This window comes from Hyaena hyaena, unplaced genomic scaffold (genome assembly GCF_003009895.1).
Source record: "Hyaena hyaena isolate Hyena2069 unplaced genomic scaffold, ASM300989v1 scaffold_35, whole genome shotgun sequence".
Lineage (NCBI taxonomy): Eukaryota > Metazoa > Chordata > Mammalia > Carnivora > Hyaenidae > Hyaena > Hyaena hyaena.
The window spans coordinates 5,022,796-5,151,765 of record NW_024080667.1 but is presented as its reverse complement, the minus strand read 5'-3'; the positions used below and the strand labels follow the sequence as shown (position 1 = coordinate 5,151,765).

Sequence of the window (128,970 nt, the reverse complement as noted above, 5' to 3'; positions counted from 1 at the left end):
AACCTTTACTCTTCCACATGAATTTTAGGAGCAGTTTTTTCAAGTTCACAGCAGCTTCCACTGGGGTTTTATTGGAATTACATTGAATTTTGTAGATAGATTAATGATACGTAGTCTTGTCGATTCTGAACATGACATGATCTTACTATTTAGACCTTCTTATATGTCCTTCCATAAAATTTTATTATTTTTTTATAGCTTCTGGGCCTTTTGGCTAAGATCAAGTGTAGCATAAGGTTTTATTATTTTTCTTCAAAAACGTTTTTGCATATATTTAGATTTTTTCTACAAGTCCTATATTTTTTGTTCTTAGTGTGAATGAAGCTTTTTTCCATTACAATTTCTAACTGATTTTTGGTGAGTTTGACTTCAGTTTTTTGTACTTTTATTCTTCTATTTGGACACTTTGTCATATTTTCTTGGTTTATAATGCTAATTGTCTCTTGGATTTTCTGCAAAGAAAATCTGCAAAGAAAATCTTAGTGTCTGCAAAGGATAATTTTGTCTTCTTCCCCTAAATTTTATACCTGTTTGTTTTTATTGTCTTATCCCATTGGCTAAGACTTCTAGTAAAATAATGAATTCCAGATGTGACAGCAGATGCCTGTGTCTTACTCTTGACTTTAATCATTATTTTAACATGTACCTGTTGAGTGCCTTCGATATGACAGGCACTTGGCCAAGCATGCAGCAAAGCAAAAGAGGAGGTTTGTCATACCAAACTGCTCTTAGCTCTTTAAATTCTGAAAAATTCACAAATGTAATTATTACTTACACTTTGAATGACTTTAAATACGTTAAAAAAAATCAGTTATCTGAAGTTATAAAAGCTCCTTGTCTCCTTTGTTGAATCAGTTTCACTAAATTACTTGTAATTATTCATTTCAGATCCAAACTTGTTTTTCAAACAAAGAATTATTTGTGATGACATGTTATCAATAGTCAGAACTTTGTCTAATGATTAATATCAGAGTCATTTATGGGGCACCTGGGTGGCTCAGTCAATGATCCCAGGCTCATAGGATCGAGTCCCACATCAGGCTCTGTGCTGAGTGTGGATCCTGCTTAAGAGTCCCCTTCTCTCTCTCTCTCTCTCTCTCCTTCTCCCTCCCTCTGCCCCCTCCCCTACTCACATACTCTCTTTCTAAAATAAAAAATATATATATCAAAGTCATTTATAAATGTTACAAATAAGTAACAGCAAAAATTGAGGAGAAAAAAGCAATTTGTATTATTTAGAATGAAAAAATCCGCAGATAAGAAGTGACTATAATCACATCTGTGTTAGTGGGGAACATATGAAAATTAAGAGCAATTAAACAAAAAGAAAAAAAAGAAAGGGAAAATACCAACATTTTACTCTGTACACAAAACAAACAAACAAGAAAAACCTGTGCATATAAACAATTCATTAGGAAAGTAGCACAGCAGCTGGGGTGGTGGAGTAGACGGCAGGAGGCGGTGTTGTGTGGGCAAATGTTCTACAATCAACTCTCGTGGGGCAGGGGGGCGGGGGGGGGGGCAGGGGGTGCGGAGAGCAAAACAAAACTTCATTTGTAGAGTTTGCCAGTTCCCAAGTGTAAGTGATCCCACTACAGCTGATTTCAAGCTACCAACGTGACAGCACCTGATGTGGGAATGGCAGAGAATTGTTAAGCTGCACTTTATTAAAATGGAAAACTTCTGCTCCGTGAAAGACGCAAGCCACAGCCTGGAAGCCAATGCTTGCAAAACGCGTATCTGGGAAAGGACTTGTATGCAAAATATACAAAGAACCCCTGGATCTCAACGGGAAGAAAACAAAGAACCCAGTTTCAAAATGGGCAAAAGATCTGAGCAGACAGCTCACCAGCGAAGACACACGGAAGCCAATAAGCAGATGAAAAGATGCCTCGCACCATGTGTCGCCAGAGCAACGCAAAGTAAAACAACCACCACGAGACACCTACTAAAATGACTAAAATCCAAAACACTGACAGCACCAAATGCTGGCGAGGATGGTGGAAATGCAAAATGGTAAAACCACTTTGGAAGATAGTTTGGCTTTCAAAGTTCCTTACAAAGCGAAATATCATCTTACTATATGATCCAGCAATTGCACTCCTAGGTATTTAGTCAATTGAGTTGAAAACTGATGCCCGCACAAAAACCCACACTTGAATGTTGATAGCAGTTTTATTCCTAATTGCCAAGATCTGGAAGCCACTGAGATATCCCTCAGTAGTAACTGGATAAACAGACTGTGGTACACCCATACTGTGGGGTATCATTCAGTGACAAAAGACATGAATCATCAAACCACAAAAAGACATATGGAGGCTTCTTAAAGGCAGATTACTAAATGCAAGAAACCAATCTGAAAATCATACCACATGATATCAACGATCTGACATTCTGGAAATAGGAAAGCAATGGGGACAGTAAAAAGGTCAGCGGTTGCCAGGAGTGGGGGATGGGTAGAACGGATGGCAGAACATGGGGTGTGTTGTGGCTTCAGGGCAATGAGACTGTTTTGTAGGACATGGTGATAGCAGAGACATGACATTATGCATTTGTCAAAACCCGTAGAATATACAACACCAGGGGTCACTCTTAACATAGACTATGGACTTCAATTAATAATAATGTATCAGTGTTGATTCATTCATTGTAACAAACACTCAACACTAATACGAGATGTTGATGTTAATAACGGGTGAAATTACATGCACATACGTCCACATTAGAAGAAGGTATAAGGAACTTCTGTCCAAATCTAAAACCGCTCTAAATAACAAAACCTATTAATTTTAAAAGAACCTTTGTTGCTATAAGTGCTTTTACATGATGACATATGACCCTGATGACAACGTGCGCACGGTAAAGATTTTCCTTTCTTTCTTTGTTCAGGACTTTGTCCCCGGCTTTTGTGTTCTAAGGCAGTGCTTCTCAAATTTTTCTGTGCCTACGAATTACCCGGGGACCTTGTTAAGATGCAGATTTTGACCCACAGGTATGGGGTGAGGCTGGAGATTTTACATTTCTAACAAGCTCCCAGGAGAGCCCAGTGTGGCTGGTATGTGGTCTGTACTCAAGGGTAGTAGGACATGCAAACAGACTTCCTAACAGGGCCGGAAACCCCAGTTTCCACCCTCCGTATTCTGTTTTCTAAATATGGAGGAAGAAATATCTGATTTCATGGAAATGCTAATCAGTGTTTACCAGGGTAACTTTTAAATCCATCTCTTTTTTTTTTTAATTTTGGAGAGAAAGAGAGTGCACAAGTGGGGTAGAGGAGCAAAGGGAGGGGGGGAGAGAGAGAGAGAGAGAGAGAATCCACTTTGCTCCACAGAGCAAAGCAGCACAGAGCCTGACTCGGGGCTCGATCCCACAACCCTGGGGTCATGACTTGAGTCCAAATCAAGACTCAGACGCTCATCCAACTCGAACCACCCAGGTGCCCCTAAATCCATCTTTAAAAGGCCATTTTCCCTGCCCTTTTCTTTCTGAATCACATCTATTTTCTGTTTCCAAAGGCATTGGATATTTTTGTTTCAACTAAATGAGGCAGCTGAGATCAGAAGTTCTTATGTCTCAGTAAAACTCAACAGAAGGTCAATAACACTCTAACGGCAGCCAGTAGGGCCACCAAATGTGTGTGCGTGTACAAGTCAAGGGCATACAGAATCTAGAGGCTTTGACGGTCACTGCTGGGGTTGCCCAGACAACGGCTACCTTGGGGTTAGCAAGGACACACTACTTACTGGAAGGAAGCTCCTGCGTGAGGAGCAAACCCTGTGAGAGGGAGGTGGTGGTATTGCACAAAGTCCGTGCTCCCAGATAGCCGTGGCACATCACAACAACCCGGAGGGGACTGAGCCTCTGCTTATACATCTGCAAAAGGAGATGATGGAGCCCCCTCCTCACTAAGGACCCTTCCAGCCCTGCATTTTTTATATGTATTCTGAGCATGTTCATTCCAAACCAGGGCTTTGCCTCTTCTTTTTCCAGAGCAAGAATTTCAGATTTCTGGCTGTATCATTCCCACCCCCATGCCCATCTCTCCTTTGGTCCATTGAGCAGCCGTCAGACGAGGCTCCAGCCATCCGGCTGCCTGACTTTGCATCTCAGAGCTTGGGGATAATCCTGTTCTAGAACAGCAGCCTCTCCTGGGCGGGCGAGAAACCCCAGGACACCGGGCATAGATAGAACACCTTCTTCCCCCGACTCTGGCTACAGCCCCACTGACCGCAGATGGCCTTGAGGACACCTGGCTGGAGAAGTTCCTGGCTCTGTCCTGGAGCCGAAGAAGATTTTACTGCAGCAGGTGAACAGACTCGGAAAGTCAACTAAGAAAATGACTGATTAGGCAGCAGCACAAACCAGGGAGCCTACCTGCTGTAAAAAAACCAAACTGTTTTTCTTTTAATTTTTTTAAATGTTTATTTATTATTTTGAGAGAGTGAGACAGAGAGTGAGCTGCGGAGGGGCAGAGAGAGAGGGAGACACAGAAACCGAAGCAGGTTCCAGACTCTGAGCTGTCAGCACAGAGCCTGATGCAGGGCTTGAACTCACAAGCCAGGAGATCATAACTTGAGCCAAAGTTAGGGGCTTAACCGACTGAGCCACCCATGCGCCCCCAAACTCTTGATTTAAACCAAACACAAACTCTTCGCAAAGCCGTGAGCAAACATTTCCCTGAACCTTCCCTGGACCTCCTTAGCTGGGGGTACCGGGATTCTGGAGCCTTCAGACCACAATTCTTTCCCATTGTGAGCCAGTCATGACCCACACAAGCAGCTTACAGGCTGGCTTAGAGGCTCCCAAAATCATGTTGCCCTCGTACTGGGACTGGCCCTCTGTGTCCACATATTTATCATTCATTCATTCATTCATGCATTCCTTCACTCAGCACACATCTACGGCCCTGTGCGCTTGTGCTAAGGAATGAGATGCAGGTCGATTACTGCCTCACCCCATCAGCCCATAGCAACTCTGAGTTTTCAGCTCTGAGGAAGAGGAGGGACTCTCCTTGACCCCTCAGATTTTCCTCTGACCCCAGAGCTTTCCCTCTGCAGCGGACTTCTCTGCTCACCTGCCGTGTTCTGGCACTATCTGTGTGGTTTAAATTGAAGGGATACGTTTCTTATAGCTTCTTGGAGTGTGACATGGAGAGACAGAGGAATATGAGCAGCAGGGAGCTTCCCGCTGTATAGGAAAGAGGGGACACAGCTTGATGCTTGGAGAATCCCATAGACTTCAAAGACCTCCTTGTCTGGTGGGTAATTGGATTCATAGGTACTAATGTCCCAAGACCAGCAGCCCCTTATTAAAAGAGAGTGGGCTGGCTTATTGCTGAGGGAAGGAAGGCAGGTGGCTCATCCCCAGGAGAGGTGTTGTGACAAAAGGTATATGGAAAGAGGGATCCTCTTAGGCCCTGCTCATCTCCAGTGTGAAAGGGAAGCCCGCATTCAGAGTCATGCTGAGAGATTTACATGAGCGCAGTTCTTGGGCCGGGGCGGGGCAGGTGCGCAGAGGCCCTGCGGGTGCCAGCTCTTCAGAATGGAAAACGCTCTCTGGAAAACACGGAGTGGTGGTCTTATTTGTGTCCCTGGACCGAATCCCAGAGAGCAGTCCGAGCAATGAGACACATGGCCACGCTGGAAGGGAGGAATGTTGTCACCAAACTGCATGGTCCACAAAGGTCATGGAGTCCCAGCTCCTGCTACAGTGAAAGACTTGCTCTATCCAGTCCGCCATGGGCTCTTGGTTTGTCCCTAAGGTCATTCTAACACTAGCCTCTGGTTGCCTGTGGGTCTTAAAACCATCCCCAAATGGGATTTTCTCACAGCAAGCCCAAACCTGCCACAATACTGTCTCTCCCATGCTCTCAAAAATAGTTAATTGATTGAAGATAAAAGCTGACCAATAATATTCCATCTTTCACAATATGGCTGCCCAGCGCCATAGGTTGAGCCAAGAAGGCTGGACAGCCTGCCGTAATCTGACCCCCATGTCCCGTGTCTTGTGTCCACCCCCTCTCCACCTGCACACCACCCTCTGGCTCATCCATCTGGCCTTTCTCACTTCCTCCAACAGCACACTTCCTCCTTTACCAACCACAGAGCTCGCAGCTTCCGGTGCCTAGAATGCCCCCCCAGCAAACTTCTCCTAGGGCACCACTCAGGGCTGGAGCTCTAGCTCATGTAGATTTATGGAAGGGCAGCGAATCCTAGAGCATCACTGGGAATGCTGATAGGCAGGCTGAGTTTCCAGAGAGAACTCAGAGTCACATCACAGAGCTGATTTGCCATGGGAGTTGCTGCTCTAGCAACAGCCTGATCGGTGGCCCCCACAGTCATGGAGCTGGTGCCACAGCTCCCTCTTTGCTCTTTCTGCCCCTCTTCCCAACCACTCAGACCTCGAACAGATGTATCAAATAGGCAGAGCCTTAAACTATATGGAATCTTACCTGCAAGCCAGTCTTATGACCATAGTTTTGGGCTTTCCGGCCTCTGCAGCACAGGAAGATAGACCAGAAGGAATTGAAATAGATGTTGAGCAAGCCAGACAGTAGATTTCTTCCATAGTCTCTCTCTTTGCTTATTCAAGTGCAAACACACTCTTCTTGCCTTCTTTGTACCTCACTTCCAACCAAGTAGTCCTTCTTCATGAGGAGTCCAACATAGTCATGTAGTATTTCCATGTGGACTTAACTTTCCGTTTAATTGAACCAATTTTGCATTCCCTAGTGAAGGTCAGTATCTATTAAAGAAATTGAATCAGTAGTTAATAAACTTCCTAAACCTTCCTAAACAGAAACAACCATACCCAAATGATGTCATTGGTGAATTCTACTCAATACTTAAGGAAGAAGTTAGACCAATTCTCTACAATCTCTTCCAGAAGATAAAAACAAAAGGAATACTCTTCAACTTTTTCTGTAAGGTCAGCATTTTTCTGATACCAAGATATTACAAGAAAGGAAAACCACAAACTGAGATATCCCAGGAACATAGGTATAAAGATTCTCAAAAAAGTTAGCAAAAGAATCCAATAATGTATAAAAAGAACTATATCTCACAATCAAGTGGAATTTATTCCAAATATAGACGGTTGGTTCAACATTTGAAAACCAATTAATGTATTCCATCATATCCACAAGTTAGAGAAGAAAAGCATCATGATCTTAACAATGGATGCAGAAAAAACATTTGACAAAATCTAACACTCATTCATGATAAAAACTCTTAGCAAACTAGAGAAATTGAAGGGAACTTCTTCATCTTGATAAAGAGTATCTTCAAAAAAAAAAAAACCTACAGCTAAAATCATACTTGAGTGAAAAATTAGATGCTTTCCTGCTACAAGATCAGAAATAGGAAAAGGAAGCTCCCCCTCACCACTCCTATTCAACATTGTTCTGGAGGTCCTAACTGATGCAATAAGGCGAGAAAAAGAAATAAAAGTATACTGTTTGGGAAGAAAGAAATAAAATGGTCTTTCTTCACAGATGACATCATTGTCTATGTGCAAAAACCCAAAGAATCAACAACAACAATAAAAAGACCCTGGAACAGATAAGCAATTATAGCAAGAGTACAGAATAAGAAGTTAACATACAAAAGTTAATTGATTTCTACTACTAGCAATGAACAATAGAAACTTGAAATTAAAAACAATGTCATTCATGTTTGCACTCCCCAAAATGAAATACTTCTGTATAAATATATACAAGATCTATATGGGGAAAAAACTACAAACCTGATGAAAGAAATCAAACAAACTAAATAAATGGAGAAATAAACCATGTTCATGGATATGAGGATTTAGTAATATTAAGATGTCCATTCTTCCCAACTTGATCTAAAGATCAACTCATCAATAAAGAGTGAGTCTGCAAAACCCTAGGCCCTCACTCTAAGAAAAGCAGAACCCCAGGCCAATGCGTACTCTCTGTGCTCTCTGTGTGGCCTGAGGTGTGCTATGTAATTCCTAGGTCTTATAAGTAATAAACCTTTATTTTTTAAAAGTTCCCTGATGGCTATTGCTAAAGGGCATCTTTTTTTGTTTGTTTGGCTTATCTATTTACTTTGAGAAAGAGAGAGAGAGAGAGAGAGAGAGCAAGCTGGAGAGGGTCAGAGAGAGGGAGAGAGAGAGAACTCCAAGCTGACAACCCACTGACAGCACAGAGCCCAATGTGGGACTCAGACTCACGAACCATGAAATCACGACTTGAGCCAAAATCCGGAGTCAGATGCTCAGGCAACTGAGCCACCCAGGCGCCCTGCTAAAGGGCATCCTGCAATCACAGTAAGAACCGCGAGGGCTGGTCCAGCCAACACACTAGTTATTCAGAGGCTGAGACAGGCACACACAGGTACCTGCACCCACTACCAGCCTCAGTGATAGCAAATGTTTCCATGTCACTCACACTAAGACCAGTGAGGGTCTGGGGGACTTTCCAGGACAGGTGCCTTTGGGCCGTGACTCAGGGATCCAAGCTGCTTTCATCTTCTGCTTCTACCACGGGGGGGGGGGGGGGGGGGGGGGGCGGAGAAAGGCTGGGATGCTGGTTGTATGCGGTTTTTAACATGTTTCAGCCTGGATAGGGCCGTCAGCCCTGAGGCTCGGGCTGTGACAGCCAGAACCCTTCTCTGAGCCCCTGCACCTGGAGGGGGGCTTGGAGAATGTGAGGAGCAGATGGAATGTGTGTGAACTCCACAGCCTCCGCCACACTGACTTTTTTGGGACTGGTATCAGGGAGTGTTTGTTTAAGGCACGGAAATGAAATTCTTAGCAAGCATTGCAGGGCAGGGGAACAAATATCTGCTTTAGAAATGAAAGCCGGAGTCACCATGTCCCAGAAGGCTGAAGAAGAAAGAACGATCAACCCAGAGAGCATCCGTTCTGTCTGCAAACAAGATTCCTGCCTGCAGGAACGTTGTAGAGGCTTAGTACGTACTTCCTGGGCATGAATGCTCAGTGGGATGAATAACACTAAATGCCCTGTTTCGTACTCTCAAATGCCACATTTGGCAGAAGGAAAGAGTGATCGTCACTGAGTCAATGGCCCAGTTGGCCCCCCTAATGGCAGATGAACTCTGTGCTCTCCTGGAAGTGCCAGCAGGCAGATGCCAGTCATTCACACTCCAAGCCATTCATGGGAATTCACTCAGTCAGGAGTGAGGGCCATAGGACCTGTTTTAAAATCATCTAAGATGTAGGTATCAGCTAACGGCGCATACATAAAGTTCTTCCATTCTCATCTCTGTCCTGCCGACTGATGAAGGGGAAGAAAAGGGGATTATATGGGAGCCTTCTAGGGGATTATAAAAGGGGATTATATAGGGCATGCACCCACTGACCACACCCCCGCCCCATTCTCCTATCCTTCCCCCCACCCCCAGCCTCCCAGAGGGAGCAGCTATTTAAGGGCAGATGGAGTTCAGAATAAATGAGGCAGTCACTCTGAGTAGCAACTCGGCATCCTCTGAGGGTCAATGCCCAGAAATTAGTGCTCTGTCAGGAGTGTGAGGCCCTGTTCACTGGCTTTGAGAGGGACTGTGTTTTGTGTGTGTGTGTGTGTGTGTGTGTATGTGTGTGCGTGTGCACGTGCATGTGCAGGCATATGTGACTGCGAGCAGGTGTGCACATGACTTGGTGTGTACAAGAAGGCATGCGTGCACACGTGTGTTGTATGCACATATTTGCACGTTGCAGGAAAGGATGTCTGCACTAGTGGGTGACCTCCAGAGCGTGTGTACGCATGTATTTGTATGTGTGGAGGGGGTGCATGTCTATACGTATGAGGGATTGGAGAGCCTTGCCCAGAAAGTGGGCTGCTTTGGTTGTGAAGAAAAACATCAGGGGCCCAGCTGCGTGGATGGAATCCTGTATGGGGACGAGTACGATATGTCTAATGGGGGACACACAACCAATGACCTCAGCAATCCCCCAGTCTGTTGGGATGATCTGGTCAGAACCTTCCAGAAACTTCTGTCAGAGGAGGAGAATGGAGGTCTCATTCGTGCATCGTGGGGTTGGGGATGGGGAGGCCTCAATGGGTCCGAGGCCTGCACGTGTGTGAGCTGTTCCACACAGCTGGAGAGGACTTGGAGGTCATGCGTGTGCACACTCCTTGTGTGCTCTGTGTGAAACGAGGGCAGTCACCCTGGACCCCTGCACCCTGGGACGGAGGGACTTGTCTGCGAGCTCCCTTGAAAACTCCCTTCTGCAGGGGTGCTGAGTGCGGGCCTGCTGTTGGCAGAGATCACAGCCTTTGGTAAGAGCTGACCCCGAGCTCTGGCCTAGGGAGGGACACGCCCTCACCCCCCAGGTTCCCATCCCGGGGCAGCAGGCCATCTCTGGGCGGGGGGAAGAGAGAGGGGAGAGGAGGGGTGTGGCAGAGAGAGGCAGAGAGGGAGGACACAGGGCCGCAGGCTCTGTCATTGGACCATTTCCTTCCACATCCTGGGGATGTGCTGACTTTCTGGAAATAGAAAGGAAGCTGGGCTCAGTTACGCCTTCTATGGCTGCTACTCCCTGTGAAGGGTCCCCCAGGGGTGCGGACAGAGGATGAAACTGCCCAGGCGTCCCTTCCCTCTGCCTTCTTGTGGCCCCAGCAGGGCGAGGGGCTGCAAGGGTAATCCGGGTGCCGCATCAGCACAGAACCCCAGGAGCTGTGGCTGGAAAAGCAGCCGCCATGTTGGAAAGTCTGCTCTAGACTATTCCAGAGCCTCTGGGTCTCCGCCCAGGGTCAAGGCAGTGAGACTGTTGCAGGATTTTTTACCTCAATACCCAGGATTCGTTGTCTTGCCGCTTCGAAGGATGAAGTGGGCACAAAATGAGCAGCAGGCAAAAGTTTATGAGAGTGTAAGATCAGAAAGGAGAAATAGTGGGAAAGCTCTTTTTACGGAGAGGGGGCATTCGGAAGTGAGTGCCCACGACTCTAGGCCAGTGTCCTTGTTTTATAAGGTTCTGGCCAGCCCTCCCTCACCCCCGGCTCCTTGCTCCTTCCCAGGTCCTACTGTATCGGCTGGATAACTCTAGGTGCTGGGTCGTCCATTCCTGATTGACTCATTTCCATTGTACGGTGGGGGGAGGGTCTATGGCCACACCATTCCTTGTGGGTCACATGTTTTATGGTCTACTACTTATTTTTAGTCGGGTCTTTTGTCAAATTCCTGAGGGGAAGGAACGTGAGAGGGAATTAGTAGTGTCCGTTTCATCCTTAAGAGGAACCTTACGCCTGAGGGGCTCGCTGAGGTCAGCCGCTCCCAGCATTGTTCCAGAACGTGCATTTTTTCCCCACCAGGGACCTCAGGTCTTAATCTTTCTCTCTCTGCCTATTTTACCCTATCTTTTCCGTATCATAAGACCACAGGACACCGGCCTCCCTGGAGTAGTCGGGAGGCCGCCCCAGTAGGGTGTTCTTGTCACAGGTCAAGGTCAGAGTCAGGGTCAGCAACTGCACAGGACAATTGCTGTCTGCAGAAATGTGGCTGTGACACCAAATTTCTGAGCTACAAGTTTGCTTACAACAGGAGACAAATCTTACATGATGTAAAGAGCTCTACAACGCTACCCAATCTCCTTTTTTTTTTTTTTTCTACGTGTCTGCTGTGCCGGGCACAGTGCGAGAGATACAAGGGGGCAGTGTGCCTGCTGCCAGGAGCCCGGAGTTGGGTGGGAAGTAAAGACAATGAAACATGGCTTGGTAGAGTCCAGTAGGAAATAAGAAAAGGCTGGGGCCCTGAACACAGCCTGAGGTTCAAGGACAGTTCCCCACGCTGAGTCTCAAAGAATCAGAGGAAAGGAGGGCTGGGGCATTTCAGCAAGAGGGCTCAGCAGGCTCAAAGGGGCCAGATGGCACCGGAGCGCCGCTGAGGGAGTGTGCAGAGGAGGAGTGGGCAGAGAGGCGCTTCTGGGGAGACAGGAAGTTGCTGACCAAACCCGGCCTTCAAGGCCATAGTGCAGTTAGACTTTGTCCCTTAAGCAAAGGAGTCACCCCATCAGATTTGCATTTCAGAGGACTCACTCTGGCTCCTGAGTGGGTGGAGACTGGGTGGTGGGCGACCGGTGAGAAAGCCACTGCCAGAGCAGGACAAGACATAGTAAGAAGATGACCCGCAACAGTGGTGGTCGGGACCGCCTCGCCCCCGCTGGAATGGCTGGAGCCTGGGTGGCTCAGTCAGTTAAGCGTCTGCCTCTTGATTTCAGCTCACAGTTCATGAGATTGGGCCCCACGTCGGACTCTGAGCCGATAGGTCGGGGCGCTCGCAAGGAGATGGTCCACGACGGCCAATGCCACAAGAAGATTCCTCCAGGACAGGGGCCGATCAGCTTCCTTGGATCTGGGGCGGGAAGACCACTGAGGACCTCAGAGGGGGCTATCTCCACGAGGTGGGGAGGACAAGGTCAGAGTAAGGCAGGCAGGGGAGCACGTGTGGAGTGAGGCTAAGATGGCAAGTGTAGACCACTTCCTGGAGAAAGCACGGGCTCTGAAGGGGCAGCGAGAGATGAGTGGTAGCTGGAAGGCTTTGCTCAATGCCCCCCGACAGCAGACCCACGAGTGGGAATTTGAGAGAGCATGGCCCTTGCCCAACAGCCTGAGTTACTTAAGAGCAGAAATTTTGTCTCCCTATCATGACCTCTTCATGGAGTCATGTGTGTAGCTTTAGCAGGCTTTTGGTGGCAGAACCAAGTGCCCAGCAAAAAGAGGTTTTGGATAACGGGGAACCTGACTCTCACATGGCAGGAGTCTAGAAAGAGGGCAGTGCCAGAGCTGAGGCAACTTCTTAACCGTGTTGGCAAGGACTCAGCCTTTCCCCAACCTCTGCTCCGCCATATTGGCCATCTCTACACTCACGATGCCAGTTACTCATGCTGCAACTCCAAGCATCGTGGCCTAAAAAAGAAAAAAAAGGAGGTGATTGGTGGGGGTGGTGGGGAGGGGAGGTACTTTGCACCTGGACACATCTATCAGCAAGAAGAAAGAGGCATTGGCTGTTAGGAAGGCCTTTAGCAGGGGCGCCTGGGTGGCTTAGTCGGTTAAGCGTCCGACTTTCGCTTGGGTCATGATCTCACGGTTCGTGGGTTCGAGCCCCGCGTCGGGCTCTGTGCTGACTGCCAGCTCGGAGCCTGGAGCCTGTTTCAGTCTGTGACTCCCTCTCTCTCTGACCCTCCCCTGCTCACGCTGTCTCTCTCTCTCTCTCCTAGAAATAAATAAAACATTTAAAAAAAAAAAAACGTTAAAAAAAAATTTAAAAAAAAAAAAAAAGGAAGGCCTTTAGCAGAGTGTCCCGATGCTCGGCTGCTATGCTTCCCCACCAGACCCGGGCTAGCTTCCCGAGGGCAGGAGTTCTGTCTCTCCATCAGTCAGAAACATCTGGAACATAGGCACTTGTCCCAGATTAGAAGCTTCTGGAAGACAGGGACTGTCTTCTCCCCCAGGGTTCCCACAAAGAATCATAGAATATGAAAACAAACCGCCATCTGGTATTTATTTCTTATAATTTCAACGTAACAGGACCACTGTAAGAGTCACCTGTGTCAACCGGGTAAAACAGCTGCCTCCTGTTTTGCAAGAAACCGAAACACCTCCAAAAAAAAAAAAAAAGTCAATGTGGTAACAATCTGTGGTGCACAGGGAGGGCCTCTGAGTGCTGAGAGCCCCCTCACCCTGGAAGTCTCCCCACCCCATACTGAGTTTCCTTCTCCAGCACCCCACTCCCTACCCTGGCTGAGCTCCCTGACAAAGAAGGGTACACCCTTCTTCCATTCTAGAGATAAGCCTGGAGCCTTCTATCCTCAGACAGAAGTCCTCTGTGCAGAGTGAGAAGCCCACAACCTGGGCATGTAGGCCTCGGCCCCTCCCTCCTGCTTCCTTGGGCAGCAGATTTCTCAAATTCCACTGTCTCCCGGAACCCTCTTCTGAATGGAGCGATTCATGGGTCAACCGTGTGGGTGTAGGGGTGTGTCTGTGCATGTGCGTGCTGTTAGTGCGTGAACAAACCCGTACAAGGCGCTATAGAGTTAGGGGTTAAAAACACAGACTGAAGTCAGGCTGACTGAGTCAGATTCCCGCACTACCCCCAACGGAGCCTCAGTTTCTTCATCGGAATGGAGGCCGATGAAGGTCGGGGAGGTACCGACCACCTGGGCTTGCCGGAGCATTAAAAGAGATAACGATGTAAATTAAAAGAGAGAACGACTGGGACTGGCTTCTCTGCAGGTATCTTCATTATCACCCATGAGACCCAGCAAAATGCTCTCCTTCCCTTGGCGAGAGCAGCTTCTGCTGGCCTCCTGGGCGGAAATGGGCATCTGTCTTGTTCCAGAGAGCTACAGTGCACATCCTTTGTGTAGCGCATTCCTCCCCTGTGTGGCCAGCTGGGTGAAGGTGGGTCAGTGTAATGCTGGCCACCGGCTGGCCACTCGGGGCATTATCCCCTCCCCCAGGGCCAGCTTCCTGGGCCTGGAGCTCAGAAGGGCACCGGACCTACTTTAATGCCCTGCTGCAGCCATCTCTAAATTCTTTTTTTTTTAATGTTTTATTTATTTCTAGGAGAGAGAGAGAGAGAGAGAGAGAGAGAGAGAGACAGTGTGAGCAGGGGAGGGTTAGAGAGAGAGGGAGTTACAGACTCTGAAACAGCCTCCAGGCTCTGGGTTGGCAGTCAGCACAGAGCCCAACGCGGGGCTCGAACCCACGAACCGTGAGATCATGACCTAAGCGAAAGTCAGACGCTTAACCGACTAAGCCACCCTGGCGCCCCCTCATCTCCAAATTCTTAATAACAAGGATCCCACATTTTATTTTGCACTGGGACCCACGCATCAGGTAGCCGATCCCACCGTCCCCTGGATGCTTCTTCCCCTCCGGCCATCCAGGCCCAGGCTTCAGCTGGGCTGTTCCCACTTGGACCAGCTACAGCCCCACCCGTTTCTTGAATCATCAGGGCTGCTGGGTGTGGATCTCCACGCAAAGGCACCCCGCTTAGGGGGCACCATGGGAGCCTTACCCATGCCCCGCTCAGCCAGTACTGCATTCACCCAGTGGCGGTGCCTTTCTGCAATGCATCTGCCCGGAAGGGGCGACTTTTTCTCATTCTGCACACACCAAAAAACTTCGTTTGCAGGCAGTAACCCTCATCGTGTTCACTCTCGCTCATAATAAGAGAACTACCAATTAGAGTTCCACTGAGGTACCATTTTTATCTGTCAGAAGGGACAAAAATCCTGAAGCGTGACAACCTGTTCTATTGGCGAGCCTGCTCGGGGAAGCCCTCGTGGATGGCCGGTGGGAGAGCAAAATGCCCTTAGGGGGCAACCAGGCGATAGCTATCTGAGTGATAGATGCATTTACCCTTTGGCTCAGTGACACAGCGACTGGAAATTTGCCCTATGAATGTGCACACACACGAACAAGCATGTGCCCCGTGATTCATGAGCAAGGTTTTCATCGCCACATTGTTTTGAATTGGGTTGCAAATGACACACGTGTCCACTTAGAGAGGACTCGTTACATAAACAATGATACCTCCTCAAACTGCAACAGAGGACATCTGCTCAATGAGCAAAGCTTCCTCTTTTGCAGTATGGAAGCCCCCCCTGGGATGGGGTGACAAGTGAAAAGAAAAAGGTAGAAGGCAGTATAAACAGTGTGTTCCACTTAGGTAAGGAAGGGAGCAAGTGTGAATGTGTATTTGCTAATATTGCCAGAAACACTTAACACACAAGAAGTTAATTTAAATGATTACCTATATAGGGAGCCAGGCTGGCAGGGAGATGAATGGGGACAGATGGGGTGCAAGGGAGATTTCTCAAGATCTCATTTTTTAATTAAAAAACGTTTAGCCCCATGAATATAGTTCCTACTCCAAAGAAAATTAGCATCATCAAACACACGCAAACATTCCTCTCCTAAAACAGATACTAATTCACAGAGACAATATAGTCTAATCCAAGGACTGGCAAACCACAGCTCGCTGGCCAAATCTATCGGCTGCCTGCAAGCTAAGAATGGATTTTACATTTTTAAATGGTTGGAGAAAAAAATCAGAAGAAGAATATCTTGTAACACAATAAAATGCCCCCCCAATATTTTTCATGATCCAAAATTTAAATTTTAGTGGCAATAAATAAAGTTTTATTGTAACACAACCCTGACTTGGGGGTTACATCTTGTCTATGACTGCTTTGATGTTCCAGTAGCAAAACTGAATAGTGTGACAAAGAATGTCTGGCGTTTTACAGGGAAAGTTTGCTCCTTCTAAGGTCTAACAGAGTGCTTCTTCAACTATCCCTGGTGAAGGACCAATTCTTCTTGTCTTTGATCCGTCTCAGACCACTACGTTTGCAAAATACAAGACATAAGACATGCGAAGCCAAATGTTTTCTTATTCAATTCAATGGACATAAAACCACCCTGTCAAATTGCTTTGAAATTCCTTAACGCTTACTCTCAATCTCTGTAGCTGCCTCACTGCAGATGGGAACCAATCTATGTTAGCGGGGGAACCCCGCTTTGGGAAGCGCTAGTGGGACCTGCATTGGGGAAAGACGATGCCCTTTACAACTTCATGATTAGCAATAGGTTTCTGTCCTTTGATTTACAGTAAGAGACTGACTACTGTGTAGGTAAAACTTTTCCCTTTCCTGCTACTCCTCAGGACTGGCCGGAGAAAAGGATGGACCACATCGTCCCTCCATAATTGCTTTTCAGTTTCATGGGAGGCTCCAAAGCGGCCCTTTGAAAAAAGCCACAATTAAATGCTCGCCGAGGGCTTTTCTTTCCTCAGTGCCTTCCTCTAGGGGAAGGGAAAGGTGTGACTTACTTGCTCTGCTAACCTCTCACTCCAGTAAAGACCGGCACTTCTTGACTGAGTATTCTTCCAAGAATATTTTCAGTGTAAGTCTGTGTGCAAAATTTCAGAGGACCTCCATTCCTGAGAAGGTTGCTTTTACAACCTCACATTGAATAACAATTTGAAAGGATATACTATTTTTTTTTTTTTGGAATGTTTATTTATTTTTGAGAGAGATAGAGCGCGAGAGGGGCAGAGAACAAGGGAGACACAGAATCCGAAGCAGGCTCCAGGCTCTGAGCTGTCAGCACAGAGCCCGATGCGGGGCTCGAATCCACAAACCGTGAGATCATGACCTGAGCCGGAGTCAGATGCTTAACCGACTGAGCCACCCAGGGGCCCCTGAAAGGATATACTGTTCTGATCAGGATTTCCTCATTAAACACTGGCAGAAAACACATCCCGAAATTAAAATCGACCACCCCAGGGATTGCTGGGTTGGGAAGAAGAGGAGACAAAAAAATGAAGGCCTGAAGTAGCTGAGCAGTCTGCATTGTTTTCAACAATTCCTCACCCAGCAGGGCTCTGGACACTCCTAATATTTACCACCAGAACTTAAGCACCTCAGCTCTGGCTTCTGGGGTAAAGAAGCAAAGGGAGAGGGAGAAGAGTGTTCCAGAAGCTTCCTGCCAACCTGTCGAGTCATTGCCAAAAGGGCCAGTCTTCCGCTCCAGGGCCCGGCCGGCTCTTTGTCCCCTGTTTTGACAACCACCTCCGCCCGTCAAGATCAGCTCCCTATTTCCCTACAGACATTCTTTTGTTTGTGCTTCACATCCCAGCTTCTCTCTCAGATCTGTGGCTCGGCCAGATTGGTGGTTTGCGATCTCGGCAGAAGAAAAAGGGAAATATATATCACAATACCTTGCGTATGATTTTAAAGCACACACAGAGACACTAAATATTTTTCAAGGAACCATATATCTAAATGAACATATGAAGAATAAATCGGCAGGGGATGATAAAATTCATGAGATAAAACTCGTGTCTTGTACAAACCAACAATAACAGTGTGTGGCGGGGAGGAGGGGGGCGCTACGGTGTAGCTGTGGTGTAACCGCTCAACTAGAATTGACCAGCAATGGTCAGTTACAAATGCGTCTACCCCTTTGACTCAGCAACCCCACTTCTGGAAATTTACCTATCATGCATGCGTGCGTGTGTGCGCGCACACACACACACACACACACACACACACGGGTGCATGTGCCCGTGAGAATTCAAACCCACCGCTGTCTTGATCCAAAGTCTGTTGTTTCTACTGCTCCTGATGTTAAAAAGTGGACAGGAATGTCCATGTGAGTGGACCCATCTGACAGTCTGGCCTCTGGGCCATAGTTCGTACAGCCCAGCCAGGATGAAATAATAATTTCTCAAATTTTGCTCTCACTGGGAAGGAAACATTCTTCCTCTACCCTTTTCACGGTCTTCCAGCTGGACGAAGAATTAAATTTACATGAGATAGGCTAATAGGAGAAAACAACAGAGTTTTATTACGTAGTCACAGGAGCCCAATAATGAAATAGAGACCTAAGGAAATGGCCAGGGGCAGGTAGTCCTTGCACTTTTTAGACAAAAAATCTGAGAAATTGGCAGAAAAAAACCCCTAAAACTTAAGTTTGGGAGCTTCCATGAGTAAAGAATTCTGAACTGAATTGGGGCTGAGGTAGCAAATGGGTAAAAAGAAACAAGGGCTGTTAAGATCACCTTCTGGGCTCCGCATTCCCTACCACTGGTGATACGGATGTCTCTTTACCTCCTAGGACAGGGAAAGTACCTTGCACATGGGGGATTTATTTCCTGCTTTCGGGGGGACCGAGAGGGTCTGACTGTCCTTCATGCACAGGCTATCTCTTAAGTAACTTTTATTTAAAATAACCAGTATGCCAGGCACCTGGCTGGCTCAGTCAGGGGAGCATGGGACTCTTGATCTCAGGGTCGTGGGTTCAAGCCCCATACTGGGTCTAGAGATTATTTTAAGTCTTTAAAAATTAAAAATTAAAAACACCCAGCCGATTGGGTGTCCAGCTCCTGATGCTGGCTCAGGTCGTGATCTCACGGTTCAGGAGATCGAGCCCCAAGCTGGGCTCCACGCTGACAGCCGCAGCCTGCTTGGTATTCTCTCTCTCCTCTCTCTCTGCCCCTCCCCCTGCTCTCTCTCTCAATCTCTCTCAAAAATAAACATTTTTTTAATTTTTAAAAAATAAAATTAATTAATTAATTAATCAATATGCCAAAGTGGCTCATTTTGGGGTGGTCTGCCCTTGGCCCCTATAACTATGCCTCAGCTATATTAAAAGAGATCAGGGGCGCCTGGGTGGCTCATTTGGTTGAGTGTCCGACTCTTGATTTCAGCTCATGTCATGATCCCAGGGTCGTGGGATCGAGCCCTGAGTCAAGCTCCACACTGAGCATGGAGCCTACGTGAGATTCTCTCTCTCTCTCTCTCTCTCTCTCTCCCTCTGCCCCTCTCCCTCGCTAGCATTCTCTCTCCCTCTCTCTCTCAAACTAAAAAAAATCACACATTTAATCCAAAAATCATTTTTATTTTGCCTTTGTTCCGACTTTTAGGATAGAGTTCAACAGATGCATCCTGCCCAGTGGCAACTAGAATAAAGCCAGGTGCACACCAAGTGACAGAAAGGTGACCCTCTGAGACTGAAAATCTTCCAGATATGATATAAGGAGACAAAATTAGGTCGATGAATGAGTGAAAGATAGGTGGGAAGCAACCTAGGGATAGAAACCACACCTAGTTCACCTGAGTCCTAGCCATGATGCAGTCAACTGCTAAGGGGCCAGGACATAGGTGGGGCCCCAACAATCTGGGGACACACATCGATGGTGCCGAACACAGCCTACCCCTTGAGCCACTGAACTCCACTCATGCCTTCCCATTCTATTCAGCTTCCACTGTACAATATGGCACCCCCATCACCTTGTGGTAACAGGATGCCCTCACTCCTGCACTGACTGGGAGGTACAAGGCCAATGGATCTCAGAGTCTCTTCAAGACCATGGACAGACCTCCTAAAAGACTTCTTCCTTGCTCATGTGGCATCCATCCCTTTCACTCAAGATGATGAACCTGGATAAGCAATCTGCAGGGGCCCTGGAAGTGACTCAGGGCCATTTGGACAAGAAAATTCCAGAAGATGGGACCACGGGCACCAGACAGGCATATCCTCGAGCTGCAGAGTCCCCACCCCCGGGCAGGGGCCTCAGCTACCAGGTCCGAGAATGGTACTGCTGCTCTCTTGGCTCAAGAAACTCTTAGAATAAACTTTTGGAGAGATTTGCCCCCCAAAAAGAGGCTCTTTCAGGAAGGGTTAAACCTTTGGAAGAAGCCAGACTTTTTTCCTAGCCACCTTCCCACAAGCACATCTTTCCTTTGATTTTCATGCTTTTATTTGGCCAGTGAAGCGAGGGAGCTCTCACTGGTCTCAGAAGACCTGGACAATGAAATCCAGACCATCTGAGCTTCCCACATTCAGCTCAAGCCTAGCCCAGGAGGCTTTTCAAGCGCAAAGCTGCTGATGAATTCCATCCCCTAAGGGAAATAAATCACATCAACGGCTTTAGGCAGCTTGGATGAGACGGAAAAAAAAGCCAGCTGGCTGACTGAGGGACTTTCCCACTTCCCAACTGGGTCATGGCCTGAGAGTAATTTCCATCCCAAAGAGAGCGTGATGGAGAGGCAGGAATATTGACCACAGCAGCAAAACAATGCATCTCAACCACTTCCACTTACTGACACTTGGTGGCAAGTCTCAGGCCAAGCACTCTTTTTGTTGTTGTTTTTTATTGAAGTACAATTGACACACGATATCATATCAGTTTCAGGTGCATAATGATTCAACAATTACGCACATTAGGAAACTCTCATCACAGTAAGTGTTGTCACCATTTGTTGCCATACAAAATTACTAAAATACTATTGACTCTATTCCCTGCACTGTACTTTTCCTTTTAAATGCCTTTTTGCATTCAACCCTCTTAGCAACACAATGAGGTAGATAATACTTTTTTCCTGCTTTCCATTCATTCATTCATTCAACAGGATGTCTATTGAGCACTTTTAATGTTTCAGGCGCAAAAATTAGGCACAGGCAAAAGCCAGAAAGGCAAGGTCCCTGCCCCTTGGCACTTACAAGCCCCGGGCAGGAGATAGATGGAGCCAATTAACAAATTACAAGGGAAAAAAAGACAGCTGTCATTAATATAAAGAAAAGAAAGCAGGAGAATTAAAAAAAAAACAACAAACCAGGGTCTGAATTTCAGAGAGTGGTCAGGACAGGTGCTGCACAGGAGAGGATGTCTGAAATGAGGTCCTGCGTGATATGAAGAAGTCAGCCCTCAGATGATGAAGGAAAACTCAAGCCAGGCAGAGGAAGCAGCTAAAACAAGGGTAAAGAGGCAGGACTGAGCTTGACATACGTGAGAACTGAAGGAAGGAAATTATGATGCAGAGCATAAACAGAAAAAAAAACCAAAAGCAGTGCAGTTAGCCAGCAGGAGGGTACAGGAAATGAAATTGGGGCTGTTTAATCTTGCCTATGTGTATAATCTCTTCTCAGGTAGGTAAGCCAGGGGGACAAAAAGAAAAGAAGAAGAAAAGTCCTAAATATCTGGAATAAAATATTGTAAGAGGTATAAAGAGATATGGAGGCTTTTGAAATTAATAATAATAATAATAATAATAAAGAAGTGACTCTAGATCAAACCATACCTGAAAGCCACTTATCTATTTTTTTACACAAATCAATAGGCTTCCTTTATTGTTTAAACCAATTCATGTTGGGTTTTCTGTTACTTGCATTAAAAGCATCCTAAGTGATTTGTATGCATTCTTATGTTTCTTTTCTTTTTTTTTCTTAACATTTTTCAACTTCCCTTATGAAGTAGCTGTTATTAACTCCACTGTGTAGATGAGAAACAGAGAAGGAAAAAGGTCAAATGATTAACACAAATACTTGGTTAGTGGGAGTTGGGATTCTGACTCAGTCTTCCAAGACTTCCAAGACTCAGTCTTCCAAAGACTGAGTGCTTGGGGCACCTGGGTGGCTCAGTCGGTTAAGTATCCGACTTCAGCTGAGATCACCATCTCACCATTCACGAGTTCGAGCCCCTCATCGGGCTCTCTGCTGCCAGCACGGAGCCCACCTTGGATCCTCTGTCCCTCTCCTCTTCCCCGCCCCCCATTTTCCCTGCTCCTCCCTCTCTCTCTCTCTCAAAAATAAACATTAAACATTTTTTTAATTAAAATAAAAAGACCGAGTGCTTAATCTCCATGAAATATCAGCTCTATGGAACCATAGCAACAAATCTCCCATGAAGCCTGAATCTCAGGATCTTTCCACACCTCAACCAGTCACACGGAAGGACAGAAGAGAGAGCCAAGAAGTCTACCACGAGAAAGGAAGAGAGAGACGAGAGCATCACTTCTGTGTGCTTTACCTTTTTATTTTCGACTTTTGATTTTTGAAAATGTCTGACAGGTACAAAGTAAACAAAATCATCTCATGAACTCCTCTGTACTCACCACAAAGCTTCAACATTTATCAACATTCTGCCTTCTTTTATCATTCATCCCCCCACCCACTCTGCACCTGCACTCGGTTATAACCATCATTATTATTTACGGTTCTTTCTTCGAGGGAAAAGATACATATGCTGAAATGCACAAATCTTAGCTGGACAAGTTTGACAAGCGGATACGCCCACGTAATCCCCATCCCACCACAGCATGGGACAATTGCACCTCCCCAGGAAGCTCCCGCCTGTCTCGTCCAGTCAATCTCTTCCTGGGTATATGCTCGGGCTCCCGTGATAAAGTACCGCAGACCAGGTACCTTGAACGACAATTTGGAAAGCTGGATGCAAGGTGTCAGGAGGGCCGGTTTCTTCTACTCGGCCTGAGTATGACCAGCTTCTCCCTGTATCTTCACAGGGGTCTCAGGATAAGCCCCCGGCCACCACCCTGTGGGTCTCTCTCTTGCCTCCACCCCAGAAAGAATAGAGCTTTGTCTTCGGAGACTGGTCTTTTTGCTGTAGAGTTTTTGTCTTTCAACCCCACATACTCTCACTTCACAAAAACGGCGCATGGTGGTGTAAAGAGCAAATAAACTTCTCAGGTCCCAGTCTGCCACTAAGAACAAATATCCTAACTTCCCTGGGCCTCCCTTTTCTTTACCTGGAAAGCAAGCAAATACCTAGGAACTTTTTAAGGCTTAGGTGTAATACCACTCCTCCCCAGAGGGTGGAGCTCCACTACAGCAGTTGGACCAGGAGGGGATGGGTTATTAGAGGGTGTCACTGCAAAGAAGCTACTCCAGCCCTAATCAGGGCAAGTCCCTGCCTGCGGCTTCCCAGGGAGAGGGGTGCTCACTTCTGCAGCAGGCAGCAGGAGGAAGAGAGGGGGCCTCTGGGGTCTGTGGTGGGACATGGCGGAGCTAGTGGGGGGACCCCAGCCACCACGTGACCGCCCACACTGGTACCCTGGGGTAACAGCCCCACACAATGAAAGGACCAGCTGCCCAGCTGCACCAGGCCCCCCACCTTTCAGGAGATCATGGGAGATCAGGACAGGTGTCAGGGCAAGAAAAACTTAAACACCCTTGGGAGTGGTTACAATGATGGAGACTGTGGTAAACTGAAGTGTCCTCAAGTTATCTCAGTCCCAATCCCTAGAAACCTGTGGATGTCACCGAATGTGGCAATAGGGATGTGACAGGTGTGATTAAACCAGGAATTTGAGATGGAGAGACTATCCCAAATGATGCAGGTGGGTCCTAAGTGGAAAAACGACGTGTCTTCTGTTACAAGAGGAAGGCAAAGGACAGAAGAAAGCAAAGTGACCATTGCAATGACATGCCATGCTGCTGGCTTTGCAGACAGAGGCAGGTGCTACGAGCCACGGAATGCAGCTCTACAAGCTGGAAAAGGCCAGGAGACAGATTCTTCCCAGACCCTCCAGAAGGGAGCACGGCCCTGATGATACACACCTCCATTGCCGCACAGGGAAACTGACTTCGGACTTCCGCCTCTGAAGAATCAAGTACGTTCTTTTAAGCCACCAGTTTTGTGGTAAGTTCAGAGCCGGCATGGGAAGCTGAGACAGAGAGTGGTAAACACAGGTGGCTTCTGGAGGGCCTGGACCACCAAGGAGGGGCCCGGGCTCGACTGGCAGCTAGTGCTAGGGCAAGGCCTGGGCCCTTGACCAGGAGGCGCACTCCAACTGGCTTTGCCACCCAGAGCAACAGGTGTGAGCAGGCTCCTGGACTGGCGGCTCAGGGTTCGGGCCTTGCTGAGGACTTTGGAAGTAGCATCACCATGACTGGTGACAGATCGGCGAATCACCTTGCCTCTGTGCAACACTCACTGGGACAACACTGGACCCACCCCTGCTTTGTCCCTTCTTCCACTGTGACTGCTGATCTTGGACTTGGGCTCACATTCTGAGTCCTCTGCCTTAAGGACTGAGGAGGAGGCTTCCTGATTCCCAGAACCACTGAGCAGGCCCTGAACACCCCCAAAGCCTGGGATCCCCAAACCAGGTGCATCTCACTGGCTTTCCCACCTCTCTCCCCCGACCACACAGATCACATTCGTTCTCCGGCACCTCCTTGAAGATCTGGGGTAAATCGGCCCAGTCCGGGGGTAGAAAGGACCAGGGCCAGAGAAGCAGGTGGACCCAGCCAGGCCCGAGAGGACCTCCGGCCACCCCCTCACCCAGAGACGAGGAGGCAGTGGCAGGCGGATGTCTCTGTCTGGTGGCTGCAGAAAAGCAATACCTGGGTGGAACCCCAGGGACGTCCCTTAGTGACTTAAGGAATGTGGTCAGTTTCTGGGAATCTGGAAGCCCCTTCCCTCAGACGGGGGACAGAGGACCCAGAGTTTGAGCCCATGTCCAAGACCAGAATAAGATCAATAGAGACCATGGAAGGGGCAAAGCAGATGGGCAGTTTGGGTGGTGAATGTGGTGAAGTCAAACAGGCACCACTTACTGCAACTGGCAATGGGCATTGCACCCGGGGCTGCAGCTGACCCACGAGGAGCTCGGGAAGCTGATCGCAGTGGTCCAGCTGTGGTCCAGCCAGTCTTCGGGCAAACGGTGCCCATCCCCCGCCCTGGGAGGGGACAGAATGGACGCAGATATCACCACCGCATCCATAGCTATTTCTTTTCCTCTTTCCTGGAATTCTGTACATTTGTGCTGTTCTCTCTTTTTCGCGATCAAACTGACCGTAGATTATATCATTTCACATTTTTCCCTCGAATCAGCTCTTCGATTTGTAGGTTTCTGCTTTTTTTTCTATATTGTGATTTATTAACATCCATTCTCACCGCTGTTGCTTCCTTCCTACTCTCTTTTCTGTCCTTTCTGTTTATTTTGTCATTCTTTTCCTGACTTCCTTCATGGGATAATTAATGCATTTGTTGTATTCTTCCTGGAGTATGCATGCCTTGAAGGCGGTAAGTTTTCTGTGTCCAGTGTAACCTGTAACCCCGAAATGTGAAATGTTGTGCTTTCCTTGTTATGTTTTCAATATTCTACAAGACGAAACATACCTTCATGTATATAATGGCCATTCAGAAAAATCACCTTCCAAGTGATTACAGACTTTCCTTTTGTCTTTTATTAATTATCAGTACTTCTTAGTGCATTGTAGACCAAATCTGTCATGTTTACTTTTTTCTTATAAATTGATGGTTTCTTCAAGACCTAACATATGGTCAGTTTTTGCTTAGGTCTGGTACACACTTGACTAGAAGCAATAGCTGCTGTTTATAGGGCATAGAATTAGACCCATTGGAGTCTTCATACCATCATTTAATAAACATTTACTGAGCAGTTATTATGGTCTAGCTCTGTTCCAAATTCTCAGAGCACATCACACACACACACACACACACACACACACACACAAAACCCAGATGTCTGGGGTGCCTGGGTGACTCAGTTGGTTAAGCGTCCAACTCTTTCTTTCATCTTTGCTATGATGTTGAGGTTTGTGATTTCGAGGCCCACGTCAGACTCCATGCTGACAGCGCTGAGCCTGCTTGGGATTCTCTCTCCCTCTCTTTCTGCCCCTCCTCTGCTGGTGCTCTCTCTCTCTCAAAATAATAAATAAACTTAGGGGCGCCTGGGTGGCTCAGTCAGTTAAAGCGTCTGACTTTGGCTCAGGTCATGATCTCACGGTTCGTGGGTTCGAGCCCTATGTCGGGCTCTGTGCTGACAACTCAGAGCCTGGAGCCTGCTTCAGATTCTGTGTCTCTCTCTTTGACCCTCCCCTGCTCATGCTGTCTCTCTCTCAGAAATAAATAAAAAGCATCAAATAAATAAACAAACAAACAAACAGGGAAAAAAACAAACACATAGATGTCTGACCAAAGTCCCTGCGTGATGACGGTGGCGAGTGGGGAGGAAGGAGGAGATAATCAATGACCAACGAGCGTAATTAACAAGTAAGTTATATAGGGTGTTAGAAGGTGACACGTGCTGTGAAAATAAAAATGGACAACAGGTAAAGAGGAAAGAGGGTCAGGAGAAAGGGTTGTAATTGCAAACGAGGCTGGGGCTCATTGAGAAAGTGACATTTGAATGAAGAACTGAAGGACAAGAGGGTGTCAACCACGCAGATATCTGGGGGGCGGGGAAGACTGCCAGGCAGAGGGAGCAAGCAGGGCTGAGGCCCCAAGGCAGGGGTACACCTGGCATGTTGGGGTCCAGCCTGGACACCAGGGTGGCCAGAGCAGAGGGAACAAGGAAACATAACGAGGGTTGGGAGCAGGGCACTGGACCACGTGGGGCTCTGTCCACCACACTGAGCCCTTGCCTTTTTCCCTGAGACAAAGTGAGGTGACGTGACTTGCACAAGACACAATCGTTCTGGCTGACGTGTAGAGAAGAGACCGTAGGAAGCAGAGGCCGAACCGAGAAGGAAGGAGCTCGTCGAGATCATCTAGGTGAAGGACACGTGTCAGTGACGTGGACATGTCGTCACTCCATGGCGGCAGCCATGGAGCCAGAGAGAAGTGGTCATTTTCTGGATATAATTTGAAAGGAGAGCCAACAGATTGGATCCCAGGAGTCAGGGCTGCCTCCCAGTGTTTAGCCAGAGCACCTGCAAGCAGACATTGCCACCCGCTGAGATGGGAAAGATGGCGTGGAATGTTCCGTGGGGACAGGCCAGGAGTTTGTGCCTGGTCATGTGGACTTTGATGCCCACTAGACATCCACATGGAGGCGGCAAGCACACAATTGAGTAAATGCATCCAGCATGGGAGCTGATTGCATCACCGCAGGAGTGAGCTGGAAACCGTGTCCCATGGGGTTAATGGAGCTGAGACCAGCAGAAAGTTTAAAGACTGTTTTTCATAGAACTTTCTCTCCCTAATCAAGTATGACTGTGTCTTTTCAGACCCCACTAAGTAGCTGTCTCTGCAGAAGCCTGGACTCAGTGTCAGCCGATAAGTTTCCAGCCTAGGAACGAGGGAGGCCCTGCATTCCTTACCCAAGACAATGAGCCCAAGATGCCATCCAGGATGTACCAGCTCTTGGAGCATCCCCATGGCCTTTCTCCTCTCTCTGGGATAACCTCCAGAAGGCAGGACTGAATTGTGCCTGGTTCTGATGCAAAGTCCTCGCCCCTCTCCAGGGAACACGGGACGTAGGTTACATATATGCCACTCGGTGCACATGCTACGTCCTTCCTCATATCAATATGTGTGTAACTCAACCCCTGTGACTATAAAAATGTACTTCTGCCTTTGGGGAGGCAGAGTTGAGGCTGCCCTAGGGTCTCCTTTGACTGCCTCTCCGTAACCCCTTTCCTTGCTGCGAACTTGATGTCTCAGTGATTTGCTTTGCTGGGTGGCTTGGGTTCATTTGCCAGTATGGAGAAGAGAAAAGGTTCAGCTTGGGGCAACCCAGTGGAAGAGACTGGGAAGGAAGACCCAGAGCAGCCAGCAAAGGAGGCTGGGGAGTGGCCGGGAGGCCGGATGGAGACGGAGAGAGGAGGTTCTGGAAGGCAAGGATGAGTCTGGGGGTTGGGTTGTGGGGGGAGGACCAGGGTGTTCAGTGCTGGGACAGGTCTACTAAGATTAGAATTGAGAACTAACCACTGGACTAGCAACATGGTGGTCATCAGTGACCTGAAGATGGGCCGAGTGTGTATCCCTCAAAATCCCAATGGGAAGGAAAGTCTCCTTCAAATTGGGTAACTCAGGGAGACTTGAATAGAGGGACTTTTGTCAAAGGTGTGGGCAGATGTAGGGAAAACCCAAGTAATATGTAACAGTGGGTAGCTGTTACCATCCCCACGTCGGAGAAGTCAAAAGAAAGAAGCGGAGAAGTCAAAAGAAAGAAGCCTTTAGCGGAATCGAGAGAGAGCGGTGAGGAGAAGGACCCAGGGGCTGTGGCCTGGGCTTGACGGATGCACCCAGCCCCAGGGGGAGGAACTCCCTGACCTCGCTCTCCTCTCTCTTCTGACCATCCTGCTAGTCATCCTTGTAGCCAAACCCAACAGGGAGCCAGAGGGTAGGGGACCCTGTGGATGCAGGGAGGTCGGCCTCCATGACGCAGGCAGGGTGGGAACAGAGCTGGAAGGGAGAACAGACAGCATCCAGGAGAGGGTGAGTTTGGGAAAATGGTGTTTGCTGTGTTTCACGGGATTTCCCCAGCATTTTTTAGGACTTACTGACAAAAAAGACAATTTCTTACATTGAAACAATGAGGTGATGAGAAACGTTACGTGGTTTTCGTGGGATAGACCTTCCAACACAACATTTCCAAGGAGCACAGAGTAAATCCACATGACAGGAAAAGACCACCGTGGCCCTGAACCAAGTGAGAATGAGAAGCCCTCCTAAGGCTTCCTCACATTCTCTCCTCCTTTTGACCCACACTCTTCTGACTCTTCCCTCACCTCACTGGCCACTCGTTCTCTATCTCCATTGCAGGCATCCTCTTTGACTTGACCAGAGTTCTCCTGAGCTTGGCCCCTGGCCCTCTCGCTAAGTGGAATGTAAACACAATGGCTGGAACTCAAGCCACTATACTGAACCATGAGGCCCTACACTTAGAACAGCAGAGCAGCAGCATCGAGGACAGACCGTCCTTGATGCTTAACTCACGTTGACACTCAGCAGTACCTATGTCCAGACTTCTGTGAGAGGGAAATAAACTTCCGTCTTGTTGAAGCCATTGTTATTTGGGGTTTCGATCATTCACAGCTGAACCTAATTCTGAGATGCCACCCTGAACCCAAAGCTGAAAACCCATTCCACAATCTGCTTCTCCTTTCACGTTTGGTCTCATTGTCCTGCAGTGAGTTCAAATGTCATCAGAAAGATACTCCAATAAGGGCGCCTAGGTGGTTCAGGTGGTTGAGTGTCTGACTTCAGCTCAGGTCATGATCTCACAGTTCATGGGTTCGAGCCCCGCATCAGGATCTGTGCTGACAGCTCAGAGCCTGGAGCCTGTTTCAGATTCTATGTCTCCCTCTCTTTCTCTGCCCCTCCCCCAGTTGCACTCAGTCTCTCCAAAAGAAAAAAGCATTAAAAAATAAAAAATAAAATAAAAAAGAAAGATAGTCCAACAACAAAGTCCTCAGTTGAATACAAACACTCTCCTGTGATCAAACTCCCAGGAAGAAAGTGAAGTCTGAAAATTACCCTAATACATTTATTCTCAAATGCACATTCTCCCCCCTCATTTTAATGCATCCAGATTTGATGCATTAATGCAATCCAGACCCATCTTAAAATCAATGGCAGTTGACAGTTGTCTCACAGGTAGCATTCTTGCTAGTTGTGGAAAAACATTCTGTTGATCACTTCAGATAAGATCAAAGAACGAGCATCAAAGCGTATAGATTAAAGAGAGTATGACTTTTGCCTTACACACCAAAATCCAAGGGAATTATGGTTCAAAACGTGTCCTCCCCACTTCCTCACTGGCTCAGTCTCAGCCCAAATCTCAACTCCCCCTTTATGTTCTAGCCAGTCCCCTAACAGCTCAGCCTTTCTCCTAAGGCAGTGGCTCTCCAACCAGAGTGGGCATCAGAATTACCTGGAAAGCCTCTAGAAACTGAATTCCGGGGTTTCTGGTTCAGAAGGTGCTGGGGTGGGGTGAGGTGGGGGGCTGAGAATTTGCATGTTCAGCAAGTCCCCAAGTGAGACTTGAGCCCCAGGTAGGGGACCCTAAGAACCACTATTCTAAGGAAATCTCCCCTCCCCCAAATTCACCTGCCTGTCTTCCTTTATCTTCCTTCTGCTCCTGTTCAGATTAAAAACAAACAAAAACCAAATAATTCTGAGTCTTTTAAAAATGTCCTGGGGGTGCCTGGGTGGCTTTGTCGGTTGAGCGTCCGACTTTCGCTTGGGTCATGATCTTGCGGTTCATGGGTTTGAGCCCCGCGTCGGGCTCTGTGCTGACTGCCAGCTCAGAGCCTGGAGCCTGTTTCAGTCTGTGAATCCCTCTCTCTCTGACCCTCCCCTGCTACGCTGTCTCTCTCTCTCTCTCCTAGAAATAAATAAAACATTTAAAAATAAAAAATAAAAAATAAAAATGTCCTGAACAATATTGATCCCTAGCAATAGAATATTATAAATGAAGGCCACTTTAACTGCCTTCTTACCCCTCAAGTGGACAATAATTTTGTTTTAAGTTTATTTATTTTGAGAGAGAGAGTGAGAGAGAGAACATGATCATGAGTGGGGAAGGGGCAGAGAGAAAGAGAATCCCAAGTGGCCTCCACATTGTCATCGTGGAACCCAACGCAAGGCTTGAACTCATGAACCGTGGGATCATGACCTGAGATGAAGTCAAGAGTCAGATGCTTAACTGACTTAGCCAACCAGGTGCCCCTCGGGTGGGTAATAATTGGTTACATCATTTCTATACCTCAATGCAGGTAGATGTCATGTCATGTTCCTAGTAAGAATGCCTCCTCCTTTTGAACCTGTGCTGTCAGCACAGAACCCGATGCAGGGCTTGAACCCACAAACTGTGAGATCTGACCTGAGCTGAAGTTGGACACTTAAGGACTGAGCCACCCAGGCACCCCCAGAATCCTATTTTAAATAAAATCCCCAGGTAATTCATATGCACATTACAGTGTGAGAACCACTGCACTAGAAAAACACACCCGTGGGGGCGCCAGGGGGGCTCAGTCAGTTGAGTGTCTTACGTCTGCTCACTTTGTGAGTTTGAGCCCTGCATCAGACTCTCTGCTGTCAGTACAGAGCCTGCTTTGGATCCTCTGTCCTCCTCTCTCTCTCTGCCCCTTCCCTGCTCTCTCTCTCTCTCTCTCTCTCAAAAATAAAGAAACACGAGGGCACCTGGGTGGCTCAGTCGGTTAAGTGTCTGACTTTGGCTCAGGTCATGATCTCACAGTTCATGGAGTCAAGCCCAGCGTCAGGCTCTGTGCTGACAGCTCAGAGCCTGGAGCCTGCTTCCGATTCTATGTCTCCCTCTTTCTCTGACCCTCCCCGGCTTGTGCCCTCTCTACCTCAAAAATAAATAAATAAATATTTAAAAAATAAAAAAATAAATACACATTAAAAACATTTTTGTTAATTAAAAATACACACGCATGTGCACGCGTGCGCACGCGCGCACACACACACACACACACTCAAATTTAGCTGAAGCTGAAGTCTTGGCCCACAGACCTGGCAGAAGAAACAGGAAATACAGCAAATTGTCCCTCTGCTTCCAGCCTCCACAGGATTTGCATAGGGAACCCTCTCCCACACCCCCAAAAGGATCCAGGACTCCACTGGGCCCCCTGCCTGAAGGTCCCACAGCCCTGGGGCCTCTGCTAAAGACCTGTGCTACAGAGTCCAGGTGAAGTAGCCTACACACCAAAGCCTGCATGGCCCAGGCTCCCTCAAATTCCCTCCCATGACCCTGCCCATGTCTGCTAAGACTGTCACCAGAAGCTACAGCCCCGCATGCAAACAGCAGCTTGTCACAAATGTCACTTGCATTTTGCTCCCCTAGTTTTTTTTTGTTTTTTGGGTTTTTTTTATTGAGACAGAGAGAAACAGAGCATGAGTGGGGGAGGGATAGAGAGAGAGGGAGACACAGAATCCAAAGACAGGCTCCAGGCTCTGAGCTGTCAGCACAGAGCCCAATGCGGGGCTCGAATCCACGAACCACAAGATCATGACCTGAGCCAAAGTCAGACGCTTAACGACTGAGCCACCCAGGCGCTCATTTGCTCCTCTAGTTTTATACTCCTTATCTGTTTCTGAAATTCCTAGCCAGCATCACATTTAAGTTTCGGAGGCATTCAGTAATATTTTCTTTCCTTTTCCCGTGTGAGGTCTCTCTTAGAGTGGACTTTAAACTCTCTCTTGTTAACCCAACCCAGAAGACCATTATTTCTCTTTTTTAACATTTTAACACAAATACTACAGAATAATATCTCTATCTCTCCTATGCCACTTACCACTTTCTACTGAGAGTTGAAGTTATTTCCGCACCTGCCCATTTCCTCTTCTGGACACCAAGCTTGGAGGACAGCTTGATTCGTTTTTGCACCCAGGTAAAAGCTCGCACATAAGGATGCTCAAGAAATATTTATTTAGTGAATGATCATGACTGTCTTACTATGCCCCATTGGCCCATCTTACTAATGAATTAAGTGATTCCTCAACTCCTTCCAAGTGTGACATAGAACCTCGTTTCCTAGGCTAGCCCGCCCTGATCAGATCCTCTCCCACATGTTGGAAGTCTGACATTATTTCTTTCTTGCAGATCATATGTCGTGTTGTCTAATCTGCTGACTGATTTCTTCTTGTGTCACGCACCGCCAGCCTTTTGTCACTGTTGGAAGTCACTTAGCTTGTCCGCTTTCATCTGTTCTTAGGTCACCTTTGCTCCGTCACCTCCACAGCTAAGGATGTGATTAACAAATCATTTCAGATCTAGATCTGAAAATGTTCTCTGCCTAACGTCAAAGTATAACAAGGGGACTCTGGGTAGGAAAAGACTCGGAGCTGTTTTGGTCCTCAGTGAGGAAAAATGAGACAAGGATGAACCTGAGCCTGGCTGTTGGTATCTCCCATATGGGCATGCAGGGAGGTGATGATGATGGTGGTGATCAGGATGATGACCATAAGATGGAAGGGGGGTCATCAGTACAATTTCTTCCATGACACTCAAGTATTAAAAAATGTCCTGTTACGTTAACTGTCCAAACCAAGTCAATTTGGCTCACCGATTGGTGTACTATGGCTTTACTTCCTTGGTAGTCACTCAGCCTATTTGAAAGCCCGGGGCTGTCCTCTCTACAAGGTTGGGCTCATGGATCTGTGTTGAGGTCTCCAACCACAGCGCCTGGTGTTCAGCCACCCAGGGGTCTCCTAAGTACGAGTAGACTAGATTTCTGCCACCCGTGGAAAGCTCCCAGATCGGTCTGGATCCTTATCAGTTTCAAATGACAGAACCCAACTCAAGCTAGCATAAATCATGAAAAGAATTTATTGGATCACATGATTTGAAGGTTTAGAGTAGAAGTCAAACAATGCTGGATCCCAGAGTCTCTCTCCCTCTCTCTCTTTCTCTCTCTCTCTGTTTCTCTGTCTCTGTCTCTCTCTCTCTCCCAATTTCTTTCTGCTTCTTTAAGCACATTAGCTTCCTTCTACATGCAGCTTATTCCATGTAGTTAAGAAAGATAGTCACTGGAAGCTCCAGATTTGCCTGGATTTTATAGCACAAGACCTCAGAGAAAAAGACCCATCAACACAATCTAATGAAACACTGTGAGTGGTAGAGTTTGGGTGTCTACACCTGGAAATATCCCTGTGGCCAAGAGAAATGAGACATGTGTTTGGACATCTTGGGTCCCAAGTCCACCCTTGTGGAAAGTTCAGGACGCGATGACAGATAACCCTACAGGATCACATTGAATGGAGCAGAGTGATGCTTTTTCAAAGTAAAAAATGGTATTTCCAACAAGATGGAGAGAAGGTATTGACACAAAGTGCTCCCATTACATGCCCCCCCCCCCAAATCCACATGGATATTTAGAATGTCCAGTGCCTGGAAACCCCCTGCCATACCACCACCACTACACTCCCCGCAAAAACAAAACAAAACAAAACAGAGGACTTTTCTCTATTTCAACAAACTGGGAATAATTAGGACAACTAGTGTGGACTTTAGTGCCCAAGACAGAAGAGCTTCATATGGTGGCATAAAGGCTGGCTTCCTTTTATCTCAAAGCAGAAACCGGGGCACCTGGCTGGTGCAATCAGTTGAGCGTCTGAATTCAGCTCAGGTCATGATCTCATGGTTTGTGGGTTTGAGCCCCACGTCGGGCTCTGTGCTCATAGCTTAGAGCCTGGACCCTGCTTCAGATTCTGTGTGTCTCCCTTTCTCTCTGCTCCTTCCCACTCATGCTCAGTCTTTCTCTCTCTCTCTCTCTCAAAAGTAAATAAACATAAAAAAATGTTTTAATGAAAGCAGAAACCAGTGGCTGATAAGCCCACTTCCATTCATGGAGATGTTTATTGTATTGTTTGCAAATATGAACAATCAAGAACCAACAGAAATATGGAAAGAAAAAAAAAACCCAAAAACACCGCAAAATGATGGAGGCCAGCATAATCAAACAAGGTAGGGAAAATGACCTGGAAGAAACAGAGAGAATTCAGGGAACAGAAAATGGTTTTTTTTAAATCTCTTATTGTTACTCTCAAAGAGAGTCAAGAAAACAATGCATTCATAAGGCACCAGGAAGTTGTGCTAAAAGAGTAATAAATAAGAAGAAAGAGTTCTTAGGGGTGTCTGGGTGGCTTAGTCGGTTAGGCGTCCGACTTTCGCTTAGGTCATGATCTCGCGGTTCGTGGGTTCGAGCCCTGTGTCGAGCTCTGTGCTGACAGCCAGCTCAGAGCCTGGATCCTGTTTTGGATTCTGTGTATCCCTCTCTCTCTGACCCTCCCCTGCTCACGCTGTTTCTCTCTCTTTCAGAAATAAATAAAAAATATTAAAAAAAAAAAAAAGAAGAAAGAGTTCTTAGAAATTTTAAGAAAATACATGATTACACAATTCCTTAAGCCAAGAAAGGGTTGGAAGATAAAGTCAAGATAATTCTCAGAAAGTAGAACAAAAAGACTGTAAAAAAGAAAATATAACAGAAAAGATAAGAGACTCAGAGAAGCAACTCAGGCGGTTCAACGTTCAGGAAATCCAAAAAGAGAAAACAGAGCAAGAGAAATTCTCAAAGAAACAAAGAATACCGGTCCTCAGGTCGAGTGACCCCACTGAGTGCTAGCAACTCTGGTGAGGAAAACACTTATGTCCTGCCCCATCGCTGTAAACTTTTATAACACTAAAAACAACGAAGGGATCCTAAATACTTCCCTGAAAGAGAGGGAAACAAACAGATTATCTACAAAACCAAGAATCAGGCACAGAGCTGGGTTTGGTCCATGGTCCCAAGTGTGCCAGCGCCTGGGCTGGAGTCCTACGTCCAGAGAGAGTATGAGGCAGCCGACATATTTTGCGACACAGAAAGACTTAGAAGTTTGCTTCTTTTTCCCAGAAAATTATCTGAGGATGCATTATTTTTTTTAATGTTTTGTTTTGTTTTTTTATTTCTAGGAGAGAGAGAAAGAGAGAGACAGCGTGAGCAGGGGAGGGTCAGAGAGAGAGGGAATCACAGACTCTGAAACAGGCTCTAGGCTCTGAGCTGGCAGTCAGCACAGAGCCCAACACAGGGCTCGAACCCACAAACCATGAGATCATGACCTAAGCAAAAGTCGGACGCTTAACCGACTAAGCCACCCAGGCACCCCTCTGAGGACGCATTCTAACAAAATAAAAAAGTAAGCTGAGGACATAAAGTCCAAAAAACTGCATCAAACTCACAAAGGTAACAAAAGGAAGTCCAAGAATGAATGACCGATATGTCTGATGGAAACTGAATGTCAGTCTGACTCTCTCCTTCTGACAGGCTCCTGGGCCCCCGGGGACTTCATTCCGGCCACTTCGGTGTGTCAATTATACAAATCAAGCAAGACCTCATTGGCTCACGGGCCCATTTCATCTCTGATGACCCCCCATGTGGATGGGCGCATGCTCCGAGATCTCATCACCTCTCGCATGGACTACCTGTCATGAGGATCCCACTCAATGTGCCCCAGGGATTGCCAGCTGCCCCCTGGCTGTGCCACCCTGGGCACCCTTCACCCCCTCGGAAATAATTTCAGCTGCAGGCCCTCCATAGCTCCACTGGCCAAGAAAGAAAAGCCCAGCCCACGCTTCTTTAAAACTATGATGCTCCCCTCCCCAGTCAGGTTCTCAAAGTGAGAGGAACAGAAGAGGGATCTGAACCCTGGAGGGTTCATGGGAGTGATAAGTGAGAGAGTGGGTGGAGCAGGGTGCACGGGATAAATAGCAATCAGGAATCCATGTCTCCTGCCACTTCCCCCTCTCACGTGAAGACAATGAATCCAGCTTTCCAGGCTACATGGTGCGCACCAACATCTGAATGTACCAACCCAGGAAACATGAGACTCAGAACCATGGACCAGGGCACCCATAGTAATATGCTGACCCAGCCTGACCCAACATTTCATTCTTGATGGAGGAGCCCCAACATCCATGCTCACAATTTCTCCCCATTGGGTAATACGAATTAGCAAATCCCTTCAATTATTTCTCTTTTTTAATTTTTTAATATTTATTTATTTGAGAGAGAGAGAGAGAAGGAGCAGGGGAGGGGCAGAGAGAGAGGGAGACACAGAATCCAAAGCAGGCTCCAGGCTCTGAGCTGTCAGCACAGAACCCAACACGGGGCTCAAACTCACAAATCACAAGATCATGACCTGAGCCGAAATCAAGAGTCAGATGCTTAACCAGCTGAGCCACCCAGGCGCCCCCTTAGATTCGTTCTGGAATAACCCTTCTGCATCTTACTTTGGGATCCCAACCTTGGGCCTGATGTTTATTCACACCTGCATTTGCCCATCAAATTCTTGGGTACCTACTGTGTGCTGGGCATTGTTCTGGAACAGGCAATAGAAGTGTGCTCTAGAAAAAGCGCTTGCCCTCAAGGAACTCTATTCGGGGAGAACAGGAGAAATGAACAAAGACACCTGACACATAATGTGTAAGGCAGTGCCAGTTAGGATAAATACCTCCGTCTTTAAGCACCTTATTTTGTCAAAGCAGCCGTCTGACCACAAGGTCCCCCCAGTCCCCTCCACTTTAAATTGCCATAGGGCAGCAACCGCTTGTCATCCGAGCTTTGCCTTTGGTGAGCAGGTGGCTGTTGAGTTGCCTTTGGTGAGCAGGTGGCTGTTGAGAGACCGTCGGTGTCCTGGGCACCTAGTGTGTCAAATCACCGCTCCGCCTCTCCCTTAGGGCCTGCTGCCTCCAACCTTCTTCCTGGTGTCAATTAAATATCTTTGCTTGCAAGCTGCAGAAACTTCTGACCCACGAAAGCAAAAAAAGAATTTGGTTAAAGGACGTTGGGTGTCCCGGGAAATAAAAGGAAAAGCTTTGGGGCGCCTGGGGGGCTCAGTCGGTTAAGCCTCGGAATCTTGGTTTCAGCTCAGGTCGCAGGTAAGCTCCAGCCCCACACCAGGCTCCAAGCGGACAGTGCTTGGGATTCTGCGTCTCCCCCCCCCCCCCGCCATCTCTCTGCCCCTCCCCTGCTCGCGCTCTCTCTGTCTCTCTTAAAATAAAGAAATAAACTTTAAAAAAAGAAAAGAAAGGAAAAGCACATCTAGCTGGCTTTGGGAGGGACGGAAGGCAAGGAATCTCTAGCAAGACCCTCTTCAACCCCCTTAGAACACTAAGGACAAAAGTCTCTGACCACGTGCTTAAACTAGCGCAGGGTTCGCCTGGGGAGGCGGAGCCCTCGCCTGATTGGTCAGCGTGGGTCACGTACCTGCCTTTGGGGGTGGGACCTCACTGTGATTGGCAGTTCCTCCAGGACTACAGAAAACTAGAGCAAAAATGGGATGACGGCCTCAAAGGAGGAGAGAAAGGGTTCTGAGCAGAGAAAAGCAGAGATGTCCACAGGACTTCCGAACCCCTGGACCTCTGTAACCGCGGCTCTTACGCATCTCCGTCCTCGGGGCTGTCCTCGGGGCTGTCATCAGCGGCCACCATCAGCTGAACCCCAGTTCCCCCTTCTGAGCCCAGCTCAGGTGACAGCTCCTCCCCCAGCCCTCCCTGCAGGCCATGCAGGCAGCGTGAACTGTCCCCTCCGGGGCCCTCCGTGGTTCCCCGGCGCTTTCCATCACACTGCTGCTGGAGCGCCTGGCGTTCGCCTCTCTGTCCCCGGGGTCAGCTGCGGAGCCCTTCCATCCTGGCGGCCGACCCGCGTTAGGGCCGCCAAGTTTAACACATTGAACGTGTTGGATTCTTTTCCCTCTTTGTGAGGACTTGGTAACCATTCATTTGCACCGACCTGGGGACCTCCGGGAAACACTGGGGCGTTCCCTGCCGCTCTTCTGACTTCCAGCAGCTCCTTTATTTGTGTTGAAAGACTTGCTGGGAGCTTCCAAGCTGCTTTGCTTTGTTTTTGAGATGTTCCCTTTGTTCTGGCTTTTTGTCTTGCTGGGTTGTCTTCCTGGGGCTGGCATTTCTCTGGGCTGGCATTTCTCCTCTGTAAGGGAATCCACGGATGTGTGGGCTTCCTGATATCACCTACATCATCTCCTAATGATGTAGGACAGCAAGATTCACATTCTTGGATTAAGACTCTAGGGCTTAGAGAAAAGATCTCCGGAACTGTCCCAGACCCAGACAGGGTTCTTCTGGATTTTCTCCAGTAGTTCAGCTCCACCATATTACTGAGTTGGTCTGGATTGGGTGCACTGGGTTAGTGGCAGAACCTCCTTGTTTGGAATTCTTTCCTCCAGCCTTTGTCTCAGGCTTCTTAAGTTCTGAGGAGCAGCCCCCCTGAGCGTCGGGGCAGTGATGATTTCAAATGATGGATCTTAGGGGAGCGTGTTCTCAGTTTCAAGAAATCCAGGTCAGAAGCCAAAGAAACCCTAAAGATTGGGTTCTGGGTAACTGGGTGCCTCTAGGGAGGGCAGAGCAGCAGGCTCTGGAAAACCAAAGCACAAATGGTCAGAGGAGGCGACCGAGGTCAGCTTTGGTGCATCCATAGAACTAGACGCCAGTTTTCAGGACTGGGGACTGGAGGGCATCTGGGCCTGTTCCCAAACTCACCACTGGGCGGCAGCATGGAGCAACAGCATGAGACTCCTCGGGCTTGCGGGTCATCCTGTGAACTGGGTAGTGGAATGGCCTTGGCTGGTTGCTTTCTGGGCAGGGCGCTGAGCCTAAGTTTCATCATCTGTAAAACAGAAACAATAACACTGACTTCCCAGGGTTGTGGTGAGGCGAAGTGTAAAGACTAGAACACAGAGGAAGTGCATCACCACCACCGGCACCAGCCGGAGATGCAGGCGAAAGGCCCCACCCTGGGTCCCGTGCTCCAGAGGACCTGCGTGTCACACAGACACGCACACACACAGGCACACATACGTGTACACACAGCCATACACATGTGCACATAAACACAGACACACATACATGTTCACACAGATGCCTGTACACAAAGAGACACACAAACACACATGCATACATACAGGCACATGAAAGTACACACACACACACACACACACACACACACACACACACACACCAAATCTGTTGGAAGATGCCTGAGTGCCTCTGTCCCTTGCCAGTCACCCAGCACTGGCCTCCTGGCTCCTGGGTTGCAATTCTCTCCTCTATTCTCATAACTAACACCTTTCTGCGCTGTGAACTGCTTCCCGGCATCCTCTGCCGCAGGTCCTGGCAAAAAAGGCACCTGCATCAAAATAGCAGAAGGTCGTGTGCCACGCTGCTGCCACACAGTCGCGTGGTGGTCGGAGGAAGGGATCAACTTGTCAGACCCTTCCTCTCAGAGACACACCAGGTCTCGCTTAGCAAATCACTTCGCACTCATTCCCAATACCCATTTCCTTCTGCCTGGTCATTTCCAATTCACGATGTGGGGGTGCCTGTGGGCCACGGTTTCACAGGGCGACTAAGGCACACGGGGCCCTATCAGGCCACGCATGTCACGTGGAAACGTATGTAATGCAGGTGGACACATAGTGCTGTGTCGTGATAGCAATGCTTTACAGTGGCAGCTACATGACCCTGTGCACTGGGATGGCGGATACTTTAATTTAAAAAAATATTTGGCAATAGGGTGCCTGGACTGGTGGCCCGGTCGGTTGAGCATCCGACTCTTGACTGCAGCTCAAGTCATGATCTCACGGTTAGTGAGATCGCTGACAGTGCAGAGCCTGCTTGGGATTCTCTCTCTCCCTCTGTCTCTGTCCCTTCCCCACTTGCAAGCTCTCTCTCTCTCAAAATAAATAAATAAACATATAAATAAATAAATATTTGGCAAGATGTAATTAAATTTCAACAAAAATACTTCCGAAGAGTGAAATTCATTCAAATTATTTTAAATTTTATATATTCATTAGCTATAATTTATATTTAGCCTATTAGTTTTAATAGAGTTTAGAGCATTTTAGAAGAAAAACCTTTTTAAAAATATGTCTATTTATTTATTTTGACAGAGAGAGAGAGAGAATCCCAAGCAGGGCTCGACCTCATGAACTGTGAGATCATGACCTGAGTCAAAATCAAGAGTCAGATACTTAACTGACTGAGGCACCCAGGGGCCCCGGAAGAAGAATCTTTGAAAACATAACAAAATAATTTCAATTTTTCTCTTCAGATTTACTTTTTTATGAAACATAGATTTTATACACTTTGATTACAAGTACAGTTTTAAAAATCTTTTATATCATTATGGTCAGGAGAGCAAAGATTATGTAAAAATTTGATTAGAATGTGATTGGCAATTTTGCTGAAATGAAAACAAGAAAAACAAATTTCATGCAACAAAGAAGCAATCATTTATGAAGTACATATGTCTATTATTTTATAAGTCATTCGAAGATGGCCAGCTCATCAACAGAACACCGAGACACTTGAAATAATAATTAAACTCCAGCGACTGGGACATAACTTCTGACTTCCAGTCATATAAAACCTGTGGCTCTCTATATGTTCTCTAATCCCTTGTTAGGAAAGGAGGCTCGAACCCACAAACTGTGAGATCATGACCTGAGCTGAAGTCAGACGCTCAACTGCCTGAGCCACCCAGGTGCCCCAGGAAAGTATTTATTTTTTAATGCTTTATTTATTTCTGAGAGAGAGACACACACACACAGCGTGAGCAGGGGAGGGTCAGAGAGAGAGGGAGACACAGAATCTGAAACAGGCTCCAGGCTCTGAGCTAGCTGTCAGCACAGAGCATGACGCGGGGCTCGAACCCACGAACCGTGAGATCATGACCTGAGCTGAAGTCGGACGCTCAACCGACTGAGCCACCCAGGCGCCCCCAGTATATTTAGATAGAAGGATAGAACATACTGTATTTCCCACTTTAGCAACTTGATTGATAACTTAAAACTTTTAGACACATGGTGTGGAGACCCCCACACGTATTCTTGCCCCAGACCCCACAAACGTTCAAGTGTTAGGGGCGAACCTGACCACCACCAACCAGAACAGGTTCTTGAGACTTCCAGGAAAGAAGGGATGGGGAGGGGGCTTCAAGCAGGAAGGGGCTTGGCAGGGAGGCCCACAAACCTATGGTAACTAGCGCTAGTGCTCTGAGCGGTGACAGCAGCCGAAACCACTATGCTTCACAGGTTCTGTTTGATTAACTCCCAACCACCACACAAGTGGGTGCTATTATTATCCCCATTGTACAGATGAGGAAACTGAGACCGTGGGAAGTCAGGTCATTTGCCCGAGAGTACCCAGTTACCAGGCAGCCTGACCACGAAGTTGGATGCAGAGCCTCCGGCACCCTCTCAGCCAGGACCCTGCAGCGCTCAGGAGCAAAGGGCCCCCACACAGTGGGCAGAGGCGGCGCGTCCCCCTGCATGTGCTCCAGCAAAACGCACCGGCCCTCGTGCTGCACAGGACATCTGTGGGCGTCCCTACTCCCCAGAGTCGTCCCCTCCCTCAGCCTCCTAGGATCAACCTGGGGCAGAGCTTTCAGGGGACGAGTGTTCGCTGTGTCCTGTCCCTCCCCATGACCCACGCACCCATGAAGGCTCAGTGAACCCGGCGGGGGACTGATACACTCACGCCATCCCTCAGACGCCACCACCTACCCAGTGTGGCCTGGCCCAGGCTCGCTGGTCACCCGATCCTGGAGCCGGCAGTACCTGCTAACCGGGCTTTTCTCTTCCTCGCCAGGGTCTCCCCTCGGCAGCCAGCACCGTCTGGTCCAGACTCAGACACGGGCAGGAATGCCTCCTGGTGTAAACCCTTCCCTGGCATTCCATGATTCCCTGGACAAAGACCAAGAGGGCGCAGCTGTGCCATTTTACAAGGACGTTGGCGACCTTATAAAAGATGACAACAGGCCCATGCCAAGGATTCTTGTTCTTTACCCTCCATCACAAGTGGAAGAGCCCAGCTGTGCGAGCACAGCTGTACAGAGCCTGTTCCCAGTGGAGGGACGAGTCTCCCCAGCCTTCCGGTGCCCCTGGCCTCTCCCCACTGGGATGAAAATGCCACACATGGGGGGCTCCAGGGCCCTCGCCCGCATTCAGTAAGCTCCAGACCACCTGCCCAGCACGCTCAGGGTACCGTGAGGGAAACAGAAGGCCCAGTTCCCGAGGTCAGCTTCCCAGCGAATCATGCCCTTTGAGGCCCGCCCACCACAGCACAGCTACCGCAGCCTCCTTTCAGCCCCTTCTGGATCCACATTCCTCAGACCACAGGGCCCTTGCATAAACCGTCTATCTAAACTCTCTCTGCTCTCCTCTGCACCCAGCTAACTTCTTGAGATCCCTGCTAAATCTTTTCTTCCCCAGAAGAGTCTTTGCTAGCCCCCTGTCCGGATCAGACATTGCCATAAATGCTCTCATGGCCCCATGGGACTTCCTGTCAAACCACTTATCCCTATTTGTAAGTTTCCCTCCCATATGTAATTACCGAGGTCTGTCTCCCCACCGGACTGTCAGCTCTATGAGGGCAGGAATCACGGTGCATTATTGCTCTTCAGTGTAATCCCCCGCCCACAGGAAGTCTTCAGTATAGGTTACAGACTGAACAGGCAACGAATCCTTTCGGGAATAAGGTTATCCCGGTGTTGCCAGGAGAGGTCTGCAGGCTTCTCCGGGCTCTGAGGGAAGCAACAGAAGTGACAAGATCAAGCAGATGAAGGGCTCCCAGCACGGCGCCTGCCACACATCTGGAGCTTAGCAAGCGGTAGTGGTTTTGCCATTTTCATTGTTAAGGTGATGACAATGATGGCGACAGCTTCTAAGCCACAAGGAACAAGTTTACACCTGAAGAAAGAAGACATTGCTCTGAGACTGGGCACCGTTCCTTCCACTCAGCCCCATCTGACCACCCTTCATCGAGGAAGATAAAATCTGCCAAGCAGGGACCGGCGTCCTGCACCAGTGCTGGGGTCCTGGCCCAGCTGCAATGAGACACCCCAGCGGGGGTGAGTGCTTCGAACACCCGGAACAGCAGCTGCCCCCACTCTGGCCAGGTGAGGAGGAAGGGAAGGAGGGGCTGGCATCTGATCTGTGGGTGCCTCCCGTAGGCATGGCATCCTGCAGAGAACTTGATACCCTTCATTTCCTTTCTGTCTGGTCCCAAAGTCCAGAAGGTAGTCCTAATTATCCCCATATGATGAATGACAGAGCTAAGCCCAGGGAGGTGATCGGGCTGGCCGAGGTCACACAGACCCTGAGCAGCAGGGCAAACACTCAAGTTCTAATGTCGCTGATGCAGGGACCCCAACACTTTCAACTACATTGTGCCACTGGGTGAAAACTAGAAAACCAACCATACTTCCCAAATGCCTGAAACTCTCCTCCACATCCGAGTCCTCCCCCAAAACCTCAGATGAAGACACCTCTGCCTGGAAGCCTGCTGAAATTTCCCTGCCTGGCTCTGGCCCCCCAGTCCTTGGTTTTCTGTCCCCAGGTACCCACAGGCAGGGACCGGTCAGGGCCCCATCCTGACCAGGCTGGGAGCCCAAATGGCTCACCAAAGGAATTGCCCCAGAAACCCAGCCTCTCCCAGGAAACACCCTTATGCTGCTGCAGGAAGGGCTGGGGGCCAAACCTCCCAGGAATCAAAGCTCATTTTCAGCTGTTTAGACGTGGCTCCTCAGTGACTCACCGTTTGGGTTCTCGTGACCCAGGCCAGGAGCCAGGGGCTGCCCAGAGATGCCCTTGTTAAAATCAAAAGGCAATGGTGAGCAAAGGGGAGCCCCCTCTCTGGACACCGTGACTCACGGCTGCAGGCTGATCCTGGCCAGGTGCGCTCCCCTCCCTGGCCACCCCTTCCCCCCCACCCCCCACCACTTGTCCAGGGGGATGAGTTCCGAGGCCGAGGCCCAGGCCGGAGCAGGAAATGAGGAAATGGGAGGGGCGCAGGCAGGCCTGCAGCCCAGCGACGTCAGTGTTTACCCAGCTTTGCACTTGTGTTAAAAAACTTTTAATCCCGAGATCCCGCCACCCAGCCATTTCTTCCCCTCCCGGGGTGGTACCTCTCCAGGGCCATGTCCCTGACCTCAGTGTCAGGGCTCTTATGGGGGCGGGGAGGTCTTACCACAGGTACTGTGCATTCTAGACACTGTGCTTCCAGCCCTTTGAACTGCCTGAGCCCAAATTCTGGCTCATCGTGTACTTAGACATGTGCCTCTGTTTGCCCCTCCATAAAATGGGGATGATCGGAGCACAGGTATCATGGGGCTATCTGAAGGCTCCTTGAGATCTCAGCTAAGAAGGGCTTTTGGCATCATCCTGGTGGGTAGTAAATACTCAGAGGGTTGGGGGGCTAGCTGCCTGTCTGCATTTGTGATTCCCATCCTCCTAGGAAGGAGACAAGGGTGGGATGCCTTCCATCCCCATAATACAGACAGGAAAACTGAGGTGACAAGCAAGGGAAAGGACCTAAGGCCGTGGAGGAAGAGAGTCAGGATCACCAGGCCACAGACCCAGCCACCCCCGGGTCCCGTGCAGATGGAAGCGGCTGGTCAAGTTATCCCAGCTGCAGACCGGGAGCAGGGAGGGCAGGGCAGGAGGAAGTCGCCAGCCAGGACGGGGCCACCTTGCTTCTAGTTCTGCCTGCGTGGACTCAGGGGTGTGGGCAGCAGTCAGCAAACGAGGCGGCTCGTGAGCCCACGACCCCCGGGACTTTGAGACTGCTTACCACAACCAAACCGGGCCCCTCTTCCATCCCCCTGACCTCTAGCCAAGCCCTGAAGCCTGGCATCCGTGTTCTGACCTGCCCCTGGGGACAGCAGCTCACAGTGGGGGACCGTCTCCCCAACTCACAAGGATGGAAGTTTCCGGTCGATGCTGGAATGTGCTTTTCCAGCTGACTCAGACACAGTCTGCTTCTCTGGCCCCACTGCCTGGGGATCTAGGGAGACAGAAGTCACATTAGGAGCATTTTCACTGCTTGCCGAACAAGCCGGAGCCTGCCCAGGAAAAAAAGCAATGAAGAAAAATCCCGAAGCTCAGCTGCCTGAGCTCCCAGTCTCTGACCTACCTGATCTTGGACAAATGGCCCTCCAGGTCCCCAGGGTCCTGCCTCCCCAGGGCTCCAGCTGCTCTTGGCACTGTCCCTCTGGGTAACATGGTGGCCGGGGTGGAGGACAGAGAGCAGAGGGCATGCCCGAGTCACTGGTGGCATAGAAACAGGACAGACTTGGCCATACAGGCTCAAGGTTCTCAGCTTCTCTGGGCCTCAGTTGGTGCATCAGTAAAATGGGGATGAGGACAAGGTGCCAAGGATGAAAAGCCCTGGGCACAGCCCCTGGCTCACAGCCCAGTTGGTGGGAGCTAGCGCCATGATTTTTGGAAAGGGGTTGGTGAAGGGAAGGGCAGTGGAAAGAGAGAGTCACAGATTGCTCCCTGAAAACCGCCTGGAAGCAAAGCCCATGGGCCCCAGGCTGGCCCCTCCCCTGGGGACTTGGCCAAAGACCTGGAAGTACACTGTTGCATCACTGGGTATTCAGGGGTTAATGATGGGGAGTGGACAGGACCCAGTATTTAACTAATTGGGGAGGTGCCTTGAGATCAGAGGCACCCCGCTCACTTCCTTCTCCTGCAGCCCAGCTCTTCTGTCCCCTGCTCACCTTCCCTCCCCCCGAAAGGATGAAGCCTCCCCCTCTTCTGACCTTCCTTTGCCTCCTGGGTAAGTGACCTATGTGGCCTTCTCCCTTCCTCCTCCCCAGCTGGGAACAGAGCTCCCCAGAGGTCCCGGAGGGTGTGGTGGGTCACAGCAAGTCAGCACAGGCCGGGGGAAGCTGGGGGGGCCACAGGAAAGGGGCTGGTGGGAACCCCAGAGGGCACACACAGGTCTCCTGCCACCTGTGTGCCACCCCCTCCCCCATTAGCTTCCGTTCTGGGCTCCAACCTGCCTGGGTTGGCAGCCCCCCCATTGCTGTATCAGCAGGATCTGGAGGCATTCGGGGAAGCGCAGGTGGTCATGAAGCCTATCCAGTAGCATCTGAGGGGACTTGGTGGGGACAGAGTGCTCCGAGGACCTGGGGCTGACACCTGGGGAGCACTCGGGGCCCGCTGGGAGACGTTTGAGGGGGCAGCGGGGGGGTGGGGCGCAAGCAGGATGAGTGGGTGTTGCTCTGGAGCTGAGAGAGGAGGGCAGGACAGACCCTGGGCGCACTGCCATGGGGGGTGGGGTGAGCACTAGGGTTCAAGGTGGGGTGCACATTCTGGGAAGATTGTTACTGATTAGCACCGCTATTACTGGGAGGAAGGTGCTTGGCAAGGTAGGGGAGGTGTCCGGACTCCGATTTGAGGGGATATGGGGGAAGCTGGCTGCAGAGGGTGAGGACCCTGACAGATCTGCCCTCCGCCCTCCCTGCCCACAGTGGCCCTGGCCGGCGGGAACCTGGTCCAGTTTGGGGTAATGATTGAGAGGGTGACGGGGAAGCCTGCGCTGCAGTACAATGATTACGGTTGCTACTGTGGCGTTGGCGGCTCCCACTGGCCCGTGGACCCAACGGACTGGTAAGTAGACGGCCCCGGGGAGGGGCTTCCCCAGGAGGTGGGGGCGCGGGGACACCTAGCAAGCGGAGGCCGACCTCTCCTTCGAGCCTCTTCGAGCCCTGGGCCCCCCAGCAGCCCCCGATCCAGCCCAACCTGACTCACAGGTCCCCCTCCCCAGGTTGACAGTGACCCTTACAGGTGCTGCCATGCCCATGACTGCTGCTATGGGCGCGTGGAGAAGCGGGGCTGTGAACCCAAACTGGAAAGGTATCTCTTCTCCGCCAGCAGATACAACATCTTCTGCGGTAAGTGAAGTGCCCTGGAGCGCCCCAGAGGCCGGGTAGGGGTGGTGGCCTCAGACCCGAAGCCCTTCCTGATGGTGGCCGCCGGTTCCCCATCAGGGCCAGACCCTGGGCTAGACAGGCGGGAGGGATGGGTCTTCCACGCTCACGGAATTGTAGGGAGGGCTGTCCCTCCACCCAGAGGCTCACCTGGCACCCAGTCGAAGATTCCATGACCCACGGCCTCCTGCCCTGGCCCCAGGCTCTCCTCCCCGCCAGGGGCCTCCCAACTCCAGCCTCAGGGAAGAGGAGCAGAGGGGATCCAGAGAAGCTGCGCTCACACAGCCTCTCCAAAGCCTGGACAGCAAAGGTCCAGGGAAAGGTCCCCAGGACAGAGACTCGAGGGCACGGGCCCAGGCAGAGAGAGCTGGAGCTAGGACGCGGGACAGTAAACCCCATTTCCAAAGGCTGACACACACCCCCTGCCCGCTGTGGGGGCTGTCAGGCTGCACCTGTTGGCTCAGCTTGGCCAGGTCCAATGCCCACTTGGACCAATTAATTTTTCTCTGGTCCTACCCCCCAGCCCCCTACCCTGGAAGTGGCCTGACCCAAGCAACAGTGTGAAGGGCTCCATGCACCCCAGCCCAGTGGAGGGAGCCCACATCAGAGCACCAAACCTTGTCCCTGATGCAAAACCAGGAGCAGCCTACGAGGAGGGGGAGGCTGAGTGGGGGGCACAGCAGAAAGCCCCAGGAGGATCAAAGACACCAGCTCAGATCGCTAAAGGTCTGTCCTGGGGGAGGGGCAGTGCCAGGAGCAGAACAACTGGGGGCAGATTTAGCTAGGTTCCTTGTTGCTGCAGCCATCTATCTACTCAGCTAGACAGCTTTGACAGGTAGTGAGCTCCCTGTCCCTGGCAGTTTATGCAAGGTGGAAACAGCCACCTGTCAGGGACAGCACTGAGAGGATAACCAAGGAGAGATGTCAGGGGAGTGAGGACAGAGCCTAGGGACTTCACCTTCTATTCACTGTGTGACCTCGGGCAAGTGATGTAACCTCTCAAAGCCTCTGTTTTCTTCTATAAAATGGAGCTAATCACACTCAGCTTAATCCAGCTTAATCCGGCTCCTAGCAAGAACCACCCAAAAGAACTGATGAGACTATTATCTGCCCAGCAGATGTGGGCAGAACCCTGGGGGGAAGTGGAGGCTGACCTTGATGGGGGAAATGAGGAGCCCCGGACATTTCTATGAGACGGATTCTAGGGGACAAAGGGGAGCCAGGGCCGCTGAGGGCAGACAGAGGCAGTGGAGAGAAGAGGAGCCTCTGCCCCCCCCCCCCAGTGCCAGCTCTAATGCCAGGCTGTGTGGGAGCACACACTCGCGCGCAGGCGCGCGCACACACACACACACACACACAGAAGGACCCTAAGATAAATGTCAGAAAAGTGGGCTCTGTCCACTCAGGCAGAGACGGGCCCAGGGCCCAAGGAGGCCCCAAAGAGCTCCAGTCTGGGCCCAGGCTGCTCTGGGGCACACAGGCCACTCGGGACTGAGTCGCTGTCATTTCATGGCTCCCATATCAGCTGGATGGCTTCATTCCACCACCAGCCACACCACACATGGCAAAGGGGCTGCCTAGAACACCCCTCCTCCAGGCTGGAGCTGCCATGGTAATGAACCAGGCTGTCTCCTGCCAGCAGGGGGGCCGAGGGTGGTGTGTGGGCCCAGGAGAGGAAGAACAGCCATCAGCCATCCCACCCTCCCGGCGTCCTGGGCTCCCGTGGGGCCCCCCGTGCCCTGCCCGGCCTCTCACCCACACCCGAGCCCCTCCCCGGGTGGCAGCGGGCATCCAGCAGAATGGCACAGAGAACGAGGACCCCAGGGAGTGGGAGGCCTGAGCCACATGCATGGTCCCTGACTCACCTTGTCCCATCAGCCGGCAGAACGGCCTGCCAGCGCCAGACCTGCGAGTGTGACCGGTCGGCTGCCCTCTGCTTCCGCCGCAACCTGGGCACCTACAACCGCAACTTCGTCCGCTACCCCAACAAGCTGTGCAGCGGCCCCACGCCGCCCTGCTGGGGCCTGGCCCCGCCTCCTGCCGCGGTAGCCCGGGGCCTGGACAGCACTGCCACCACGGGCCCTTCCTCCTGAAAATTCCTTTCCTGCGAGCCCATCCCTCCCTGAGAGCTCCCAGACTGTGGCCTGGACCACTGCTGGCCTCCTGGGCCACATCTTCCCCCTAACTAGGAAGAGCCGCTGTGCCCAGGAGCCAAGGGACACTTTTAGCCCCCAGAAGATTCTATAACCCAGCCCTGAGATCTCCATTCCCTCTTCTGAACAAGTGAATAATGTCCCAGAATCCTAATAGTCCCTGATTCTCAGATTCTATCATTATAGGATTTAACTGACAGTTTCTTTCATTCATTCAATTTTTTTGTTTTTGTTTTTTGTTTTTTTGAGCCTCTACCACGTGCCAGCATCGTGCTAAGCACTGGGAGGCAGCAAGAACAAAGCAGACATGGGTGGCCCCTGCGTGCAATTCTAATATTCTGTCCCTTTGATTTCCCCTTATAGTAAGTTTTTGTGATTCTCTTTTTCTAACATTCTACAATCTTATCCAAGACAATAATGGCAATCTCCAGAAGGAATATATCTGGCCATATGGTACAATGTGAGAGGCATGAAAAATACCAGCCTAAAAATATTGTCCCACTGTGTCATCAGGCTTCAAATCCCTCCCTTTAGCAGGACGGTGAAGTGTGAAAAGCAGCTCTGGAATCATTTTATCCAGACCTTTCCTTTGACAGAGAGGCAGGCCAGGGGTCAGAGAGGGGAAGTTCCATCTGAGGGGGGCGGCGTCACACCCAGCCTGTGTGCCTCTGTTTCTTCACAACTGGTGGCAACTGGTGACACTCTGCTATGGCCATGTCAACCCGACCCTCTGATTGTCATCTTGGACAGCCTAGAGTGGCCAGGGAAGGTCCGCTGGGAGGGTGCCCGGGCTGGGTCAGGCTCCTGATACAGGGAGGGGAAGAGGAAAGATTTCAGGCCCCAGCCATCGTGGGGCTGACTCTGGAGGAACTTAAGGCCCCAAAGGATTGCCCCCAAGTGGGATGTAGCTTATCCCGGAAGCAATGTATTTCACCAAATTCTCCTACATATGGACGGAATATCTCCACTATCTACAATATGCTGATAAGGTCTGCCAGGATTGGGATGCACCCATTCAACAGGCAAGCGTGTGAAAAGGTATTACATTTGGAGGGGGGGGGGGGGAGCTCACAGCAGCTATGTAATAAGTGTTCACTCCCTTTGTCCTTTTCGTGACTCCTGTGCAACTTTCAGGACTGAGGGCAGGAAAGCACGGAAGAAATCAAAGGGGTGATCATCATAAACTTTGTAAGGTGAAGAAGTCCTGTGTCAGTAAAAACAGAGGGGGTGGTCGGGTATGTGCACTCTGACGCTGTGAATGACGTTAATCCTTGGTAAAGAGTCCAGGGAAGACCAGGTCTTCGAGCAGAAATGGGATTTAGGGAAAAGAGCCGTCGCGCCATCTGTTGGGGAAAGTGGTCCTGAGGCGCCCTCTGGTGTCCATTTGGTTTAGGCTGTGAGGAGGAACCCTAAATTCACCTTAAACCTGGATTTCCCTTCATCAGTGGGGAATATTGCTTCTGGGCTAGTGAAACCAGTCCCTCAGCACTGTCAATACTACACACGCTGAGAAATTACCACAAAGCCCTTACAGACAGCTTACAGTGATCGATGTGGGCACAAAGGTAAGCAACACAGGAAGATGGAACTGGCTTGGAGAGGTGGAGGGAGGTTATGTTCTGGGCGTGACGGATGTAAGGCAGCAACGAGACGGGCACCTGCTGACCGGCCAGCTGTGTGGCCCTCCAGAAAAGCAAAACTTAAGAACTGGACCTGGTGTAGCCAGTGATCATTAATGTTTGCTGAATGAAGCAATGGGTCTAAATTCCATGTATGTGTTTCTGGTACACACACTTCGTTGCCAGCTGCAGGCTCGTGGAAAGGACTGAAAAAGCCTGAACTGGAGATCTCTGGTTCTTGGTCAAGGCCTCTCTGCTCAGCCAGTTAGCAACAGTGCATCTGTTCCAGACTTGCTGCTCGGTGAGGCCCGCGGACGACAGCAGCAGCATTGTTGGGGAGTGTGGACCAGACCCCAGACCCACTAAGGCAGAATCTACAGGCTAACAAGACCCCCAGGTGATTTGTGTGCACATTAAAATCTAAAAGAGCACTGACATGTGGCTAAATGGAACAATGACGCTTCACTGGCGGCCTGGTTGTGGCAAGGTTTAAATAAGCTGGCATCTGTGAAAGCACGCAAAATAATGCCTAGCACTTACTACGCATTCATGTTCTATGAATGAATGAACAGATGAATGAATGATGGCCATAACAATAATAGTTAGCACTTTATCAAGTACTTGGCATTTACCAGGCTCTGTTCTAAGTGCTTTATGATTATCAATTCACTGAATGGAGAAACAAACGAATGAATGAGGCATGGGACTATATCAAGGCTAGAGGAGTGACTGACTGTGTTCCTGAATGTTTCATAGATTGCCTCTCCGATTTTGATGACACGATTTGGATTGATTTGCTTGGTACCCACTTAACCCCCTAACAAGAACTATTAATGAAATGTTTGATTAAGTAACTTGCTGAGTGATGAGAAATCAAATCACATTGGAATTCCCGAGTTAACTTAAGAGTCCGATTATGAGTTCATGGACCTTCATCTGCCTCTTCAGGGTTCCTCACAGTGTCACAGCTAGAGAACTGAACACGGCATGAATGCTCATTCCCTCCTTCAGGAAGCTGTGCACGCTGCTCGTCCCTTGCTGAGTGCTGGACGTAGGGACAAGTTACGTGGTGCCAGCTGGCGGACAGACACACGTTATTCTGCACTAGTGAGTGCTTTCACAGAGCTAAGACTGGACTCTCAGGACCTCCATCCTCCAGCCAATCACCATCCTGTTCACCAATCCCGGCTTCATTTCCATCACATCCGTCCTCTGCCCCTGAACTATCAATAGCTCCCATTGTCCACCACAGAGGTGGCATTCAAGCTCAGTATCATCTGCTTTTCCAGCATCTTTGGTCAGCCATATCTATTTCTTATTCCTCTCCACCATTCCCAGAACCTGCCCCCGCCCACTGCCTTCTAGCCTTCACACCTTGTACAATAGCTTCCCTCATCCTGGAAGCTTCCCATTCACATGTGAAAATCCACATGCTTCAAGTGCATCTCAAATGTCACCTTTTCCCATGATGCTTTTCCAGTCAGAGATTTCACCTTCCTCTGAACTGCCAGGCGATGTTTTTATACCTTTTCTCGTGCCTCTTACCCCAGTTGTTTGGGTGCTTGTTTGGGGTTCCTGTGTGGTGGGGGCAGATTGCCAAAGATTCAAATCCTCTCTCTGCTACCCACCCTGTGATCTCAGGCCGGTTACTTATTCCCTTGTGTGTAGATTGGGGATAGAGCCACCAGCTTCACAGGGCGATTTGAAGGTTTAAATGAGATGACATATTCAGGGCCCCTGGAGCACCATGCTAGCTCCATCTACACCAGGTCACTTTGTGTGCATTCAGCTCCCCTCCTGCGTCCCTCACACAGTACAGACTAGGTAAACACTTGGCTGGTGCGAATGCGGAGAAGCGGGCACCCTCTTGCACTGTTGGTGGGAATGCAAACTGGTGCGGCCACTCTGGAAAACAGTATGGAGTTTCCTCAAAAAATTAATAATAGAACTCCCCTATGACCCAGCAAGAGCACTGCTAGGAATTGACCCAAGGGACACAGGATGCATATGGGCACATGTACCCCAATGTTCATAGCAGCGCTTTCAACAATAGCCAAATCATGGAAAGAGCCTAAATGTCCATCAACTGACGAGTAGGCCAAGATGTGGTTTATACATACAATGGAATACTACTTGGCAATGAAAAAGAATGAAATCCTGCCATTTGCAGCAACGTGGATGGAACTCGAGGGTATTATGCTGAGTGAAATCAATCAGAGAAGGGCAGATACCATGTTTTCACTCAGATGTGGATCTTGAGAAACTTAACAGAAGACCATGGGGGAGGGGAAGGGGGGAAATAGTTACAAACAGAGAGGGAGGGAGGCAAATCATAGGAGACTCTTAAATACAGAAACAAACTGAGGGTGGATGGCGGGGGGCGGGGGGGGGAGGGAGAGGGGAAAGTGGGTGATGGGCGTTGAGGAGGGCACCTGTAGGGATGAGCACTGGGTGTAGCATGGAAGCCAATTTGACAATAAATTATATTAAAAATAAATAAACAAACAAACATCTGTTCTGTTGAAGCCACAGACACATGGTAACTGGAATTATTTTAGGGAAATAGCATCGTACATATAATAAATACTACGCTCATTTATTTGAATTGCCCCCGAGCTCGCTACTCTGGGTGCTCATTTATCTTAAGCGGACACATGCTTGAGTCATTAACCTTCACTGCCCTGAGCTGTCATCCCACAGAGGAAATGAGGCAAAACTGGCTGGAGAGACTGTGTGCAGCACTGTGACTCGAGGGCTGCGACCGTGGTGAGCTCCGAAGTCAAAACACAACACAGGGGTCAACTCCTGACAGCGTAAGACGGTCCGGCTGGGCGAAGCACACCTCACTGCAGAAACTGGTAGCAAAAGCCGTCACACAAGTGTTGAAGAAATTCCCAGTCTTTTCCCAAACGAATTGTATTATCCTGACAATACAATCCCCCCACTCTGGGGTTTTCCTATCTCCCCTTTCAGCCCAATGCAAAAGTCACTTTCTCAACCAAGCTTTCCTTGATTTCCCTCTGAGACCACGGCCCTGCCGTTAGGATCTCCTTTTACGTCGTGTGTGTGTGTGTGTGTGTGTGTGTGTGTGTGTGTGTGTGTCTGTCTGTCCGTCCATCTTCTTTCACTCCAGGACTGGAAAGTGTTTGAGGACAAGGTCCATGTCTGATGCTGTGCCCAGAAATAAGAACCCATAGACCACACAGGTTCAGCAAATGTTGGATGGACGCTTGGATGCTTGGATGGGTGAATACATTAAGTAAAAGCAGGATATCTTGAGGGATCTCAGGCCTTCTGCCACAGGGAGGTTTGGACCAGTTTCTCTGAGGTGGGAAGTTTCCCTCTGCCAAACCAGAACCTATGAAGTAGCAGGATTGATCTCAACCCTTCACAAACGAGTAACTTCTAAACCCTAATCCTTTACAACCAAACAAGTTCTGCATCACTGGGGTCCGAGTGCCCACTCTGTCCAGCAGCCCAGATAAAAACCACTCGGTGCAGAACGTTCTGTAACAAAGTTTTATTGAATCTTAAGGCACCCATACACTTTCCATGCGTTGGTGGGAAGGGCTGTTGTGTGTCTGGCAAATCGCAAATTTTAAACTTCAGTTTTCAACCCAGCTCTCTCCTGGGCAACTGTGAAGTTACCAGAAAGGGACACAGGAACAGCCACTTTCCCCCTTATGGTACTTCAGTCTTTGGCATCATAAACTGTCGCTCACCCCGAGTAAGCAGTGCCATGGCCTAGAGGAAAATACAAACAATGAACTTAAACTACTCCCTACCTGGCCTGGGAACTCTCCTCTGTTCTCCTGGGCTCATCCAGTCTCAGAGACAGGCCCTTACAGGAAGCCCCCTGACCGTCACCCACCTAGCAGGTGGCTCCCTGGCCTCCACGAATCACTGCAGATATGGAATTGAGGCCGTGGAGCTCTCCAGCTGAGGGAGAACCTAAATTGGGACATCACTCTGGTTCTAGTAGGATCTTTCAGCAAACTTCTCAGTTGGGTTTACAGGGTCCAGAGCCCAGGCCTCACGGGCTCACGACCTGGATAGCGCTTGTGCAGACAGAGCTCTCTGTCGTGGACTGAGGTGGAAGTCACACAAGGACGGGGACCAAAGGGAAATGTCCTCACCAGGAACCGGAATGTTTTCTGCCCTCCAGGGTGGTACTGGACACCTTGTGGCATCGAGGAACTAGTGGAGCCCACCCAAAGGCTGCTTGACAAGTACAAAGTCAGAATGAGAGAAAGAGAGAGTCTCAAGGCCAAAATCCCAAAGACACAGGAAGGCCTGGCACAACCGTACCAACCTTGACCTCGAGACTAGCCGGAGCCCTCGTGTGGGCTGTTCACGCCGAGTTCCCCACCCGCTGGTTTTCTGCGGTTGTCCTTCTCCCTTCCCCGTCCCGCTTGTGAGGACCCCTGGCAGGTGTCTGTGCTCCGGTCACAGCTGTCCGCCCGTGTCTGGGAGGGTGTGTCTCCTCCTAGAATGGAGCCAAACCAACCCTCAGAGTTATAGAGAGACCCAAGGTGGAAGCCAACAGACGGCTGCTCCGTATTTAGACAACTCCCAATTATCAGAGATGTTCTTAGGACTTGGCAGAAATCTTCAGGGTCCGGGGCTGATGGGTCACCTGCACCAGAGCCAGTCAGCTCTTTCAAGCTCAGTGAGATCCCCAAATGACTGTCCCCTCCCATCTTCCAGGCAAAGGTCTCTAAAAAGGCCACTTCCTGCCATGCTCTGTCTCATGCACGCGAACGGCGGTCAGACCGGCAAAAAACAACGTGATGGTTTGTCTTTAAACTAGAATTTATTGGCGTACAAAACCCCATGTTGTAGATAAAGTGGCACATCTTTGCAGCTTCTATTGCACCAAGTATTGAAGATTAAAAACACAAAAAAAAGGAAACATTTGGTTTTGAAAACACTGCAAATAGCCAAGTACAGTACTTTGGTAAAAAATAAAATAAAATAAAATGGTTCGGATGAACACAATCTGTGGAAAGAGACAACCTAGAGGAAATGAACTATGGACAGCAGACAGTGGTCACATTTCTCCCCGTCCAGCTCCACAGATAAGGCAAGACTTGCTAAGTCTATGGGTCATGACCCCATGGAGGTCTTAAGTATCTCCGGACTGAAGCTACAAGTATAGTGCAATTGGAAAAAAGAGAAGGTTCCTGAGCCTGCCAACGCCCCATGTTCTGCACAGACCCAGCCAGTCTCCCCCACAAGGGGGTTTGCACCCCACAACATCTCGTCAGCAAGAGGAACTTGTAGGTCTGAAGTTGAACTCCTGGCCCCCTCCTTCTTCTTACTGAGCTCGGTGCTCATGGAGGTTGCTGGAAGGGTGGCGGGGGAGGCCGCTGGCCCCTCCCACCATGGAAGGTGAACGACGAGAGTGGGAAGACGGAGCAGCCCCACGCCGGCATTCCTCCGGGACCCGCCAGGGGACCAGACCACAGGCTGAGCTTCAGTGATCATCATGAACGGCTGGCCACGGTGGTCCACTGGCTGCTGACGCACACGGGGGCGGATTGAGGCGGTTCCGTCCGGGGACCATCACCGCCCCGGACAACCACAGTAAGCGGCCCTTCTGCATCACAGGGATGCTCTGCTGAAAATAAGGCCGCCGTGCAGGAGGTTCATGCTTCTACGTGGACGCTCTTCCCGGACCGCAGCCCCTTCGGGAGGGACTTTGCAAGGATGTGAAACATTCTTCCAAGCTATGGAGCACCCCTGACCAGGCCAGGGAGACTAGACAGCGAGCTTAGAAGAGGCAGCCAAGAGCTTGAGGTTCCAGGGAGAGCTGGCTGGGGCCGGGCCCCGGGGCGCAAGCACTCTGTGGCTGCGGGTCACCACCTCCCCTTCACACCGGTGGTCCACTCCCCCCTCTGGTAGGTGACGGCAGAAGACGCACCATCAATACACAATCTAGAAGATCTTTGCCTCGGTGTCAGTGGGAAAATGCAATCTGCTCTAGGGTGAGGAGAACGCACCTCGTAAAAAGTGCCATTACTAAGTCCCCCCAGAACAGCTGTCGGAAGGTGCCAGGGTTTTAGCAACACCTGTTCTAAAAGCCGAGATGGGCGAACTGGTGAGGAATGAAGATGGCAAAACAGAAAAACTGTGTCAGGCTCTGAATCGAAAAGTTTGCTACAGACAGAGCCTTGAGGTAAAAAGGTAAAGAGGTGAAGAGCTACGTGTCTGCCCAGAATGAGAGTCGGAGGGGGCCACAGATGGGACGCACAGAAACCGAGAAACCACTTTCATCCCTCCCACAAAGGCCCTTTTGTTCAGGGAGACGTGGCGACTCGGACTAGAAATCCAAGTTCCCTGTCGCCGACCGCACATTCGAGCTGGACATCTCACACAGGTAAACGGACAGCATTCTATGTCAACCCAGTAAAACCCAGGCAGAGTCTAGAGTTTCTCAGAATGAGAGAAATTGCACATTGACGACAGGGACTCGCTACGTGTACAGTTCAATGCCGAAGTCCACCTGACCCCTACTTAATACGTGAGCGGCTCTCCCCCACTTCGCACGGCCCTCCTCCCCCAGGACCGTGTCATCTCACAGTGTAAACCCCAGGGAGGCAAGGCAGAGCGCTATGGGCGACCTACTCAAAGGCTCCCGCTCAGCCCACCTGAGCTGCCTCACAAGGGAGACCCCATCTCATAAGCCCTTGGGATCAAAACAGGATTGGAAGGGTTTTCAGAGCTTATAAAAGAAACTACAGGCAACAGCCTCGGCTGACATTCCAGATCCTTCTTTCTGCCACAATCCCTCGACCAGGCTCTGCTCCTGAAAGCATATGTTCACACGGCCCAAAGGCTAAACATACAGACAAGCTCTCTCTCTCTCTCCTGTCTCCTGAGGGCAACTATGTTACCGAGAACGAGGTCCTATGCTAATTTAACACATCCACCTCTCCAGCACAAAGCTGGTGCCGCTAAAGTTTCATTTCTTATTTTGACCTTTAAAAAATCGTTTTAAAATCCATAAAACCTTCATATACAGTTGATAAGACTAGTAAGCAGCTACAGACCACCACCCCACCCCCTTTCTCCTGACCTCCCTAAAAGCTAGTGAGACAATCCGCTGTCACGTGAACCTCTAACAGCCGAGATGTGACGCAGAGGCTCAGAAGGACGTGCCTCCTAACGCGGGCTGCACTGAGTAACCGTACGAGGACACAGCTACCGAGTGGTCCTCCCAGAACCAAACCCACCTCCATGCCAGCTGCCAATAACGTGGTTTTCAAATGCCTACGAAGCAACTAAGCGTATGGATTCCATTACCTCACACCTCAGTGAGACTGAGGCAGTAAAGTCTAAATTCAAACGCCGAGCTAGAAGAGATCACTAAAGCTGGATACACGTATCCCGTTCCAAATAACTAACTTATTAAACACAGACCAATTTTAACTGGAAAACTATGAAATGGTAATAAAAGAAAATTATCAAAGCCGTATGCTTAGTTTTTAAAATTGCTGTTATTTTACCCCAGAAATGCTGAAACCTATTATCAGAAGTTGGTAATTTGTATATAAGTGTGCCCAATATTCCTTAATAACTTTTTAGCAGCTTCTAGTAAAACTTCTAAAACCTCCATAAACCAGGCACATAAAGCAATTCTACTGCTTCTGACAAGGGGTATCCCTTAAGCTATCTCAGGCTCCTAATCCTGTTGAGCTGCTGGTACATAATCTCGATCTTGCGGAGCGGATCTGGTCTCCTGCCCTCTTGCCATACGAGGCAGACAGGAAAGAACGTTCACTCAGAGAAGGTCAGCCAGTCAGCACTGGGTCCAGATTCAAAAGCCAAGAGAACGACAGAGGCTCGGGCGCAGGGTCTCACGCTCTTGGACACAGTGAGGCGACGGAGACCCTTCACTTGTGTGGACATCACGCTCAGAACTCTGCAATGTGCGAAGAAAAAAATGCCGCACAGTCTCTGAATCTGCTAAATAGTACAATGCACTGGACCAGGAAGCAGCCCCAACGGCAATGTCCTGAGAGCAATTCCAGGAACCTACTGACGCTCCAACTACAGAAAGTCACCGAAGTCAAACAGACAAAAAATTAAAATACATCATTACAACAGAAGGAAACCGCCTGCCTGCTGATAAAAACAATCCAGCGACAACAGGGCCCCCAGACAGTGACGCTTCTGCATAACCAGAGCGTTTTTATGGCTTTCCCTTCTCCTTGGAACTTACATAATTTTGAAATCTGAGTGGAAAACTAATTTACCTTTTGACTCGGCAGATTTTATTCGTCCAGATGCTGGGTCGCTAAGAGGCAACAAATGTGCACGGCCGGCCACTTTGTCTATTACAGTTTGAGAGTTCACATCCATCTACCAGTTTTAGGAACGACCTTCCTCTACGACCCAAATCCACATCGGAACTGGGGAGCCATTCAATGGCCTCTGCCCTGCTGGCCTAAGCTAGGTCACTGACAGCTACTAGAGCGCTGGAGAGCTTTTCCAACATCAAAATCCCAGATAGGGCTTTAACAGAAAGAAAGATACAGCATCTTATGGGATTCCATGTTCACAGTACTGAGAGAATTGAAAGACAGGTCAGAGACTCCTCTGAAGGCGTCTGAGTCTAGCGTAGCACGGAAGAAAATACAGTCACTTAAAATGTGAACCTGAAAAACCTTATTCTCCAGACCTTCTGCCCCTACAAAATCAAAGAACTCTTTAGATTCTTCCTTACGACTCAGGAATTTCTTGATTTTTCCCTTTACAACAATGGCTTCTGCCCTCCATACCATGAGAATCTCAGAATTCCATCATAAGCAGTAACATGCCACCTTCTCGTCGTCGAGAAACAAGTACCAAAAACTCAACAACACTGTCCCTTTTCCAGCAAGGTCCAGGCCTAATTAACAGTCTGGCGTGTTTACCATATGGCCTGGGTGCAAACAAACTCACAGCACCTGCATCCCATCTGAAAGAACATTGGATTCAGGAAGGAGCAGCTGTTTCATTTTCCACGCTGACTGCAGGCTGCAGCCCTCTCATATCCTATTACTTTAGGAAAATACTTCCTGAATTAATTTCTGATTAACTTGGATTAGTAGAAAATTAAATCTAAATGTGTTCCTGAGTTGGAGACCATTTATAAACTACCAGTATGTGAATATCTGCTGGAAAATGAGAGAGACACAAAGGAAACTTGTCATTCTGAATTTCTAGCAATTAATCTAAACTACCTCATGAACGATTACAGCAAAACTCACCACAGTGTTAGGGAAAAAATCCCAGGGTGACTGAACTCTGATTTTTGGGGGCAAATGAAACCACACTTCAAAGGTTTTTCCTGAACTCACTCCCCAACCCTAGAACTCAGTATTTTAATTACAGAACGTGAATGGCTCCACTGAACTTCCATAAAATAAAACACATCACTAACAAAAGTCTGAGCAAAAAAGAGGCAGCTTGAAGGAAACTAAGTCAGAGTGTGAGCCTGTGTGTGAGCTCTGTGGGTTGTGTTTCATTTGTGAGAGGACGGCCTCCCTGGAGAAGCCTGGTACGCAGCACTGCATTTTCCATTCGCTTCTCACAACTCCCAGAGGGCCAGAGTCAGATGTTGAGAGCAGCAAAGGTCTTCACCAAGGTGACCTGTGTGTTAGCATCCGCTTCACCCCGGTTGCTGTCCCTGTGGCCGCTCCTGCTCTCCAGGGCTTTGTGACGGTGCCTCTCCTCCTGCCGCTGCTTCTTCTCCAGTCGCTGCTGCTCTCTCCTCTGCTTGTTGGTGGCCTGAAAGACAAGGCGGGTGAGGCAGCCGCATGGCGGGCCTCCTGCCGAAGGGAGACCCGGGGCTAATGGGTAGCGGGGGCACACACCGCCTCTCCGCGAGAACAGAGAAAACCCCCCGAACAGACCAGAATTGATGTCTTTCCCATCCCTGCTCAAATTTCCAGTGAAGTTTCTATCCCCTCGCTGAGCCCGCACATGAAATCAATTCCATTCTCCGCCTAATCCAATTCAAAGCGACCTAAGAAACAGTAACCCTAGTCCCTGCAAGGGCTAGTGCTCAAACACGCCACAGGATACCTTTCTCTACATAATTTAATGCCCCGGGGCATCCTCACAGAATCCCCAGAAGCTTAGAGCATTGTTACCTCTGCCTGTGGCTTTTCACATCATGTTGTGTTTTGAGCTCAGAACCGCACGGTGGAAGTCTTTAATATAAATTCCAAATTCAGTAAAAAATGGTGCCGTGTACTACTTGCAGGCATCAGGGGCAGGGAGCGAGACGTACAACCCTTTTGGGAAGCATTTGATAATTCATCAAAAACCCTTAAAAACATTCAAACATCCATACCCTTTAACCTGTGTGATCCTCTTCGGGGAACACACGCACACACGCAAAATACAAAGATTTCTACAGAGTTTTCCAGTGAAGATGACGGCAGTTACGGGATCTCACGCCGTGGGCCCCACGGCAGCACGCCGGCATGGCGGCGCCGGGCAGGGAAGGCAGGCCGCGGGGGCGCGCCCAGAGCAGGACTCCAGGGTACACCCCTAACCACCACACATTCCAAACCGGACAAGCAAGGTCCCCATCCTGCTTCTTGATATACCCTCATGCACCCACCCGTTTTCTGTAATACTACTTTTTAAAAATCAAAAGAGAGCACTAAAATGAGCTCCCAGCCCCTGGCGCTGCCAGTGAGCCACAGCCCTCCATCTGCCCAGGCAGCCCCATCTTTCATACCTTAGGGAGTTGGTTTCTATTTGCTTTATTTTCTTCGCTCGGGCTGGCCCGCTCCTTATTGTTTTCAGTCCTGCCTTCAGTCAAGCTCTGGTTTCCAAAGATTCTCGTGCCGCTGCCACCCTCCTGCCACAGAGGGCCACATGGCTGGGGCACTCGGCCGCTGCACTCCAGGTTCTCCTCTGCATCTTCCAAAGACAGACCTTTTATTAAAATCGAGAACCTGAGATAGTTACACAACACATTAACAATGTACACTGTTAAACAACTCCAAAATTACCTGCGTGTGGACAGCAAGTTGCCTTGAAGCAAAATTCTAACATCAAGTCAATACAATGGGGAATACGGGGGGGGGGGGGGGGGGGGGGGGAGGACGCGGGAAATAATTGGTAACATTTGGAAGATAAATTTAAAAATAACCTGCTGACCAGCCTTATCATCGGCTTCTCACCCGCAGAGTGTTTTATTAGATTAAGCCACTTTTTAACATGTATTTCTAGGGAGAAAGCTTTCATTGGCACCCCAAAACCAGAAAGGAAACAGGCTCTACACCTGTGCTGTCCAATACAGCAGTCACCAGCCACCTGTAGCCATTTAAATTAAAATTAGTTAGGGGCACCTGGGTGGCTCGGTCGGTTAAGCATCCGACTCTTGATTTTTGCTCAGGTCATGATCTCACAGTTCATGGGTTCAGCCTCACGTACGGGCTCCATGCTGACACACGGAGCCTGCTTGGGATTCTCTCTCCCTCTCCCTCTCTCTCTGCCCCTCCCCTGCTTGCTGTGTCACTCTATTTCAAAATAAACAAAATAAACTTTAAAAAAAAACTTAAAAGATAAAATAAATGAAAATTCATTGAAGTTAAATAAAATCTAAACTTTAATTCCTTCGTCTCAGCCATATGTATTAAGTATACACCACACTGGACGCAGAAGAACTGTGCACAACTGTTTTAACATCGCAAAACCAAGTTACTCACAGCTTTCTTTTTTTTCTAATTCTTTTCTTTTCTAATTTTTAATGTTTATTTTTATTTTTAAGAGACAGAGCATGAGCAGGGGAGGGGCAGAGAGAGAGGGAGACACAGAACTGAAGCAGGCTCCAGGCTCGGAGCTGTCACCACAGAGCCCGGCATGGGGCCTGAACCCACGAACCGTGAGATCATGACCTGAGCCGAAGTCGGCTGCTCAACCTGAGCCACTCAGGCGCCCCAGCTCACAGCTTTCTAAGACAGCACAGCAAATATATAAAGAGGATGATAAAATATCCAATCACATAGAAGGCTATGCTGCCAGCAACAGTATCTGGGCACAGGCCTGGCAATATGCATTGAAATCATATTAAGTAATTAACGTGAAAAAACGGTAAGACTCCACATCCCTTTTTCCTTCTTCTGAGTCACAGAATTAAACCCAGTTCAAGTAAAGAAAATTCTGAATTCTCACCCATTAATAGATGGTAGTAATCTAAAATTTCCATCAGATAAGGAATCTACTCCTAAAATCACTGTTGCATTAATGCTAACTTGGATGTAAATTTAAAAAAATTAGTTACATAAAAATACCAAAAATAAATATTTACAAAATTAAAAATAAATAAAGAAAAATAAGTAACTCTTCTCTCCACTCTACTTCAGTTATCATTTTGGTTTCATAAGGGATTCTTCTTTCGATAAGAATACAGTCTTCCTGACTCTGTGCATCCCACTGCGACTGGATTAAGTGACCTTTTCACGCATTCCCCCAGGGCCCCGCACCTCCACCACCCCAATCTGTTTCTTATATCTGTTTACTTATGTCTCACCCCCACCCCTGCCTGGACCCCAGATTACCTTCTCCCTGATGACGGGCTAGGACCTAGTAAATGATGCCCGTACGTACAAAGTGCTCAACAAACAACTGCTGGTGAGCAAACAAATGACAGTGTAATTACCACCTGTGACTTGATTACAATGAAATGTTTGAAAAATCACCAAGGTAACCAGCTTGAAAGCTCATAAATATCAATCGAGGACTTACTATTTCGTTTCCCCTGGTTCATCTGAAGCATGGCAATTATTGCAGATTCAATATTATAATTTTCAGCTTCCAGGTTCTGGACTATCAAGTTAAAATCCTATCCAAGAAACAAAGGAACACTTCAGGACTGGGTATGTTCTTCCGGCGACCTGTACTTCAACGACTGCACAAAAAGATGTAACAGTGAGAATGGAGCCATGGTCTGAAGACCTTTTCCATCTAGGAAAGGTCTTAATTTTCAATACGGCTGGTCACCTGAAATAACCCTTTAATATAAATGAATTCTTTTATAAAACTGCACTTTTACTAGTGTAAACACTAGTCAGAGGGGGAAAAAAATCCACATACTTCTAGGGATTTTGAGTAGTACTGGGTAAAAGGTAGCAAACAAGAGAAAAATGAATAAACAGCTCTTTGCACTCAAACTAAGGCTTAGCACTCAAGCTAATCAAGCCACAAGCATCATGAACCTATTTTGGCCCCGCAGATGTCAGCACTACAAAACTAGCAGGTAAACCAGGCCCGGCAAGGCCTGGTTATTCGTCATTTCTACTGCAGGACAGAAACACTGACTGAACATCCGGTGGCATTGCAGACTTTCTGGACAGCATCTTCTACTTCATCTCTCAGGTCCTCTTCAAAGTCAACACCCTTTGTCTTGATCTTTTCCCTTTTATTTGATTCATCTTGATGGAGCATCTGAAACTAAAGGAAATAAAAAGAGTAACAATCATGGAGCATTAACAAATTATGTTCAGAATCTTCAATGTAGGAAGACACTCGAATCTCAAAACTCAACCTAATAAATACTTATGAGGTACAGATCCCAGAAACAATCTTAGGGGAATGGCAATGACGAGGCTCAATTTCATCCAGACGCTGAGATTCCAGACCACAAGAGAAGTGTGAAAGAGAAAGGCCCGAGATAAGGGGTTCAGTACGAATGGCATTAGAGCTCCTACGTAGTTTCTGGATACCAACATTCCAGCAAGGACTGCCGACTCGAAGAGCACACATGTGTCTGTCCATTTCCCGAGCCAGGAGCCTAGTAACACAAGTTCACCCGATGAGCCTCTGCAGCAGGACAAGTTGGAAGAGACGAAATCTCTTATCCGCGTCCCTCAGCCCTATCTGATCACCAACAAGTGCTGGTGTGAAGTTCCTGTCCTGGCTGCGGTCATAGGGGAGCACAACTCATCTAACCTCACCTACCCAGGTACACACCACCCCATTCCAGGGAACCTGCCGCAAATTCTAAAAACACAAAGAGCAGTTCACTTGGTATCCACAAGGCTTTGATGACCGAAGCTTATTTCAGAAAAGCTAAAATCATGGCTCTGTGGCTGCTCAATCGCCTTCTCTCTTTGCTTCCTATTAACACAGAGAGATGAGAAATAGGGAAGGACAAATTTCTACTTGTTTGCATGTAAAAGTAGAAAGAGAATCCCACGGTGTATAGTACCTTCCTTAAAATAAAAAGCGACCTATTATAAAATTATACCCGAACAACTTGGTACTGTGCATCAAGTCTTTGAAATTTATCCAAAGGAAATAATGTCAAATAATGTCAACTATAGTAAGGATTTAAGGATTTAAGCACTGTGCTCACCACAGTGCTACGAACAGTGAATAACTGGAAACAACCCAGGGTTTGTGGGTTGTTAAGTAACAGTGTGGGTATGGTTAAATAACCAGGGTAAGTCTGTACGATGATTAATTTCCATTAAAGTAAGGAACACAAAGATTTTCACTATCACTATTATTTAACAATGTTTTGGAAGAGCAGATGCAATTAGTCCCCCCACCCCAAAAAAATAGAAGTATAAAACTGAAAAGGAATAAGAAAGACTATCCTTATTTGCAGATAATATAATTCTATACCTTAAAAAAAAAAGAATCGACCAAAATCTACCACAAACAAGAAGAATTCTGGCAACTCATTATTTATAAGAATCTAGTATCCGGAATATATAAAGAACTCCTATAATTCAACAACCAAAACACAAATATCACAATTAAAACATGGGCAAAGGACCTGAGCAGACATTTCTCCAAAGACATATGGATGACCAACAAATATGTGAAAAGATGTTCAACATCATTAGCCATTTGAGAAATGGGGATCAAAGCCAGGAGAGAGCACTACACACCTAGTAGTATGGCCATTGTTTTAAAAAAGGAAGAATCAGGGAGGGGCGCTTGGGTGGCTCAGTGGAGTTAAGTGTCTGACTTCGGCTCAGGTCATGAATTTGCGGTTCGTGGGTTTGAGTCCTGCATAGGGCTCTGTGCGAACAGCTCAGAGCCTGGAGCCTGCTTCTAATTCTGTCTCCCTCCCTCTCTGCCCCTCCCTTGCTCACACACTCTCTCTCTCTCAAAAATAAATAAACTAAATGGGGCGCCTGGGTGGCTTAGTCGGTTAAGCGTCCAACTTTCACTTAGGTCATGATCTCGCGGTTCACGGGTTCGAGCCCTGCATCAGGCTCTGTGCTGACTGCCAGCTCAGAGCCTGGAGCCTGTTTCAGTCTGTGACTCCCTCTCTCTCTGACCCTCCCCTGCTCACGCTGTCTCTCTCTCTCTCTCCCCTAAGAAATAAATAAAACATTTAAAAAAAATTATAAATAAATAAATAAATAAATAAACTTAAAAAAAATTTTTTAAAGAGAAAAGAAAGAAAAAAATAGCAAGTGTTGATCAGAATGTGGAGAAAGTGGAACCCTGAAAACCTCACTGGTGGGATTGTAAAACGGCCCCGCTGCCAGGGAAAACAGCATGGCAGTTCCTCAAGAAGTTACACACATGACCCAGCGATTTTACAGCTAGCTATGTATCCCAAAGCCTGAAAACACGTACTCAAATACAATCACAAATATTCACAGCAGCACTATTCACAATAGCCAAAAGTCAAAATAACCCAAATGACGGTCAGCAGATGAAGGGATACATGAATGGGACCTAACAGCAGGACAGGATATGACTCAGCCTTAAAAAGAAAATAACTGACACACACTAACGTGGACAAACCTTGAAAACATGATGCTACATGACAGGAGCCCCACACAAAAGGGCTATACGCTGTAAGATCCAATTTATATAAAATGTCCAGAGCCAGTGAACCCACAACAACATGAGGCAGACTGGCAATGGCTGAGGGAGGAAGGGACAGCGGAGTGACTGCTTAATGGCCATGCGGTTTCCTCTTTTGGGGAGGGAAATGTCTGGGACCTTGATGGCGGAGGGGGCTTACACCGCTTTGTGGGGTACTCAGCGGCACTGAATTGTACACTTTAAAACAGTTAATTTTATGTTATGTGAATTTTACCTGAATTTTTAAAAAGGACAGGATTCCGCAGGACAGCTGGGTGTGCACATAACTACCATTTGATTAACACCTCTCATATATACAAACGATAACCAGCTAGGAAATACAAAGAAGAGAGAGATCCTCTCCTTACAATAGAACAAAAAAAGCACAGAAGACCTAAGTAAAAACTCAGCAAAAAATGGGCAAGATCCAGAAAGGAAATGCCCCTGTAGGGGTCACCAAAAAAGTCAGTTAAACAAAAAGCTTATCAGTTTCTTGGCTAGAAAGATTCAACACCATGAAGATGTCCATTTTCCTGAACTTAATCTATTAATGAGAGCCCAATGAAAACGAAGGCAACAGGACTTCTTTCTAACATGACAACCTTATTCTAATATTCAAATATAAAACAAAAAAAGAATATGCAGAAATTATAAAGAAAGAAAATAAGTGAAAAATTCTACCAGATTTTAAAATATGCTCTTAATCACAACAACACACACATGAACAGAAAAAACAGTGAAATAGAATCAACATGCAGAAATAGACCCAACTACATATGGGAATTTCATAGATGAGAAAAGGGGTGCTTTAAGTCAGTGAGGAAAAGATATATAGTAAATAAATGGTTTGGGTACAATTAGGGAACCACAAGGGAAAACATAAAGTTGGATCTACACCTTCACACACTTATATGAATATAAATTCCAAAGAGAGAGTTATGAAACCACAAAAGTACTAAAATAAACTATGGGAGAGTTCTTTTTAACCTCAGAGTAGGAAAGACATTTCTAATTAGGACCCCCAAACCCAGAAGGCATGTTAAAAAAAAAAACCTTGATAAAGGTTTTAACCTCATAAAAATCTAAAACTCCATCACTGCAAAGACTAGTGGGGATAAAATAAAAAGACAAATGACAGACTGTGAAAAAAATACTGGCAACTCACGGGACTAAAATCCCTAATTTATAAAGGCTCCTAAAAATCACTGAAGAAAAAAAAAACTGAATAGGGAAAAAAATGGGCAAAGAAAAGGAATACAGTTCACAAAAAAAGGAAATACAAATAGGTCGTAAACCCCGTGAAAGATGCATGAGCTCACTAATAAGAGAAGCACAAATTAACACTTGAAGACGACAATCTTTTCCACGGCACAGACAAAGATTCGGAAACGTGACGACACACTGCTGGCAAAGACGCAGGAGACGCACACGGAGAGCGGGAGTGTAAACTGGGGATGCCTGCGCAGACCTGTCACAACTATCCATGCACACGTCCTCTGACGCCGTGAGGACCTTCTAGGAGTTTATCCCACAGATGCACTTATGCAAGTGTGAAAAGATGTATATATAAGGCTCCACATGTGGCTTCTAAAAGCAAAGGTGTAAAAACCATCTGCGAGTCCACCCAAGGGACTGGGCAAGCAGGCGACGGGGCATCCACGCAACGGAATGCCACACGGCCATGCCATTTAATACAGTTGAGACAGCGCCTCAGGCGCTGCCAGGAGTGAAACTCTGAGATATGTTAGATTTGAAAAGCACGGCACACAATGGTCTGTGCAGGATGCTACAGTCAGGGGCAGCAAGCATGTAAGGGGCGCAAAAGCGAAATATGTGCACACGCACACACGTTTGCTTGATGGGGAAAATACATCCAGAGATTTTATGACCTACAGATAAGATGGGTTGCGTTCAGGCAGGGGAACAACGCTGGAAGAGCAATTTCACTTTATTTTTTTAAATTAAAAAGAAAGCACGTAATGACGTGAGAAAAGCCTCATGAAATAATGTTAACTGAACAAAGCAGGAAAGGAAACCCAGCTATATCTAAAACACCAAAACAGTAACAAACATTGTGCCCATGTGGGTGACACTGTGTACTTTTTATTTTCTTCACTTTTTCTATACTTTTCAAACTTCAGATACGAACCATGGATGAATTCTTTTCAAGTTTTGTTTTTATTTTTGACACAGAGAGAGAAAGAGAGAGAGAGAGAACGAGCAGGGGAGGGGCAGAGACAGAAGGGGACAGAGGATCCAAAGCAGGTTCTGCACTGAGAGCAGAGAGCCCGATGCGGGCCTCGAACTCACAAATCATGAGACCATGGCCTGAGCCGAAGTCGGACACTTAACCAACTGAGACACCCAGGTGCCCCCAGCATGGGTTAATTTTAAGACATAAAAGTAATTTGAGAACTTTATATAAATTCTATTCATGCAGTCATAGCTATCAAAATCTACTAGGGAAGGATAAGAACTACCAGTCATTTTATCTATCAATCTCCCTGGAGCTAAAAATTAAATTCTTTTTAATCAAGCCCACAGATTCTTAGAGACAACTTTCCATAGAACGTCCCCGGTTTTTAGCTGCAGGATTCCCCCGGGGCTGAGCACACAGAAGACAGAGGCCTCACTCACATCAGTCTGGAGGTGAGCGGGCGCTTCCGAGTTGTCGTTGAGCCTCCGCACGCTGTCGTAGTGCTCTCCGCACCGATACGCGATGTGCAGCTCCCGCACGCTGCTCTTCTCTGTGCCACGAATCTGCAGGCAAAACAAGGGGACAGAGATGCCAGCGAGGAGGTGGATGGTGTCATCTGCGGGAGAGAAACACCACCGGGACTGTCCAGGAAGGCCAGCCCACAGGTTCCCTGCAGACACACTCAGGGTAGGCCTGGGGTGTGCCAGGGAGCCAGAGCGGAAGAGCGGGTATCTGACTGCGAGGGATTCGGTGCTATGCTCCTGGACAGCGCGCCCTGTGTTTTTAGCCTCTGATTTACTGTGTGGGGAAAAAATAAAGACTTTCTCTTAAAAAAAAAAAAAAATGCTTAGACAATTTCTCAATTCTCTTTCTTCCACCCAGGTGCCCATGTAAGTATGCTTTGATGCACTTAATTAATATGTAACTATACAGAAAAAAAATCCATATGAAAACACACACTGAAAAGCCAGGGGCAAATTTACAATGAAATTAAATAGGCTTAAGCTTCAGGGGCGTCTGCACCCATCAGCCCCTCAAATGCACACGCCCTTTCCCGGATGGAAGGCCTGGGAGCAGATGCAGATTTGTTGAGCTCGAAGCTCCAACAGCTTGGGGCTCTCTTTGAGAAAATACAAAACTACAAATATTAAATTGCTAGAACTCCTCCCAAGACCTTGAAAGGGGACCATAAAAACGAGGGACCTGACACTTGGGTTTTATTGGCTTCACGGTAAATCCACCCATCATTCAAACAAAAATAGCAGCTTCCATCAACCACATGCTAAGAAACATTAACAGGAACAAGCTCAAAAATCTCCCACTCATATCAACGTCAAAACAAAATTACATACAGAGCAGCAGTACTACCACGGCACACAACCCTGAAGGAATTACTCCCCAGGCAGTCTGTGTGAACGTACCCATGGCGCACAGCCCGACAAGAAGAGGCGGACAGCCCAGCCCAGGCATGCCCCCAGAGGGCCCCCACCTCCGCTGAAACTCTGAGGTCTTTCTGAATCTGTCCCCTAAAGAGCCCAGTAACTGTTTCTTTGATAAAACCCCAAACATCAGCACCTCCTTCTTGCTTTTACTGAAAGTCGTAGGTAGTAAAATACTACCATTAATTTAAACGGTATGTGTGCTCTAAAAACACAGCCAAAGCCATGAAACAAGCAGAACTAAACAAGTCTAGGTCAGAACCACGGAAACCTCCTCCAGCGAGAACACCTAGGTCTCAAAGTACAGAGTCTGGTTTTGACACATAAAAAAATAGAGCGGGTACCATTTATCTCTGAGGAAGAGTACTGTGGAAGGAAACTAGTTGATTAGAATCTTTGAATAACATTTTCCCTAAGGCACGTACGTACTTAAATAACAGCGCTATATACACATTATGAATGAAAAAACATACTGGGAATAGTCACCAAATTGTTAACAGCGACGTTCATGGGTAAAGAGATTACAGACGACTTTCGCTTTCTAGGCTACACATGTCTGTATTGCCCACAGAAGCACATGCTCCTTTTGTGACCAGGAAAAAACGCAGGCCTCAGCACCTCCATGCTGTGAGTGCAAGCCTACTTGTTATTCACGCAAGAGCTCTTAACCAACACAGTAGCTACTGGAGCAGTTTCAATTCTTAAATGTTAGAAGATGCCTCGCTGGGGAGTGGGAAGACGGGGGGATCCAGCACACAGCTGCTCCATTACACAGCAGATATATTCATTTTAAAAACATATAGTTTCGGGGCGCCTGGGTGGCTCAGTTGGTTAGGCATCTGACTTTTTTTTTTTGTTTTATGTTTTATTTTTTGAGATAGAGAGCACGAGTGGGGGAGGGGCAGAGGGGGAGGGGGACACAAGATATGAAGTAGGCTCTGCGCTGACAGCAGCAAGCCCAACGTGCGGCTCGAGCTCACGAACTATGAGATCATGACCTGAGTTGAAATCGAGAGTCGGACACTCAACCGGCTGAGCCACCCAAGCACCCTAAGCGTCCGACTCTTGATTTCAGCTCAGGTCATGACCTCATGGTTCATGAGTTCAAGCCCTGCATCAGCTCCTTGCTGAACGTGGAGCCTGCCTAAGATTCTCTTTCTCTCCCCTCTATCCCTCTCCCCCGCTCACATGCACACTCTCTGCCTACCACCCCCACCTCTCTCTCAAAAAAAAAAAAAAAAAAAAAAATATATATATATATATATATATATACTTTCAATGTTTAGCAATCCATGAAAAAGAACACTACAAAAATATATTTGGAAATAAAATTTTAACTATGTAAATTACCTGCTACAACCACCTAGATCATTTCAAAACTTTCAAAACCAGTTATCGATGGAGGGAGAGGCAGCTGTGGTTCCCAAGTCGGCACAGAGTGTTTTCTTCAAGAAGAGGGTCATTATGCTGTATGTTCAAATGATTTCGATGACTTCTGCTAAACAGTAAAACTTTCATGACCAAAACTTGGGACACCGAAGGCCAAAACCAGTATTCTTGGCTCAAAGACCATCCCTAGAAAGAGTGAGTCTCACAAAATATGAGAGCGTTCCCTGGGGTCAGCACATCTGACAACACTGCCCCCAAAACGACACACACAGTCACCGGCTCCCTCCTGCTCACTGTATCCTGCGCCAGCCCATGGAGTATCTAATTTACTTTGTTGTAATACAATTTTATTAAAATTCATTACAGAGACAGACACAAAAGACTATCTGTTTCTACTGATACGATGTTCTGGAAAGGCAAAACTATGAGAGACAGATTGGTGGCTGCAGGAAGCAAGGAATGGGGAGAGGGAACGGGTGACCACAAAGGGGCAGGGAGAGACTTTTTAGGCTGGGGGAAAGGACCTGTATGTTGACAGTGGTACTTACAGGACTACGTCTGTCAAAACACATGGACATACACACTAGAGAAGGGTGAATTCCACTAGCCATAATTGTATCTCTATAGACTTTATTTTTAGTGAGCGATGGCTAGAAATAAGCGCTTACAAAAGAATATATGCGTGCAGGTGGTCTATGAAAAAAATGAGAAATAAAAGTCGCCATTGCCTTTATGAGGCCAAGAACATACAGGGATGCATAAGTGTGTGTATACGCACATGTGGGCAGGACTACATGAGCAGAGGTGCTTTTTATTGTTATTTTATTTTACTTATTTTTAAACTTTTTATAGGGGTGTTTAAACTATGTTTAAAACCATGGTGGCACATATCTTCTCAGTTGGGCATGAATGTTTTCAGCTACAAGTACATGTGAATGCTAGGGACACACACTAAAATGGTAACAGTAATCATCTCTGGATAACGTGACCCTGGGCGATTTTTGCCTTTATGGGCTTTTCTGAATTTTCACATTTTTCTATGATTAACAGGTTTCAGCTAATTAAAAAAAAAAAAAAACAAAAACCAAAACGAGAAATGGGGGAGTGGTGGGCAGGAGGACTGACAGAGGTCCTAGGCACAGTCTTCAGGAGCTGAGCCGCAAAGTGAAAGGAGTGGTCTGAATGCAAGCAGCAAGCACACGGGGGGTGGCCTGGAGACACTTTCCCCCTGACCTGTGACCTTCCATGCTCCAGAATGTCCGGTCCGATGGACTGTTTGGGGGAGATGAGGCTCATTTAGGACACCAAAGGTAAAGAGGAATGGAAACAGTTGAATGGATGGGCACTCACAACAGGGGCTGGGAGGCCATATCGAACGTTTGTCATAAAGTCTTATTTGCTGTAGAAAAACTATTAAAACCATTACGTATAGCTGAGCAGAGCCCAGAAACAGAGGCTGACGTCCTAGGCCATGAAACAGATTCTGTTGTTCAGAACACTGTTAGCGATGCTTATTACGTGCATTTGGTTTTTGTTTCCCTCCACCTAAAAAACAAAACATACACGTGGAACAGGCATCCTTCAAACCAGAACGTGTATGTGCTAAGTTAGGCCTCCATGTCAATATTTTTAACAGAGTTATCTACAGTATTTCCACGTTAGGCTCTCCACCCTCAAACTCCCCAGTTAACTGACTGTTGAATTACATACAAGTACCTCTCTCTCTCTCTCTTTCTCTCTCTCTCTCTCTCTCACACACACACACACACACACACTTATATTTATTTAGTTTAGTTTTAATTCAAATTCCAGTTAGTTAACATACAGTGTATTATTAGCTTCAGGTGTACAACTTAGTGATTCAACACTTTGGTACGATACCTGGTGCTGATCACAACATGTGCCCTCCTGCATCCCCATCACCTTGCTCAATAACATCTTAAAGGTCTCTGAATTCTACTTCAGACTCCATTTGTACATGGCCCGGGGCTGAAGTCCAAGCCACCAGCAGCTTCCCACCTTTGGTTAAGCCTGCAGTCCAAGGGACCCTGCTGCACAATCTCAGGACACCCCCAAAGCTAATTTATCAATAAGAGTTTAAGATAAATCCCTCAGTAGGTGACCTACCTGCCACAAAGGGGCATTAAGTTGATGAATCACCACATTCAACTGATGATTTCTTGCAAAGGCTACAATTGCGTCATTGCCAGCAAATGTGCCAGGCTTTGCCAAACTGGCCACTGCATAGAAACAGGAGAAAGAAAAATGAAGTCTTTATGATGGAAAAATCCAAATGCAAACATGCTTCGCTATTTATTTAGTTCCAAATGGTAAGGGACAAAGTATACGGCTGAGAAGTCCATTAGCTTTGTCAGAATCTAGGAATTCAGCCGGCTGGACAGTAGTACATCAACTGCTACTCAGAAGAGTACTGGACATTCATAAAGAAAGGATTCCTTTCTTCCTCCATAAATACTTACTGAATGCTTCCTATATCCCTAACTCTGAAGGACACTGGAAATGGAACAATAACCAGAGTAATCTTAAGTCTGCATTAATGAGTGCTTATGATGTGGTAAGCACGGCTCCTCCACTCATGTCTGGATTATTACTTGTAATCCTCAAAACTCTCTCAAAGAGATATCCTCCGCACGTCACCTTCTAGATGAGGAAACCAAGGCTTAGAGTAGCTTATAACTGTGCGCAAGGTCACAGAGCCAGGTCACAGCAGAGCCAAGATTTCATCCCAGGCAGTCTGAATCTAAGACCTGGCTCTTGGCCACGGCGTTACGCAGCCTGTCACAATCTGAGCTCCAGGAGTCTACCACCAGTGGGGGGCAGGCAACAAGGAAAGAGGCGCCACTGCAGAAGTGCTGCAGGAAAGGGATGTATAGGACAGAATCTGGCCTTACCAGAGAGGTCTGGCCTTTGTCCCTGGCTCCTGGGTAATAAGCCTCTAACCCCTTGAAATGTCCCAAGGGCAAGATGATGGGCCCCTCAGCCACACTTGACAGTTTATGCTCATGAGGTGACGCATGGTGGGCCTCTCTGGCCATGTGATATCAGGAAGACCTGGGGGACTGAGAGCTGGAGACTCAGGCCATCAGTCAATAATATCTACATAATGAAGCCCCAATAATCCAATCACAGAAGTGTATGTGAGCTCCCTGGTGGGCAATATTCTGACTGTGTAACCTTCTCAGACTCTACCCCTTGGCTAATCTTGATCTGTATCCCTTCTTTATGATAAACTGTAACTGTGAGTATAACGGCCTTCACAGAGTTCTCTGAGTCTTTCTAACAAACTATCGAACCTCTGAGTGGCTTTTGGAAACCCCAGATTTGCAGTTGGTATCTTGCAGAAGACTGTGCCCTCAAACTCTGCCACTGGGCTAACTCCAGATCAGGACCTCAAGCCAGCCTGGCAGCGGGAGGGGGAGGTAAGGGTATCAGGTAAACTTCTCAGCTGACACAACTGCACCGGCTCCCAAGGACCAAGCAGGAGACAGAAGAAGAACAGATGATGTTCCCAGCAGGGGCGGGCGACAGAGAAAGAGAGAAAGAGAGGGAGGTTGAGCTTTCGCGGCAGGAACTTACACTACTGAGTGGCGACGCACAGGGGACTGGGGGGAGCAGAAGACACAGCAGCAACAGCAAGAGACAAGGGTAGAGAAATAAAAGCTGAGGAGTTTAGACTTCATCTGGAGGTCCGTGGGGAGCTGCCACCAGGTTTTAGATGATGGAAGATGTATTAGATGTACATTTAGATCACCACCCTGGCTGCAACGTGGAAAACAAACTCAAGGGGTCAAGAGGCGATGAAATCAGTCCAAAGAATATCGAAGAAATCTAGGCAAAAGGCCACAGAGGCTTGATTTTATGAGGCAGAAGAGGTGAGAGAGAAAAAGACACTGAGGGGTAGCAGTGAATGACTGGGTATGGAGAGAGAGGGAGAGAGGGTCTCCGTATAGTTGGAGAAGCCAGAGTCTAAAGGAAAGGAATAATCCTAAAAAATACAGCCACACATCAGGGCAACCAGGCCCTAAAGAGTTAAGGAAACCATTCACTTACTCACTTAACAAGTATCTTGTGAGTGCCTAGCAAGTGGGGGACAGACACGTCCTTGTCCCTCCACAATCTCGAGTATAAAAAGGTAGACAGGCATTAAAAACACGTAACTGTAAGTATAGTCTTCAACCGACGTGCAACTGGCAAGCGCAGGCTTCTAGCGTCCTCTCCTCTGCTGCGCCAGTCAGAGCCACCTCTCAACTCCTGCGATGTCAGATCCTTCCACAACACCGACCAACCATCAGGCAAACACAGTGGCATTTCAAAAAAAAACACCTTCCCATTGTACATCCACAGTGACTGTCACACTGGTGACCGAAGGTCTGAGTTCCTTGTCCTGCCACCCCCCACCCAAATCTACCGTGTGACCTTCGCTGAAGGTATTCAGAGTGGAATTTTGAGTTTACACACTAAAGCCGCTCTTCAGAAAAAATTCTCTTTAAATTGGACCAATGACACAAGGCATTTTATACAGCACTCAACTACAAAAGTTGCTCCATGAACCCACACTTGTAAACAGGTGACCGTCTGGTAAACTGGCATCTGCTAGACAGAGGTGAGCCAGGGAGAGGAACTGTCAGAACGCAGTCACTCGTACAGACCAGCCATGCGGGGCTGGGGGCGGGGGGTTCTGCTACTGTGTCTCTTTTGCTGTTGCTGCCTCGTGAAGGAGCCCTTCCCTCGTGAGAAATGAGAAAGGCTTTGGGGTCATGGATAGCTTCCCTCTCAAAGGTCTTCCCCCTGCCATCCTCTAAGGATCCAGCTACCTAGCCATTCCCAGGGCAGAAACTCCAGAATCACCTCGGTCTCCTCCTCTCCCCTCCTCCCCACCTCCAATGAGATCTGTCAGGCACACTGCCAAGCTGTGTCTTGGTCTGGACCCTACTCATTGTCCCCAGTAGTGGCCTTGGGGGAGATCCTCTCATGCTTCCATTGGGCCAATGCGGAGAGCCTTCCAACTCACCCTCCTCCCCAGTCTCTCTCCCATCCTCTCTGGACATGGTTTCCAGAGTTAGTCTCTAAAACACAGAACAATTCTATCTCCTCGTAAGGGACAGATAAGACTCTTGACTGTGTGATGAAAATGTTAGTTGTAAAATACAAATGTTATCAACCCCTGCTTTAATAGATTGTTAAAGTTTAAAAGCTCATATGTACTTTCCTACTAGATTTGAGCATATTAAGAACTAATTTAAATAACTAACTTGTAGGGGCACCTGGGTGGCTTGGTCAGTTAAGCGTCCAACTTTGGCTCAGCTCATGATTTCACGGTTCATGAGTTTGAGCCCCATGTCGGGCTCTGTGCTGACAGCTCAGAGCCTGTGTCTCCCTCTCTCTCTGCCCTACCGCTGCTCGTGTGCCCTCTCTCTCTCAAAAATAAATATTTAAAAATTTTTTAAATAAGTAAATAAATCACTAACTTGCCTCAAAGAAATGTTTGGGTTTTTGATGAGAAACTAAAGTGACTATTGCTTTTTCTGATTATAAAAGCAATACATGGTCATTAAAAAATCAGAAAAATATGCAGAAGATCATTTAAAACAGTCATAGTCCCACCATCCCCAGATAGCTGACATTTATTAAAACTTATTTTAACTGTATGATTTAATTTAATCTGCACAAAAACCCTATAAATTAGGCGTTATTGTTATCTTTCCTTAATAGAAGCTATCGAAAGTGAGTGGGTTCTAAAAAATAACTGGAACCAAGCATCAACAGCCATAAATATTAGTCTCTGTCCACTTTTCCGTGTGTGTGTGTGTGTGTGTGTGTATACACCTTTTAAAAATAAGATCAGTCTACATACATTTTAGAGTCTGCTTTCACCTCCCCCTGACTAAGAAGTCATAAACAACTTTTTGGGTTAAAAACATCATTATTTTTATTAAAGGTACACATACCTGAACCTACTAATTCCCAACTGCCTAGCCTGTGCCTATTACAGAGCGAACAAATAAGTACTTGTTGAATACATGACTGCCATAATTTATGTCAGCAGACCCCTGGCTGGGAGGGCGGGGGATGCTGATGGATGTAATTACCCAACGCCTTATTCCAGAGGACCCAGTGTCCCACAGTGAACCTACCGTGTTTCTCAAAAGGAATGTCATCTTCTACAAAGGGTTCAAAATCTTCCCGCTGTTTTATCATGTAGTCCACTGTCTCCTGTCGGTGCTTGAGATGATTTCGGGAGTGTCCCTCCAACTGGTCACCAAGCGCTCTGAACAGGCAATTGCTATCAAAACAAAAATACCAGTCAAGACCTCTGAAAAAAGAACTTAGTTCATCTGCCACGAAGACGGCGAGGCCATCCATGGAAACCCTTCACGCAGAGAGAAAGCCTCAAGTCTGACAGTCCAGGATTCTCGCCAAACACCGTGCCGAGAGCACTAGGCAGGCCTTCAACCACGTTACCTTCTGGAGAGGCAACCAACTAGAACCTCCTGGAGGTGGTGATACACTAACCACCTCGAGGCAGGGTGCAGACTGTTACAGGCTATTCCACACCCCAGGACTGGGATTCCTAGAGCCCCTTCCAAAATAATAAATTGTATCTACTGCTTCTTTTCTGAAACAAACTCCACTACAGCTGCCCAGCTAACCACTCATCTAACAAAGAGTACCCAAAAGATGGCAATCTGTCAAGCTCCCAGTACAAGCAATTGAACTCTACATCCTGTTTGAGTGCTAGGAACATAATGGAGAAAATGAGAAGGAAACCATGTGGACAACACACACCTGTACTACGCAGTGACACTCTCCCTCCCTGGCTCCTCTCCTCCCCACCAGGGAGCCACAACGCCATTGCCATTCCCGCCCAATGGAAACCTGAAACACATCTTCTAAAATTAAGATGCTGGTAATAAACTTTAAGAGCTATCTTTACTTGGAAGCCCCTCAAAGGCTTCTAAAATTCCAAACTCATCACACACACAGAGCCCAGACGCACACAGAAATAAGACCACCACATCCAGTATCCTTAAAACTAAGGTAGTAAGACAGACTCGTACCCAACTGTTCACTCTTCCAAATGAAAATTTAGGAGAGTCTAATAACAAAATATAAACTCTTCACTTTAGAACTTCAGACCTAAATGTGTAGGAGAAAGAGGTTTTTTTGTTTTCAATTCAGAAAAGTGAGTTTTCAACGGAAAGCTACAGAGAAGGCAGAAATCTCTTCAAACGTATAAGGATGTATATACACATACGTATACATACATACATATATAAATATATAGATCTTTTTTTTTTTCGCAAAGGGAGAGGAGGAGATTTAAAGCATGCAGATTCTATAAACTAGAAACCAAGAAACTATGCATCCATCTGGGGCAAGATTCTAGAACAGACTGGACAGCCATTTCTATACACTACCCTGAGGTGTCTGTTGCTTAAAATATTTTCACCCACAGGAAGAAAAAAAAAAGTAAGTTAATGGATGGAATGTTTTCAATTTTAAGTGCTTCTCTCAAACTCCTTTACACATTTAGTACCTGCCACCACTAGTCAGTCTATTCTTGAATCTAGTTTAAGAGGTGTGATTTAGTACCAAATTACGTATTTAGTTATTTTACATTAAGTTCACAGTATTCTACAGAAAGTAATATGCTAAGAACTTTCAGTGACAAGTTGTTCTCCATATACGCCAAAAACCAGGGATAAAGCTATGTACACGGCATGAGCTTGACCATGTTCATCTACACACTGCATATACACAAGCACAGAAACACACACATATGTACACAAGGAAAACCAGTGAAACTGTCACTTAAAGGGCTCTTACAATGTGCCAGGGACTATTCTATCCGCATTAGATGTGGATCGTCCTCACAGCTCTGTGGGATGGGTACTACCACTATCCCTCTAAGGTAACTTATCCATGGTCACAAAACCAGTAGATGTAGACCCAGGATTCAAACCCAGGCACCAAAGTGTTAGCTGCAGTTATCCCTAGATAGTGAAATTAGCAGTACCTGTTAAACGTCTTTCAATATATTTTTCTATATTTATTTGAGTTTACTATAAATAGTCAAAACGAAAAATCAAGGTAGACAAATCACTTTCTTTTCTGACAGAGTTACAAGGTAGTGACATGGGAAAAGTGAGCAAACGCTACATCCTTAGTGTAGTGGGTACCCTTAGGGGGCCCAGCAGGGGCACTCAGGCTACCCTTAAAAACAATGTGACCAGAACCCAAAGGCCCTCTAAAAGATCCCAGCTGCTTCCCGAGCCCACACCCTCACCCATAACCCTCCGGAAGGGCTTCTCCGCCCCCACACTACTGACATTGGGATCATTCCGTGGTGTGGGGTTGTCCTGTACACCGTAGAGTGTTTCGGAGCATCTTTTGCCTCTACCCACTAGATGCCAGTAGCACCACCACCGCCTCCCTCCCTGCCAGTTGTGACAACCGGAACTGTCTCCAGACATTGCCAAAAGTGCCCCAAGGGCATCAAAATCATCTCCACTTGAGAACCACCGCACTATCAGGATATATGGAAGGTCTTGCGTTTGAGTTCACAAAAATAAGCAATTACATTAAGTAGCATGTAAGAGTGCTGGGTGCTCAGTAGTTTGAGAGAATGTTGTTTCTGCGTCTACCATCCAAAGAACCACAATGGCCTTGTAGGCTACTGTAACAGTAGTAAGTGTCCAGAAAGGGTAGGCTGGGGTGGAGGAGGGGCAGGGTTTGTAGTCATCTTTGCGGTCAGACTAGAGCACTACATATGATTCCAGTCACATTTTAAGAGAGACATGTGCAGAGAAGCAGCAGCTTTAAACTTCATTCACAACATGAAGGGCATCAATAACTAGTGATATTGAGCCCAAAAAAGGCTCAGGGGGACGTGAGAGCTACCTCCGACTACGTGTCATGATCAAAGGGATGCTGCATCTGTACAATAAACTAAAACATGGGAGCTCCAGAGACACAGATTTGGGCAAAAGAGAGGAAATCTTGTTTTCGCTCTACGGAAATAGACTGTAAACTAAGGATCCTGTAAATGTCTATCTGTCAGCAATCCTCAGGAATTGTCTACATTTATGTGCTGTACAAAACACAGCCAATAGCTATGTATAACTACTGAGTACTTGAAATGTGGCTAGTCGAAAGTGAGGCATGTTCTAAGTTTAAGACACTGGATTTTTAATAGTATTTTAAAGATATAAAATATCTTTTAAAATGTTTATACTGATTACATGTTGATTGATTATAATATTTTAACAAATAGTGGAATAAATATATATATTAAAATTAGTCACCTATTTCCTTTTTACTTTTTTAACATGGCCAATGGAAAACATTTTAATTACACATTGGGTCCTGTATTATTTCTATTAGACTGGCACCAGTCTAGATCACTGATTCTCAAAGTGTAATCTCTGACTACTTGAAAACTTATTTGCAATGAAAATTCTCAGGTCTCACCTCAGGCCTACTGAGTCAGACAACCTGGGGCAATCTAGCAACTGAGCTCCTCCAAATGATTCTGTCACATTCTGAAGTTTGAGAAACCCTAGCCTAGACTCTAGACTCTAAATCAGTGGGTCTGCAATGATGGCTGCCCACCAGAATCACCTGCAGACATGTTAAAATTCTCAATAACCAGGCCCCGGTGCCCGAGATTCTGGCAAAGCTGATCTAGGAGAGCTCAGACCCTGTATTTTTTCCAAAGTTCCCAAAGCAATTCTATTGCGCCCACACAGTTGAAAAGCACTGAGCTAGACCCAGATCTGCTATACAGGGGATGCAGGTACCAGTGGATAATTATACAAGATGATGTGTGAATACCCTTCCATCATTAAAATCCTAGGATTATAAAAACAAAATAAAAATTAGAAGAATAAAATAACCTGTGGGGGTGCCTGCGTGGCTCAGACGGTTAAGGGTCCAACTTCAGCTCAGGTCATGATCTCGCAGTTCGTGAATTCGAGCCCCGCATTGGGCTCTGTGCTGACAGCTTGGGAGCCTGGACTCTGCTTCGGATTCTGTGTCTCCCTCTCTCTCTACCCCTTCACCCCACCCTTCTTTCTCAAAAATAAACATTAAAAAATTTTTTTTAAATAAAAAAATAAAATAACTTGTTTAGGACAGAGATTAAATGGTTAAAATTAGTGATTCTTTAATGTTTTAATTTTAGAACACTAATTAGTAATGTAACTTAGGGCAATATTTAGTAAGATGCAAATGGATAAAGTTCAGAGAGATGCTACTATTGTACTGCCTAATCCAATTAGAGATTCTTTTCACACTGTAGCCGATCATGTTTTTAAGGACAATACCAAGGTTAACATTTCTTTCTTGTTCTGAAACAATCCAACTTATGTGGATCCATACAACATGACAAATATGAAGGTGGCCCGTGATGCATTACAAAACCCTATAAATAGCTCCGTGATTACTCTACGCTAAATTGACTCAACTCACATAAAGGCTACATTAGAGGACATCAGCTAATTTATCCTCAAGTACCCAGAGGTTCGAGGATGCTAGAAGTACCATACTGCCTATAATGAATATGCCTCCACGGCAAGATGCTACTTCAGGATACTCAATGTTGTTATCAGACTAGAATGGAAGAAGAGTGGAGGCTGTCAACTTTTTAATATCACCATAACTTTATTATGTTTCACCAAGAGTACTCAATGAATATGAATACAGACTCTGTTGGTACCTACGAACCCATCCCATACACAGGAAACACCGTCCACCACACAGCAATAAAGGCTGTCATCAGCATCTCCAAAATGCCACAAAACCAGAGGGCTGAACCACAGTCTGTCTCATGGTACCCAAGGGGAGAATTTGTGAACACAGAGGGGGGAGGGGAAGCTTCATGGAACCCACAGAAGGAATTATCATCATCCTGTTAGATCTAACACTGTCTTAAGAACAAGGACCTTGGAAGGGAGAGACATGAACATTCCGGGCAAGCTGGCCTCTGTGGTCTCGCTGCCACTGTTCTACCTTGTAACCTGATACTCTGTCGTCCTAAACAACTTTATACCTCTCAAAAATAACGGGCTCCTGTACCTCTACATATATTAGTCTTCAGCCTGAAATGTTCTCCTGGCATATTCCTACTGGGCCTTCATGACCCAGTCTGAGTAGGGCCTCCTCTGAGAGGCATCTAGCACCGTGTAAGTTTCATAAACATTTGCTGAATGAAAGAGACAGCCTTCCCTTCGGGGAGTGCTGGCCACTTCCTGCTCAATAGTACTATAATCAGTCATTGTTAAAAATATACCAAACTTGGGGCGCCTGGGTGGCTCAGTCGGTTAAGCATCTGACTTCGGCTCAAATCATGATCTCACAGTTTGTGGGTTCGAGCCCCATGTCAAGCTCTGTGCTGACAGCTCAGAGGCTGGAGCCTGCTTTGGATTCTGTGTCTCCTTCTCTGACCCTCCCCTGCTCGTGCTGTCTCTCTCTCTCTCTCAGAAATAAATAAAAACATTTAAACATTTTTTAAATAAAAAAAATAAAAATATACCAAACTGGACTTGATTCATATCATCCATTCTCAAAGGGTGGCCCAGGGTTGGGGGCTTGGGGGGGGGTGCATATCTCTGAGACCCTTTCAATGTATTCTTGAGCTCAAAACGAAGATGTGCCTTATCTTTTTTGCTCTCATTCTCTTACAAGTGTGCAGTGAAGACACCAGAGGCTACCTGAGCATGAGGTCATCACTCTGACAGTCAGGGAATGTGCCTTTGTGTATTCTTGGGTTTCTAATTTTCCTGTTTTACTTTCAAATACAGTAAATACTGACAGCTATAACCCATAAACTAAAGCTCTTTGGAGTTCTCAGTAATCTTGAAGAGTGTAAAGGGGTCCCTAGACCAAAATGTTTGAGCCCATTAACATATTTATCTTTCACGAGGCTGCGAACTCCTTCAGTATTTTAGTCATCAATAGATTCCCAGCACTTTGTTCAACCAACATCTGCCGAATTAACTAAAGAAGGGTGTTCTCTTGGGGGCGCGCCAGAGCAGAGGTAATGCCTCCCAAAGTTTCCCACAGCGTTGTGGAAGCTCCCTCGAGATCTTACAATTCCCTGCGCTGGGATTCCTACTCATAAGCAACCTTGAGTACTTCAGGGTCCTGGATGCCCTGACTCTGACAGTATGTCCACTATGACAGACACAAGCAATCCACCTACATGGCACATACAGTGCCACCCCAACCCCAGTGTAGCGTATTCCACTGGTATTCTGGTTTACACAGCAGAGTCTTGTGCTTGTGAGTTTGACTAGGATGAGTAAGGCCCAGAATAGCTAATAAACTGTTTTGGGTGAAATCCCGGTACTAGGCTAAAAGCAAGACACAGCAATACACGACCTGAATTGTAGTGACTCCACTGAGAAAACGTTCCTTTGAGGGGTGCCTGGGTGGCTCGGTTGAGCCTTCAACTCTTGATTTTGGCTTAGGTCATGATCCCAGAGTCACGGCATTGAGCCTTTCGTCGGGCTCCATGCTCAACGTGGACCTTGCTTAAGATTCTCCCTCTCTCTCTCTCCCCCCCTCCCTCTGCCCCCTCCCCTGCTCTGGAGGGAAGGAAGGGATGGACAGACGGAGGGTTGAAGGAAGGAAGGAAAAGAAGGAACAAACGAACAAACAAACAGAGAGAGGGTGGAAGGAAGGAAGGAGGAAAATGTCCTTGTGAGAGGCCCTGCTGAGGGTCTACTGGGCCTCCGTGATATTTTTATCATTCACTCAGACAAAACTGCACTGAGTGCCGCCTATGTACCAGGCACCATGCTAGGTGGTGGTGAGTAAAACGCAACCAAGCTCTACACCAAGTGCCTAAGCACTAAGTGAAGGTAGGAAAGGTGTGCTACGTAAATTAGGGCCAGTTCATAAACAGTCTTGATTAGTAAGTTACAATGTAAATGTGAAATCCAAAAAACACCATCTTCCCTATGCATAACAAGTGAGGCAATTCTACACGGTCTTTAATTCCACTTTATTCCCCCCCTCTGCCCTGAGCCCTCAAATAAAGGACCGACAAGAATGGCCAGGCTGTTATTTATACTGTCAGAGTGACACACCCCGGTAACCAGACTCCCTTTCACCCACCCCTGCAGTGAGGATGCTAGCTGTTCTCCTTCCCCTCCCCCTTCCTTTTCCCTTCTGCCATCCATGCTCCTGGGTCCAAAGCCCCTTCCCTTCCCCATTTTCTTCCTCCCCCCACACTTATTTAGCCTGTGTTCCGTAAAAAAGCTGGCCCTAGATTCCAGTCTAGGCCCCCAAGCAAGCTCGGGTAAGCATCAGAGGAGAGATTGAGGCCCATGAAAGTAAGAACTAGACAAGTTCCCTCCGCTCAGTAAAAAAACAAGAGGCCTTCACAGACCTAATTTCCCGAGTGCAAGAGGGCAACACCGAACAGTAAGAACTCAAAGGGGGCAAAGTGTTAAGAACTCAAAGAAGGGCTTGGCCTCTTTCTCTGTGTCTCAGCATCTTCCCGACAGCCCTACGTGCTGTCCTGCTCTGCCAGGGACCGGCTCCATCTCATTCCTATTCCTCGGGGTCTCAGCTTAAATGTCACCTCTCAGAGGCCTTCCTGGGCACCGGTCTAAAGAAGACCAGCTCCAGTGCCGTCTCCTAGGACCACTTCACAGGTTCCTCGCCGCCTCTGCCACCGTTAGGGCAATTTGGGATTACTCGAGCTTCCCGAGGGGAGGGGCCTCGCCGCCTCGCCCGCCACCGGACCCCCCGCACTGGGAAGCGGTGGCTCCCGGAGCCGCCGGAATGAATGGACGAGAGCGGGCGACGGTCGCCTTGCCCGGCGCGTCCCCCGGCGCCGCCTCCCGCGCTCCCGGGCCCGCCTCACCCGTCCCCCGGCACCTCCCGCAGCTTCAGCCCCAGGGCCTGCAGCTGGTTGGCGAAGCTGACGAACTCCTCCTCGCAGCCGCCGCCGGACTCCGGCCGGTTCCGCCGCTCTTTGGCCAGGGCCCGGCGCGCCGCCCGCTCGTCCCGCTTGCGCTCGGCCTCGGCTTTCCGGCTGCCGCTGCCCGGCCGGCCCTTCGCCGCCTGCTTTCGGGACATGGCCGCGCTTCGCGGCCCGCAGCGGCAAGACGGAAAGCCGCAGAACCGCCGGGCGGCCGGCTCAGGTGTCAAGAAAGCGAAGCGACGCGGGCGACGGAGCCCGGCGACGGCGACGCGGCCACCGCGCCTGCGCGGGCGCCAGGGACCCGGGTCACGTGACGGAACCCCGCCCCCTCCGCGCGGCTCGTTGGGCAGGCACCATAGAGAGCTCGTCTGGGAGAGCTAGAGGGGCACCCGTCTTTGTTGGCTCGGCTCTTCCCCCCGGTGGTGGGTGGTGCTGACTGAGGAGCCACTGGCCCTAGAGAACGAAGCAAGGAAAGGTTAAGGAGAGAAAAGGGAGAATTGAAACATGAGAGACGAGAGTAGCAGCAAAAGTGAAGAGAGAAAGGAAATTAAAAACTTTAACTCTACTGGGGCGCCTGAGCGGCTCAGTTAAGCCTCCCACTTCGGCTCAGGGCATCATCTCACGGTTCCTGAGTTCGAGCCTGGCATTGGGCTCTGTGATGACAGCTCAGAGGCTCAAGCCTGCTTTGGATTCTGTGTCTCCCTCTCTCTCTCTATTCCTCCCCTGTTTGCACTCTGTCTCTTTCTCTGTCTCTGTGTCTCTCTCAAAAATAAAGATTTAAAATTTTTTTCTTTAATTTCACTCTAATTATGAGCCTACAGATGGGGTAGGTGCTTTCACATGGCTCAGTCTTGTTTAATTATCCCTATACTACACGAAACTTGTCTGAAAGGTTAAGAATTTTCAACAATATCACACGGTAAAGAAGCAGAGCTTTGCCCTGGTTCCAAAGCCTGGGCACTTTGTTTATTTAATTCTTCCTTTCTCTGCCCCTCTCATGCTCACAAATCAAGAGAGAAGTTGCCCTTGTCCAAAACTTCCGGCAACTCTAGTAATCTTTATTCCGCTCGGGGGTGACTTCCCCCGCCCCGCCCGCCCTTAGGTTTGCCTTGAACTAAGGGTTCCCTGGGACACTAGGCTTTCGGTTTTAAAACCAGGACAGTCCTGGGCAAACCAGGATAGTTAGTCACTCTGATTCACACCCACCTACTCCAGAACCTAATCCCATCTGTAACCTCCTCTCCCTTGCAATAATGCCTTTGTTAAGAGGCAAACTGAGGCATGCCAATATTTCTGAGGGTTTATTTGAGCATACATCACTGGAATTGTAACCGAGCAGTGCCAAAGCAAAGGTGGATGGGGACTCTTCTCCCACAGGAACTAGAGGAGACGATTTTATAGAGAAGACAGGAAGCTAAGCAAGAAAATTAACTTCTTGGTTGTAGCATAAGCAGTTGACTTATTTGGGCAACATATTTGACTGTGGTTGGTTCTTAAGTTTCATTTTCTCGAAATCCAGTGCATTGACTCTGGCTTAGGTTTGGGTTTGAGTTCACTTACGTGGTTATAAGGCATCGCAGCCACCTAGGTCTAACGGCCTCCTTGTTTAGTTATCTTAACACCCTCTCCTCCCTCATCTCAGCTCCTCTCTCTCTCTCCCTTCCCATAGACATGCTACTGCCGTCTCCTCCTCTTGGCCGTCTAAACCAATCCTGCCATGCCTGGGGATGTTCCTAATGTTTCTGCCCTTAATAATTGCCTTCTCTACCCACAAGTTCCTCTTGGGCCATGGCCAAAAGCAGCACCTGCAAGCTCAGTGTCAACCAGCACCCGTATTTATCTTTGATCAGTAACTGTCATCTCAGACCCTGTGCTAGGTGCCCAGCATAACCCCGAAACCAAAGGGGGCGGTTGCCTTCAGGAATCCCAGATTCCAGTGGGACATATAGGCAAGAACACAGCACAGTTACAATACTTCATGACAAATGCAGTGCTGAACTGAAGGAAGTTCATCTGATGGGGCTTGGGCAGGAAGTGGAAGGAAAGCCCAGCTCCAGCCCGATCTCACAGGAGACCAGCCTAAGTCCTTAGAGCTGTGGGGCGCCATCTTGGGAACAAACCTGATCAGGTCTATGTCTAGAAATATGTCTTCAGCTTTGGTGAGAATGGGCCAGAGGGCAGATGCCACATAGGAGGCTCCTGTAGGTGTCCAAAGACCGGTGACGGTGATGTGATGCTGGGTCTAGGACAGAGTGGAAGAGAGGGAGATTGGGAAAAGAGATTCACATGCTAGAACGGAACTGGGCTGAACTGCCTTGGAATGTTTCACATGCTTCCCTGAAGTTCCCGAAATTCTTTTGCACAGATCCCTCTTTTGTTCTCAGGAAGAAAGAGTGTGAATTGTGCCTGGACCCGCCTTTTCTTGCACAGACATTCCAGGGCCTTAGATGACCCCTCTGCTGTGTTAAATAAGGTTGGGGGGGTGGGGGAGTGCTAGGAGTGGAATCCCCCAGACAGGATGGCAGAGACCTAAGTTCTGGTCCGGGTCTCCGGACTCCATGACCTTGGGTTAGTTGCTTCACCTCCCCAGTTCCTTTTTGCTGTCTTTAAAGTAGCAATAATAACAGCAAAGACCAAATGCAAGCCATTTTACTCCAGGCTATATACTTTCTTCTTCTTCTTCTTCTTCTTTCACACCCAGCATGGAGCCCAACATGGGGCTTGAACGCATGACCTCTGGATTGAGAGTCATATGCTCTACCCACTGGGCCAGCCAGGGATCCCAGAACTATAGGCTCTTAACCACTACACATATACCTTTCCATAAACTGCACACAATGCTCCGTAACACATGAATTTATTTTGTTATTAACTCTCTGATGTGTCCCACACTCATTGCTGATACAGTCTTTCAACCACCCCCATTGTCACATGTCACTATTGTCCAATTTTCTATTTAACTTTCTCTGTGTTAAAGCAGATCACAATTTAGAGCCTCGTAGGCCTGGATTTCCATCTGGGTCTCACCACAGGGGAGTAATGTCATTTCACCTCAGTTTTCTATCCTGTCAAATAGCCATGCTCAGGTAGGAATGGGAGGGAGAGCAGTAAACATGAATAGGAATGGAAAGCTCCAGGCCTGGAAACTTAACGAAGCTGGTTGAATCATTCCCCTGTGGTGAGAAGCTTGTGGGAGTGAGGCAAAGCCTGCCATTGCCAACTTCGGAAACCGGAAGAAGGAGGCTTAGAAATGCAAGCACTTGCCCTTCTTGTAAAACTCTTGTCTTCCACAGGTCCGTGGCCTTCTGGCCCACACCTAGAATCTTGAAGGAGCCGAGTGGTCTTCTATCAGCAGAAACCTATGCTAGACCACGTCACCCTTTAAGTGCAAATGAATACTCCCTTTGAGTGAATGAATTAATGAATGTTTAGCTAAATGAATATTATAGCTAAAGGCCAAAAGAAAGGAGCACTTGCGAGTTAAATGGATGCTCTACAAGCTTGATCAGAGTTCATTCAAAGACTCATCAAACCTCATGGATGGCATTTAGTATAGGAGTCTCCCCTTCTCTGTGGGGACCACATACTAAGACCCCCCAGCAAATGCCTGAAAACGCAGATAGTACCTAACCCTATAAATACTATGTTTTTCCCTATACATACATATATGTGATAAAGTTTCATTTATGAATTAGACACAGTAAGAAATTAGCAATAATAACATACAATACAAAAGAAGAGTTAGAACAAGATACTGTAATAAAAGTTATGTGAATGTGGAGTCTCTCTGTCTGTCTGTCTCTCTCTCAATATTTTGTAGTCACCTTTCGTCCTGTGATGATGTGAGATGATAAAATGCCCACGTGACAGGGTGGATTGCGAGGGATGACTAGTCATGTGACGTAGTCCTAGATTGCTATCAACCTTCTGACAATCCGTTAATGATCCACGAGGAGGATCATCCACGTGTAGACTGGGGTTGATTCGGGACTGAGGTTGATCGCAGGTCACTGAAACTGTGGAAAGCAAAACCATGGATAAGTGGGGACTGCTTGCAAATTAATAGAAAAGGTGGGGTGAAGTGTGGTTAGTGGAATTTTTGTGAAAAATGCAGCTTTAGGACGTGCCAGAATGTACCATAAAGGGTGTGGGGAGATGAGAACTCTCAACACTGCTGTTCGGAGGCAAACTAGTCTGGGCACTTTGGAGGGCAGTGGGGCTGTCTCTGACCCAGAGATCCCAGATCCCAGATGTTATCCCAGAGATAACATCTCATTATCCATTCTGAAACAGATCTTGGAGGCATGCACCACGAGGTATGTTCATGGATGTTTAAGACATGATGCTATGTAAAAGTCACCGATCAGAAACAATGTAAATATCCATCCATAGGAAAATGTCTCCTGAAATCATGAAACAGCCATTTATTAGTACTTTGCAGCAGTTTAAAAGGATGAGAGGGAGGAGGATGAGGTTGGTCTAAAACTCACATACACAACCCTCCTTGGCAGAACAGTGCATTTCAAGTAGCATTTACGTAAAACACAAAACAATATAAAACAGAAGAACTAAGTTTTTTCTGCACGTATATATGTGGACTTAAATATGTAAAAAAGGGAAAATGGTCTGGAAAGATAAAAGAGTGAAAGTGGCCTTATCTTTAAATGTGTTCTTAATTTGTTAAATTATTTTTAATATTTATTTTTGGGAAAGAGAGACACACACACAGAGTGTGAGTGGGGGAGGTGCAGAAAGAGAGGGAGACACGGAATCGGAAGCAGGCCCCAGGCTCTGAGCTGTCAGCACAGAGCCTGACGCAGGGCTTGTACCCATGAAACATGAGTTCATGGCCTGAGCCAAAGTCAGAGGCTTAACCGACTGACTGAGTCACCCAGGCGCCCCCTACGGTTTTTTGTTTTTTAATGAAGGCAGTGTAACTGTGGATGATGCATATAATTTCATTAATTAAATTATTTTTACTGGCCTAACAATCTATCCTTTCCTTCAGATTGAAGCCCTATAGAATTATTTTGGGAACGCTTTATCAGCTACCATGAACTTGGAATATGCATATTGCTTTTCCAGAGAAGAGGGTATTTCGTGTCTTTAGAGTTTGTGGCATCTTGTTATGTTGTCGCCCCACCATGTCACTCTTGGATCAATCTTTTTTTATTGTCAAGTTGCTCTTTCTGGGCGAACAAGGCTTTGAAGTAAAATTAGGTATCCCTTCAGCCATGTCCAAACTCTCACAGGTTATGTACTACTAGAAATTGAATTAATGAGATGTCACCTTTATTTGATGGACACAGAGGACATGTGTATTCATCAAATACTCAGGACAAAGCGCATCACCCCACCCCGCCCCCCACTCATACCCACTCCACAAGTGAACTTGGCCAGGATGGGTGCTGTGTGCAGCTCACTGACTGGCAGAGTGTCTGAGAAGAACAAGTTCGGGGTAGGGAGCCTCTGGTACCAAAGCCAAGTCTTTAACTTCATCCCCTGTACGTTGCCATAGTGAAAATGCAACACAGTTTATTTCTCCCCTATGACAGTCCCATAGTAGGCCACCAGGAAGAAGGTTATTGAACAGTCTTTTCTCTTGGTTATTCTTTGTTTCTCCATCTTTTATTTTTATTGCTGTCGCGTGTGCACATGCGTAGGCACACGCGCACTCTCGCAGATCTGTGCACGCACACACCGGGAGCTTTGTCACTCCTTCGTCTCTTTTCCCATTTGTGGGTCCTGCTCTTGGTGGTGGTTGGTCCCATGGCTCTGCTTCCCCTCTCAGACCTTGTCCTCTTTCTCTGGACTTACACCCCCTCGTCACACTCACTTAGCATGCAGTGGACCAAAAGCATGAGAATTTGGGAGCGGTCAGATTGAAATAAACCCAAACCCCATTTCTGTTGCTTAACCCCCTGTGACCAGCAGTACTTTCCATGCTCTTTCCAAGCTCCAGTTTCCTCATCTGGAAAATGACAACAGTCATGACTTCCTCTCGGAGTTGTACTGAGACATCGAGATCACCCCCCGAACAGAGTAGTGTCTCAATAAATACTGGCTCAGTCGGTTGAGCAGCTGGCTCTTGACTTTGGCTCAGGTCATGATCTCACAGTTCATGAGTTCAAGTCCCATCATGCCCCACACCAGGCTCTGTGCTGACAGCGCAGAGCATGCTTGAGATTCTCAATCTTTCCCTCTCTCTCTGCCCCCTCCCACGCATGTGCTCTGTTTCTCTCTCTCAAAATCAATGAATAGCCTTTTAAAAAGTAAAAATAAATAAATGAATAGATACCAGTTTCCTTCCTCCTCTCTCCCTTCTTATTTGTCCTGCCTCACCATGGCCCCTTCTTTCCAATTACCCTTAAAAGACTATAGACTCTATACTATAATACCCTGAAGTATGTTATATATACTAAATCATTTATGTATGTACAATGAGTAGGATATGTAAAATCACCTCCATTACTCTTTTTTCTAGCAGCTAAAGAGAATATTCATTGCTCTCCTGGGTAATGAAAGGCATCAGTCTTTGTTTTCAGGTGATCCTTGCTTGATCTTTCCATCTCACCGACGGCCCTTGATGAGGGGGAAGGTCATGGGGTGTGGGAATGGAGGCTTCTGTCCTTGGGCTAGATTTTAGGTGCTCATACTCATTCAATGACTTTGCTAGTCCTCGAGCCGCAGAATTTATCTTTACAGCTCCGTAGCACTTTCTTCGTTTGGCGTCTCTGTGCCAAAACTCCTAATTGCCCCTAGAGTCTATTGTTATAGTTACCCTGGTAAACTACCTGCCGCTACACTGTCAGCACCTGCACCAGGACCCCGCCCCGTGGCCAGGTTAACCCTGAAGGTGAAGGGACAAGGAACCGTGTGCTGGAGGGCACACGAGGGGGCAGCAGAAAGGCAACTTTGTCTCCTTCCTCTCAAACAACACACATGGAAACGTCTCTGATATGAAAAAGACAGCAAGTTCATGGGAGAAAACCTTGATATTAAAGAATAACAAAGGAGAAAAACTGTCCATGATCCCACTCTCAGAGAGAGTGATTGTAGGCATGTTTGTGTATTGACTTGAACCGTAGGAGATTGCTGACAACTGACCATTTTTGACCTGAAACATGACAATTGCATGTGGTTTAACCTAGCATTTCCTCACACCTTTTGTTTAGGACAAACACAAATGCATGTTTTTTTAATTTTAGAAAAAGAGAGTGCAAACGGGTGGAGGTGGGGGGAGAGAGAGAGAGAGAGAGAGAGAGAGAGAGAGAGAGAGAGAGAATCTTAATCAGGCTCCACGCTCACTGCAGAGCCCAATGAGGGACTCAATCCCACGACCCTGGGATCACGACCGGAGTTGAAGTAAAGAGTCAGATGCTCAACTGGCTGAGCGACCCAGGTGCCCCATAGATGCATTTTTAAATACAAATTCAAAATGGGATTATATGCACATATGTGTGTGTATCTTTAAAGCCTATCTTTTCAGGGGCACCTGGGTGTCTCAGTCAGTTAAGTGTTCAACTCTTAATTTCTGCTCAGGTCATGATCTCGCAGTTCATGATCTTGAGCCCCACATCAAACTCTCTGCTGTCAGAGCAGGGCCCGCTTTGGATCCTCTGTCCCCCTCTCTCTGCCCCTACCTCATACACACACCCTCTCCGTCTCTTTTTTTTTCTCTCTCTCTCAAAGAAAATTAACACACCTGGGTAGTTCAGGCAGTTCAGCGTCTGGCTCTCAATTTAGGCTCAGGCCGTGATCCCAGTGTCTTGGGATCAAGGCCCTAGTCAGGCTCTGTACTTGGAATTCTCTCTCTCTCTCTCTCTCTCTCTCTCTCTCTCCCCCTCTGTCTCTCTCCTCTGCTTGTGCTCTCTCTCTTTCTCTCTCTCAAATAAAAAATAAATATATAAATAAACATTTTTAAAAATGTACACATCGTTTGACTCAATGCCTACTGTTAAAAAAACACGTATGGCATTTATCATGGGAAAAGTGATAAACATCCTAAACCTCCACCAACGAGTGGATTTCCAAATAAACTAGAATGCTGTCATACCAAAGAGCACAGTTGGCTCTTGAACAACACAAGTGCTGTAAATAATAAACATTAATAAACAATAAATAATAAAATAAAATAAGTGCTGTAAATAACACAGTACTATAAACGTATTTTCTCTTCCTTATAATTTTCTTTGTTGTTGTTGTTTTTTGTCATTTGTTTATTTATTTTGAGAGAGAGAGACAGAGAGTGTGAGCAGGGAAAGGTCAGAGAGAGAGGGGAGGGCAAAGAGAGAGAATCCCCACCAGGCTTCTTGCCGTCAGCACTAAGCCAGACGCGGGGCTTGAACTTATAAACTGTGAGATCATGACCTGAGCCAAAATCAAGAGTCAGATACTTAACCCGCTGAGCCACCCAGGTGCCCCCCTTATGATTTTCTTAATAACACTTTCTTTTCTCTAGCTTACTTTATTGTAAGACCACAATAGATAATACATATAACAGACAAAGTGTGTGTTAAACGACTGGGTGTGTTATCAGCAAGGCTTCCGGTCAACTGTAGGCTATCCGTAGTTAAGTTTCTGGGGAGCTCCAGATTACATGGGGATTTTCAACTGCTTGGGGGCCAGTGCTCCTAACCCCTGCACTGTTCAAGAGGCGACCGTAATTTGTAGCCACACCAAATAGCCAATCAATCAAATAGAATGGAATGGAATAATATATGCAATGGGGTGGTAGGGGGGGAAAGCAGTTTGCAAAGAGGTAAGGATCCCATTTCTATAGGGGTAAAAAATAAAATTAAAAAACAACCACACACGTACACACACAGAAAGAATGAAAGAATGATGTCAGACTGCCAAATTGATCGTGTCTGGGCTCTTGGAAACGAAGGTGACCTTTACTTTCCTCAGTTTGCATTGTTGAGGGTTTGTAGTTTTCTAAATTTCAGGCCCTGAAATTTTATTACAATGGTTGTAAGAAAAACACCTCCCCAAAGCTGTGAGTAGTCATTTGCTCCAAATCTGTTTCCGAAAGCTTGCAGTCTCTTCTGGAGGAAACCCTTCATTCTTGCAGCTGACCTTAACTTTGAATTGTGCCATGCATGTCCCTTTTGGACAGTGTCTCAGCATATTCATAGTATGAGGAATGGGGGAGCGGCCATGTCCATTGGCTTGGCTTGCCCCAAAAGAAACTTGGGAAAGTAGGAATCCAGATTTTTGAGAAAAACATCAAGTACCTTTCCTTGGGGGACATTCACGCTTACAGCTGTGACACTGGCATTGCTGTGGCATCTGGAATTGGAGACGGGCTGGTCATCCCATGAATGGCTGGGTCATTTCACTTATAGGCTCACAAAAGCTGCCAGCCTTTTGCTAGAAACCTAGAACCTGCCCGTGACCCCCCTCTAAAGAAGACAGAAAGGACAAGCCCACCTTGTCCCATTGTGAGTCCATCCTTCTACAGGATGGTCAGGAGTTTTACAACCATAAGTGATATCCAGGCTAGTCTCCCTGCTGAGCCACAGTTTGCAAAGCCAGGGCCAGCAACGCATTTGGTAACAGGTCAAGTGAAGCTGTAAAAGTATCAAAAGAAGTAACATGACACCCTCCTCCCAGCTCATAATTAAATGCTCCCTTTAACACCATTAACTACATGAAGACTTCCAGGGGTTCACAAGCTTCCCTAAGACCAAGGGGACTATCTTCTCTATCCACATATCAGACTCCGGCAATTGAGAAGGATTCTATGAATGAGTGAGTGACTAATATGTGAGTAAATGAATCTGTCCAGCAGCACTTTGTGGATATGACTGCTTGTTCACTGCACAAAAATTTATTGCAGGTTTACTGCGGGCCAGGCTCTTTGATGGACCCTGGGACATCAAGGGAGACAGACAGGCTTGCTGCTTTCAGGGAGCTTATAGGCCGGCTGGGGAGACAGCCAATCTGCCAGGAAAACAAACATGCGTCTGGTTTCAGATGGTGACAGCGCTATGAGGAAACCGCAGAGGCTGTACACTCAGAGGAAACAGAGAGCCTTGGGGTTCAGGGTGGTTGGAAGGTAAGGGGAACAGAGAAGTCCCCTCAGGGAAGGTGGCCTTTGAGCTCTGACTTTGGAAAACCCTGAAAGTATTCGTTTTCAAGTACTTATTTAGCTTTGTCAATACTTTTTGTCAAGAGCTCTGATCCTGAAAGTAAAATTTCAGGGACATGTCTGAAATCACCTGTTTCTTGACAGTGGGCACTCGGTCTCCTTCATCACCGTGACCTAGCAGGATTGGGGGGCAAGCACGTGGGATTTGCAACCGCACTGCCTGGGTTCAAATCCTGCCTCCATCATTTACTAGCTACAGACCTGGGACAAGTTACCTAAGCTGTGGAGCCTCAGTTTCCCCATTCAAATAGGAGAAGGAGGAGGAGGATTAATAATTAGTAAAATACTTTTACAAAAGAGGGGCGCCTGTGTGGCTTAGTCGGTTGAGCGTCCGACTTTCGCTTAGGTCATGATCTCGCGGTTCGTGGGTTCGAGCCCCGCGTCGGGCTCTGTGCTGACTGCCAGCTCAGAGCCTGGAGCCTGTTTCAGAGTCTGTGACTCCCTCTCTCTCTGACCCTCCTCTGCTCACGCTGTCTCTCTCTCTCTCTCCCCCCTAGAAATAAATAAAAACATTAAAAGAAATTTTTTTTAAAAATACTTTTACAAAAGAGATCATTAGCTGCCCACCAAAAATTCATAATTTCTCTTCCAGAGTTTGAAGTTTTTGCTCAAAGGCTGCTGCCCAACCACAGAGTCCATTTTCTAGCCTGTCTTGCATCCAGATGCAGCCAAAACCACATTGTTGCCGCTGACACGTGAATGGAAGTGATGGGGGTCACTTCCAGGCCTGGGTCGCCGAGTCACCTGAAGGAGGAAAAGCACCGGGTGGCCAGGAACACCCCCACCGGACTAAGTCAGGGAAACACAAGCATTGATTATGTGCGGCGTCTGAAGTTCAAGGGGGTATTCATGATGGCATCCGGCCCTGCTGGACTTACTCATGCAGCTTTCAGGTGTATGTCAGGCAGCGCCCAGAAGTGGCAGCTGCCTGAACATAACTGAGGACAGGGCTTTGAATCCTACCCCGTGGGCCACATGAGATTTTGACCCTCTGCCCCTTCTCACCTTTCCAGAAGGGGATTTATTTATCTTTTATTTTTTACTATACTGGATATTTATTTCTGGGAAGATCAGTAACTATAGGACGAGGGAATATTAGGCTCCTTGGACTTAGCAGAGTCGCATTGTCCAAAAAAAATATTTCTTTTTAATTGATGGGGATACAGGAAAAAGAGAATCTTGCTCAACAATGTAATCTCTCTGCTCCTTGAGTTCGGAGACTGCACTGGAGCTTGAAATCAAGAGCTTCACCCAGAATGTAAAACATCTTTTCTCTTTTTACTTCCTTTTCTTCCAGGACAACTCTTCTGTGATACGGCTTCTGGCTTCTCAGGCAACTAAGAGGGAAGAAAAGAACTACAGGTCTCATGTTTTCATCCATTTTATTTTTTTTAATGTTTATTTATTTATATTTAGAAAAAGAGAGCATGAGTAGGGGAGGGGCAGAGAGAGAGGGAGAGAGAGAATCCCAAGCAGGCTCCATGTTATCAGCACAGAGCCTAATGCAGGTCGCAATCTCACGAACCGTGAGATCACAACCTGAGCCAATATCAAGAGTCAGATGCTCCACCGACTGAGCCACCAAAGTGTCCCTTTTCATCCATTTTAAAACGCGATAGCTGGGGCACCTGGGCGGCTCAGTTGGTTAAGTGTCCGACTCTTGGTTTCAGCTCGGGTCACAATCTCACAGTTCGTCAGTTCGAGCCCTACATCAGGCTCCACGCCGTCATGGCAGAGCCTGCTTGGGATTCTCTCTCTCCCTCTCTCTCTGGCTCTCTCCTGCTTGTACTCTTCATCTCTCTCAAAATAAATAAGCTCTAAAAAAAGAAGAATGGAGTTTTCTAAAAATAAATAAATAGGTAAAATGAGGTGATGAATATACAGTTCCCAGCCCAGCAATGACACATAGTAGAAATCTGACAAGTCAGACTGGTCTGCCCTTAGCTCACATAGTTCCTGTTAATTCACTATCAACTATGACATGATTGATAGCTTATCTCAGCCATGATAAAAATGACTTAACTGATATTATTTTCCCTGTTGGATAAATAAGAAAACAGAGTCTCAGGAAGGTCAAATATACAACTTTATTATAACAATAAATGTCTGGTACACTGGATCTTTAATTCTAACAACCATATAAGAGTGCATGAGATTGGTATTATCATACTCATTTGCCAGATGAGAAAACTGAGGTTCAAAGATATAAACAACTTTCATTCTTTGACAACATTTTTTAGTACTTTTATGTGTTCTAGGCTCTGTGCTGGAGAGCTGAAAGTCAAAGAGAAGCAATAAAGACACATTCCTTGTTCTCATTGAGCTCACAGCCTGGTGTGAGATATAGCCAGGGAAAGAGGCAATCGCCAGTATGAAAAGTTTATAACTTTGGGGCGCCTGGGTGGCTCAGTCAGTTGAGCGTCCAACTTCGGCCCAGATCATGATCTCACAGTTTATGAGATCGAGCATCACATTGGGCTTTGCACTGATGGCGTAGAACCTGCTTCAGATTCTCTGTCCCTCTCTGTGTCTCTCCCTGGCTCACACTCTCTTTCTCTCTCTGAAATAAATAAACATTTTTTTACAAGAGGGGGCTCACTTGGTTGGGCGTCCGACTTTGGCTCAGGTCATGATCTCATGGTTTGTGAGATAGAGCCCCATATCTGGCTCTGTGCTGACAGCTCAGAGCCTGGAGCCTGCTTCAGATTCTGTGTCTCCCTCTCCCTCTCCCTCTCTCTCTGTTTCTCCCTGCTCATGCTCTGTCTCTCTCTTGAAACAATACATAAACATTTTTAAAAATTAATAATTAAATAAAAATAAAAATCTGAGTAAGCTCAGGACACTATAGGAGCAAACAGGAGGGGCCACCTAACTTAGAATTGGGAAAAAAAGGTGAGAAACAAAGCATTTTAATTTACATTAGAAGTAAATTGAGATACAACTTGTGATAGGGTTTAGCTAGAATGGACATTGTGGAAGAATGTTCCAGATATAGGAACCACTGGAGCAGTTTCACCACTAGGTGCCCAGAAGTCTGATTTCTTTCTATTTATTCTGTCTGGGAATTTCTGGGCTTGTTATATCTGTGGAGAGATATACCCTCATCTCTGGACATTTTCCACTCATTTTCTTCAAATACAACCTGTGCTTGTTCTGTTTTTCCCTCTGGGACTCGAATTAATCCTCAATGAGGCATTCTATGTCACTTACCTCTTCTGTAGTTCAGACCTTTTTGATTTCCTATCCTTTTTTCTGGAGATTTTCTTTACCTGTTTTACAGTGTATATTGCTAATCCCTTCTTTAGCTGTGCCTAGTCTGATGTTAAAACTGTCCATTGTATGGGTACCTGGGTGGCTCAGTCCGTTAAGCATCTGACTCTTGATTTTGGCTCAGGTCATGATCTTACAGTTTGTGAGTTCAAGCCCCACATCAGACTCTATGCTGGTGGTGCAGAGCCTACTTGGTATTCTCTCTCTCTCTCTCTCTCTCCCCCTCCCTGCTTGCTCTAAACAAACAAATAAATAAGCTTTAAAAAAACTGTCTATCGGGGTGCCTGGGTGGCTAAGTCGGTTAAGCATCCGACTTCAGCTCAGGTCATGATCTCACAGTTTGTGGGTTCGAGTCCCATGTTGGGCTCTGTGCTGACAGCTAGCTCAGAGCCTGGAGCCTGCTTCGGATTCTGTATCTCCCTCTCTCTCTGACCCTCCCCTGCTCATGCTGTGTGTCTCTCTCTCTCTCAGAAATAAATAAAACACTTTTAAAAATTAAAAAAAATAACTATCGTATTCTTAGTTTGAATAGAATAGTTTGAACAGGGGCGCCTGGGTGGCTTAGTCGGTTAAGCGTCCGGCTTTCGCTTAGGTCGTGATCTCGCGATTCGTGGGTTTGAGCCCCGCGTCGGGCTCTGTGCTGACTGCCAGCTCGGAGCCTGGAGCCTGCTTCAGTCTGTGACTCCCTCTCTCTCTGACCCTCCCCTGCTCATGCTGTCTCTCTCTCCTAGAAATAAATAAAAAAACATTAAAAAAAAAAAAAAGAATAGTTTGAACAGTTTGAACTCTTAGTTTGAAAAGAATAAAAAATTCTTTTATTTTTCTGTTCTAAAATTTCTGATTGGTTCTTTCTAAAATCTGTGATGTCACTTTATATCACCTCCTGTTTCCTACCCAAATTTCCCAGCTTGGGTTCTATCTCCCTGAACAAAGGAAGCATTGTTGTTTTATTTTTGGTTTCTGATGATTCTTAGGACCATTATGGGTGTGTTTCTGTTGTCTGTTGTTTCTGTTGACACTTGCTCATGGTGTCTTGTCATTTAGTATACCTAGTTATCTCTAAGTACTTTTGCATATTGTATTTTTAAATATATTTGTTAAAATAATTTAAGACCTAGAATGATGTTATGTTCTCTCAAAAAAAGGTTTTCGTTAGCTTCTATCAAAGGCCTGAGGGTACTAACTGCCTGGGACAATTTAATCAAATTCAAAAGATTGGGGTTTTCTGGATCATTCTCATGACTCAAAGACTTGTGATAGTCTGAGCTGGTTTGGTTCCACCCCACACTTTCTCCCAGGGCATGGCACTTTTGAGTTTTACCTAAAAATGGAAATGGTTGACCAGGATCACTACCCTTGATGGGATTCAAAATCCTGCTTTAGTTCTCCTAGCTCTGAGAGGCTGTCAAAAGACAGCACAATTTCTCAGCTGCTTATTTGATATCAGCAAGTGTTCCTGAGCAAAAGGGGCCCTGAGAGTATGGCTCACATCTCTGGGATCCTATCTGGTCCCAGATTTCAGCCAGCACTTTTTGCTATCTTTTTAGCTCTTTGATAGTTTTTAGATATTTTTGTATGTTATGCAGCTAATTTAGGTGTCATCAGCTTTTAGCCATTACTGAATCCAGAAACTTAATAGTATGTTCCAGAGATCTCAAATCTTCTGAGTAGTACAGGCAGGATTGGAAAGATCTGTTTCAAATCCTAGATTCTTTCATCTACACTGCACTGGTCAATCCAGATGGTGATGTTATAGAGAGACAGACGATAGATAGATAGGCAGATAGATAGATAGATGATAGATAGATAGGTAGATAGATAGATAAAAGCTAACACTTACTAAGCCTCTTCTCTGTCAAGCACTCTGTTCTAAAACTTTAGATGATTAAACTCGTTCAATCTTTACAACAATCTTATGAGTAAGGCACTATCATTATTTCCATTTTACAGATGAGGAAATTGAGGCACACATAGATTAAGTAAACTTGCCCAAAGTCACACATCTAGCAAGAATTGAGCTGGAATTCAAACCTGAGTCCAACTCTAGAGCCTATGCTCCTAATTGCAAAGTTTTAAACAAAACTGTCCTGTTGCCAAGGGCCTGAGAATCATGGATCCTACCACAGAGATTCAGTCACAAATATCAGTTTTAGAACTAATGGTTCTCCATACTATTTTCACCTATGCCTGCCTGAGCCCGGATGAAACACAGTCTTCACTTCCAGGTATCGGGAAGGATTGCTTTGAAAACAAATCTTCAGCTCTATAAACTACAACCCTCCTCATCGCCTCTATCAGATGTTATTCTCCAAGGGAGACCAGAAGAGTTTACAGGCTAATCAGTGCTCCCGCCAGCCTCATAAATTGAAACAAGGGTGAGGCAGTGAAGGAGAAAATGTTTTATTGTTCCCCTTTTTCAAAGGCAGATTCCAAGCCAAAGCAGGTGAGTCACCCACAGAGATCAGAATCCAACACCCAGTCTGTTCCACCCTCTGAATTCCCTCTGCAGTAGGGGACTTTACTCCATAAAGAAAGTCACTTCTCTTCTAAGAAATATGCAGAGCAGACTCTGGGTTCGCAGGGAGAGGGCAGTGGGAGACAGACTCACACAAGATCCATGAGTCTCTCTGGGTTCGGGTGGTCCCGTATTTTGAATTTTTAGGACATTAATAACTACCCAAATTACTATTAATTGAGCATTCACCACTGTGCTAAAGCACGTTTAGGCATTTGTTTAAAATCCTCAGATGACCCTCTAATGAAGATTCCATTCTTATTCTCACTTTCATATTAGGAAACTGAGGCCCAGGGAAGGCCTTAAGGCAACCTGCCATGACCACCGAGTTAGGAGAAGCAGCCCTTTGGTTTGACAGTCTGAATCAATGATCTTCTGTTGCCTTTCCTTCTAGACGCATGTCTCTAGATACTGAGACACAGAGTGGGGACATAGGGCTTCCTTGGGGCCTGGGTTCATTCGGATCACGGCCGAGGAAGCTGAACCCCAGAGCAAAGGACACAAGGAAGAGGAGAGGGTTTCTCTAAAAAGAGCAGGGTAGGTGCAGACTGACGCGTTTGTCAACATGACAACCTGGACACGCCTGGAAACAGCTGCTCCACCACCCAGATGGCCTCTAATGGGGCAAGTGCCGCCAGGTCATGCTCTTCCAGTTATTCTCTTCTCACGTCTTCAGAGCCGTCCAAAGGCCATGTCCCATCACGAAGCTCCCGGGGATCCCCGCTCTCATCTTACCTTAGGATGAAGCTTCAAATATATTTTGGTACCAAGGCCCACCCATTGGGAAGGCCTCCGCCAAGAAAGGGAAAGGGAAGCCTCAGGTGCGTGAGCTGCGTGGCTTTGGAAGGATATCCCTGCCCCTAAATCCGTCTCTTATCTTGACATGTCACTCTAGCGGAAGCCCCACCACTGAGTTGTTGTCTTCTGGTGAAAAGTACAGAAACCTCTTCCAAAATGTAAATGTCCCCAGAGAGGGTCCTGAAGTTCTGCCCATCTTAATTTTTCCCCACACAAATATATCTCTTTCCAGACATTTGGAGCCTACTACCATCTGTCTGCTGAGAGTCTGACCCATAAAAGGCCCTCCGTAAATATAGTATCTGTTTGCTACTTGATGAATGCCCCAATATGACTAAACCAATAAACAAGTAGCAGCCTAAAATTAGAGAGAAAGAGGGAAGAAATCCATGCTTCATCCAATCTCTCTCTCTTTTTCTAAGTTTTTAAAATTTATTTTGAGGAAAAGAGAAAATGAGAGTGGGGGAGAGGCAAAGAGAGAGAGGGAGAGGAGAACCCCAAGCAGGCTCCGTGCTACCAGTACAGACCCTGACGCAGGGCTCGAATTCATGAACTGTGAGATCAGGACCTGACCCACTCTTTTTCTCCTGCATATGTAGAAGAATTTCTTGCCTTGCCAAGAGAAGCAATGTCTGATAGAAATATATTGTGAGCCACACATGTAATTCAAATTTTTCTAATAGCTGCATTTAAAAAGTTAAAAGAAACAGGTGAAGTTAATTTTGACAATATATTTAGTCCAATATATCTAAATTTCATTTCAACATGTAACCAACTTAAAAGTATTCAGACACATTACATTCCTTTGTGCATGCTAAGCCTTTGAAATCTGTTATGTGTTTTATACTACAGCACAGTTCAATTGGTACTAGTCACATATAAAGTGTTCAATAGTATGTGGTTAGTGATATATTGAACAGTGCAGGACTAGAACCCAGACTCGAGAAAATAATTCTCTGGGGCAGGGGCAGAGAGATAGAAGCAAACACAGAATCTGAAAGAGACTCCAGGCTCTGAGCTATCAGTACAGAGCCCAATGCAGGGCTCAAACTCATCACATTGAGATCATGACCTGAGCTGAAGCCAGATACTTAATCAACTGAGCCACCCATAGTCGGTTGAGCGTCCGACTTTCGCTTAGGTCATGATCTCGCGGTTCGTGGGTTCGAGCCCCGCGTCGGGCTCTGTGCTGACTGCCAGCTCGGAGTCAGTCTGTGACTCCCTCTCTCTCTGACCCTCCCCTGCTCACGCTGTCTCTCTCTCTCTCTCTCCTAGAAATAAATAAAAATATTTAAAAAAAAAAAACCAAAAAAAAAAAAAAAAACTGAGCCACCCAGGTGTCCCAAGAGTCAGGTGTTTAACTGACTGAGCCACCCAGGTGCCCTAGCTTTATAGTTTTTACCTTTCATAAGGGATTAGGTCCATTGGGGATTTTTTTTCATATTGTAGGCAACTGAGATTCAACTTCTATTTTATAGTTTCCTCAACACCATCTACTAAATAATCTGTCCTCTCAACTCATTTGTGAAACCATTTCTATCCCATATACTTAGTATCCCATATACTCAGTTGCTTCTGAGTTGTCTGTTCTGATAGTTAATCATCACCATAACCCTTGTTTTTTAAATATGATGATTAAATTGCAGAGAATTGGGGCAAGTGACCCAGCACCATTCAAACAATAAGTGTTAGAATTATGATTTGAACCCAGGCATTTCTGATTTTGTTCCATTAACATTCTATTTGGCTCCATGTAACAGAAACCAGACCATAGTGGCTGGAACAAACAGATTTATTTTTCTTGCAATAATTCTGGAGAAAGACCTCCCCAGGCCACATACAGTGGCTCCAGGATACGACGCAGGATCCAGGAACCTTCTATCTTTCTGACCAGCTGTACTAATGTGCGGTTTTTGTCTTCATGGTTGGAAGATAACTACCGCACCTCCTGGAATATATCCTCATTTCAAGAAGGAAGAAGGAGGAAGGGAAAGAACAAAGGCAAAAGTGCATCAGCTGAATCTGTGCCTTTCAACCAAGGAAACAATTGTTTTTCTACAGATACAACCATTAGACTTCCACTAACACCTCCTTGGCCAGAAGTAGGCCACATGTGCATGCCTAGTCTCAAGAGAATCTGGAAAATGGGGAGGGGGTGTTATTTATTTATTTATTTTTTAGCTGGGACAATTGCCATCTGTTTTAGTCTGCTGTTTTTTTTTTTTTTTTTTTTGGGGGGACTGCTATTACAAAATACCATAGCCTGGTGACTTAAAAACATCAGAAATTTATTCCTTCCAGTTCTGGAAGCTGGGAGGCCCAAGATCAAGGTTCTGGAAGATTCTTTATCTGGTGAGACACAACTTCCCAGCTCATAAGCAGCCTCACATGGCAGAGGGGAATGAAGCCTATTTCATAAGGGCACCAATCTCATTCACGGGGATGCCACCTCATGACCTAATCACCTCCTGAAGTCCCCACCTTCAAGTACCATCACTGTGGGGATTAACTTTCAGCATATGAGTTTCGAAAGGATACAAACTTCTAGTCCATACCACCACCCGAACAAAATTTGGTTTCTGTTGAAAATTAAGAAGTGGAGAATGGAGACTAAGCTGACATCAGAACAGGTTTACTGAAAAGCTAATAAAGCTTAAGGTTCAGAGTATCTCGTTTGTCCATCCCTCCTCCAATGCCCTATGTTTAATTTTATATACTTAGTTTCATATTCTTTGTCTTCGCGTGTTTGTATAAGGAATGCAAAAGTGAATCCCATTTAACTCTACTTAACATCCCATTTCCCAGGCTTGTTTGCAAAATTTGTCCCATGCAAGAGGTGTCCCATAGGACACACTTTGGGACCTGAGCTACAAGAGCTAAGGTTACTATTATATTAGTGTGGATAATAGTCAAAATGGGTCCCTCATCCCAAGGTAACTTTAAATCAGGACAGGTACTAACATTCAAGCTGGGATTCAGAGAAATACTGTGTAGATTTCCTTTTTAACACTGACCTTATTCTCTCTTTGGAAATGGATAGAGAACCCAGAAACTGTGTAAGGCAACCAGCTGGGGTTAGGCACACAACAGAGACTCAGACCCGGAAAAGGAAGGTACACATCCCCGTTTTACCACGTCTTAGCTAGATGACCTTGTGCACATTCCTTAACCTTTCTGAGCCTTAGTTTCAATGTCTAAAACCACACATGCTATACCACCCCCATAAAGAGTAAATGAGTTACCGTACCAGAAAGCCTTGTGTGATGCCTGACACGTAGGCAGCACTCATTATGTGTCTGTTAGATCTGAGCCAGCTGTTGAAGCAAAGAAACAGAAGTGTCCCACGTTGAGAAGGCTGCAAATAATGGAGAGGACAGACAGGCATGGAGTGTCGATGCGGAACAGAAAAGTAGGGGGCTGGGGATATTCCCATATGTATAACGCAAAGCAATGGGTATTAGAGAAGAAAGATGTTGGCAAATTTCAAGGCCAGAAAAAGCCGTGAGGCCTGATGTGCTAGTGGTCAATCTCAAGGTTGGGAGGAACAGTATGGGGCCCAGGACACAGGAAAAAGCCACAAAAGACCCATTTATAGATCAGGTTTCTCTCTGTACAGCAAATTAGACAATACCTCCCTTATTCACCATCAAAGCATAGTGTGAGGATAACATGGGATTTTGTGTGTGACCAAGCTTTATTGAATCCTATAAAGTATTCAGTGGAATACACCCATAGAGATAAAATTTGAAAGTAAAAGATGTATAAAGAGCATTATGGGGATCAAAGTCGGTGTTTCGGTAATGGGTGTAATGAGTGTGCATTAAACTCCCTAACGATCTGGCCTAAGAAAATGTTCGTTCTGTAAATCAGTTAATGAGCCCCCACCCTCCTAGCTGCCAGAAAATTCCATCGCAGTAAGATTTTGCAAAACCTTCCTCTCCCAAAAACTGTACGGAAGTCCTCGGGAACTTGCTCAATCTGGAACATGCCAGGAGAGACCCTCTAAGTCTCAGCCCACACTGGGCTTGCTGGTCCACCGTCCCGGCCTGCCTTGAAGGTGGCATCTCTGTTGCCTTGGAGCCAAGCTTATACACAGGATGTCTTTGCTGCAGCTGTGGTGCAGGGCCGGCGGCGGGGGCGCGGGGGGGGGGGGTGTTCTCTGTGCCTAGAGTCAGAACTCCCTCTGCTCAGCCCACAGCCATGCCCATCAGAGGTCCTGCCGGCTGAGTTATTCCAGAACCCAGTAAATCTTTCTGTCCTACCTTTCCTATCTGGGGTTGGGGGTGAGAAGGGGGAAGCTCTCTCCAATCCCTCCTCTGTTCCCTCCCTGCTAGGGATTGCTTCTGCCAGACCTTGGAGCCCCATCTTCTCTCAGATAGTCCCAGTCTGGTCACCCAGGGGAGCTCAAGTCATAGGCGTGGAGGAGGGGCTCTGACTTAAGGGGGCCTGGAAACTTCTGCTTCAGGCTATCTTCTTGGGATGAAAGAGGGGAAACTACCCACCATTATGAGAACAAAAATACACATTAATATCTCAGCAAATGATCACATGAACACAAGTAATATTTTCTTCACACTCCTTAAACAAAATCTGATTTAAGGTAAGTTCCCTGTTATTTGTTAATAAGAGATCTGTTTGTTTTGTGAGCAACATTGCCCTCAGGCAGAAAACTTACACTGCCACCCACACTCTCTGAGCTCGGTCCCAACACCAGCTGGACTAAGCACCCCCCTGGTTGCTGGGTCAGTTTTATTTGGAGGCAGACAAATTTGTTGACGATAAATGAGTAATGCTGACTCTGTGGGGTGAAAAGGTCCCCCTAGAAGGTGACCTCCTCTTTTCGGGGCACAGCTGTTTAGTTTAGAGCACAAGGTCACTGTCAAGGAACAGCCCAACAACCCTGGCGATTTTTCCTGTGACATGTGGCCAAGGCTACAAACCAGGACTTTACTCTGAGGTGAAAATAAATCTTCTGGAGGCCTCTATGCAGAGGAGGATGGCTCCATTGGTGGCCAGTGACTTTATGTTTTTGTTTGTTTGTTTGTTTGTTTTTTGAAAAAGAGAAGGAAAATCACAGTCGACAGAAGAAAGAAGGTAGGTGGAGCTCATTCCCAAGGAAAATGCTGATGCTCCGGGATTGTCAGAGCTGGCCATGAACTTGCCACCCAGTGTGGCCCAGAGGAAAACACAGATGCATAGAGCAGGTCTGGAGGAGAAGACCAGGCTGACAGAGGACGGGGATTGGGGCCAAGGGCGGCGGGAAGGAGGTGGTAAATGTGGTCAGGGAGAAGTTAGACTCCACCTGGAGTACATTCAAGTTCAGGATGAGTATATACAATTCTAAGTTCTGGATTTGAGATTTGCCTTTTTCACTTAGAGATATTTGGCCATTGAGCAGCTATTATATGCCAAGGAATATGCCAGGCGCTGAGGGTACAAAAATGAATAAAAAGAGCCATTGTTCTAAAATTTAAGGTCCTGGGGTGCCTGGGTGGCTCAGTCAGTTGAGTGTCCGACTTCGGCTCAGGTCATGATCTCACAGATCATGGGTTCAAGCCTCACATTGGGCTCTGTGCTGACAACTCAGAGCCTGGAGCCTGCTTCAGATTCTGTGTCTCCCTCTCTCTCTGTCTTCTCCCCCATTTACACTCTGTCTCTCTCTCTCTCTCTCTCTCTCTCTCTCAAAAATAAATAAACATTTAAAAAAATGTTTTTAATTTAAGATCCTAACTTAACTTACCTCAGTGTCCATTGACTTGTTTCTATAATGGGTATGATAATTTCTACTTTGTGGGGTTGTCAGGAATATTAAATGAAGGTATAGAAGTATTTTCTGTTAGCCATAGTACACTGTCCAAATGCTCTTTTTTTATATAGCTACTATGGAAACAGTATGAAGATTCCACCAAAAATTAAAAATTAATTAGAATTACCATATGATCCAGTAATTCCACTACTTAGTATTTTCCCAAAGAAAACAAAAACACTAATTTGAAAAGATATATGCACTCTTATGTTTATTGCAACATTATTTACATTTGCAGACATGGAAGCAACCTAAGTGTTCATTCATCAACAAATGAACGGATAAAGAAGATGTGGTGTGTGTGTGTTTTGTAATATATATATATATATATATAATATTGCTCAATCACAAAAAGAACAAAATTTTGCAATTTGCAGCAATATGGATACACTTAGAGGGTATAACGTTAAATGAAATAAGTCATAGAAAGAAAAATGCCATATAATTTTACTCATATGTGGAATTTAAGAAACCAAACAAATGAACAAAGGAAAAAAAGAGCAAACAAAAAGTCAAAATCTTAACTATAGAGAACAAATTTTGGTGATTGCCAGAAGCGAGGTGGATAGAGGGATGGGGGGAATGGATAAAGGAAATTAAGAATACACTCACCATGATGAGCACTGAGAAATGTATAGAATTGCTGAATCATTATATTGTACACCTGAAACAATGTAATACTGTATGTTAATTATGAGTAAAAAATTATATATTGATTGCATGCCTTGTTCAAAGGAGGGTTTGAAATAGTCACTTGCCAACAGTGACCTTTTCTTCTTTTTCTAACTTAATAAATGTTTGAAATAACAAAAAATGTACCAAAACGTTGGAAAGATGCTACAAAGAACAATACAAAGATGATTGTTCAACAATTGGCTCTTCAGTGCAAAAAAGTCCTGAGTTGTAACATTTGCTAATTTCCATGGTGTAAATACTCCCACCACCGCCAATTTGTTACTGAATGCATAGTTGGGTAGATATAAACTTAACAGACTCCAGCATACCACTGACACAAAGAACTTTTTTTCCTCCCCAAATCTGAGAATAAATTGCCAATCTGATGCATCAACCATCAACACAATAGTATGTATTTCCCACAAACACAGACCTTCTCTCTTTCCAACCACATTAATTAAAACTATAAACACCAGGAAATAAACGCCATCTGATCCAGAGACCCCATGTAAGTTTCACTGATTGTCCCAACAAAGTTCTTAGTGCAAAAAGATCCAGTTCAGAATCACACGCTGCATTTACTTGTTGAGTCTCTTTAGCCTCTTTAGTCTTTGGTTTTTCCTGGACTTGCCTGATCTTGACATTTTTTTTAAGACTGCAGGCCAATGATCTTACAGAACATCCCTGGATGTGGGCTGTACTGATATGTCTTCGCGATTCTATTTAGGTTTCGCAACATCCGCTAGAACGCGAGAGGAGTAGTGACGAGCCCTCCTGGCGTCCTATTGCGTGGAACACTGCCTATTTAGATCTTTGCCATTGCAGATGATCATTTTTATCTCTTGATTAAGGTGGCATCTGGCCAGCACCATGACGTTATTCTCTTTCCTTTGGTAATTAGGAAGTATTCTGTGGGGAGGTACTTTGAAACTATAAATAGCCCTTTCCTTATGAGGAATATTTTCCTCGTGATATTTGCAATTCACTCCTTTATTGATTTATGTCTATATGGGCTCATGGTTTCCTATTCCACTTCATCCATTTTAATCCATTATAATCATTAATTCTTTTGTCGCTAAGTTGTCCCTGGTTTGGACATTCGGACAGTGCAGTGAGACATTGTTCTTTGAGCACTTCCCTTTTTTTTTTTTTTTTTTTTGGCACCATACGATGTTCCAAGCTCGCTCTGTACTGTCTGCACCCCAGCCTTGGAATCAGCCATTTCTCCAAGGCGTTCTGTTTCCCTGGACTCCTTAACAGAGTCTTCAGTGGAGAACAGTATTTAGAAACCAAGATCTGGGTTGGCTAATGATGCTCAGAGGGTTACTATGAGGGTGTCACTGTTCCCAGGCCCGTTCAACAGAGATAAGGATACACACACACATACACACAAACATGAACATCTATATTTATTTCTGTATCTATTCATCTTTTTTAATGGAAAGCCATGAGTTCACATCAACCTCGAATTCTGAATCCAAACCTCAGAGTTTATTCTAGTTTTCTCCCTTTCTGTGTGTATTATCTTCCTTCCCCAACAGTGAAAACTTAGGTCTTGCTTTTTTTTTTTTTTTTACTGAGATATAACTCACACACCAAAAAGTTCACCAGTTTAAAGCACACAATTTATTGGTTTTTTTTTTGGGATGTTCGCAAGGTTGTGCAAACATCACCATTATCTAATTCCAGAATATTGTGATCACTCCCCAAAAAAGAAACTCCAGACCTGTTAGGAATCACTCTCCAAATTCCTCCTCCTTCTATCCCCTGTCACTGCTAGTCTAGTTTCTGACTCTACACATTTTTTTGCTTGGGACATTATATATGGACTCAAGCAATATGTGACCTTTACTCTCTGACTTCTTTAACTTAGCACGGTGTTTTCAAGGTTCACCCAGGTTGCAGCACATGTCATGACTTGATTCATTTTTATAGCTGAATAGTATGCCATTTAAGGATAAACTCTGTTTTGTCTATCAGTTAATGGACATCTGAGTTATTTTCACTTTTTAGGCTATTATGAATAATACTGCTATGAACATTCATTTAAGTGTTTTATTTAAGTTTATTTATTTATTTGTGTGAGAAAGGAGAGGCAGAGAGAGAGGGAGACAGCAGGGGAGAGGCAGAGAGAGAGGGAGAGAGGGAGAATCCCAAGTAGGCTCCACGTGGTCAGCACAGAGCCTGATGTGGCATTGATCTCACAAACCGTGAGATCATGATGGGAGCTGAAACCAAGAGTCAGACTCTTATCCAACTGAGGCACCGAGGAGTCCCTCATTTACAAGTTTTTATGTGAACATGTTATTGACTCTCTTGAATATATACCCACGAGTGCAATTGCTGAGTCACGTGGTAATTCTGTTACATTTTTTGAGAAACTGCCAAAATGTCTTCCAAAGAATCTATATGATCTACTTTCCCATCAGCAATTATGAGAGCTTCAATTTCCCCACATGCCCCCCGACATCAATTGCATGTTTTATTACAAGTCATCCTAGTGGGCGTGAAGTGGTGTCTCATTGGATTTTGGTTCGCATTTTGCTAATAACTAATGGTACTGAGCAGCTTTTCATATGTTTATCGGTCATTATTTATGTTTCTTCTTTGGAGACATGTCTACTCCTTTGCCCATTTTTTAATTGGGCTGTCTTTTTCACATTAAGTCATAGGAGTTTGTTATGTGTTTTCAATACTAAACCCTTATCAGACATAGAATTTTCAAATATTTTCATTCATTCTATGGATTTTCTTTTCACGTTTCCGAGAGTGTCTTTGAAGTGCCAAAGTTTCCAATTTTGATCAAGTTATCTGTTTTTTCCCTTTGGTTGGATCATCGCTTAATCTAAAGTCATGAGGATTCCCAGCTATGTGCTCTTTTGCGTGTTAATAGTTTTAGCTATTACAGTTTGGTTTGATAAATTTTGAGTCAGTTTCACACAGGATGTCTAACTTCACTCTTTTGTATTTGGATATCCAGTTGCACCAGATCATTTGTTGAAAAAACAAATTTTCCCATTGAGTTGTTTTAGCATCCTCATTGAAAATCAATTGACCATAAATGTATATTTCTTCTAGACTTACAATTTAACTGAACCCTACCTCTGTCTTTCTGCTAGTACCACATCATCCTAATTACTGTAGCTTTGTGTAAGTTTTAAAATCAGGAAATGATCCCTTGAACTTCCTTCTTCTTTTTAAACATTGATTTGGCTATTCTGTGTCCATTGCATTTCCATGTGAATCTCAAATTCAGCTTGTAAGTTTCTCTATGAAAAGAAAAACCTACCTAGGTTTTTAATAGGGTTTTTAAATGTTTATTTATTTATTTTTGAGAAAGAGAGAAAGAGAGAATGAGTGGGGGAGGAGCAGAAAGAAAAGGAGAGAGAGAATCCCAAGTAGGCTCTGTACTGCCAGCCCAGAGCCTGATGCATTGCTCGAACCCACAAATCGCAAGTTCATAACCCCAACTGAAATAAAAAGTCAGACAAACAACTGGTCCACCCCGGTGCCTCTCAATAGGTTTTGTTTATTGATGCCCTTTATCAAATTGAGAAAGTTCCGTTCCATTCCTAGTTTCCTGAGTGTTTTCATAATGAAAGTTGGTTGAACTTTGTCAAATGCTTTTTCTACAACTATTGGGATGATCATATGGTTTTTCTTCTTTATTTTATTAAAATTGTATATTACATTAATTGGTTTTTTATATTGAACCAATCTTGCATTTCTGGAATGAATCCCAGCTGATTATGGTGTGTGATTCTTTTTACATTCTGTTGGATTTGGTTTGCTAGTTTTTTTGTTGAGGATTTTTGCATCTATACCCATAAGGAATGTTGGTGTGTATTTTATTACTTTTTTTCCTTGTGATGTCTCTATCTAGTTTTTGGTATTAGGAAAGCATATGTCCTCAGAGAATGAGTTTGGAAGTATCCCCCCTCACCCTGACTTCTATTTTTGGAAGAGTTGATTTTAATTCCTGTTTGTTTGTTTGTTTGTTTGTTTTTGAGAAGGGAGAGGAGCAGAGGGAGAGAATCTTAAGTGGATTACACACCCAGCATGGAGCCTGATGCAGGGCTCAGTCTCACGACCATGAGATTATGACTTGAGCCAAATCAAGAGTCAGACACTTAACTGACTGAGCCATTGAGGCACCCCATGTTTTAATTATTCTTTAAACATTTAATAGAACTCATCTGTGAAGCCATCTGGTCCTATATGTTTCTTTGCGAGAATTTTTTAAATTATTACTTCAATCTCCATTCTTGTTATGAGTCTATTCCAGTTTTCTATTTCTTCTTGAGTCAGTTTTAGTATCGTGTGTCTTTCTAGGAATTTATCCATTTCATCTAGGTTATCTGATTTTTTGACAGTATACAATTGTTCATAGTATGTCCTTATAATCCATCTTATTTATGTACTGTCTGTAGCAGTCCCCTTTTTATTCATTAACTTTGTGATTTAAATCTTCTCTCTTGTTTTCTTGGTTAGTCTAGCTAAAGTTCTGTCAATTCATTGACCTTTCCAAAGAAATATCTTTTTGTTTTATTGATTTTTTCAATTATTTTTCTATCTTCTATTTCATTTTATCTTCACTATTTTCTTCCTTCTGTTTTCTCTGAGTTTGGTTTCTTCTTCCCCTCCTTCTCCTTCCCCCCACACCACCCTCCGCCTTCTTTTCCTTCTTCTTCTGTTGTTGTTTGTTTTTGAAGTAGAAGGGCAGATAATTCATTTGCACTATTTTTTCTTTATTAATACAGATGTTTACAGCTACAAATTTCCCTCCAAGCACTGCTTTAGCTGCCTACCATCACTTTTGGTACAGTGTGGTTTTGTTTTCATTTGAGCCAAAGTATTTTCTAATTTCTCCTGTGATTTCTTTTTTGACCAATTAATTATTTAAGAATATGCTGTTTAATTAACACATATTTGGGAATTTCCCGAGTTTCCTTCTATTACTTATTTCTAATTTTATCCCATTGTGGTCAGAGGATATACCTTATATGACTTCAATCCTTTTAAATGTTTTGAGATTTGTTTGATGGCCTAATATATGGTCTCTTCTGAGAACTGTTCCATGTGCACTTGAGAAGAATTTGTAAGAAAAATAATAGATGTTTTTATGCTTTGGAGAAAGATCTTGAAGGAAGCAAGAAAAGTGATGCTGTACTAAAGAGAGAAGAGAATGCCTGTGCCCTGTCTTTGGCAAGACCCAAGGTGACAGGATTGAGTTCACAAGTAGACTGGCTGGCTTTAGCCAGAAGCACAGAAATTTACCTCTGGGAGCAGAATGGAAGGCAGAGAATGTGGGGGCACATCCTAGGGGGTGGGCAGTTGAGGAGGGGCAGACTAGAGAAGTTCTCTTCTGATTGTTTCAATATCTCAGTAACTGGGTACCACAGTCAACAGTTGAGATTAAAGATAGGGAGGAAGTGGGGGTTTAAGAAGAGAACAGAAGATGCAAACTAGCCATTCTGGAGAGAGGAGAATGAATGGACTAAGGACATGGCATATCCTTGCCTGGCGACATTAAAGCCCCATTGGAAGGTCATGGTCAGCATGGTTGTGTGTTTTCCTCCAGCCTTGGTTAGCTTCACAGGGACAGGCACAGAACAGGTAGACAGTTGGATTTTATCAAGAAGTCAAGTGATTGTTATAATTGACCATGGAACTGTAGCTGGGGAAGAACAGGGGTGAGGACATTAAAAAACAAGGGGCCATAAAACCTGATAGGAACACTGGAGGTTCCAATGTCCAAGGATTGTCAGAGTTTGGATGGATATTAAAGAAAGTGATATAGAAAAACAGGAAGTGGTAGGTGGAGAGCTTGATGCGCAAAGCTGATATTGTGGCTCCTTAGTAAAAACAAAACATGGTCAGAGGAGTGAGGGGCTGCGTTGGATGGGAGTCAAGATCACAGGAGGTGGGGTGGTCAAGGAACTGAGAGGCCTGGGGCTCGCAAAGATCATCCACACATATATCGCACCCATCATGAATTCAGAATGGAGTCAGGGGGGAACAACAGTGAACCAGGAGCCCAGAAATGAGAGGAATGAGCCAGAAGTCAGCAGATGACAGTAGAAAGTAGACTCTGATGGCAGGAGGTCCAAAGAGAAGAGGTTTGGTGATGAGGGAGGGGAGCAGGGGCTACACGTGGTGACAAGGAGCAAAGAGGACATCTGCTCACCTCCGGCCCCATCAGTACAAGGGTGGCAAGCAGAGCAGCAACCACCCCCTGAGAGGGCAGAGCAGCAACCACCCCCTGAGAGGGCAGAAGGGGCAGCAGAATCCCAAGGGGGCGCTGGGTCCCTGTTAGCACGGGTGGGCAAAGGGGGATGGGCAAAGGGGATGTCCAGGGAAGAGGTCAAGATATGGAGATTTTGGCTGGTAACCCGATTCCAGAGGGCACAGCAGAAAGTTTTTAGGAGTCAGGCATGAGTGGGAGAAGGGAGGGCAACCTGGGAATCTGGAGCCCTGGTGGCTAATGACAGACACCAGGACCAAGGGGTTCATGAGATGAGTCATGGGGCTCAAGGCAGATCATGGTGGTGCGGCGGGAGCCGGGATGGGGGGAGCGGGTGTTTGGGGCTCCTTCCTTACCCCTTTTTTTTTTAATGTTTTTATTTATTTCTGAGAGAGAGACAGCACGAGCAGGGAAGGGTCAGAGAGAGAGACACACAGAATCTGAAACAGGCTCCAGGCTCTGAGCTAGCTGTCAGCACAGAGCCCGACACAGGGCTCGAACCCACGACCGCAAGATCATGACGTGAGCCGAAGTTGGACGCTTAACCAACTGAGCCACCCAGGCGCCCCGCTCTTTCCTTACCTTTAAAGGCACATGTTCCCCACCATGCATTGCTGGCAAAGGAGGAATCTAACCTGGTGGCAGACTGCCAGCCATGTATTGCCACCTAACTTCTCCGCAACCTAGCTTCTCACCACAGAGCAGGAATATTTCCCAGGTGTGTGGTGAGGAGCAAATGAAAGCATTCAACAAACAGTAGCTCTAAGCTAACACAGCTAACTGAATCTCACCTAAAGCCAGACCGCCTCTGGACCTCCCGGTCACGTGAGCCTCCAAACTGCCCTTTCCTTGTGGGCTATGCTGGCCGGAGTTGAGTTTTCTGACTCTTACGACCAAAAGATTCGTGGCACAGACGCTATTTTCATCTGCATGATTAGGTAGAAGAGGGAGCAAAGAATCAGAGAGGTTAAGTTGGCTCCTCAAAGACACACAGCTCGGATGTAAACATAGGTCTGTATGACCTGCCGGTCTGCTCAGAAATAACCAGCCCACCGCCACCCGCAAAGCCCAAGTGCCCAGGAGCCTCTATTATTTCTAGTCCAGTGTCTTCCTCCCGAGAAGATTCTGCGAAGGCCAGGACCGGACATTGTGGAGAAAAGAGAGGCTGGTATGGCAGCCTTCTGACCTTGAGCTGATCACTCTGCGGAACAGTTTAATGGGTCCCAGGCCATGCTTGGGGAGGTTTTAATTTCCACATGGCCCAGTGGTCCAGATCCCAGGTCTGTGCTCCCTGGAATGTGGAGAGCAGAGGACAAATGGAGAAGGGTTCTCAGACAGGCACATGTTGTCTCCAGGACAGCATGAGTCAAAGAGGCAAGAGCCCAGGGGGCTTCATGTCAAGCAAGAAATGCCACATTACACACCCACGCGCTGCCCCCACCCCCGCCTTCTATCCTATACTTACCAATTTTTCCTCTATTCTTCTATCTTCATGTCTTTTCTTCTCTTTTTCTACATCTCCTCTTTGCACAAACATTTTGGAATTATTTACAAAATACATATATACAAATGAAATATAAATACAGAGATTGAACGTCAGGCCTCAGGACTAGGTAAACCACAAGCTAGAATGGGAATTGTACACTAAGGGGACTGCAGCACCATGTGCTAAATGGGATATTTCATGATCGCTATGGTTGAGCTTCCTGGTGGCCAAAGCAAAAATGGGAAACCACAATTTTGTAATTTGGAATATCTAAGTAGTGTGGACAGGCACAATCTGCCCTCAGAGGAAACAAAGCTTTTCCCAGCACTTAGCCCAAAAAAGAAAATTTTCATGTGTGTATGTATACAGGTTATACTGAGTAGTGTCATGCACAGGTGTCCCTGGCCACACCCCTGAATGAACATGCAGTAATTAGCTTCATGAGTCTGTTTATTAGAGTGTCCTTTGAAAAAAAAAAAAAAGCTGACAAAATAGTCCCAAAAACAGCTCAGCGAGAGCGTTTAAAAAACAGAGGCAGGGGTGCTTGGGTGGTGTAGTTGGTTAGGTGTCCAATCTTGATCTCAGGGTTATGAATTCAAGCCCCATGCTGGGCTCTATGCTGGGTAGAAGCCAACTTGGAAGGAAGGAAGGAAGGAAGGAAGGAAGGAAGGAAGGAAGGAAGGAAGGAAGGAAAGAAGGGGGGAAGGAAGAGTAAAGAAAGAAAACACAAGAGGCAAATACAACTTTCTAATGGTTTAGCGTGATCCAATAGCATTCCCCAAACTGCTTCTCAGCACATTCAAAAGTATTCTGGGAGGGGTGGGGGAGTGCTGGGTGGCTCAGTCAGTTAAGCACCCAACTTCAGCTCGGGCCATGATCTTGTAGTTTGTGAGTTCGAGTCCCATGTCGGGCTCTGTGCTGACAGCTCAGAGCCTGGAGCCTGCTTCCAATTCTGTGTCTCCCTCTCTCTCTGCCCTTCCCCTACTCACACTCTGTATCTCTCCCCTTCAAAAAACAAATAAACATCAAAAGTATTCTGTGGGGAAAAGGTTCCCATGTGGAGGAGTTCAAGACGAAATCAGGATTAAACAAAACCAAGCAGGTTTCCTAACAAGGGAATTTTCAAGAGCTTTTAACACTCCAGCATTCACGTGCATCTCCAAATTCAGGTGAAGGACCCATTCTCTCCCGGGTTCATCTCTGGAACCCTCCTCTCCACCCACCGCCAGTTTCTTCAGTAGGACCTCTTAAGAGGCTCACAGAAAGCTGGAGACCCTTGGAGCATGGTGTGAGAAATGCGGATTTGGAGGAAATGGGAGAGCTAAACTGCAAGTGAAATCCTTCGGAGCCAGGCGTTTCATCCAGTTGGCCGTGCGATGGTCTAAAGCCGTGGCATCTGACAGGGCCCAGGCCTCAGCTGGTCTGCTGTTCTCATGACCAAATTAGAGCACCTCTTCCTCAAGCTCCTCTTTTCTAGGACTCGCGTTCTTAGTTCAAAGCAGTGGAGGATGAAGACAAGGACCTCTCAGAACCGGGGGGATGCTCCACCTCCACCAAGCGGGAACAGGTGTGCACCCCTGGGGGCCCAGGCCAGGTGCAAAGGTGGGGTTCCCTTTGCTCGTGGCTTAGCTCCTTGGAGTTGAGGGAGCAGTTAAGGGGGTAGGGTCTCACCCCTAGCTGTGCTGCATGTGTCCCAGCAGATAAACAGAAGAAGGTCAAGGAAGAATTCCAAGTTGAAGTGTGAACTAGAGCTGGCCAAGAGCTAAGGGGTGGGCAGGGCAGGAACGTTAAGCTTATTTTTTTTTTAATTTTTAATGTTTTATTTTATTACTGAGACAGAGAGAAACAGAGCATGAGTGGGGGAAGGGCAGAGAGAGAGAGGGAGACACAGAATCCAAAGCAGGCTCCAGGCTCTGAGCTATCAGCACAAAGCCCAATGCGGGGCTTGAACCCACGATCTGTGAGATCATGACCTGAGCTGAAGTCGGTCACTTAACCAACTAAGCCACCCAGGCGCCCCAGGAACGTTAAGTTTAGAGGCGGCAGTGGGAGATAGGTCTAGGTCCCAGAATCACTCTGAACTGAGAGAAAACATGGCTTTGGAGGTGCGTTACCTGATTTCTGAGATCTCAGGGATAGATGCATGGTGCAAATTCTGAGCTGGTCAAAAGTGGCTTCTTCTACCTCTCACTAACTGACAGTCCCAACCTTGGTGGCTTAAATCAGGGACATCAACAACTCAGCAGAGATCCAGATTTGGGACCTGAACCACAGGATGCTCCCCAGCCAAAATGGAAGGTAGAGAGATAACATACGTGTCGAAACTCCGAAAAGGCCAGTTATGGAAAACACATGTCCAGAGATGTGCGTCACGGGGCTACTGATAATGGTGGAAAATGGAAAAGCCTAGACATTGCACTCTTAGGAACTCATGACTCAAGAAAATACGCTACATTCGCGTGGCAGGATATCCCACAACCTTCACAAATGATGTGAAGAACATTTATTAACACAGAAAAAGATGTAGGATACACTACCAGGGAAAAATACAGGTTCCCAAAATATAAATAGCAGCGTCCCATTTTAATGGGAAAAATATTTTTTGTGCAAGTATGCACAGAAAGAAGTCTGATAGGAGATCTCGAAATGAAAACTGGTTCTCCGTGGGCTGTGAGGTCCCTGATTACTGATGTTTTTTGTTCATCAGCAATTCCCTTTCTTAAAAATAAAGATGGATAGTTCTTTTACAAGATTATTGTTTAAAAACAGGGAAAGAAAGCAAAGTGCGGTTTCGAACTTTCTGCAGTCGGTGCCCGAGGCACTCACACTTTCTCTTGCTTCATCTCCCCTTCTCCGGACTTGATCTTCATCATCCCCTTCCTGTTACTTTGTACCAAATCCCTTTCCTAGGTCTCCCCAAGCAGCCTGTCCTCAGACCCACAGGTGCTCTGAAGGGGACTTGGGTGTAGCCGGCAAGGTGCACAGAGGCAGGAATTCACTGTGAATTCGGAGAAAACGTGGTGCACAGAGGCAGGAATTCTGGAATAAGAGCTAAGGCACCAGCCAGCCCAGGGCAGAAAGGAACAAGGACAATGGGGCGTCTGGCTGGGACACAGTCCTCGGTGGCCGCTGGCATGTGAAGTGAGGGTGGGTTGGCCAAGAGCAGAAGCCAGGCATGGATCAGACAGTTTGACCTCATGACATCACTATCTTCTCACTCCTTCCCTTGGTGAACTTGAGATAGGGCCTGAAGCTCAGATCAGCAATGTCTTTGCAGGGCGTGGGGCTGTGGTTACCAGAGGGCCCATCAGGAGAATTGGCTCTGGCTTCCCCACTCAACAGGGAAAAGTCTAACCTCCACTGAGGCTGTACAAATGAAGTTCCTTATAGCCCCGGGGCTGCGGGGGGTGGGGGGTGGGGTGAGATGTGTGAAGCCATAGGACAAAAGAAACTACATTTCAAAGGGGGAAAAGCTTTATGAAGAATTAATGAGCTCGTATTTGTACAGCAATTAAAAACTACATTTTATTTGAAGATTTGGAACGACTCTAAGTTTTCAAAATCTAATACGACAGCAAACACAAACAGAACACAGAACAGCAGGAGAATCCTGGCTGAATTCAGCAGGTTATATCTCCAGAGACATCTTGTACTTCCCCTGAGTTGGATCTGCTTCAGGCTACACACCAGCAACTGCACACACTCACTTCTCCCTGAAAAGCGCTGGTTCAGACGATCACCCAAGCGTCTCACCTCCATGTGTCGGGGGGAAGATCTGTGACATTACAGTTGGTGACTAAAGCAAGGTGTATGCATTACTGAGACTCCTCTGGGCAGGGTCTGATGGAGGCAGGGGGCTTAAGTAGTCTCCCACAATTTCTTTTTTTTAATTTATTTTTTAATGTTTTATTTATTTCTGAGAGAGAGAGAGAGAGAGAGAGAGAGACAGCATGAGCAGGGGAGGATCAGAGAGAGAGGGAGATACAGAGTCTGAAGCAGGCTCCAGGCTCTTACCTAGCTGTCAACACAGAGCCCGACGCGGGGCTCGAACCCACGAACTGTGAGATCATGACCTGAGCCGAAGTCGGACGCTTAACCGACTGAGCCACCCAGGCGCCCCATTCTCTCACAATTTCCTACAGTGTTATTGTCTCTATTCAATCAAATTAAAAACTGAGCCCCAATGAAGTTGAAATGACTTGTCTAAGGTCACACAGCTCATAGAATGACAAAAGCTGGGTGTCCAACTATAAAGCCAATGCAGATGATAGTTAAGCCAAGGCACTTTTACGAAACAAAGTTGGGGTGCCTGGGTGGCTCAGTCGGTTGAGCATCCTACTCTTGATTTCGGCTCAGGTCACAATCCCGGGGTCAAGGGACAGAGCCCTGTGTCCGGCTCCACGCTTAGTGTGGAGCCTGCTTAAGATTCTCTATCTCCCTCTGCCCCTATTTCTGTCCTTCTCTTTCTCTCTCTCCTTCTCTAAAAAAAAGAAAAGAAACAGGGGCATCGGGGTGGCTCAGTGGGTTAAGTGTCTGACTTCAGCTCAGGTCATGAAATCACAGTTGTGAGTTCAAGCCCCACATCAGGCTCTGTGCTGACAGCTCAGAGCCTGAAGCCTGCTTCAGATTCTGTGTCTCCCTCTCTCTCTGTCCCTCCCCTGCTCATGCTCACTGTCTCTCTCTCAAAAATAAACATTTGGGACCTGCTTCAGATTCTGTATCTCCCTCTCTCTCTGACCTCCTCCCCCGCTCATGGTGTCTCTCTCTCTCTCTCAGAAATAAATTAAAAAAAAATTTTTTTTAAATAAATATTAAAAAAAAAGAAACAAAGTATTTCCTAAGTCACAATGGTAGGATGTGAGAAACATGGACACAATGTGCTGTTAAAAGCCATCATCCTTAGCGGGGCGGGAGTCAAAGGAGCTTTCATGTTTTACTTTATATTCTCCTATAATATTTGGGCTGTTATAACCAATGTATTTTCCTGATGGTGGTTGCCCAATGATACCAAAAGGTTATTCTTTAGACACTAGCCCTAAATAGCTTTCCTTGGTCTGATGTCAGGTTCATCCAGCTAACTTCCTGATTACTTGGCTTTCCATAGAGCTGGGTAGCAGCGAGAGGGGGCTCTGGCCAAGCTGACATCAGTGTGTTATCCATCTGGTTTTCACTTCTCATTGTAAATGAATGCAGCTCAACACATTTTTATTCCTCCTATCCCCAACCCTTCCCACTCTAGCAAATAGAACAGAGTATTATTATGTGATTCAGGTCAAAGCAGTGAAAAGACACAGAGTCCCTTTGAGCATAGGAGCACGCAGGGATTAGTTCCCTCTTGGCCATGAACAGGCTGATTGTCAATGCTTGACCCTGGGTCAGGCAGGAAGTAAAGGCTTCTTTTCTTCCACCTACTGCCGTGTTACTCAGAAATCTTTCTCCTGCAAGGGACAGAAATCCAACTTGAGCTGGCTTGAGAATAACAATTGGGGTGGATTTTGTATGTTAATATAACTAAAAAACCCAAAGAAGATAGAGCTCTCACTGCAGGTATGGCTGGATCCAGGCATTCAAACTATGCCATCAGGGCTCTTCTGACGCTCTGCTCATCTTTCTTTCCTGCCGGCCTTGCTCCCAAACAGCTTCTCTGCACACCGAGGTCCTAGCAGCCCATGAGTTTCACTCTCCAGTTGGAAACCCAGCGGTAAGAGAAACTTCTCAGCAGAAGGTACAGAGTTGAGCCTCCTTGGCTTGGTTTAGAGCGCATGCCTGTGTCTGAAGCAACTGCCGGAGCCAGCAGGGTGGAAAACGCCGGCTGGTCTGCCCTGAAGCACATCACCCTCCCCCTTGCACAGAATGGGAACCATACGGAATGACAGCGGTCAGCAGTGGTAAAGGAAAAACAGGTGCCTGAAGAAGGCAGAATGGATGCTGGGCCTGGGGGGCAGAAAACCAGATGCCCAGCGGCAGATGCAAGACCCCCTTCAGCTTGATGTGAGGGAAAACAGAAAGCAAAGAAGTAACCAGTTGTCAAAATGAAGGCCGAGAAGAAACACCTTGGCGAAGTTGGAATTTGGGGAACGGGATTTCAGAGACAGAGGCCTTGGGGGGAGGGCGGTTCCTGCCCCTTGGGGTGGAGGAAAGAGCTGAATCCGAAGAGCTAGACTCCATGTGGACCTCAACAGATAAGGTGAACCGTAAAGGACCAGTCAGTGCGTCATTCTGGAGTCAGCGAGGCCTACGTGACACATTTTTTTGAGGGAGTGGAGGGTGGAGCGCCACCCTCTGTTGTTCCGGGGAAAGTGGTGGGATCATGATTTCGTAACTGTCACACTGCTTACATTTGTCAGTCCCACATGAGTCCCGGTGGGTGGAGCTGGCTTCCCGGAAGCCAATGGCCTCTGCACGAGCTGATGAGATTGAGTTCCTGGACCCAGGAGGCTGGGAAACTGACCTTGGGTACTGGTAGGTTCCCCAAAGCCCTGGCCCCAGGGGAGTCCACTTGGAAAGCTGCCAGCAGGCCTGCCCTGACCGCACCCTGTCTTTCTTCCTAGGCCTCACAGTGCACCTCCTTACAGGCTGGGCCAGGAATGCCAGGAGACATCCCCGGGCTCAGGGCTTGGCTCACAGTGACCCCCAATAAATGGCAGCTGTTCTTACCATCACTGAGGACGCACCTGTCTAGCACACAACAAACAGCCCCTATCGTCAGTTGTGCGGAGACAAGGCGGGCCCCCAGTGTGATGCTCGCGAATCCGTGGCTGTTAATACAGCTGCTGGGACTGAAAAGGAGCCGGCTCCAGCAGCAGGTACTAATGACCCATGAGTTGGGGGCGCCTGGGTGGCTCAGTCAGTTAAGCGTCCGACTTCGGCTCAGGTCATGATCTCACCACTCGTGGGTTTGAGCCCCGCGTTGGGCTCTGTGCTGACAGCTCAGAGCCTGGAGCCTACTTTGGATTCTATGTCTCTTTCTTTTCTGCTTGTGTGCCCTCTCTCTCTCTCTCTCTCTCTCTCTCTCTCTCTCTCTCTCTCCCTCTCTCTCATAAATAAATACATATTTTTAAAAAATTAAAAACTAACTAAAGAAAGACCCATAAGCTGTTTGGGTTTCAGTTTTTCTATGTTGACCTGGGCTTTCTCCTGCCCACCACCACCCACCACCACCACCCACCACCCACTCAGAATTCTTTTCCCTTCACTTCTCTTTTCTTTGAAAATTTTTCTAGTGTTTATTTACTTTTGAGACAGAGAGACAGAGTGTGAGCAGGGGAGGGGCAGATAGAGAGGGAGACACACAGGCTCCAGGCTCTGCGCTGTCAGCACAGAGCCCGACGCGGGTCTGAAACTCACAAGCCGCGAGATCATGACCTGAGTGGAAGTTGGGTGCCCCCCCGGGGCACCCCATCACTTCTCCTTTCTTCACGAGGCCGCCTGTTTGCAAATGCACTCAAAGCACAAACTGTTTCCTGCTGACCCTGAAAGCAGGGAGGGTTTTCTCTGAAACCTGGCTGTGGTGGTGTTTCTCAAAGTGGGTTCCCCCTGTGCACCTGCGTCAGTATCAATGCAAGATGTCTATTAACTGTGCCTGAAGATTCTTAGATCCCATCCTGATCTGCCAGAGGAGCTTGGGGCCTAGAAATCTGAGTTTTTAAAATCTCTATGGACAGAAGTGGGGAAGGGGGGACTCGAATGCATCTCAAAGCTCATAAGTCACCATGTTGCTGGTGCTCTGAGGCATCTGGGGTTTCCTGGCCTCAACAGGAGAGTCCTGATTCATGGCATGTGGGCCCTGCCCCCTTTGGCAATTCAAAGTCTCCAGACCCACAAGTTACTGATTAACCCTAGGCTTCAAGAGAAGAAATAATAACAACTAGAGAGAAGACGCAAGTCAAGAAACGAGCAGAGCAGCCCAGGAGAGGGGTGTCAGACGGCCGCTGTCACCAAGCGCCTGCGGAGAAGGAAAAGGAGGCTGAGACGCCCAGCCTGAGGTCAGACTGCATCCAGGCCCCAGCGGCGCTGGCTGACACCCCTCGTCAATGCCCAGGCCCCCCGCCGCCACGTCCCGCTGACTCCGTGCCCGGGATGGCCTGTGCGCAGCCAGCCCCCCGGGAGCCCCAGCCCATCTCCACCAGAGCCACCGCCACTGAGGCCGCAGGCCCCGCTCAGGGCTATCTTGGCCTCACGGAGGATGACCTCGAATGTCTGGTGTGCCGGGAGCCCTACAGCTGTGCCCGGCCGCCCAAGCTGCTGGCTTGCCAGCACCCTTTCTGTGCCGTCTGCCTGAAGCTCCTGCTGTGTATCCAGAATGACACCTGGTCCGTCACCTGCCCGCTGTGCCGCAAGGCCACCACCGTCCCCGGGGGCCTCATCTGCAGTCTGCGTGACCAGGAGGCCGTGGTGGTGCGGCTGGCCCGGCCGTGCCCAGAGGTGCGGCTCTGTCCTCAGGGACTGGCAGCTTCCGCCACCTCGACAGCAGGGCACCCCGGCCAGGCGGGAGACGAAGGGCAGGACGCGGCAAGCGCTAACCGCGTGGCGGCCCGGCGCCTGGTGGCACACTTGCTCCTCCTGATCTTGCTCATCTTCATTATCCTGCCCTTCTTCTACCCGGGCATCATCCGGTGGATGGTGGCCATCATCATCATCTTGACCCTGCTGATGTCCACCTTCTACTGCTACCACCCGTGCAGCCAAGGCGGCTGCTGGCCTCCCGCTGGGACTCCCTTCTGCAGAGAACAGAAACACAGCGAGATCGCTTCCATTGCCTGAGTGCGCGCCGGACAGGCACCTGCTGCCTCTCGGGCCCCGTTCGGCTCACGTGAGCGGGGTAAGGGGCTATGAACTAAGGCTCGTTCCCTCGGGGGATTAAATGCCAGCTGGACTTGCAAGCCAAAGCCAGACGGCTGTGTTGGGTCAAGAACTACGTGCTTGGGTGATAGACTTCTGTGTGCCCACAGGACAGCCCATCTCAGCCGTCTGGGATGGGGGAGGAGGCACATACCACCTGATCGCCACGAGGGTCTCCTGTTCCTCGTATTCTATTCCTCCTGGTTTTCCTTCTTATGCCTTGGTGAACTTATTGCAAAAACAAATAGAACCAAGACTCTCTTTTTTTGCAATTCACGTATCTGGTTTTATTTTCTCACTTTGTCTGGTCTTTTGTGTTTGGGGCAGTTTGTTCATGTTTGTGGCTGTCACATGTTTTCCCTCCTGGGGAGTCGGAGCCCATGGGGAGTCCCCCTGCGCTGCCCACCTCATGCCGATACATCTCACCAAAGTCCCTGCGGTTTCGGTGTCCCCCTGATTGCCCCCAGGGATGGAGGGAGAGACTTTGTATGCAGGAGTGGTTCTGGGGCAGCTGGGGGGGGGGGCCCACATTGAGTTGGCAGAGTTGGGGAGGGGTGGAGGGGACACAGGGGAATCTGGGAATTGCTCCCAGCATCCCCACTGGATTTCCCAGCCCCTGGGTCATTGGGCTCTGGTTTAACAGAGAATCTCGGGTCTACAAGGACTAAGAGCCCCACCTCCCAACAGCAGATCCGCTGCGCATCAGGTGCCCCATCTCATGCAACAGAACCAACTCTTTATGGCTGCTGCTTTCTTGGTTTATTGCATTTCAATTCCCATCTGAGCTTTTGTCGTAAAGATAAGATGCCCCATAAATGCAACGGTCCTTGACAATAACGCCACCTTTCCCGCCTCACCCTGACAGTCCTGGTTGTCGGAAAGGCTGCTCTGGAACACAGAGGAGGCTTCTGCTGGAGGGAATGACCTCCCATGGTTGCCAGGCTCACGTCTAGCCGGAAGGGACCTTTGGGCGTGCAGGGGAGTGGAGGGCGGGAGATGATACCTTGTTTCCTTCCAAAGGCTTCGTAATTGGGAAGCAGACTTGAAACCTCAGAGGGGCTCACTGAGCACAATTCATTGTCCTTCCCTACTCCCCCCTTCCTCCCAGTAAGATGACAGTTTCTGGTCATACCTCTGTCGGAGAGGAATGAGAGCACTCCGACAGCAGAGCACAAAGGGTTGATCCTGGCCCCATGGGCATGTCTTGTCCAGCAAGGCGCTTTGCCTCTCTGAGTTTCATTTTCCCTGAAATATGCTAATTGGACTGAATTTTCTCCTAAGACCCCTGAAGCCCAGGAACTGAGAGCGCTACTCCGTCCCTGAACAGTGGACACAAGTCACATCTCCTCTGAACCCACACGAAGAAAACTCAGAATATAAGTATGTATGCAATTAGCTGTTCCTGACATCGGGGTGCCTGCCTTTATTCCTTATACAGATATTTCCAAGGAAACTCTATGACCCCCATGCTATTGGCCTTATTGACTCCTTGAGAGAGCATATGTGAGTGTGAGTACATATGCATGTGCTCACACACTTAAGCCAAGGTCCAGTGGGCCTGAAGAACACCCTGTCCTCCCAGGACGAGTCAATGATGGAAACTATTCCACATTTCCTGAGCTGGCCTCGGGCAGGTGCAGTTTGGGATGGTTCCCAGTAGGATAGGGAAAGAACATTCTCTTCCCACTCACCTCCACTCCCATGCCATCTAGTTCTTAGACTCTCCACCAAGAAGAAAACCTCCACCAAGGTCTCAGTCGCCAGTGATACTATTTCCACTATCAGGATGGCGGCCACATGTTTATTGAGTGTGTATTATGCACCAAGGACTGCGCTAACTATTTTATATGCTTTATCTAGCTGAATCTTCGGCCCAACCTTAGGAAGTAGAAATCATCTTGCCAATGAAGAGGCTGGGGATCAGAGAGGTAAATGCACCTGCCGAAGGTCACACGGCCAATCGCTTCCAGAGCTCCCCAAGGAATTAGTGCAGTGTTCTTTCTGCCCCATTAAGCTGCCTCCTTCACATGCAGTTCTGAAACAACCAGAAAGCTGGCTGCTGTCTGTGGGCTTGCAAGGGAGAAACGGGAAATAACCTCAGGAGCCTCTAAACTCCAGGGATCAGGTGCGCAGAGAGGCCAGAGAATTCCAGAACCCATTGTCTAAGCTACAGAGAAAACAGAAGTATAAAAATGGAATGGCTTCCCTATAGACTTCAACTACCCAGCCCCAACCTCCCCTGCAGGAAGCTACGTGAGCACATGGCCCCAACCGGTGTGCCCTGCATTCCCCCTGCCCCAGGGGAAAGAGGCCCTGACAGTGCTGTCCCCACCCCCTTTGAAGCCCAGCTGGTCCCGACCCACACGGGGAGCACTAGAGGCCAACATTGGTGCTGGCTGTCCCGGGCTGGGCGAGAGAACAGAGGAAACAGACGGGGCAGCCAAAGGCTGCATGTGGAAGAAATCAGAGAGGCAGGCCTAGGCTCAAAGCCAAGTCTGACCCAGTGTGTGACCAGTAGAAGTTATAGGACTTCTGTGAGCCTCACTTTGCTTGCCTATAATGTGGAGAAGGATGCCACACACCTTCCAGAGCCCCCGTGAGGATTCAGAATGCTACTGAGTGAGAATCCCATGTCCTAACAGGCTGCCTTTATCATCAGTCAGTGACCCCTGTGGGTGAATGGGCTTTCTGGGGCCTGTTCAGTATGACAGCAGGCTGGGGACCGGCCTTGGCAGTGGGGTAAAGCCAGTCCAGAGTGGGAACATTGTCCAGGACAGGCTGATCTGGGGGAGAACTTGGGAATTAGGGATTGCAGGGAGGGGCCAAATTTCACCCTCATTGGACCATCTCCCTATTCTGTGGCCTTCGAGTCCGACATACCTGGCTTAATTCTAGTGTCACCATTCACAGGCCACCTCACCTATACCTCGTAGGGTTGCCGGGCGAGTAGTAAAGTCATCCATGGCTGGGCACTGGGGACCACGAGGAATTAAAGAAGGGAGGGAGAAGACAAGGAGAAAGAGATGGGTTGAGTTCCAGAAAGCACTAACAGGCTCATCTTATTTTATTCGGTCTTATTGATAAGGAAGTCTGTTAAAGCCTAGAATTCACCTCTTCTGTTATCAGCCTCAGCATTAGCAGCGTTTCCAACAACAATTAACAAAATAATTGCTGATGTGACTTGAATGCACCACGCAAAGCATATTACAAGTGTTTTCACGTATGCTGTAAGATAGGTACTATTATTACCCCCAGATTACCAACAGGGATGCTGAGGCACAGGGAGGTTAAGTAACTTACTCGAGATCAC

The 128,970-nt window shown here is 47.1% G+C and overlaps 3 protein-coding genes and 1 long non-coding RNA gene across 6 annotated transcripts; 2 read left to right on the top strand and 2 right to left on the bottom strand.

Annotated features, from left to right (window-relative positions):
• Positions 1 to 43,454: 43,454 nt before the first annotated feature.
• Positions 43,455 to 56,603, top strand: LOC120229754 (group IIE secretory phospholipase A2-like). Its single transcript, XM_039228961.1, has 6 exons — positions 43,455 to 43,468; positions 46,048 to 46,131; positions 46,829 to 46,967; positions 47,145 to 47,251; positions 49,166 to 49,332; positions 56,451 to 56,603. Exons 2-6 carry the CDS (start codon positions 46,092 to 46,094, stop codon positions 56,601 to 56,603), a joined length of 606 nt encoding a protein of 201 aa, XP_039084892.1. The 5' UTR covers positions 43,455 to 43,468; positions 46,048 to 46,091.
• OTUD3 (OTU deubiquitinase 3) lies at positions 55,851 to 86,125 on the bottom strand. Of its 3 annotated transcripts, none has more exons than XM_039228995.1 (8): positions 85,813 to 86,125; positions 78,074 to 78,222; positions 74,046 to 74,158; positions 69,531 to 69,653; positions 64,383 to 64,514; positions 63,810 to 63,906; positions 61,795 to 61,994; positions 55,851 to 60,833 (listed from the first exon to the last, which is right to left on the bottom strand). In XM_039228995.1, exons 1-8 carry the CDS (start codon positions 86,025 to 86,027, stop codon positions 60,657 to 60,659), a joined length of 1,206 nt encoding a protein of 401 aa, XP_039084926.1. In that variant the 5' UTR covers positions 86,028 to 86,125; the 3' UTR covers positions 55,851 to 60,656. The 3 variants fall into 3 exon arrangements, with proteins under 3 accessions (XP_039084926.1, XP_039084927.1, XP_039084928.1); XM_039228996.1 differs by having other exon boundaries at positions 61,795 to 61,979; XM_039228997.1 differs by lacking the exon at positions 85,813 to 86,125 and adding an exon at positions 85,457 to 85,621.
• An 18,992-nt stretch (positions 86,126 to 105,117) lies between these two features.
• LOC120229834 lies at positions 105,118 to 109,672 on the bottom strand. The gene is made up of 4 exons (XR_005527849.1): positions 109,523 to 109,672; positions 109,027 to 109,078; positions 105,856 to 105,963; positions 105,118 to 105,187 (listed from the first exon to the last, which is right to left on the bottom strand). It is a non-coding gene; the product is annotated as an uncharacterized LOC120229834 (long non-coding RNA).
• A 12,582-nt stretch (positions 109,673 to 122,254) lies between these two features.
• RNF186 (ring finger protein 186) lies at positions 122,255 to 125,920 on the top strand. The gene is made up of 3 exons (XM_039228937.1): positions 122,255 to 123,281; positions 123,371 to 123,625; positions 124,662 to 125,920. Exons 2-3 carry the CDS (start codon positions 123,407 to 123,409, stop codon positions 125,580 to 125,582), a joined length of 1,140 nt encoding a protein of 379 aa, XP_039084868.1. The 5' UTR covers positions 122,255 to 123,281; positions 123,371 to 123,406; the 3' UTR covers positions 125,583 to 125,920.
• The last annotated feature ends 3,050 nt before the right edge of the window (positions 125,921 to 128,970 follow it).

What these genes read in the sequence shown, in the direction of transcription:
- OTUD3 (XM_039228995.1), bottom strand. Translation starts at nt 86,027, where the DNA reads ATGTCCCGAAAGCAGGCGGCGAAGGGCCGGCCGGGCAGCGGCAGCCGG. An exon ending in TTAATGCCCCTTTGTGGCAG is followed by an intron (nt 69,654 to 74,045) that starts GTAGGTCACCTA and finishes TTTTGCCTGCAG; the next exon opens with ATTCGTGGCACAGAGAAGAG. An exon ending in ATAGAAACCAACTCCCTAAG is followed by an intron (nt 60,834 to 61,794) that starts GTATGAAAGATG and finishes CTTGTCTTTCAG; the next exon opens with GCCACCAACAAGCAGAGGAG.
- LOC120229754 (XM_039228961.1), top strand. Translation starts at nt 46,092, where the DNA reads ATGAAGCCTCCCCCTCTTCTGACCTTCCTTTGCCTCCTGG. An exon ending in CCCGTGGACCCAACGGACTG is followed by an intron (nt 46,968 to 47,144) that starts GTAAGTAGACGG and finishes TGACCCTTACAG; the next exon opens with GTGCTGCCATGCCCATGACT. An exon ending in CAGATACAACATCTTCTGCG is followed by an intron (nt 47,252 to 49,165) that starts GTAAGTGAAGTG and finishes TTGTCCCATCAG; the next exon opens with CCGGCAGAACGGCCTGCCAG.
- RNF186 (XM_039228937.1), top strand. Translation starts at nt 123,407, where the DNA reads ATGCCAGGAGACATCCCCGGGCTCAGGGCTTGGCTCACAGTGACCCCC. An exon ending in GGAGCCGGCTCCAGCAGCAG is followed by an intron (nt 123,626 to 124,661) that starts GTACTAATGACC and finishes GATTAACCCTAG; the next exon opens with GCTTCAAGAGAAGAAATAAT.